Source organism: Cynocephalus volans, chromosome X (genome assembly GCF_027409185.1).
Source record: "Cynocephalus volans isolate mCynVol1 chromosome X, mCynVol1.pri, whole genome shotgun sequence".
NCBI lineage: Eukaryota > Metazoa > Chordata > Mammalia > Dermoptera > Cynocephalidae > Cynocephalus > Cynocephalus volans.
The window spans coordinates 150,076,336-150,216,179 of NC_084478.1; the positions used below are offsets into that span (position 1 = coordinate 150,076,336).

The following is a 139,844-nucleotide window of genomic DNA, read 5'->3' on the forward strand; positions in this document are numbered from 1 at the left end:
AGAGCTCTCAAGCTGTCCTCACTAGACTTGTCAGGAGCCTCCTTGAGTAAGAGGCAATTTGGTCCTCGTAAGGGCCCTTGCTCAGTCAGAAACAACAGTCCCTTCCGTTCTTTAAACCATTTTCTGACTTGCTGCCACGTCCTTCAAACTATTACCTTGTTTTGTTCTTGTTAGGTAGATATTAACCTTTTGAGGTAGGTTCCATTTATACTTTTCTTTGATATGTAAAGAAATTGATATATAGAACATGAGTTCCTCAGGGTCACATAGGTTACCGGTGGCAGATTTTAGACAAATCCTGTTGTCATATCCCATGATTTTTTCTACTACATTATGCTTCCCTGAAAGACAGGGATCTTGCTTTCATCTTGCATCTCCTGCAGTGTTTAGCATAGTCCTCTGGGTAAGGAAGGTATTCCATAAATATTTACTGAATCACTTTTATAAGAACCTGAATATCTCAGGTTTTCAGTATTCTCCAAATGATCAGTATTTACCTAGTGTTGAGCCATTTGGAAAAATATTTTCCATGTGAATCAAAGACGAAAAACTGTATACAGCTATGTTGTACAGTGGAAATTAAACTGACATCATTTAGAAGTCAATGTGAGAAACCACTGGAGCAATCAGAGGAGATATTTGCATGCCAAGGAGGAAAAATACACAGCACCTGTCTGACTTTTTATGTGCAAATGCAGATGAGACTCATAAGTTAAAGTAGATCATCATTCACAAAGCAAAGCTCCCCAAAAGTGCCCTAGAGGAAATAGTGTGTTATCTGTGGTATATAAATTTAGTAAAGGGCTGTCCCCATGGCTTACTGGGGAGAGTGCAATGCTGATAACACCAAGGCCACAGGTTAGGATCCTATATAGGGATGGCCAGTTAGCTCACTGGCTGAGCGTTGTGCTGACAACACCAAGCCAAGGGTTGAGATCTCCTTACTGGTGATCTTTATTAAAAAAAAAAAAAAAAAAATTAGTAAAGATGTTTAGTTCACCAATGAATCATTTTCAGAATGTTTCTTTCAAAACTATTTTCCTGAAGTCAGGTATTTGCAACATCACATTTTGACTTGATGAAGAGGAAGTCAGAGCACTGTAACTTCTGGATAATTCTTAGGCTTACCCTTCAACTGAATCAATAACCAGTGAGGATGGTCAAATAAAATGCATTTTCTTTTCCCTCAACTCTTCAACCTTGATTCACTCAAATGGCTTTAAACATGAAACAAGGGCCGGCCCATGGCTCACTTGGGAGAGTGTGGTGCTGACAACACCAAGTCAAGGGTTAAGATCCCCTTACAGGTCATCTTAAAAAAAAAAAAAAAAAAAAAAAAAAAAAAAAAAAAAAAAACGTGAAACAACTTGAAAAGAATATTGTAATTTTGAATAAGGTCATGATGAGCAAGGAAAAGAAGGAAAAGGAGTTTCCAAAATTAAAACCTACAACACAAGAATGTTGTAATTTTTAGGTAAGCAAAGAGTTGGGATGGAGTAAAACAAATAACTATAGCAAATGCATAAGAAATCTTTATAGAAAGGAACCTGAAGGATTACGTTTCAGTTTGGGCTACTATAACAAATAGAATAGACTGGGTGGCTTAACCAACATTTATTTCTCATGGTTCTGGAGGCTGGAAGTCTAACACTGAGGTACCAGCATGATCAGATTCTTGATGAGGGACTTCTTCCTGGTTATGTCTTCACATGGTCATTCCTTGGTATGTGCATAAAAAGAGGAAGAGCGACCCATCAAGGGGGCTGTACTCTAATGACCTCATCTGAACTTAATTACTTCCCAAATGCCCCACCTCCAATTACCATCACATTAAGTATTAGGGCTTCAACATAGGAATTTGGGTGTACATGAACATTTAGTCCATAGAAGCTTTGAAGAGGAAAATTGTAGATAAAATTTTGAGAAATATAGAGAATTGGAAGCCAGCTTGAAAGAAGATAGGATGGTTAAATGGAAATGAAGAAGAAAAGGGTTGACTCCGAAAAACAAAAGTTATGATTATAAAACAATGTGACTATAAAAGTTTTTAATTTTTATGATGTCCAGTTTATCTACTTTGTCTTTGCTTGTGTCATATCTAAAAAAAAACAACCACCTAATCTAAGGCCACAAAGATTTACACCTATGTTTTCTTTTAGGAGTTTTACAGTGTTAGCTCGTTACATTTAGGTCTTTCATCCATTTTGAGTCGATTTTTGTGTATGGTATAAGACAGGAGTGCACCCTCTCTCTTTTGCATATGGATATCGAGTTGTTCTAGCACCATTTGTTGAAAGACTATTTTTTCTCCATTAAATTGTCTTGGCACCCTTGTTGAAAATCAGGTGATCTGAGGTATGTGGGTTTGTTTCTGGACACCCATTTCTATTCCATTGATCTACTCTTATAAAAGTACAAACACTGTCTTAATTACTGTTGCTCAGTAGTATGTTTTGAAATCAGAAAGTACGAGTCCTACATCTTTGTTCTTTTTCAAGATTGTTTTAGCTATTCTGGGTCCCTGGAATTTCTGTATGGATTTTAGAATCAATGGGTTACTTTCTGCAAGGAAGTCATCAGGGATTTTAGTGGGGATGGCATTGAATTTGCACATTAATTTGAGGAATATTGCCATCTTAATATTAAGTCTTTTAATCCATGAACACGGGATGTCTTTCCATTTATTTAGGTCTTCTTTAATCTCTTTCAACAATGTTTTGTCGTTTTTAGAGTTCAAGTTTTGCACTTTTTTAAGTTTATTCCTAAGTATTTTATTATATTTCATGCCATTACAAATAGATATATTTTCTTGATTCCACTTTTGGTTTGCTCATTACCAATGTGTAGAAAAACAATTGATTTCTGTGTATTGGCCCTGTGTCATGCAATCTTATTGAACTTGTTTACTAACTGTATTAGTTTTTTAGTGGATCCCTTAGGATTTTCTATATACAAGATCATGCCATCTGCATATACAGATAGTTTTACTTCTTCCTTTCCAAACTATATGCCTTTTATTTCCTTTTATTGCCTAACTCTAGTACAATGTTAAATGTAAATTATGAGAGCAGATATCCTTATCTTCTTCCTGATCTCGGGGGAAGTATTTAGTCTTTCATCATCATATATGACGTTAGCTGAGGGTTTTTCACAGATGCTCTTTATCAGGTTGAGGAACAAACTTAGAATATCAATGTGAAGTGCAAAATATATAAAATATTTGGGGGATGTGGTATGATTAACTTTTTTATCAGCAACCATTGTCTGACATTATTTAATTTTCGTAGGCCATTCCTGCTGCCTCTTTACTATGTACTTGTGTCAAGCAATAGGTAACCTTAAAACTTTCCTCTTAGAGAAGAAATGCATATAATCCTTTCTTAGTAAGAATTTATATTATCAGAAGGAAATGGGTTTTCTTTTCAAGAAGAGAAATTAATTTTTATTTGAAAAGTGCTTGCAAGCTAGGTTTGAAGGCTGAAAGAAAAATTTTCAAAACAAACAAAATTTTCCTTTCACCAATCTTGCTATACTTAAGCTCCTGGGGAGAAAGAAAAGTTAGAAATTTTCCTATTGCTAATAAATTTATTAGTTGGATTTCTTGTAACACATATCAAGGCTTAGTTGTTTCAACCTCTTTTTAAACATGTAGATAAATTGCAACTCTTAGAGCAGCAATGGTGATTTTGCACATTCCAAAATTGTATAAGTTGATGTAATGATTCAACATTAAGCTTCTAAATACTTCTTTAAAAAGTGCTAAATCTAAAATCTCAAATTTCTAATTATGATGTTGACACACGTAAGTCCCTTTATTAGAACAGTGAAAAATTGTGGGTATGTGATGGCTAAATGATTTTCCTGAAGAAAGTCAAATAATTCAATGATGTTTTATTAAATTTCTTCCACACGTCCTGCCCTACCCTGGGTACTACAGGCTTTGTTTTCATGGTTATGGTTGGTATGCTGTTTTACCTTTGCTTTGTGTTTCCCTTTGCATTTTACCTTGCCTTCTAAAATTCTCCTGTGCTACCTTCACTACAAGGAGGTATGGCTATTGCTCAAGGTCAGTCCATGTCTGATATGGATTAAATATTTGTCCCCTCCAAAGCTCATGTTGAAAATTGATCCACAATGTGGCAGTGTTGAAAGGTGGGGCCTTTAAGAGGTGATTGGATTGTGACCACTATGCCCTTGCGAATGGATTAATCCATTCCTGGAGTAATGGGCTAATGGTTTAATGGATTATCAGGGGCATAGATAGATTGGTGGCTTTGTATGGAGAGCAAGTGAATATGATAACAAGTGCTCTTGCCATCCTTGCTTTGTAACACCCTTCATAGTCATGGGACTCTGTACAGAGTCCCCACCAAGAAAAGGCCCTCACCAGATGTGCCCCCTGGACCTTGGACTTCCTAGACTCCAAAACTGTAAGAAATAAATTTCATTTTATTACAAATTACCCAGTTTTAGGCATTCTGTTTTTGGTAACAGAAAATGGACTATTATGGGCCGGCCTGTGGCTCACTTGGAAGAGTGTGGTGCTGATAACACCAAGGCCACGGGTTCGGATCCCATATAGGGATGGCTGGTTGCTCATTGGGTGAGTGTGGTGCTGACACCAAGTCAAGGGTTAAGATCCCCTTATCGATCATCTTTAAAAAAAAAAAAGAAAAGAAAATGGACTATTACAATGTTTCCCAGGTCTCCTTTTGGACTCACTTGAATTTAGGGTCCAGAAATCCTTATTGATCCCAGTGTTGGCCTTTCCCTTTCATGTAAAAGCCAGTTGAAATTTGTTCTGGTTTCTTTTGTTGAAGGACTAGAGGGTAAAAGCATAAATGTAAAAGCACATATGTAATGTAAAAATATGAACGTAAAAAGTATGAACTGATGCATATCTTGCAGTGACCTTATGGGAGCCTGCAGTAAGGAGCTTGGAACTGATCTTTGAAATATGACTACAAGAGAATTGGAGGTCATCAATACTGCCATTCAGTAGCAAATTGCTCACTGAAATTCCTGCCACTGTTGTCTTACATTGACCTCAGTGCCAGGGACTTAGAAGAAAAAAACTCTTCTGCCAGTTACATCTGCCCACAATTGGCACAAACACATGTGTGCACCAGACACTATTCTAAGTGTTTTACATGCAATATTTTGTGTAACATTATCTCATTAAAACAAGGCAGAGAATATCTGTGCATGTGAGGTTTGTCAGAAGGGGAGCTAGATTAGGGATTGAGTGAAGCTTCCTAATGGAAAGCCATTTTAGTGCCTAGGGGCAATTATCTGGGGCTCTTCATTGCTCCAGCTTCGAGGCACAATGCCCCAAGTAGGAGCAACATCAGTTTGATGACATCATAAGGTCTGCATGAGGGATATTACAGTTGTGATAGTGGTGGGAAGAGATTTACACACCACATAAATTACCATCTTAATAAGACAGTGCTTAGTAACAACATTAACTTTACTCTACCCTACACATTTCACGGCATCAACAGTCACATCAGCCCAGCCCTGCTCTATTTGAGTTTGGTCCTCATCCCACCACTGATGATTCTATACTAATCTCTCTTTAATTTTCACCCATCTCTCTCACACTGTCCCCCCACTGACTTCCTCCTGTGAACAATGTGGATCAAAGAAAAGGAGGCAAATGAGAAAACATTAAGATTTTGATTAAATTGGCTAAGAAAACCAATGAAAACCTTGTACTAAACCTGGGAAGGACTAAGAAAATACTGATAAGGAAAGAGAAGCAGTGGGTGTTTCCACAACTTGAGTTTCTTTTATGACAGGCTCCTGCCAATGGAATTTGCTTCATTTTATCCTCCTCCTAAAAAACATATAGGATATCCTGGATATCTTCCTCCAGGCCTTATCCTGAAAAAGTTTTGTGGCATCACCATTTTCTAGTCCCAGAATACTTCCTGGTGTTCTACCTCTTTTCCATAGACACATACTCTTAGAGTTCTTGTTCCAAACTCCCCATTCTAAAATGTTATGCTTTTCCCTAGTAAGACAGCCTCAGGATGCAGTTTTCTGGTTTTCTCTGCTCTGCATCTTCCCACTATTAACGATCAATAACGCATGGTGGTCTCAGCTTCTTTCCTGGGGATAGTTTGAAAAACCAAAATATTGTGTCTTTGAGAAACTAGATCTCCTTTCAGATAGTTCACAATAAAGTAAACATTCTAAACAAAGAAGAGAGAAGGAGCAATTGGGAGAGGGAAGGAGGGAGAAAGAAGAGGCAGTAGGAAGAAGAAACCTCATGACAACATCACACTGAAAGTTATTGGGCTTGTACCTTTGTTACTGTGTAGGAATCCCAATCCCAGGGTATCCCAGGCCCACACACTGCCCCATCCTGCTTCTGCCACCTTTATTAGAACCTTTACGACCAACTCATTAAGACCACAGAGAAAAAGCAGTTCCTCTAACGAATTCACACAGAAAGTCAAGGTAAAGGTCCTCGATGAAGATTCACACATGTTCATGTTCCCTTGAAATATTTAATACCACCTAACCAAACTCTCATCAAGGAAGAGCATAATTCCTGATTTCCTTTGGATCTACATTTTCAAAATTTTCCATAGAATCCATCTTTTATGAGATCCTCTACCTAGGGAAAAGATTCAGAACTCTGTTTATTTTGTACGAAAGAGATGGGGGAAATTAATTTCTCTGTAAAGGGCAGACTAATTCAGACTCCTGCGTCCTCTGCCAATTCGTGGAATACCTAGAAACTTCATGTGGCTCTATCCCTTAGGTCTCTTGGAGAACCCGTCACTGGGCCTTGAACCCCTGCAGTTCACTGACATATGGCCTCTATGCAGAGATCTTGAGAGAACTCTGTTCCTCTCCCAGCCACTCCCATTTTAAATTTATTTGTGATTCTGACTTCTTTCCACAGTCTCACACAAACTTCAGGGGAGACAAGACCCCCCAGAGGCCTCCTTGAAGCCTCATGCCCCTAGTAATTTAGAGGTACAGGGCATTTCCACTCAGCAGACCTTCCAGCTTCTCTAAACAGGGCCACTCCTGTCTCCAAATCCCCCAGACTCTACAGTGTCAGTAAACACCCTCTCAAGGGTGGGTAGCGAGGGTTTACATGCTTGTGAATTTGCGGAGCACAGAGATGGGTCAGATGGAAAGAGACCATGTGAAGAAACACCACATCAAACCAAAAGAAGGGAAAAACGCTTCCAGTTTAATGGTTTCACCAGGGGAAGAGTTTGTTGATCCACACATCTTCCTGGAATTTTTTTAATCCTCAAGGGACAGAGGTTGGTAAGGCACATGGTGTTTGTCAGAGGCCAACTCCACCCTGTTGGTGCTTGCGTCAGTGTCCACAGCCACCCTGTCAGATCCACACCACTTCTGTGCCTCCCCAGTTGCCTACCAAGTAAAATACTCAGCACAATTTTAGAGGTCAGGTTTGGCTTTAAGTGTTCGTCTGCTTTCCTGATGCTTGCTATGGATGTGCTGGGACTGACTTGTGTGTCCTTGTAGTGGCTGAATTATGCCCCCCCAAAACTCACTGAAGCTTGAATTGTGTTCCCCAAGTTTTATGTATTAGAAACTTGGTCCCCACTGTGACTGTTAAAAGGTTGGGATATCCTATTATGGTAATTGAAAGGTGGAGCCTTGAAGAGGTGATTACATTGTAGGACCATGCCATAGTGAAGGGATTAAGATAGTGGTCAAGGGTGTAGTTATGAGGGCTTTAAAAGAAGAGAGAGGAGAGTTTCTCTTGCTTCCTCGGTTCTCTCTCTGCTCTCTCTGCTTCCATCATCTTGCAATGTGAGAACCCTGGGTCACTGTTGCCACCACCAAGGCCTTCACCAGCTGTGGTCCCTGGACTTTGGACTTCCTAGCCTCGGAAACTGTAAGCAATAAATTTAATTTTCTCACAAATTACCCAGTTTCAGGTATTTTGTTATAAGCAAAATAAATGGACTACTACATTCCTTTAATCATGAGAGCTTAATTCCACAGATGGCTTTAGGAAGACAGCACAGTATAGAAAGCCTGTAAAGTGGATGGAATCCAGAATTACCTGAAGGAGAAACGCCACGTGGCTACAGAGGAACCTCTGCACTTCCATCTCCCTAACACACACACACACACACACACACACACACACACACACAGTCATAAGACACCGCTTCGATGCAGCATCTGATTTGAAATAACAGCTTTATTGATTCTCTGATTCCCACATATACATGAGTATATTTCTAGAATCTCTATTTTGGTCCATTGACATATGTATCAACTCCTATTTCAATCGCTAATCCTATGGAGTAAGTTTTGATATCCTGTATGACATCCAGCTCCCCTATTTGGATAATTTTTCATATTTTCTCTTCAAGATAATTTTATAATCTGGTCATCCAGTTGCACATACACACTCAAAATTCTGTTGTGATTTATGACTGGGATTTCACTAAATTTATACATTGACTTAGAGGAGAACTGATGCCATTTCAAAGACTATCCAGGAAAAAAATGATTTAAATATTACTTTAGTGTCCATACTAGAAGCTTATGAAAAGTATCTGTGTATTTTTCTTAATTATATTTGTAGGTATTTCATAAAGTTTGTCATCAATGCAAATAGGATATTTTATTTCTGTTATATATTCCAGTAACCAGCAGATATTAAAACTTTCTATATGTTTAACATGTATCAACCAACCCTTCCTGGCCCACTTTCTAGGTGATTGCCTTCGTATTCTAGGAAGACAATCCCTTAAGAGAAAGGCAATTTTTCACTTATATTTATTAATAAAATACTCTACACTAATAAGTTTTCATCCCTCTCTAATTTGTTTTAGATACCAAGCACAGGTGTCAGCATGTCCAAACATGGTTCTATATAGAGTAGAAGGAAACTGGGATGACTGAGCTTTGCCTGTCACTCAAGAAAGGGAGATTGTGCCCTAGGTCCCTCTTATAGGCATCTGTGCCTGAATTTCTCCAGTTGTTATGTGAGACAGATTAGGGCTGCTGGTGAGGGGAAATTCACATCCCTTCATAACAGTCATTCTAGTTCCTCAGCACCATAAGAAAATACAAAGCCCTGACCTCATAATTAGCCCCCTGACAGCCTGTCAACATCCATGTCCTACCTATAGATGACACCCACAAGGGCCTCACTTCAAAGTTAACAACATAGTTGTTCTAGATCAGACACTTGGAAGGTAACAAAGATTTTGCATGAGCCAGGAAAAAGCCCTGAGTCCACGATAACCGAGTGTTCTATCCAGGGAACAAACATGCAGATGGTACCCATTCATAGTATCTACTTCCTTTTTTGGCAACTTTCACTCACCGTATTCAGCCCAGAGCCGGAAGTAACCTAGGTGATGGTGACCAGTGGTCGGATCTTACAAGATTCTAAGACCATTATGAGTCATCATGATTCCTCTTGGTTTTAACCAGTCAGGCCCTGAGACTCAGGAAAAGACAGTAAAACTGAGAGAGAAAAATTTCCCTGTCACTTCTTACCTTCTCTTCCACATCTTCAGAAGAAATCTGTGTTGTCTGGTAAGTAAAACCTGATAGGCCAATATAATATAACACCTTTTTGTGCCATCACCAAATTAATCTACCTGATCAACTTCAACCCTGCTTGGAAATGGGGTGGGGGAAGTGTGGGATAGTCATTCGCTCAAACTGTGATACAGACACTGTGTAGAGAAGTGTGTAGGAGCACAGGCTTTAGAAACACAGTTTCTCAGGTTCAACCCCAGCTCTGTGTAACCTTGGGAAAGTTCATCAATCTCTCCTGGGAGTCAAAAATTGAGAAAACAATGGGCCTTGGCACTGTGTCAGATTCAAATAAAACAGCAAACAATGCTTTTGGGGCTGAACCATGGCCAATTATTAGAATTGAGCACAATCTTTGAACCACTCAGATGACGATTCCAGGATGGAAACTCAGCAGGATGGGCACTGGAAACAGAAACTAGGTACCACTTTAGAATTTAAAAATATATTTCTTCTTTAAGTTTTATATTTATAATTGGCGCACAAAATTTGTACATGTGTATAGGGTACAGTGTGATGTTTCAATACGTTGCATATATTTTATAATGATCAATTCAGGGTAATTAGCATATCAATCACTTTAAACATCATTTCTTTGTGGTGATAGCATTCAAAAATTTCTCTTCTAGCATCTTGAAATATGCAATACATTATTATTAGCTGTAGTCACCCTACTGTGTAATGGGACACCAGAACTTATCAATTGAATGAACTCTCCCCATGTCCCACCTGGTAAACACCATTCTACCATCTAATTCTACGAGGTCAACATTTTTAGATTCTACATATGAGTGAGATCATGCAGTATTTGTCTTTCTGTGCCTGGCTTATTTCTCTAAACGTAATGTCCTCCAGCTTCATCAGTGTTGAAAGGCCCATCAGTTAGTTTGTCAGTTAGTCAGTCCATAAAAATTGGTGAGGAACTATACATTTGGTAATTGAAACAGGAACCAAAAATGTGTCAATGGAACAGAATAGAGATTCCAGACATAGACCCATGTATATGACAGAGTGAAAGAGAGAACGTTGGTATTTCAGATCATATGATGCCCCCAAACAGTACCTTATGACTACAGCTGGTAGCGTGTGTGTGTGTGTGTGTGTGTCTGTGTCTGTGTGTGTGTGGTGTGGGGGGTGGGTGGGAAGGAGGGAGGTGGCAGTAAGGAAGAGGCTCATAGGTCCACTTGATTGTCTGAATTTCATCGTCTTCTTCAGGTCTTCTCAGTTGTGCTGTCTTTCTGAGGCTGTGTGTGGAGTCGACCAGTCATGGATAAAGAAGACAATGAAACTCGTCCCAGTGAACCCACAGTGAAAATCAATAAGAAGCCAAGCCAAAGCTCAAAACGCAAAAGGACCACCAATAATTTGCTGATTTATATACTTGATAGACAACTGGGGAGGATGAGAAATGATGTGGATCTGTCAAAGTGGGTGTGGATGCTTTCATAGGCACCACCACGGTGGATTGTGCCTTTGACAAAAATGTCATGTGACTTACATGCTTATGCCTGCCCAGAATTTTGAAAAAGAAATAACAATGATAAAAAAAATAATTAGAACAACAAACTCCTCCCAAGTTTGAGCCATTAAAATAAAATCTGTATTTTTGTTCTTTTCAGTTTGATGTGTGTTTGCTGACATAGCCCTTCTTGGGTTACACTGGACAGGGGATTCGGTTCTTCCCAGCATTCTGTGTAGGAGCTCTCAGACACAGGGGAGGTGGTGAGATCATGCTGCACTTCAGATAGCTCCACCATTCATCCGAAAAAACAGTGTGAAGGCATAGTTATGTAGTACTTGGCCTTTCAAGGACCAACACCTCTTCTCCTTAGCCATTTTGCAGAGAATTCATTGTGCTCCCCTCTGAAACCTAACTGCTTGCCCCAATGAAAATACTTTGTTTAAGAGCAGACCAAGAGCTGGGTTGGGGATTTGGGATGACTCTTAATATTGTGCATGTCATGCGCACAGAGCCGTCTATAGGTGATTGATCTGTTCATTGTCTGCAAAGAAGTGGAGTTGCAAGTCACCTTATTTTTGCCGTGTGAAACAAACCTGTTCAGGGCACAGCCAATTGAAGAGAATTCATTTAACCAAAGTGAAACCAGAGCATATGCCAACAAGACTTGCGAGATGACTCATTCAAAAAGCTCTATCCCCAAAGAAATGTGCTGAGCAAGTCAGATATTCGCTCCGAATAACTGGGAATGGGCATTATTTAGGAAATTGGGCACTAAGCTGAGGGGATGGGAGGGAGAGCTGAGAGGTCGGAGCAGTGGAGACCCTGGCAAGCCTACATTGTGAGTAACACCAAGTTAAAATAAGGTGAAAGAATTGAAGCAGTCACAAGTTCCAAGCAGTACTCTTGTCCTCTAAAGTGACATGCAAAATAAATCTCCCTTCCTCCCCTCCCCTTCTCCCCAGTTTTCTGTATCCTGGACCTGTAGAGTATTTCTCTAACCCCCGCCCTGTCTCTCCTCTTCCACCTGCATCCGAGGGGCTGTTTCTCTCTCTCCCCTCAACCAGATCTCTTCCAGATCTTTACTCTGTAGAGCAATTTTAACCTCCCTGTGTTCTTGTCACTCTCCTCTCTGCTCCTGTTTCCCTTTCTTTCCCTGCTGTGATTCAGCATTGCCAAGTACAGCCACCAGACTCAGAGTGTGCAGGTGTGGCTGTAGGATAGAGGAGCGTGGACACTCCTTGCTGGTTACTGCAAACCTGCCATGGTAATCAATCAGAGGCTGGGAGCTGGTGCAAAGGTGAAGAGTTGAGGCTGGAGAAGCAGCAGGTTGAGTATGAAGGAGAAAAACTCAGAGCGAAGACCAATAATAGCCTCTCTCCTATATTCCACTGGCACATAAGAGAAAAGATAGTATTTAGGTTGTAGAGCTTCATGTACCAACTTGGATAAATCTTACAATGATAATATTGAGTGACAAAAGCAAGTAGCCCAGAGTGTATACTAAGTGGCATCTAAAACAAGCCGAGCAATACTTAGATATATACATAGATAGTAAATTTAGCCAAAATATTGCAGCAGGTTGTGTACATGAAATTCTGTCTAGTGTCTGACTTAGTTGACTGCTTGGAACAATTGGTACTAACTACTTCATTTCTTGCAAGCACTTGCTTGACTATCCATGGAGGGCTGCAATAGAAGGCAGTCACAAATGATAATGTGAACTCTGACCATTCACCCACGTGTGTGTGTCTGCTTACTCTGGAGAGTCTGGGAGAGTTGGAGACCAGAATGGATGGCATGCTGAGTTTACAAGAGGAAAGTCCTCTGCACTTCAAATTTACTCATTAAGACCACAGAAACAAGGAGATCCTCTAACTAAGGCTGAAGGGAGGCAGATCAACCCTGAAAGGCAAGGCAAAGCCCATCGATGAAGATTCACACACTCATGTTTCCTTAAAATATTTAATATCATGCAAACATACACTCTTCAAGGTAGAGCATTCTTCCTGATTTCATTTGGATCTCCATTTTCAAAATTTTCCATGGAATCCATCTTTTATGAGATTTTGTATGCAGGGAACTCAGAACTCTGTTTATCTTGTTCTGACAGATATGGGGGAATTATTCATTGCTGCAAATGGTAGAATAATTCAGACTCCTGCTTCCTCTGCCAGTTTCTTGCTGACCTTGAAATTTCATGTTGCTCTGTCACTTAGGTCTTTGGTTCGTTTTTGTCTGTGATGACATTTACGTGGTTTGGTGTGCCAATAGGCTCTTCTGTCAATCCCTGAAGGGCGTGGTGAATGCTAACCTGGACTGCTCACAGCTTTCCGGCCATGACCTTCAGGAAAGTTGCACCTCACATCCCGTCTTTTGGTAACCTCCACTGGTTTTCCAAGATACTCGGCCTATATTCTTTGGTCTCTAGTGCCTCAGAGGCCAAATGCTCCTGCTGAATGTCCCAAGTCAGGACGTCATAACAGACAGAACATATAGATTCCCATGATTGCTGAGACAGACATTGCATATAACAAGGCATCCAAATCACAACTTGAATAAATGTAGTGAGAGGAGGGGTGCACCTTGGGGCAGGAAGTACTTCTTAGAGAGTTCTATCCACATGTTATTTCAAAGACTTACCACCCTCACTGTCTCAGACAGAATAAAAATTATAGTTTCTTTTCAGTGTCATGCTAATTGCTCACTGCCCCTTCACCTTTCTCTCTATGACCCGCCCCCTTTGCTTTATAGTGATTAACCTTAAAAGTACAGGTCATTTGGTTAACTGGGGGCAAGGAAGTCCAGCTTTTAAAAACAGGACCTTCTGAATAAGCCACTTTACTGGGCCAAAGTAAAATTTCATTGTTTCTACCCAGTGTAATTTCTCTGATGAATCATAAGGCATCATCTCTGAGAAAAGCTTTCTCCGTATTTAGAACATTTATGGTGTCTCTCTCCTGGGTGGATTTTCAGGTGAAGAATCTGATTGGAACTGAGAAAATCTGTCTCCACAGTCATGACAGATATAGGTTTTTGTTTGTTTGTTTGTTTTGTTTTTTTCCTGAATGAATTCTCTGTGGCTTGATTAAGTTGGAGCCATGTAAGAAATTCTCCCCTCAGAGGAGACATGTATATAGTTTCTTTCCTGTGTGGATTTTCTAATAGCTGGTGAAGTACATACCCTGCCAGAAGCTGTTCGTATAAGCCAAACATTCAGAGGTTTTCCTCTATCTTGTGAAGGCTATGCCTTGTAAGAAAAGAGCTGCTGTTACTCATTGCTTCCCTATACTAAAAGAAAGGGCAAGGTCTCTCTTGCTCATTGAGTTCTTTCATGAAGGACAAGGGGTGAAATATGAGAGAAACTTTTCTCACAATCCGGACTCATAGGGTGTCACTCTTGTGTGATTTCTCTGGTGCCTAAGGAGGGGGAACCAGTAAGTAACAATCTCCCCACACTCAGGCAACTTAGGCTTTTTGCCTGTGCGTGTTGTCTGGTTACTGTGGCAGCTGGAGTTGCAAGAGAAGCTTTTCCCACATATGTTACATTGATGAGACTTCTTGCTCATTGAGGTACACTGACAACCAGTCAGTTGGCTATTGTGAATGAAACACTTTCCATATTTGAGGTAATTATGGGACTCTTCTGCCAAGTGTGTTCTGTGTTATTATATAAAATGTGGGTTCCAATTAAAGACTTCACCACACTACATACACACACATGCACGTGCACATGCTGGCACACACATGCACATGCACATGCACATAGTCTGCTGCATGTGATCTCTGGCACCTAATTAGGCTTAACTTCTTAGAGAAATTTTTGCCACACAGAGAGGTAAATGGAATTCATTTGGCTGCAGTTACTGTTCTAATCACTTCTTCCTATGCCCTTGTGAACTGCGAAATATTCTTATCTGCCCAGGACTCCAGGGACACCCTCCCCACAAGCCTGGACCGGGAAGAGCTCTTGTAGGTGCCTGTTTTAGAAAGAAGAGACCAAGGAGTTTTCCCCATTTTTCATTTTCTTTCCCCTTGTACGGTGAGAGAAAGCAAACTCTTGTATGATGTCTATATTGGAGAAAAGGAAACCCTTCACTTCTGATACCAACTATATGCCAGAGGACCAGACTGGTGCAGTTTCTGCCTCTGTTTCTCATCTAGGACCATCACACTAGCAATCAGATCTTAGACCAGTCTGGGAATTCTCTTGTAGGGCCTCCTCCTACCTCTGACTAAGGCTCTGTTTTAGGCCTTTCAAGAATGAATGGGATGAAGCAGGGCCAGGGCGCATGAGTGAGTGCCTCCTTCAATTTTGCACCTTGGGGACCTCACATTCCTCACCCAGTGAGAATAAAGAGTGGGCAGTAGGGACATAGTAAGCAATGTCCACTCTGTTAGATGTGGTGGCCTATCCCTAACCTGAGGATCCTAACACCCAAACTCCCAAATGGCTCACTCTCAATGGTTGGGAGCCTTTCTGGACAGGCCTCTCATATTCATTCCTTGCCTGGAGCTGGGCTTCTGGGGTTCAGGTCCTCCTTACAACTCTAGACACTGGAACCCGTGACTTTTCTCTTTTGTTCCACTGGGTGCTTAGGGACTCCTGCTTGGGAATCTGTGACTCTGTTTACATTGAAAGAAATAGATTTCTATACTAGCATTTTCCTCTACCACACTGTGCACCAAAGTTAGTCTTGATCCCAGTCCTCAACAGGTAGATGCAGAATACTCAGTTAGTCTGCAGTCTGACAGCGATTACTTTAAATATACGCTAAAGTTTCCCAGAGCTTATCTCTGGAGAAAGAATTAGGCAAGAGAGACTATAATTTTTTCTCTTTACGCTTTCATTCTACCTGGATTTTTTTTCTGCAATGAGAATGTACACTTTTGCAATAAAACAACAAATACAAAACATGCTTTGGGTCATCAGCTCCTTGAAGAGTGAGAATATTATAAAAAGAGTCTTAATTCCTCTGCTTAAATATAAAATAGAACTACGTTTGACTGGGGAACTCCAGAAGGAGACAAAAGTAAAATGATGGATAACCAGAAAATGTGGATAAATTCACCTTTGGTGTACCCTGGAGCTGTGTAGTGCACAGCCTGCTTGGCAGTACATATTAATCCTGTGCCCAGCCTCCTCCTGCCATACCCTACTCCTTCCCAAGGGACAAAAATCAGTATTCACATCCTGTCCCCATTCTAAATATTTGGAGTTTGGAGGAAATGAGGTTAAAAACCAAAAGTCCTTTAGATGTGCTATGCTAAAAAGAGAAACAATAAAACCCTCACTCTACCTCCAGCAAACATAGACTTAAACATAAGTCCAGCTCCAAAAACGAGTGCTCTGAACTTCTCTCCACATTGATCACTAGCTGAAACACCTATGCTCAGCCTTGGGCACCACAGCAGTTGAACAGTGATGTGGAGAACAAGGATATGGTCCTAGTGAAAGGAAACAAATTCAGAAGTGGTATCAATGTTTTCATAATTGTGATTCATGTTATAGACTTGATACTGAAATCAAATTGAAGTATTGTTCTTTCTTCCCACGTGTGCTGCAGTGCAGTAATCATACATTGGTCTTGCTTTATGTTGTTTTTAAAGATTTTCTCAAACTTTTACATCATGAGGATTTCCTACATACAGAAAAGTTGAAACAATTGGACAGTGAACACCTGTACACCCTCCACCACAATCAGCAATTAGTTTTTGGTCACATTTTATGGGCATCAGTTTTAATCTCTGCATAATAGTGCATCAAATCGATGCATCTTGACTTATTTAGATAATCCTCCCATGTTGGATATATTCCTTTATTCCAGATTCCCAAAGTTATCAGTAATGCTTGAAGACAATCTAGGAGCACACAAACCCTCCTTCCTGAATTTTTAAGGTCTGTGACAGCTGATAAGCTGGAATGTTGATGCCAGATCCTCTGAAATCCTCATGTTTGGGGAAGAGCCTTAAGATATTACTGGACAGAAGAAAGTATAAGCTAATTCAGAAGAAAAGGTACCTTGACATTGCAAGGAATCCAAAACTTAGAGCAGGCACATACTCCTGGAACACTGTGAATGTGCGTTACGGGGGAGGGGTATCACTGGATTCTACTTGTTCTGCTCTAGGAAGCCCAATATGGTTCAGCCTCCCTTCCAAAAGCTCTGGCAACTGGGGCTTGAGTCCGAGGCTACTGTGCCACTGGGCAGATGCTTAACTCATTCTAGGCAAGAAAACATTAGATTACAGGATGCCCACTGTGGAGGCTTCCTGGCAAAAATCAGAGCTTATGTCAGGAAGGTGAGTATGTAAGCGACAAGATCCTGGTCAGAAGTGGTACTGTCTTCATTCCTGGAAAAGAAGTTCCTACCACGGAGTCCACATCCTCATTAATCTCCTGCAACATGTCTCTGGAGAGGACCTTCTTGCTAGGATCTTGATGCTCAGCTCACTGTTCCTGTGAGATGGAAACAGCCATGTTCCCTAAGCACTCAGGCAACTGGAAGAGCACAAGATCCCCTTGAGCCCCGGATGCACCAAGAGCACTTCTACAAAAGAGTCATGGGATAAAGTTGCAAAAATGGGGGTTCTGAGAGCACATTTCAGGGGGAGAAGCGTAGCAGGCCTACAAGTGGGGTGCAGAGGAGACAAATGAAGAAGGCAGGGGATACGCGTGGGTGAGAGAGAAGGGAATTTCTGCACTTGGCAGAAAGGGCCCCTCCAAGAGGAACATTCAGGGAGCAGGAAGCACACTGGGGGAGACAGTCTGACATCTAAACCATGAGGAGTCCAGTCATCTACATGTCTTCCATGGTCCCCTCAGGAAGAACAAGAGAAGTATGGGAGCAGATAAGGCTGAAGGTGAGAGAGATCACAATGAGAATAGTATCTCCAATTTCTGACAGCCCATGAATTATCACAACATAATATCCATTCCCCAAACCCAGTCACTGCTCCTTAGGACTAAACACTCTTAAAAAAGAAGGCAACGGATGTATAATATCTAAAATTATGGCATCACAGTAAAAGAACACCAGCAGTCTTTTTCTTACTGCAGTTCCCCAAGTTCCCAATCATTCGTCTAGCCCTCTCACTCCACAGAAAAGAACTCCACTCCCCTTTAAGTCTGAAGCTTTTCTTCCCTATACAGAGACACCTTGTAGCTGGTGGCACTGGCAATGGAGACCCCACCACAACAAGCTGGGCTGAGAAGTGCTCTCCTTTTCTACCAGGCCTAAGACTTCCTTTTCCGAAGGAGAAACAGTATGAAACCATGGGAAACCTGCAAGGGAGAATCCATTTACAACAACGTGACTGGTTCAGGAAACCTCTCTTTCACAATTGGGCCTGAAACTTCCTAACCCAACCAGCAACATCTTGTTACCAACACAATGAATCAGGTTACAAATACCAGGCTTAAGAAATGTTCCCAATCCCTTCTGGTAGGGGAAATCCTGCCTCCGGAAGTTCCAAACACTAGAAGCATTTTTCTTCTAGAAGTTAGCAGAATCCTTTCTCCCACCAGAAGCCACAAGGTGGCCAGGCCTGGGCAAGCACCTTTTACCCCATCAAGCAGCATCAGCAGCAAAAACATGCAATAAACCAAACATAAAAATATAGTATCATATTATCTCTGAGAATTAGACTGTCGTTAAACACAGCCCACAAATGTAGGCCAGGATCTGGGTGTCAAACCTAAATGGATGACTGCCTGGTAAACTAAAACATGTGGATAGGATCCAGTGTCTGCTGACATAATACCCAAAATGTCCAAGATACAATAAAAAATCATCTCTCATACAAAGAACCAGGAAAGTCACAAAATTAATGATTAAAGGCAATCATCTGGTTCAAACAGCAAGATGAATCAGATATCAGAATTATCTGAGAATTTTAAAGCAGCTGTCATAAAAAATTTTAATAAGCAATTATAAATTCTCTTGAAATGAGAGACAAAAAGAGAAAAATCTCAGAAAAGAAATAGAAGTTATATAAAAAAAGAACCAAATGAGAATAACAGAACTGTAAAATACAGTAACAGAAAAAAAAAATCTTGCAGGATAGACTTAATAGCACAGTGGAGATGACAGAAAACCTAATCTAAAAAAAACAGAGAGAAAATAGACTAAATAAGTAAATAAATACACAAACAAATAACAGAGCCTCAGGGACCTGTGGGACAACAATGAAACATCATGTTCATTCCATCAGAGTCCCAAAGCAGAAGAGAAAGAGAGTGGAGCTGAAAGAGGATTCATGGATATAATGAAGAAGACCTCCCATATTCGGTGAAAGGTAAACCTACAGATTCAAGAAACTGAATGAATTCCAAAAGAGGTACACATAAAAAAAAAAATCCATGCCAAGACACGTCACAAATAAACTTAAAAATTAGAGACAAAGAAAATATCTTGAAAGCAGCCAGAGAGAAAGGACACATGACCTATAGGACAATACCAATTCAAATGATAGTGGATTTCTTATCTGAAACTGTGGAGGCCAGAAGAAAGTGGCACAGAATTTTTCAAGTGCTGGAAGTAAAGCATTGTCAACCACAAATTCTATATGTGTCAAACTAAACAACAGGAATGAAGGGGAAGTAAAGACATTCCCAGATTAAGGGAAACTAAAAGAATTTGTCAATAGCAGAATTACCCTTAAAGAATGGCTAAGTGAAGTTCTTCAAACTGAAAGAAAATAATAAAAAGAAGGAATCTTGGAGCATCAGAAAAGGAGCAAAAACAATGGAAAGAGCAGATATATGGGTACATGCAATGGACTGTCCTTCTTATGAGTTTTCTAAATCATATGTGATGACTGAAAGAATGATAACAACAGGTAACACCCAAGATGATGATATTTCAAAGCAGAGAGTGTAAAGGGAACTGAATGGGAGTAAATTTTCCATACTTCTTGAAGTGAAGTGGAAATGTTGATATTAATAGGTAGTATTAAGTCACATATATAAATTTAATACCCAGAGAAACCCACTAAGGAAACTATACAAAACAATACACCCAAAAGTACTAAAAGTAAATAAAGATGTAATCTGGGGAAAAAAAAAAAAAAGGTCAAATAACCACAGGAAGGCGAGAATAAAGAAAAAAAGGAATGAGAACAGAGAAAACAAATAATAATATGACAGACTTAAACTGTGAAACATCAATAAAAGTTAGAGCTTGAAAGAGTGGGTAAAAAAATACAACCCAACTATAGGCTATTTACTATAAACTCACTTGAAATTAAATGATATTGGTCGAATAAAAATAAATAAAAATATTAATATAAGCAATAAAAAACAAGAGTATCTATATTAATATCAGATAAAGTAGACTTCAGAGCAAAGAAAATAACTTAAGAAAAGGAGAAACACTACATAATGATACAAGAATCAGTCCACCAGGAAGACATATTGATCCCAAATGTGTACACACAAAAACCAGAAAAGCCGCAAAGTACAAGATGCAAAAATTGACAGACCTTAAAGGAGAAATGGAGAGATCCATTACTATAGTTGGTGACTTCAGTATCTCCCTCTTATGATCATATAAATCTATTAGACAAAAAATCAGCAAGGATATAGAAGATCTGAAAAACACAAGCAACCAACAGCATCTAATTGACATATATAGAAAGCTACACCCCCCAAAAGCAGACTATCTCTTTTTTCCAAGTGCCCAATGGACTATTTAACAAAAAGACCGCATCCTGGGTGTGAAGGTTAATTCTAGATGTCAACTTGGTTAGATGAAGGAATGCTGAGAAACCTGGTAAAGTAATCTTTTCAGGTGTGTCCACGAGGGTGTTTCCATCAGAGATTAGTATGAGAGTCTGAGTGGCCTGGGTGGGAAAGACCCACCCTCAGTGTGGGTGGGAACCATCCAGTCCACTGGGTGTCTGTAGAGAACAAAAGACAGAGGAAAGAGGTGAATATATCTATCTATCTATCTATCTATCTATCTATCTATCTATCTATCTATCTATCTGCTGGAGCTGGGACACACTCTTCTCTCCTGTCCATGGACATCAGAGCTCAAGACTCTTCAGCTTTTGGGTTCCAAGACTTATACCAAGGACACCATCAGCTTCCCTGGTTCTGAGGCCTTTAGACTTGGACTGAGCCACGCTGCCAGCATCCAGTTTATAGACGGCCTATTCTGAGAATTTTCTTCATAGCCACGTGAGCTAATTACCCTAATAAATCCCTCTCATATAATTAAAGCATATCCTATTGATTCTGTCTCTCTGGAGAACCCTGACTAATACACTGGGCTACAAAACAAACTTTTTTTTTGACATTTTTCCTTTATTTTAATTTTTAATTAGCATATTCATTGTTACAAATCCTACTTATTCTTTATGCCCCTCATCCAATCTCCTCCCTCCCCCCTCCCTCACTTCCCCCATTCCTCTCCTTCTCCCCTCCCCCCTCCCTCACTTCCCCCATTCCTCTCCTTCTCCCCTCCCCCCCCAATGACCATAGATTTGTTCTCTCCATCTAATAGATTAACTGTTCCTCTGTTTGTTTGTTGCCTAGATGATCTGACCAGTACTGAGACAGGTATGATCAAGTCCTCCTGTATTATCATAAATCAGATGCTTCATCTATTAGTCTGGAGTGTGCTTTCTGGAGAGAGAGGACCTCTTCTTTTTGTGGTCTCTGCTGGTGCCTCTCCTTGTGTCATTGCAGTTGAGAGCCTGGTGTGCCATCTGCACGGTGGCTGTGACTGCTGCTATAGAGACTAGCTGCTTTTGTAGCAGCCATGGCAATTGTGGAGGCTATGGTGTGCTAGGTGCATGGAAATGGTGTTTTTGGTGTGCTCTATACCTGGTTGCATCTGGATTTGGCTTCCCCCAGCTCTGTACCTCGGGACTCCAGTGGGGCTCTGGTGTGGTGACAGCAGCTTGCCTATGTATTGAAAGGATGAGTTGACACCAGTTGATGATCCACTGGAGAGAGCTCGTCTATTAGGCGGCCCACACACATATATATAGGGCTTTTAGGGAAGGCTGATTGGCTTAAAATACAATCCCTACTTAGCATACCACATGGGGCTTGGGGTGAGCTGATTGGTGTGCGATTCGCGCCGGCGGGAAGGAGAGTACGGAAGAGAAGGGCAACCAGCGCCATAATGGGGTGTGGCTGAGAAGGACTTATGTGATCAGGGTGTGATCCCTTGGGGCATTTGGGTTCTTACATTCCTCGGTGTGATACCTTGGGGGCATTTGGGTTCTTACACAAACTTTCCCTCATCTTTTTGTATTCTAAGTCTTCCAAAGCTGCTTCCATATTTTCAGGTATCTGTAGAGTAACACCCCACTCCTCGGTACCAATTTTATGTATTAGTCCATTTATGTTGCTTACAGTTTCTGAGGCTGGGAAGTCTAAAGTCCATCTGGTTGTGGCAACAGTGACTCAGGGATCTCACACTGCAAGATGGTGGAAGCAGACAGAGCAGAGAGAGAGAGAGATGCCAGAGTCTTTTAAACAACCAGCTCTCATGGGAACTAATTGAGTGAGATCTCACTCAGGCCCCCCTCCCCCAGGGAGAGCATTAATCCATTCATGAGGGATCTGCCCCCATGACTCAAACAGCTCCCAAGCAGCTGGGACGAGGAGGAGAGGGGAAAGGGGAGGGAAACAGGGTGAGGAAGAAGGAGGGGTGGCGTGATGAAGGCCTTTGGCACCCCCTCATTCTGGCAGGGGAGACTGGGCAGCTTCCAGCAGTGGCTCAGTTGTTGCTGGCTGGATGCAGATGTCAGGAGGGTGTGACTGAAGCCCTTGGTCCCCCATTTCCCCAGCTTGAGAGCCCAGGGCTCTTCCTGTGGTGGCTCAGTGGTTGTTGCAGGGCTGGTTGTGGATGTTGGGGAGTGTGGCTGAGGCATTCATACTCCAATTGCTCCAGCTTAGAAACCCAGGGCATTTCCTGTAGCAGGTTGGTGGTCATCGCACAGCTGGTTGCAGATGTCAGGGGGGCATGGCTTCCAGTCCTTCTAGGTTTTATAGGCATTCTTTGGTGGTGTTGGACTTCTACTGGCTAATATCCGTCTCTGTCTCTGGTCTGTGGGTATTTTGTTTATTCTTTCAGTTCTGTGTTTGATTATTAGCTTCTCCCCCTACTTAAACTCTGCATTGGAACTAATTTTTTGTCCTTTGGTTACTTCTAAAATGGGGGAACTTCCTGTGGGGAGCAACACTTGAGCCCTGTAGTTGACCTGAGCTAAATTCTTCATTGCTGCTTATTCCCTGGGGAAGTCTTTTTGTGCAGCTCAGGTTGTAACTCTTGACCTTGTATGTACTTCCGGGTCTCTTGAGGTCTGGTACACCTGGGTTGTGTGGAAACTGTGTTCTGGGCCTGAGTCATTTCAGTGAACTGCACCCCTACATTTCTATACTCCTGACCAGTCTCCACTGAGTGGGCCTGTGCTGATTGGAGGACAGATCAGCTGTCCATGCTGTGCCTCAATGTTCCCCCAGTGGGCCTGTCTTCCAGATGCCTGCACTCCAAACACTTCCCATGGGATGGACTATACACTGGTACCTTGCAATGACTCACCAGCCTCCGAGTGGCTCCTTATTTCTGTTGTCTGTGGGTCCACGGGAACACTGTTAGTGGTCTTGCTGGCCTGAGGGCCACCAAGGCCCTCTTCTCCCCTGCCACCTCCAAGCAACTTTGAATGAAGGGCACAGCTTTTGCCAGCTCTTGCTCTGTGTGCTCACCAGGGCCAACCTTGAAGTGGCCAGACTTCAAAATGGTGGGAACAATCCTTTCTTTCTCTCTCTTTGGCTTCTTCTGCCTTCATGAACTCCATACATCTCTCCTCCTCTTCCCCTGAGCTCTCGTGGCCCCAGCTTGTCTGTCATTGCTTTTTAATAGTTGTAAATTGTTTGATTTGTGGAAGAGAGTGATGCTGGGGACCGTCCATTCCACCATCCTGACTGGAAGCCTGTAAAACAAACTTTAATCAGTTGAAAACAACTGAAACTGTACGGAGTATGTTCTCTGCTCATAATAGAATGAAACCAGAAATCAATAACAGAAAGGCAACAGGGAAATCTCTAAATATTTGGAAATTAATATACTTCTAAATAATGCATGGATTAAAGAGGAAGACTCAAAGGAAATCAAATTTATATAAAACTAAATAAAAATGAAAATACAACATATCAAAAGATGTGGGACATAGCTAAAGCAGTCCTGAGGGAAAATTTATTTATTTATTTATTTTAAAAGATGACCAGTAAGGGGATCTTAACCCTTGACTTGGTGTTGTCAGCACTACGCTCACCCAAGTGAGTGAACCAGCCATCCTATTCAGGGATCCAAACCTATGGCCCTGGTGCCATCAGCACCACACTCTCCCAAGTGAGCCACGAGCTGGCCCCTTCAAAGAAAATTTATACTTCTAAATGTTTACTTTAGAAAAGAGAAAAGATCTTGAATCAATATTCCATGTTCCTACCTCAATAAATTTAAAAAAGAGGAGCAATATAAACCATAAGCAAGCAGATGACAGGAAATAAGAAAAATAAAAGCAGAAATCGATAAAATTGAAAATACAAAACTAAGAGGGAAATCAATGAAACACAATGTGGATTTTTTCAAAATAGGGGATATCACTACACACTCTGCAGCTGTTAAAAGGATAATGCCAGAATATTGTGAACAGTGTTATTCTCACAAGTTAGACAACTTAAAGGAAATACTGATTCCTCAAAAACTACCAAACTCAACCAAGATGAAATAGATAACATGAGTAGCCCTGTAACCAATAAATAAATGTATTCTGTAATTAAAAAGCTCCCAAGAAAGAAATATTCAGGTCCGCATAATTTCACTGGAGAATTTTGCCAAACAGATAAAGAATAAGTAATACAAATCCTCAACAAAATACTGGTAAATCAAAATCCAACTATGTATTATATGCCATGATCAAGTAGGATTTATTCTAAGTATGCAAAGCTGGTTTGACATTCAAAACTCAATCAATGTAGTCCACCATATCAAAAGGCTAAAGAAGAAAAACGTATGATCATATCAATTAATACAGAAAAATCATTTGACAAAATCCAATGCCCATATATGATAAAAATGCTCAGCAAACTAGGAATAGAAGAATACTTCCTCAGCTTTATAAAGAGCATCTACACAAACCTGCAGCTAACAATGTACTTAATAGTAAAAGACAGAATGCTTTCCCTCTCAGTTCAGGAACAAGGCAAGGATATCTGCTATTGCCACTTTTATTCAACAAAGTATGGCCACTGCTTTTATGGAAAGAAAATAAACAGATTAAAAAGAAAGAAATAAAATCATCCTTCTTTGCAGATAACATGATTGTCCACATAGAAAATCTCAAGGAATCTACCAAAAAAAAAAAAAAAAAAAAAACCAGCAAGGTTGAAATATACAAGACCAACATAAAAAAACACAAATATCTATCACATTCCAACATGCTAGCAATGACATATGAAAACTTAAAACTAAAATGTCATTTATAATCATTAAAAAATTTGAATACTTGGTTTAAGTCTATGCTGATAAAAGAAATCAAAGACCTAAATAAATAGAGAATGCCATGCTCATGAATTGGAAAATTAAAAATAATAAAGGTGTCTATTTTCCCCAATTTGATTTATCTAATAACGGATTTAACACGATTCCTTTTGAAATAGTCACAACATATTTTTTGTACTTTTATATATAGACAGGCTTATTTTAACATTATATGGAAAGACACAGGCCCTAGAATACTTAAAACAATCTTGAAAAAAAAAATAAGGACGGAGCAATTACTCTACATGACATTAAGTCCTATTTGGTGGCGACAGAAATTAAGACAGTGTGGTACTAGATAAGAGATAGATAAATAGGTTTGAGAAACAGAATAGAGAACCCAGAAATAGAGAACCCACACAAATATCCCAAACTAATTTTTGGTGAAGGTGCAAAAGCATAGCCTTTTCAACATGTGTACTTGATGAATTGGACATCTACAGGCAAAAGCAAACAAAAACAAAAAAAAAAACCCTCAATCTAAATCTCACACAAAATGGACCATAGATTTAAATGTAATAAACAAAACTATAAAATTTTATGAAAAAGAAGAGGATATTTTTGTTATCTAGGCATAGGCAAAGACCTGACACCAAAAGCATGATTCATGAAAGGAAAAATTGATAAAATGAACATCATAAAAATGTAAAACTTTTGCCCTGTGAAAGACCTTAAGAGGATGAAAAGAAAAGCTACAGACTGGGAGAAATTATTTGCAAACCTCATATCTAATAAAAGGCTAGTATCTAAAATATGTAGGGCATCTCAAAAGTCAACAGTAAAAAGAAAACAACTAAAGTAGAAAGTGGGCAAGCAAAAGGCATCAATAGGCATGTTGTAGAAAAGGATATACAGATGGCATATAAGCACATGAAAAGATGTTCAACATCATTAGCCTTTAGGAAAATGCAAATTGGAATTATAATGCGATATCACATATGCAACATAATAAGGGCTAAAATAAAAAAATAGTGCCAACACCAAATGCCAGCAAAGATGCAGAGAAGCTGGATCACTCATATGTTGCGGTCTGTAATATAAAATGATACAGTCACTTTAGAAAATAGTTTGACAGTTTCTTACAAAACTAAATATACAACTACTGTGATGGTTAGTTTTACGTGTCAACTTGTGTAGGCTATAGTACCCAGCTGTCAAACATTAATCTAGGTGTCATTGTGAAGGTATTTTGTAGATGTGGTTAACATCTGCAATCAGCTGACTTTTAAGTAAAGAAAATAACTCTTCATAATGTGGGTAGGCCTGATCCAATCAGTTGAAAGGCCTTAAGAACAAAAGTGAATTTTCCCAGAGGAAGAAATTGTGCCTCAGGATTGCAACATCAGCTTATACCTGAGGGTTTCCAGCCTATTGGCCTACCCTATAGATATCAGACTTGCCTGCCCCCAAAATTGCATAAATCAATTCTTTACAATAAATCTCTGTATACAAACACACACACACACACACACACACACACACACACACACACACACACACACACGGAGTCTTCAAAAAGTTCATGGAAAGATTCATATTACCTTTTAATTCCATTTTTCCACAAACTTTTTGAAGTAGTCTCATATATATACACATACACATACATATATCCATATATATGTACATATGTATATGTATATACACATGCATATACATATATATATATATATATATTCACACACATATTTGAATGTATACACTATCTCCTACTGGTTCTGTTTCTCTGGAGAACCTTGACTAATACAGAACGGAACCTTGAAGATGGGTTTTTTGAATTGGTTCTCTAACCTGATTACATTAAATGCACTAATGTATTTCCAGAGGTAAAGAGGGCACTGACAGTCCACAACATGTTGTGGCAATACAGATATGCAAAATATCAGCATTATATACTCCTAATCAAATACTTGTAAAGGCAAGGTTCAAGATGATGATGTATTTGATAACTTAGAATATTTTAGTAAAACTAAGGAGTATCGTGTGTTTGGATAGTTGATCCTCACTGGCCTAGAGAAAATGGGGAGAAAAAAGGATGAGCTCAGGGTTTCGAGTTCCGAGATCAATCTCCACATAAATGACCAGGAAGTTTCTATATCCACCTTGAAGGAAACCCTTATTTCCTGTAGCCACAGGGCTGAGATTTCTGAAAACCAAACCCACACTGAATGACAGTGCCCAGAATTAAATGCCCAGATTTGCAGGGTGTCTTTTGTTAGAGTGAGGGCATTGATTGGAAAGAAATGGGTTCCTGAATACTGGAATGGGGACATGTGGGCAAATCCTGATAAAGCTGGGGACAGTAAACCCTTAAATTCGGCTATCTACTCTGCCAGTAGAAGCACCCTTCCACTCCTGTCTGAGGAAATTAAACTGGCTTTGCCTGAACAATCTTTAATAGATTTCCCTGAGGTTGTTGACTTGCAAGACGCTACTTATTATCTTCAGGTTCTACCCCCCAAAACTCATCTTTGTTTTTTGACTCATAGCTAGCCTTGAGTCCCAGCAGGCCACAAAAGGTGAGGTACAATGAGGAGGTATCTTAAGGATCAAAAGATCTGCATGATTCTTCCAACTTTTATAGACAGAAATCTGGGGAATATGTGTGGGAATGTTATTAAGGATGTGGGATAATGGTGGGAGGTTCGATCTGGTTGAATGTATTGATATGGGCCCACTGAGCAGAGATTCTGGATTCAATGATACAGCTCAAGGGGTTAAAAGGGCTCTAGCACTTCAGTTCTTTGGTTGGAACATGGACCAAAAGTTGACCTACACTAAATGAGGTTGAAATGCCAGGGCTGCCTTAGTATACTGTATCCAAAAGCGTAGGGAGGTTGGATGTTAAAGTGGATTTATCATGTAAGACCTGCTTACACATCCTGAAGGATTCAAAAAACATACCTTTCATGACTGTGAGAAATTAATTTGTGAGAGGAGCCCCCACAACCTTGAAAAGCTTTGTCATTCCTATTTTCTGTAGGTCAGAAGTTACGGTGGGCACTACTGCCACTGAATTAGTATAGTTAAACATATTAGGGATAACTGGATCCCTGGGTGGGAAGGGGCAAGTGAGGCCACTTAATTGACAAAGTGTGCATAGTTACTGTAATGGGCAGTAGATTCAAAGCAACAGTAACAACAGTCTGACTTGCAGAGATTCGTGACATTGGCTAGTTGATCACGGTGTCCTTTGAAGAGAAATAGGTGGACAATCTACCAAATTCTTACCTGGTTTGTATAAATAGATGAGTTCTAGATTGAGTGCACAGAGTCTAACCTGAATCACCAAAACAGAGGCACAGCCCTTTAATGAATTCCCTGATTTGAGCCAGTTTACAGACCCAGAACGCCATCAATGAAGGGGAGACCAGGTGTGCTTGAGTAAAGACTCTGCTACACTGCCAAAAATATATACTGCTAATAATTCTGCCAGTCTTCCCCAAAGGGACCTATGCCTTAGGGTCACTTAGGGGTGAATGTGCATTAGGCAAAAGGAAATAATAATACTTTTCAGGGATTACTGAATGTTGCTTTCCCTCCCACGGATTTGTCACCCATTTTCCCCTGGGTGAGGGAGCTGCCAAAGATTACTCAAAGCCCATCTCCTCTGAGCAGTGAGAAGCCCTGAAAAGAGGTTAATATCCAAGAACCCTCAAGCGTGAGGCATTCCTTCCATTTGGGAAATCAACCACAAATTAATGTTCTCTTCCCACATTTATTCTCCAGACCAGGAAGTTACAGGAAGAGAACATAGGTGGGTTTTTTTTTCTAAGTACAGTTTAAGAAGTTTAACAAGTTTAACAATAGAAGCTGGTAACATTCAGTAAGAAAAGCAAGGTGACATTCCATAATGCAATTTTTCAAGAAGTTGAGTTGACCCACCAAAAAAAGCTTGATTTAGCAAACATTCTCTTCTTACAGCAATTTCCCAGGATCTTTACATATCAATCAGTAACCTGTCTGCCTTTGAGCCAGCAACCTTACTGTGTTACAATTCTTTATCTTACAAAAGAGACTACAGCCTGGGGAAAATTTCCTGTCCTTTGCAAGGTCAATATTTGAAACTGCAAAGCTTTGGAAAACCAGGCACTGTAAAGTACGTTTGCTTTGTGCTACTTCACATCTCTCCCCATATTATTTATTTAAAAGAAAAAGCAAAAGCTATACATCAGGAATTCAGCTAAGACAAAAGCATTTAAAGCAAAGTTGGTATCATTTAGCATGTCAAGTCCTTTTAATTTACTTCAGGTGAGGACTGATGATGTCATCATCTCAGTGGCTGCATCAGCATCATTCCAGGTGCTGTGAATTGGATGTAATTACCAGTTGTTGAAACTCTGGGATTCTGCTCCATATAATAGTTGATTCTGAGTCCAGAGAGTTTGTTAATGTTCACCTGTCCCAGGACATTACTGTTTTAAAGCATCTAGTCTTTTGTAAAATTTTTGATCAATTACAAGTCTCTTGTTTAGGAACAGGATGTCTCATCCAAGTTACAAACACTCTCTTTAAGGCCAGGAAAATTTAGAGAACTGCTTTTGTAGGAAAGATGGTATTTCCCCCTTTATGATCAAGGCATTCCTCATAAAAGCATTGATGATCAATATCTTGATTGAAATGGTCTTACTTTTCTTTGTGTAAATCCCATGGTGTTGGGATGGCTTTTTCCCAGGTGGTCTTGTGTCCCACATCGGGGGGAAAGATGAACTGCAGGATGAAGCAGCAGTTACACCAAATTAAGGCAACATAAGAGGGGTCAGCTACTTGGAAGTGAGACATGCTATCTTATATACAAAGCTTTAAATTATATCCTGTTATAAAGAAAGAGAGTTAATTTTCATTGAATTTATAAAAATAGCCACATTGCCATAATAATCATAAGGATACTTAAAGTTATTAAATTTGGGGGGGATCAAATAGAGAGAAGACAAATGCTTTTACTTCTGTTTTAAATGATACTTTACCAAACTGTTGTTAGTTGTAGATACCTTAAGAGAGAGAGTTTTCTTACATTTGGAAAACAAAACATTAGGAGAACTAGCAGTGTTTCAAAATAAGGAAATTGTAAAAAACCCATAATTCTTTTTAATTAGTTCACTAATTAACTTTTGTTGTGTTGACCTTTGTGAACAATTTCACAAACCCATCAGTTTCTTCATTAGAATTTTGGAAATTTAGTTTAAAGGTATGAACTCAAAGTTTGTCAGGAAACTATACCTATCAGAGTTTTTTCACGAAATATTTGAAAACATAATATTTTAAAATTATAATTAAACCAAAATTATGACCAGGAGCACTTATATCAAGACAAAGATATTTAAGAACCTTACAAGATTTTGGAACACATATCCGTAACATCTTCAATACTGATAATGCTTTTCCATATAGTCTAATTTATTAAATAAGCCAATTAGTTTTAATACATTTTTTATATATCCTTTGAGAAGCTCCAGAGCCCTTGGAACTCCTCAAAGTTAGTTTAAACCAAAAGTTTGAGCTTTCAGTTTTGGAAAGCCCTGTCAAATAAAAGGCTTAAAACACTTAGTTGAATAAAATCACAAATTATTACAAAAAGTAAAACCAAAGTGACAGAGGGTTTCAAAGGCAGAGAGAACAAGAAATTATCATGAAATAAGTTTTCTTAAACCAGTTATGTAAGGGACAAAGAAAACCATTACAATTTTCTATTAAGAGCAGTCGAGTGAAAAGACCTCTAGTAATCCTGTTTGATTAGTAAACCCAGGCAATGATGTGTGCTGATAACATTTTTATACATTCAGGTTAGTAAATAGGCGTCCATTTATAAGAGCAAATTATACAAAGCCCAGTTTGAGTTTAAGCTCTTTTTATCAAATACATATTTATGGTTTCACAGCCCAAAACTTGGTATATTAGATCTATACCCTTATCAGTTAATGTTAACTAGGGCCTATGTGATATCGGTAATAGGTCTCCTTTCACTAGCCATTTTGGCTCCCAGGTTTCCACATGGCATTTGGAGCCCTGTGGAGCTTAAGACAGAGGGCAGTATTTACAAAGATAATGTCTAAAAGATATTATTTCTCCCAGCATGTCCAGGAGGCAGAGCTGAGATAACAAGGAGACATATTGACCTAGAGACAAATTTAGGTAAACAGTTTAAATCAAATTTTGAAAATATATATATTTTGTCAAAACTTTAGAAAATTTAGGGCCGGGCCCGTGGCGCACTCGGTAGAGTGCTGCGCTGGGAGCGCGGCGACGCTCCTGCCGCGGGTTCGGATCCTATATAGGAATGACCAGTGCACTCACTGGCTGAGTGCCGGTCATGAAAAAACGACAAAAAAAAAAAAAAAAAAAAAAAACTTTAGAAAATTTAAGTCATGTGATCTTGAAAAGTATTCTTATTTATTTAATGAGTGCAAATTATAAGCCAATTTGGTGCCTTGCACATAAAACAATTACATATATAGACATGAACATATAGACATAACATACAGCTTACATACACATATATGCAGACAAACAATAAGAACAAACAATGATCTTATAGGTTTTGTTCAAGATGTAAAAGAAGCTCACTAGTAAAAAGGACAGTCAGGTTTAGATTGTGTTTTTTTTTTTTAAAGACTTATTGGTGAGGCCTCACCCTGCCTTAAAGAAAGCAAGATAAAAAATTTACATTGTAAAGCAAAATATCTAAGCCTTTTCAAGAAGATGCAGAGAAAGTTTTCTTTCTTTCTTTCTTTTTTAAATGGCATAGAACTTTACCAGAGGATTTTGTGAAGAAATACATAGATGAAACTAGAAGAAAATTTAGAAGTCTGTTTAAGATAACCAGCTGGATACCAGAAAATTTGAGACCATCTACTTAAACTGGTAGATTTTAGTCTAGTTTTTGTTTCTCAAATGTGCTACTGAGCTTAAGGTCTGAGCTAATGAAGGCCATTTGACTGTTGATGTTTTAAAATTTACCCTGGGTCAATTCGGAGCTTATTTTCATTACTGGGGGTCTTTCATTACTGTGTCCCATCCCCGGTGAGATGGATTGAGGTATGATTTTGAGGCATTGAGATTTTGGGATCAGAGTCAATTCCTCGTCTGGTTTGGGGTTCCACATAAGGTTTAACAGCCTTAGCAGGAATCCATAGTGGGCCTGTGGGTGAGAGAACAGATGCATACCCTCTCACCCATGTTAACAATTTGACAGGTCTCAACCATTGTGGTCATGTTGGCAGGTGGCAGAATAAAACCAAGGGTCCAGGTCTCTTTTTAGGAGGTATAGAGTGTCATTCTGTGGCCGTTAATTTTTGGGAATTACACTTTAAAAAATTTAGTGTAAACAGAGCTTTAAAGACCTGTTCACCTGGGGCCATTCCTATATCTATATTACCCCTCCTTTGCTTACTTATTTGAGATTTAAGAAGGCCATTAGCTCTTTCAACAATTGCCTGGCCAGTGGGGTTAAATGGGATTCCTGTGACATGTTAACTGTTCCAGTTGTCACAGAATATTTGAAAGACTTTGGAGGTCCATTATCTGTTTTAATTTGATTTGGAATCCCCATGGAAGCAAAGGCAGAAAGAGAATGTTTTTTTTAAAACATGTTTATCAGTTTCTCCTGTTTGGGCAGTGGCATGAATAAGACCAGAGTAAGTATCAACAGTAACATGTAAATATTTAAGACGTCCAAAAGAGGAATAACGAGTGACTTCCATTTGCCAAATTTTATTACCTTCTGTTCCTTGAGGATCAACTCCTCCAGGGAAATTAGATTTAGAAAACAATCAGGACAAGCACAAACAATATCTTGAGCTTGCGTGTAAGAGATCTGATGCATGTTAGCCAAAGCTCGTGAACCCTGATGAAAAAACTGATGAGAATCAATAGCTTTCTGTAAAACATTATTATACATAACAAAGTGATCAGCCATATGATTTCCAATTGATAAAGGGCCAGGAAGACCAGAATGAGAACGCATGTGAGTTACACAGAAAGGATGATGTCTTTTTTGAATAAGTTTTTGTAAATGTCAAAACATTTCAAATAAAAAAAAAATCATTTCCCTCATGGGCAGATGCATCTTGAATTGCCTGTAAGACTCCCACTACATAGGCAGAGTCAGCTACTAAATTAAGTGGCTGATTGTAAAAATGTTGTAAAGCTGCAATGGCAGCTGCCAATTCAGCCCTTTGAATCGACTTATGACAGAAAGTAACAAAATGTTTCCAGATTCCCTGTTCCTGCCATATTATAGATCCCTTTCCTGATCTGCCAGAACCATTGATAAACACAGTTAGCTCTTGAGGGAGGGGAATAGGGGATAAACAGGATTTTAATTGTATGGGCAGTATTTGGAGTCCTTGTAAAATTTTATCATTGGGTAATGAGAATTGTATCTTACCAACAAAATCAGCCATAGTTATCTGTAAAGCCTCTGATTGTTCAAGGGCAGTGTAAAAATCAGTTTTAGAAAGACCAGGATTAATAATATCAGGATCATACCCAATAAATACTTGACAATGGTGTCTTCCCCTGCTGAGTAAATGAATACGTTGTTCTAATTTAGTATATAATTTCCTTTTCTTTTGATGGGGTAAGAAAATACATTCAATTACTCCTATTTGAGGAAGAAATTGGCAAAGCAAACCTGTGGGACGATTTGGGGTGTTTAAAATAATGAAATGAATGACATGAGATTTAACAATATGTGTTAATTGTCTGGAATGTAAAAAGGATTCAATCTGTTTTCATTCTAATTTTGCTTCTTCAGGGGAAGACAGATCAGGGTCTCCCTTTAGAGTATTAAACAAATGTTGTAATTGATAAGTAGGAATGCACATAGAAGGGTGGATCCAGTTAATGTGGCCAAGTAATTTTTGTAAATTATTTAGAGTAACAGGCTCCTGACTATGGAAAGATATACTTTATGGCCATATATTTCTCTGAGTGATCAATAATATAAGGCATTTCCAAGGCTCCTTTTTTTGAATTTTATCTGGAGCTATTTGTAAACCAGCATTATTAACTTCTTTGATTAAATGTAAATAAACTTGTGATAGCAGTTCTGGATTGTCATGAGCATTGTCAATTTGTCTAGTTATAGCATCTTGAAGATGACTAATAAAATCTATATAAGGCTCAGTGGGTCCCTGTCTAACAGTAGCAAAAGTTTTAGTGGGAGTATTCCAGGGACTATGCGATGGCTCTAAATGCCCCACTTGTAACTGTTTTTTAACAAGTAAAGTAGCTTGATTTAATTTCTCCCCTTTATAAGGCCACTTTTCCACCCAAACTGGAGGACCAGGAGTCCATTTTAATTTGACTGGTGGGAGTGTGGCTGTGGCCATCAAGATAAATTTTGAAAGAGATGTCCCAATATAAATATCCCATTGAGCAAGGAGGTCTTGGCCCATGAGAGTTTGAGGTAGATCTGGAACATAAGGCATAATGGAGGCAGTTTGTCCCTCGGGGACGGTACACAACAAAGAATTTTTACTTTAATAAAGGATTTTGAGCCTGCCTATTCCAGTAAGTGTAACTGGTGAAGAAGTTACTTTCCATAATTGAGTCCAATCCTTTTTAGCAATTATGGTAACATCAGCCTCCAAATATGTAATTAATTTTTGTTCAACAGATAATGTCAACAGTGGCTGAGTCTTATCTAATCTTTATATCCTAAACACATCAAGGGAAGCAAGAAGGTGAAGTTTAGATTTTATTTCAGGAATTTTGTTCCAAGCCTTTATGGCTGCTCTAGTCGCTTGGTCAAGTAACATGTCCATGCTAATTTGAACCTCATTTCATAAATTTTTGAGTGAAATAGCATGTAAGGGTTCCCGATATTCTTTCAGCCATACAGTATACTGAGCAGGAGTTAAAACAGTTTTTCCACGTGTTTTCCAATACCAAGGGTTCATATTATACCCATTAGCAATTGATTCTAAGTATCCCTTAGTAAAAGTACTATGTAAGCCATTTTCTGTTATGCTCTTTTTAAATCTTTCAAACAAGGAGAATGGGAGGTTTTCATGTCTTGACTGAGTCCCAGTTCTTACAACAGGAAAGACATGATGAGCATCAACTCCCATTTTATGTCCTTCTTTAAGACAGGACTCCAGCAAGGGAACAAATGAATTGTTTGCCTCCAAAGGTGGAGGTAGGGGGAGAGGAGTGGGAGGAGGAGGTGAGGATTGCTTTTCATCCTCTTTAAAGGCATACACACGTTTTTTCCTTTTGTTTGGGTTCTAAAAGCAATTCAACAAAATTTCCAAACCGCTATAATCAATAACAATTTAGTTAGATGATGGTTAGTTACTTTATAACCTACTGCCTTAAGGAGACATAGAAGGACTGAACTATGTTGAACTTCCCTCTTAGACAGTAAACTACCCATAATCGTAAGAATGGATAGAAAATTGAGAGAGTAAGAAAGGAAAATTTCTGGGCAAAGCCCTAGCTAGATACTGCAGCAGGCATGCAATTGCTAAATCGAAAGCCACGTCTGTGATCCCATTTACTGGGGTGAGTCCCCCTTACTGGGATTTCCCTCTTGACCGGATGAGTGGCGGACATCCTATTTCTTTTTCCTCCTTTCGTTGGGGCCTCCCTTTTGTTGGGATGAGTGGTGGACATCCTGTTTCTTTCCCCCCCTTTTGTCTGGGCCTTCCTTTTGTCGTGATGAGTGGCGGATGTCCTCTTTCTTTCCCCCGCTTTTGTCTGGGTCTCCCTTTTGTCGGGATGAGTGGCGTATGTCCTCTTTCTTTTCCTTTCCAAGGATTGGTAGGTCGGTCTCTGACCCGTGGACCCAGAATTCGTCACATCGGGGTCACCATTTTTTGCTTTGCCTCCCATGGATTTGTCACCCATTTTCCCCTGGGTGAGGGAGCTGCCAAAGATTACTCAAAGCCCATCTCCTCTGAGCAGTGAGAAGCCCCAAAAAGGAGCTAATCTCCCAGAATCCTCAAGAGTGAGGCATTCCTTCCATTTGGGAAATCAACCACGAATTGAGGTTCTCCTCCCACATTTATTCTCCAGACCAGGAAGTTACAGGAAGAGAACATAGGTGGGTTTTTTTTCTAAGTACAGTTTAACAAGTTTAACAAGTTTAACAATAGAAGCTGGTAACATTCAGTAAGAAAAGCAAGGTGACATTCCATAATGCAATTTTTCAGGAAGTTAAGTTGACCCACCAACAAAAGCTTGATTTAGCAAACATTCTCTTCTTACAGCAATTTCCCAGGATCTTTACATCTCAATCAGTAACCTGTCTGTCTTTGAGCCAGCAACCTTACTGTGTTACAATTCTTTATCTTACAAAAGAGACTATATAGCCTGGGGAAAATTTTCTGTCCTTTGCAAGGTCAATATTTGAAACTGCAAAGCTTTGGAAAACCAGGCACTGTAAAGTACATTTGCTTTATGCATACTCCATAACTGAACACTCCTTCTGAACTAACACTGATTCTAGGAGACCCAAAATGTCACTGTGATCAACCAGAGTAGCAGTTTATAAAGGTCAGGTGATTAATGGAGTTTTATCTCAGGTCCATCCTACAGTGGGTCCACTGGGTCTCTGAACCCATCCTATGGCTATTTCCCCAGTTCCAGAATGTATAATTGGAATAGACATACTCAGCAACTGGCAGAATCTCCTTGTTTCCCTTTCCTGTGCAGTGAGTACTACTGTGGTAGCAATACCCAAGTCAAAGCCACTATAACTGTCTTTACCTAGTAAAATAGTAAAACAAAAGCAATACAGCACTCCTGGAGGGATTGCAGAGATTAGGACTTCAAATATGTAGGGGTGGTGACTTCTACCACAACCTCATTCAATTCACTTATTTAACCCGTGCAAAAGACAGATGGATCTTGGAAGATGACAGTGGATTATTATAAACTTAACCAGGTGGTGACTCCAATTGCAGCTGCTGTTCCAGATTTGGTTTCATTGCTTGAGTAAATTAACACATCTTCTGGATGTGTTTTCTCAATAACTTTTAGTAGTAAAGACCACCAGAAGAAGTTTGCTTTCAGCTGGTGACACCAACAATACACCTTACTGTCCTATCCCAGGGCTTTATCAATTTTCTAGACCTACATCATAATTTAGTTCGCAGGGACCTTGATCACCTTTCTCTTCCACAGGACAACACACTAGTCTACTACACTGATCAGACCTAGTGAGCAAAAAGTAGCAATACTCTACACTTTAGGGCTTCTCTCAGTACCCAATGGCTCCAGTTTGAAACTCAGTGATTTTCATGCTGTTTCCTAGGGCAGAAGCTCTTCTGAAAGCACTTCTGTTCTCGACCCATGATTTGTGATCTAGGAAGCAACCTACTATCACTTCTCATTACAACAGGCCCCAATAGAAAGGGAAATTACTACAAAAACCTGAGGGCAAACTTCCAACAGAAAACCACAGTCTATTGGACTCAACAAGAGAAAGAGACGGTTTACACATGAGTTTTTTTTTTTTTTTTTTTTTTGATGCCATGTCCATGAGTGAAACGTGTGTATGTGATTGTGTGGAAAGGGCTCATTACAGTCCACACTTTTTCACCTTAGGTCTTCTGGTGTTCTCACATCGTCTTTCCCTCCCCCAGCTTTTCCAGATGGTCATGTTCCTCACTACTAGATAAGCTAACTTGGGTGCCCTGGGAGTGGCGACCTCAAAGCCACACTGCCAAAATGTTTTTCTACATTCACAATTAGCTGAGACCCAGCTCTGCAGAGGAGACCAGACTGCTGATCCTAACATAACAGCATCAACCCTCTCTAGCACTATGTGCCAGCTGTGGGATCAAAATGTACATGCTGCTCTCCATTTAATCCTCAAAGCATCCCCAGAAGGGTATTCTTCCACTGCTATTTTACCAAAGGGGAAAGTGGGGCCCAGAAAGAAATAGTCACTTGTCCAAAGTCTCAAAGCTAGTAGGGAGCAGAGCCTTTGATCTAACTCCAGAGCTGACACTAACTCTTGCAGCGACACTGCCTTCCTGTGGAAACTAAAAGCAATGACACAGTGTTCACTGCACTTGGAGGCAAATCTGGAAGAAGACTGTTCCAGACGAGACTATGACAATTACTAGCCCATGCAAGGTATACTCAGTGTAATTAAGAAAAATCCTAATGGGGAACTAAGACAGCGAGATATACAGTCATGCAGGCCAACCAAACCGCAGACAAAACCTTTCTCTCACTCACCTATTCCCTCAGTATCTCAAGCTGTCTCTCTAAAAAGAAAAGTCATACGAATACTTTAAAAGAGTCACTGCTTTTTTTGCAGCTCTCCAGATGCAGTTGCTGCACACTGCTGTGGATTTCCTGGGACAGGATGGTCAGCAGCTACTCAAGAACCAGCATCTGCAGGATCTGCTCCACGGTGCGCATTTCAGGCCGAAGCCACCCATGGCAATGCTCTAGGAGCCGCCTGAGGGTTTCTCAGGGACCAGAAGCCTCTTGAAAGCAGAACCCTCAAAAGCACAGGTGAAACACTTCCAGACTGGGCCCCGGGTCGGGAGGGGGAAGCTCCTGGCTCCAGGCGCAGGAACTCCCACGGTTTCACTGTAACAGCCCTTTCCGCTCGTGGGAGCCCGGCCAGACGCCACCGTCAGGCTCCCAGACCACCTTGACCCAAAACAAGCTGCACCCGCCAGCGAAAGCACCTGGGGCTCCAAGAGAGGAATGACAGCTGCGGCAGGAGTCAGCGTGCCTGAGGAGCTGTCTCCAATACCTTGGCCTCAGTGGGCCGGGTATGCTGAAGTGCCTGCCCCCGTCCTACTTCCACCAGTGTCGCCGGGAGGCACAAGAGCAGGTAGCTTTCTCCTCTCTGTCTCGTACCCACGCATGACTAGGCCCCGGCTCCAACACAGGAAGTTCTAGCTCTAAAGAAAAGCGTCCACAAACTAATAGTGCCTGCTTGGGACCAATGTGAGGACCGCGTTTCCCAAATGACATCATTGCATCTGGCGACCATTGGATAAGATCTCGCCACGACTCACAGCTGACCAACGAGAAGGGAAAATTCGCCTCCAGGAGTGGGAACAGCGAGGGACCAATTGGAAGACAGGAGGCGGGGCCAGCGGGCTAACTCTAAGACCCAAGAGACTTCTGGAGGCGGTTGGAGGAGAATAGGTGGGGTCGCTAGATCGAAACTACGAAACAAACTACGAAGACTACTGTTACCCCCGGGCAGGCAACCAGAGTCAGAATCCCCAAGAAAACTTACTAAAGTGCGAATCCCCGAGCTCATGCGAGATCCAATGCGTCAGAGTGTCGGGTGGGGTCCAGAATTCTGAATTTTTAATACGCTCTCCCAAGAAATTATTCCCACACAGGTCTGAGAATCACTAATCGGGTCATAACAGATTTAAAGGAGGTCCCCAACCGCTCTGGTTACTCTAAGGCCGATGTGGGGGGAGGAAGCCCTCACTTCGTTCACGACCCCTGGCTCGCCCCACCCAACACCCTGGGACTGAGAAGCGCTGAGATCCGGAAATGGGAGCACTTCTAAAGCAACTTGAAGTTAGGCGGAAGCTAGGGAAACTCTCAGCGGCTCACACGTCAGCATCCTTGTGGGCTCACAGCGCGGCGGGAGCGTGAGGCCTGCCGGGAGATGTAGTCCGCAGGGCGGCCCCTGCGCCTGCGCTTTGGGCAGTTGCCGGTGAGCCTGAGAGAACCGTGGGCGCTGAGGCGGTGAGTCCCGGAGCGGCCAGAGGGCGTGGCCGTCCCTGGGGCGCGGGCGCGGGTAGCGGGGTTCCCTTAGCTAGCTGGGCCATGTAAACTGGCTGATTCCAGCTGTGCCCCCGGCGTCGGGAGCCAGGAGGAGCGGTGGGTGTCGGGCCCGTTTCTGGCCAGGGTCCCCGCCGCCGCTCCCTGCGACCCAGCCGGGCCTTCCTGGGAGACCTCCCGGGCTGGGAGCGCCCCTCCAGGCGGCGGGACGTCGTCGCCCAGGAGCGCTTGGGGGCCGCGCTTGCGACACTGTCATCCGATTTTAAATGAGCTTTTAGATTTACCAGAGACGTGTCATTCTTGTCGTCCCCCAAGTGCCCTCTTTTCACATATCGCTTTTCTCTTAGGCCCTATGAAGACGGGTTCAATACAGGGATGTTTGGGGAGAAACCTCTAGTAACATAGTGAAGTGAATTTTTAATTGGGAAGAGCCTTTGGGAAGGACCGGGGGCGGGGGTGGGGTCGGGGAACACTTCCCTGGTAGACGTGGTGGAAGGTCTTGGGTCAGTAAGGGGAGGGCTGGCCAGCTGCGAGGCTGGAGCGGATTAACAGTGGGTCCACAGCCAGAAACTGCACAGTTCCTGGATGCACTCCAGCAACGGTTAGGTGCCTAGGCTTAGAGAAATAGAAGCTTCCTAGGAATGAGTCCTGACAAGCAATAAACTAATTGAGTGCTTCCTCTGCGTCAGGCACGCTGCTTTCCGTGCAATTGGATCCGTGCAGGACATTTTATGAATTAGATGCTCTGATCATCCTCATATTACAGACAGAGGCAGTGGGTGTCAGGGTCATACAGCTAGCAGGTTATCTCTACGTCGGTCGACTGCTAAAGTCAGGTTACCATCATGGTAAAGGGTGGTACGGGGATAGACTGTCGATTTTGGTTGACTGGGTGGAAAGAGAGAAACGGGTATTTATTTTTCCTTGAATCCCTTTCAAGGAAGAGCTGTCTCAGCATATGCAGCAAGAGAGGATCCACAGCAAATGGGCAGGTACAGGTCTTGAGACCTGTGGCAACGTGTGTGACCACCTCTGTGACCTCAGAGATTGCACTAAGAACATTTTGATGTTTTTAGACGTTTGAATGACAAGAGAATATCAATTCTAACTTCATCACCATTTATCCTTGGCATTACAATGTGACCTTGGACAAATTATTCAATGCCCCTAAGCCTCAAACCTCAGTTTCCTCATCTGTATTCAGAAGACAATATTAGTACTCAGCTCCTAACATTGGATGAGGGTTAAATGAACTAACATATGTAGGATGCTTAGAACTGTACATGGAACATAGTGTGAACTCGATAAATATCCTTTGTTATAAATGCAGAGGAAATTCCTGATGGCCTGCCCTACCGCAATGTGTTTTTCTCATAGGAGAGACACTTAGAATGCTGTTGCAGGATGAGGGTCCTAGTGATGTTGGCTAAACTACACATACGTGGAATGGAGAAGAATGAGGGATTCATGAGTTGCTGCACTTGCAAAGCATGGCTCAATCTAAGTTCACTGACTGAAGGCTATTAAGGGGTACTTAAAGCTAGATGGACTTTTAAGAGTTATTCAAACGTATTGTTAGTATTCCTCCTCCATTTCTTTTGAGATCTACATATATTTAGAAACACAAGACACTTGAAGTTAGACTGGGAGTGAGGTTAAATGCCAGAAGATCTGTAGGGGTTCATTTAAGGGTAGGGTTAAATGAGGGACCATGGAATTCTAGAGCAGAACCATCCAATAGAACTTTCTGCAGTGATATCTATTGAACACTTGAAACTTAGCTAGTATGACTGAGAAACTGGATTTTGGGGGCTATTGGCTACCATATTGTACAGCACAGTTCTAGAGGGTCCTTGGATGAACTTTGAAACTTTATAAACTTTTGAAATTGTATGCAGAATTGGATGTCTATCTGTATTTTTCGAGGAAGTAAGTATGTAGCTTTCATCAGATTGTCAAAATCATGAGAAAGATTAACAACTGCTGCTTTAGGTCTTTAGCAAAATCAAGTAAGTTAAGAGCAGTTAAGTATGCCCTCTTGTAACCCCTGCTGTTTCTCTTTTTTCATTTTTTCTGTCCTCAGCTGTGGGTGGCTTCCCTTGACGATTACAAACAGAAACAAATTGGAATCTGAGACTTCAGGCCCCACACAAACCATAAACTGCTGGAGGGGGCAATGGCTGTGGCCCTGGGTTGTGCAATCCAGGCCTCCTTGAATCAGGGCTCTGTGTTTCAAGAGTATGACACTGACTGTGAAGTCTTCCGTCAGCGCTTCAGGCAGTTCCAGTACAGAGAAGCAGCCGGGCCTCATGAAGCTTTCAACAAACTCTGGGAGCTTTGCTGCCAATGGCTGAAGCCAAAGATGCGTTCTAAGGAACAAATCCTGGAGCTGCTAGTGTTGGAACAATTCCTAACTATTCTGCCCACGGAGATAGAGACCTGGGTGAGGGAACACTGCCCAGAGAATAGAGAAAGAGTCGTGTCACTGATAGAAGACCTACAGAGAGAACTTGAGATACCAGAGCAGCAGGTGAGAAAAGAGTTTGGTATCTTTGTAATTAAACCGAAGGAAGTAGCTGAGGCAGCTGGGACTAGACAAAACAGTTTGTGTCTGTGTCATTCCCCAGTCCCAAGATTTCTCCACAGTTCTTTTAATTTTTCTTTTCTGCTACAATCAGCATATGGGTCAGTATTTTTTATCCCTGCCAGACCCTATCCTTCTATAACAAACACTTTATAGTATCCCCTTTACTATTCTTAAATGAAATTCATGGATAGCATAATCCACCTACATACATCAACCAAAAACATCAATATAGAGCATGCACTGAATAATGATGTTTCAATCAATGTGGGTCTGCGTACATGATGGTGGTCCCATAAGATACCCTATTTTTACTGTATCTTTTCTATATTTGGATATGTTTAGGTGCACAAATACTTACTGTTGTGTTACAGTTGCCTACAGTATTCAGTACAGTAACATGCTGTAATGGTTTGTAGCCTAGGAGCAATAGGCTATACTATATAGCCTATGTGGGTAGTAGGCTATACCATCTAGATTTGTGTAAGTACACTCTGTGATGTTAGCATGAAGCAATTACATTAGGATGCATTTCTCAGAACGTATCCCCTTCCTTAAGTGACGCATAGACTGTATTGCTCTGTGGCCTATAGGCCAATTCTGGCCATGGCCTGTTTATAAGCTGATAATGTTTTTTACCTTGTTAAAGCATTCTTTATAAAATAAAATAGGAAGAAGGAGAAGAACTGACAGAGTGAATGTGGCCCACAAAGCCTACAATTGGCTCTTCACAGAAAAATTTTGTCAACCCTGAGTCAAGGAGAGTAGAGAAAGGCTATAAAGGAAAAGGAACTAACATACTTTGTTTTAAACTAATGTGCATTTCTGCATATACATGTTTGGGCTTGACTGAACCGGAAGACATCATGAAGATGTCAGATGCCTACATCTATGCTTGGAATCACTGTAAGGCGACAACTAGAAATTCAGACTGATACTGCTCAATAACTACAAGCAGTGTTGCTGCTTCTCATATGATTTTCCAGACTGGCATACAACTCTTGGTAAATCTGAACAAGAAGTAGTGTAGTCTTCCTTTGATTTTCACAGTAATGCATACCTAGAAAATTCCATTTATGCTAAAACTATGCAAAACAAAACAAAACAAACAATTATACTTCTATGACAAACAGGGTGGTGTTCTTGACAAGTTTAATTTAACCTACATGAATGTTTCAGGGTGCATTCCACAGTCAATAGGCACCTGGAATAATTCTGCATTATGAATTATACTTTTGTCTCTGGCCCGCTAAATTATGATAGCCGCCACCTGCTGGCATATCCAATACACTCCACTGAGAGCAGTGACACTGTCCTCTGTTCAGTACCATCTTGTAAAGCCTCTGTTCAAGGAGTGCCATGGCTGAGCAGAGGCCAAAATCTCTAGGAGAAGGGATCAGGTGCTTCTAAGCTGGGCATCAGGGATGCTCTGGTCTTGAGTGTGGGCAGGACACTGCAGGAGCTTTTAGCTTCAGGGTACGTGCCACCCTGAACGGGGTCTTCCAAAGTTTCCTGCCTCCCTAGCATAGCAAGGGTTGGTGGTTTCCCTTCCTTTCTGTCTTCTTGGTTTTGTTTACTCTACAAGATTTTATTTTCCTGTGTCTAGATGCGTGCTGCCCAGTATAGGAGCCACTAGCCACGAGTGGCTCTTGAGCATTTGAAATAAGGCCAGTACAAATTGAGGTCTGCTATAAGTGTAAAACACACACCACATTCAGAAGACTTAGTATGAAAATAAAGTAGGTGAAATATTTCACTAATAATTGTTTCTATTAAACACAAGTTGAAATACTGATAATTTGCATTGGATTAAATAATACATACTATAAGATTGACCTGACCTGTTTTTTAATTTATTTTATTCATATGGCCACTAGAATATTTAAAATGACATGCATGGCTCTCATTATAGTTCTGCTGGGCAGTGCTGGTATAGACTATAGAGTGATGGGTTCTGGCATCTCCCCCAGGTCGATATGCATGACATGCTTTTGGAAGAACTGGCACCAGTGGGAACAACACACATACCACCAAACATTCACCTGGAGTCACCCGCACTCCAGGTAATGGGACCTGCCCAGCAGTCCCCAGTGGCAGAGGCATGGATCCCACAGGCAGGGCCACAGGAGCTGAACTACAGTGCTGCTGGGGAATGTCAGCCCTTTCTGGACTCTGGTAAGGGAAGGGTTTTCTTTCTTTTGTTTCTGTTTTGAGAACTTGAGAGTTCTCAATGGTTGGGGTTGGTTAGAAATACCAATTACCCAGTCGAAATGGACCACTTGGATAAAGAGGAAATCTCTCTCTGGGAAGGACAGGAAACAAAGTACTTCGGATAGAATGGGATTAGGAACCCCTTAAGTTAATGATCCTGCTCAGGAGGCTTTTGACAAAGAAGGTTATACAGGAAAACCGGGGAAGTTTGGATACTCTGTATAAGAGCTCATTTCCCCAGTAAAATTTAATCAGTGAGATCTGTGATGCTGGGAGTCCAGAGGGTACTTTTGTGTCCTCTTCAGTTGCTTTTATGGCATAAGAACTTCATTCAAACTTAATACTTTTATAATATACTTTCTTCAGATCCTTTAAGAGGGTTCAATCAGTTACCACAGTATAAAGAAAATATCTATTTTATTCAATCAAAACCTAGTACAGTGTTTCTCGAAGTGTAATAAGCAGACCATCTGTATCATTATCACCTGGGGCACATGTTTAACAAGCTTTCCAAGTGAGTGCTATCCACACTAAAGTTTGAGAACCACTGTCCCAGACATGACAGGGGTTTGTTCTGGAAGTAGAAATTCCATTTGGAGAAAAGCAGCTGAACAGTGTAGCCTAGGTATTCCTGCATTTCACTTCTATTTGGAGTTTTCTTACATTGTTACCAATGCTCCCTGTCTCATTCTGCCCCTCGCCCTCATTAAAGCTGTGGCCCGAGTGTGTCCAGAAATCTTTCCCCTTACTCCCCCAGGCACAGCTTTAACATGTTGGCACATTGAAGAGACTGAAATACTGAGAAAACAAAGAGACATAAAAAATGAAAATAAATCAAGAACAGTCCAAGGTACAAAATATGAATGTTTGATCCATCCATAACTAGCTCGGTGCCCAGGCTTAGCAACCATGCCCCATTCCACATGTTAACATTTATTCATTTATCGAGTATTATGAGCACCTATGAAGAGCCAGGCACTGGGCTAGACCCTGGCACTGTGTCAGACAAGACAGAAAAGCAGTTCCAACTGTCCTGGAGCTTACAGTCTGGTGGAAATATATCAGTAGGACTGTAAGTCCTGTATGTGATGTAAATAGGACTATAAATGGTATGTTGGAGGGAATAGGATATTAGGGAAGCACATAGGAAGTCCACCTAACCAGCTGTGGGTTGAGAGGGAAGATGTGTGGAGGAAGAGGAATCTGTGTTAAAACCTAAGGGATGGATTGGATGAGCCTACTGAGTGATATACACAGATTTGCATTTTAGGAGATAACTCATACTACAATAGGAATGGGTATGACTGAAAGCAGTTTCACCTTTTGGAAGGTTATTGAAAGCATACAGTTGAGAGAGAATGGTTTTTTAAACCAGGGGCTTGTTACTGATAATGAAGTGAAAGGGGCCAATTCAAACGGTATTTAGCAGGTGTGAAATATGGGACTTGGTGACTGGGTGTCAGGGTGATGGAGAAGAAGGGGTTAAGAATGGCATCCAGGGTTGTGACCAGTGCACTGGGGAGGTATTGATATTATTCACTGACATGGGGAACACAAGAGGAGGATTAGATATGGTGTGTCAAGGTGAGTGTAGATTTGAAAATGTGGAGTTTGAAGTGCTTATGGGTCTCCAGCATACTTTTATTTTAATTTTATTTTAATTAATTAATTAATTAATTAATTAATTTAAAGATGACTGGTAAGGGGATTTTAACCCTTGACTTGGTGTTGTCAGCACCACGCTCCACCAAGTGAGCTAACCGGCCATCCCTATATAGGATCCGAACCTGTGGCCTTGGTGTTATCAGCACTGCACTCTCCCAAGTGAGCCGTGGGCTGGCCCCTCCAGAATATTTTTAAATAAAGGTGACACAGAGGAAAAACCCACTAGTACATATGTATACATATTGTGTTCAAAGCAGAATTATATAATATTGCCATATATGTTCCAAACTTTACATTTCTTACATTTCATAGTTTGTTAAGAATTTTTTTAAAAATCTGTATTTTTGTGTATATATATATATATATATATATATGTGCAACAAGTGGCAGAACTTAGCTAGTTATACTTAATTATAAATATTTATGTATATGCATTCTGGTTCTCCATGTTAATTTGTCCCTTTTATCAGCATTACTGGTATAAAGACCACATAGCAGCAGTATTAATCTTGGTGTTAATATTTTACTTTCTAAAACACATGGAAATTCAGTGTATTTAACAAAGGATATATAGAATTAATTAATTAAGCAAGTAAAAAGTACAAATTTGGAGCAGAGAAGATTATCCCGTTTTCATCACTGTTTAAAGTGACATAATATGCTTTGCAAAATGATGCAAGACTTATTGTTCGATTATTTAAACATTACTTAAACTTGTACTGTTTGTTTATTTATTTATTTATTTCGTGATAGATTTTGGTTGTAGTGTATTTGTTTTTTTTTGTTTTTTTTTTTAAGTAAAAACATCTTTGATGTATTAAGTGAAGCACATCCTATTGTAGACTCCGTGGAAAGCACAAAATGCTGGCTTAATGGAGAAGAAATTTAGAAGTAATGGAAGAAGTCAATTGATTATATATTATAAACATAATATATATATAATATATTCCCTGTCAGCAAAAAAATAGATTGTTGGGTGTGTATGAAATGTGTATACATGTATATATATATGTTTTTTTCATTTAATGATATTTACTTAATATAACTGAGAACACATACACACGTTTAATGCAAAATAAAAAAGAACTTGAGTGAAAAATGTGAAGTGACTTTAGGAAGATGTATTAGTCCGTTCCTGTTGCTTATTACAAAATACTTGAAACTGGGTGATTTATAAAGAAAAATGAAATTTATTGCTTACAGTTTCTGAGGCTGGGAAGTCCAAAGTCCATCTGGTGGTGGTGACAGCAACCCAGGGGTCTCACATTACAAGATGGTTGGAAGCAGAGAGAGAGCAGAGAGCAGGACAGCCTCCTCTTCTTTTAAAGCCTTCAGAGCCACGCCCCTGACCAACATTTTTAATGCATTCACTACTGCACTGTCCTACAATCCAATCATGTCTTCAACGCTCCACCTTTCAATTACCATAATAGGATTTCCCAGCCTCTTAACAGTCACAGTGGGGGCTAAGTTTCTAATACATAAATCTTGGGAGACAATTCAAGCTTCAGTGAGTTTTGGGGGGACACAATTCAATTAACCCACAGCGGAAGACATGAGCTTATAAAATTCCTCATTTGAATTCAAGCCAGACACTCTAGATGCTAGAGGTAGTCAATATTAGAATGTCTGCAGTCAGAGAGAAAAGAGGCAAGGAGGCACTAGTCCTAAAAATATAAAACATATCATGCTTATATTTGAAAATGTGGAGTTCAAAATTAGTACACCAAAATTGGAACACAGTTTATATTGTCAAAGCCTTGGATTTTTCATTTCAATTGATGAGGTTTCACTTGCAATGTATGTGAAAGTTCAAGTATCACATCTTTTTGGTGATGAAGAATATGAGAGATGAAAATATAAAGTAAAATATAGGACAAACAAATGCTATCTGCAAATCATCAGAAGATTCTTGTAACAAATTACTTCAGATTATCCTATTATACCAAATAATTTAACAAAAACTAATATCAACCTCCAACTATAGTAATGGTATTTCTTGTTGCAGTGGGGCCTTTATGACAGTCTTTGTTAATGAGGCTTAATAAAGTAATTCCCTGAGCATAGGATGGAGAGAACATTCATCAGTGAAGTACCTTCTTTGTTAACCTCCAATTGCTTTGTGTTGGATAGCTATTGCTGCATAATAAATTACCCCCAAATCTTAGCAGCTTATTGAAAAAGCATTTATCATTTCACAGTTTCTGAGAGTCAGGAATTCAGGAGTGGTTTACTGGGTGTTTTCAGCTCAGTTTTTCTTGTAGTTGCTGTCAAGATGTCAGCAGGATCTCCTTTTTAAAGTCTGAATAATATTGCCATTTACCACAACATGAATGGACCTGGAGGACATTATGCTAAGTGAAATAAGCCAGACATAGAAATAAAAATATTGCATGATCTTACTTATATGTAGAATATAAGAAAAAGAGCTCAAGTACAGAGATAGAAAATGAAACACAGGGGAGGAGAGGAGGAAATGGGCAGATGTGGGTCAGAGAATACAAAGTAGCAGATATGTAGGATGAACAAGCCTAGGGATCTAATGTACCACATGAGGAATAAAGTTAATAAAAGTGTCTTGGAGATTTTTGTTAAATAAGTAGATTATAGCTGCTCTTGTGACTAAAAATGTAACTGTGTAAAATGATGGATATGTTAATCTGCTTCACTGTATTAACCATTTTACTATGTATAGGTATCCCACAATATCATGTTGTAAACCTCAGATATACACAATAAAATTTATTAAAAACAAACAAACAAAAAAAAAATAAAACGACGTCAGCAAGGGCTGACAGGCCTCCATTCCTTGCTAACGGAACTTCTCCGTAGGCTACCTGAGTGTTTTCACAATAAGGCAGCAGGCCTCCCCCAGAGCAAAGGATCCAAGAGAAAGCAAGGAGCATGACATAGTGTCTTCAATAACCTAGTCACAAACCGTTACTTCTACCATAATCTATTCACTAGAAGAGTCACTAAATCCAACCCATCCTTAAGGGGAGGAAAATAACGTTCCACCTCTCAAAGGAAAGAATATCAAAGAATTTGGGAGTCTATTTTAAAACTACCATATACCCCATGCTTCTCTAGCCCTACTATCCTTTTACTTTTACTTCAGTTTTTTTTTTTTTTTTTTTTTTTAAAGATGACCGGTAAGGGGATCTTAACCCTTGACTTGGTGTTGTCAGCACCACGCTCAGCCAGTGAGCGAACCGGCCATCTGTATATGGGATCCGAACCTGGGGCCTTGGTGTTATCAGCACCGCACTCTCCCGAGTGAGCCACGGGCCGGCCCTTACTTCAGTTTTTGAGGTTAAAAAAACCTAATTTCTTTTTTTTTTTTTTTGTCTTTTTCTTCAGTTAATTTTTCTTGAGTAAATTTCTTCAATTAATCAGGTCAAATAGAATATACCCCTGATGAATCTCCTGACTGTAGCCAGGAGACGAGTTCAACATCCTGGGCAACACATTATTGTCACTGGGAAACTAACATTTTAGAAGAGTCTCAAAAACAGAAGACATGATTGAATTTAAGGTAACAGTCATTGGTCTCTATCTGTAGGGCCCTTCTTTTTTACCAACAGACCAGGACTTGATGTTTCCTCTATTACTATAAAACCACTCATCCAGTGGTAATAGTAGCTTCAAAGACTAGCTTACATCGAGGCTAAGGAGAAGAGCTCCCCAACAAAAGTAGGCATTAGGGCCTGCTTTCTTACTGCCTTATTTACCTAAAAACCATGGAGCCAAGCTAGAAAATATGCAGTGAGCACACTTACATATGCAGGTGTTGATAGGATAAATTTCTAAAAATGGGATCAATTAGTTAATGGGCATTTAAAACATTAATAGGTATTGCCAAATTGTCCCCTAAAAATATTATATCAGTTTATCCTCCTGCCAAATTCTGCTTGCCTCTACTTATCTTTGCTCTGTAAGAGCCATAGCTGTTCTCACCATGCTGGCAGACAGAAGTAGGGCTAATATCTGTGGAAACCTTTAAAATAAGTGTCAATTTCAGTCAGCATTAGTGGTGGTATTTTATCCAACGTATAAGAACAGAGGATGGGAACTGAGGTCAGAAAGGTGGGAGATGGGTCAAAGGTGAATGAGAAGAAGCGTTAGCTGACATAAGCTGTGAGAATAAGGTTAGGGAATACAAATTGTTGATAGTGTCCAGGAATATCTGAATGTTACTCAGCACAACAGGATTGGGGTGGGGTGTGGCATACACATAAGTGCGCTGAATTAACCTCCATGAAGAAATTCAGGTTTGAGCACATGTTCTTTGGAACCGGAGTATGGGGACTGTCCTGCTGCACACAATTTGGGGCCAAGCTTTTTGAAAGCTGGAACCAGGATTATGATGCTGGGGATGAGGAACCAATGTGAAAGTACTCAGGCCTCTTTATTTAGTGCTGTGCAGAAAGGAGCAGCTGGAACTGAAGGGCCAACATGGGAAGGCCATGAGACATAGCTACCTGGAAGTAATACTCCTGGCCTTAGTTCTCATGAGTACTAGATTTTGCTGTAGGGCTGCTTTAGACCTTGACTAGGTCTTATATATATTTTTTTACTTATTTATTGAAACATAATTGATCATACGTATCTGTGGGATATAGTGTAGAATATAGATACCTGTGTGCAATACGTGGTGCTCAAATCAAGATAAGTAGTATATTCATCATTGCAGAATATAATAATTTTTCGTGGCCCTTTACCAATTTCTTGCTACCCCTCTCTCCCTCCCTCTTTCCTACCTCTGGTGGTTTCAGTTCTGTTCTCTCCTTTTGAAAGTTCAATGAGTTATTGTGATTGTTGTGTCTTTCTTTTTAAATTTATTTGTTTATGTTTTTTAGCTCCCACTTATAAGAACATGTGGTATTTCTCTTTCTGTGCCTGGCTTATTTCACTTAACATAATTGTCCCTAAGTTCATCCATGTTGCTGCAAATGGCTGTATTTTGTTCTTTTTATGGCAGAGTAGTATTCCATTGTGTAGATATACCACATTTTCCTTATCCAGTCATCCTATGATAGACATTTAGGTTGGTTCCATATCTTGGCAGTTGTAAATAGAGCTGTGATAAACATGGGAATGCAGGTATCCCTTCAACATGATGATTTCCATTCATTTGGATATATACCCAGCAATGGCATTGCTCGATGGTATGGCAGTTCTACCTGTAGTTGTTTGAAGAACCTCCATACTGTTTTCCATAATGGCTGTACTAATTTATAGTCCCACCAACAGTATAGGAGGGTTCCCTTTTTTCTGCATCCTGGCCAGCATTTGCTGTTCTCTGTCTTTAAGATAATAGCCGGTCTAAACTGGGGTGAGATGATATCTCAGTGTGGTTTTCATTTGCATTTCCCTGATGCTTAAAGATGTTGAGCATTTATCCATGTGTCTATTGACCATTTGTATATCTTCCTTTGAGAAATGCCTATTCAGCTCCTTTGCCAATTTTTTTAGCAAGGTTAGTTGTTTTTCTTACTGTTAAGTTGTTTGAATTCCTTGTATATTCTGGATATCAGTCCCTTGTCAGATACATAGTTTGCAAATATTTTCTCCCATTCTGTAGGTTGTCTTTTTGCTCTGTTAATTGTTTCCTTTGCAATTCAGAAGCTTTCTACTTTGATATAATCCTATTTATTTATTTTTTTCTTTTGTTGCCTGTGCTTTTGGGCTCTTATTCATAAAGTCTTTGCCAAGTCCTACTTCCTGAAGTATTTCCCCTATGTTTTCTTTTAGTAGTTACATGGCTTCAGGTCTTATATTTCAGTCTTTAATCCGTTTTGAGTTGATTTTGGTATATGGTGAGAGATGTGGATCTAGTTTCATTCTCGTACATATGGTATTCTGTTTTCCCAGCACTATTTATTGAAGAAGCAATCTTTCCCTAATGTATATTCTTGTTGCCTTTGTCAAAGATCACTTGGCTATAAGTATGTTGATTGATTTCTGAGTTCTCTATTATGTTCCATATGACCAGGTGTCTATTTTCATGCCAGTACCATGCTGTTTTGGTTACTATAGCTTTGTAGTATTATTTGAAGTCAGGTAGTGTTATTCCTTCAGCTTTATTTATTTATTTATTTATTTATTTAGTGCTCAGGATTGCTTTGGCTATTTGGGATTTTTTGTTATTCCATATGAATCATAGGATTTTTTTTTTTTTTCTGTTTCTGTGTAGAATGTCATTGGTATTTGGATGGGAACTGCATTGAATTTGTAGATCGCTTTGGATAGTGTGGACATTTTCACAGTGTTAATTGTTCCAATCAAGAGCATGGAATATCTTTCCATCTTTTTGTGTCCTCTTCAATTTCTTTCAGCAGTGATTTGTAATTCTTATTTGTAGAGATTGTTCACCTTCTTGGTTAAACTGATTCCTAGGTATTTTATATTTTTGGTGACTATTATAAATGGACTTTCTTTCTTGATTTCTTTTTCTTCTAGTATTGTTGTAGTACGAAAAGGCTACTGATATTGGTGGATTGATTTTATATCCTGCAACATTATTGAAATTGTTTATCAGCTCTAAGATGTCTTTGGTAGAGTCTTTATGTTTTTCTGTATATAGAATCATTCCATCTGCAAACAGGGACAGTTTGACTTTATCTTTTCCAATCTGTATACCCATCATTCCTTTTTCTTGCCTGATTGCTCTGGCTAGTATTTCCAATACTCTGTTAAATAGGAGTGGTGAGATTGGGCATCCTTGTCTTCTTCCTATACTGAAGGGAAAAGGTTTCAGCTTTTCCCCATTCAGGATGATATTGACGATGGGTTTGTCATATATGACTTTTATTGTGTTGAGATATGTTCCTTCTATACCTAATTTGCTGAGAGTGTTTATCATGAAGGTATGTTGAATTTTGCCAAGTGGTTTTTCTGTGTCTATTGAGATAATCATGTGGATTTTGTTCATGCTTTTGGTCCTGTGGTGTATCACATTTATTGATTTGCATATGTTGAACCATCCTTGCATCTCTGGGATGAATCACGCTTGATCATGGTTCATAATTTTTTTGATGTGTTGCTGTACTCTGTTTGCTAATATTTTGTTGAGGATTTTGCTTCTATGTTCATCAGAGATGTTGGCCTGTAGTTTTCTTTCTTTATTGTATCTTTGTCTGATTTTGGTTTCAGGGTGATGCTGACCTCATAGAATGAGTTTGGGAGGATGGCCCCTGTTTCAATTTTTTGTAATAGTTTGAGAATGACTGATGTAAATTCTTCTTTAAATGTTTGGTAGAATTCAGCAGTAAAGCCATCCAGTCCTGAGCTTTTCTTTGTTGGGAACCTGCTGATTACACCTTCAATCTCCTTGCTTGTTATTGGGCTGTTCAGGTTTTGTATTTCTTTTTGGTTCAGTCTTAGTAGTTTGTATATGCCCAGAAATTTATCCATTTCATTCAGGTTTTCAAATTTGTTGGCATATAATTGTTCTTAGTTGTCTCTATTGATTCTTTGTATTTCTGTGGTATTTGTTAGAATGCCTCCTTTTTTGTTTCTGATATTTATTATTTGGATCTTTTATTCTTTTAGTTAGCCTAGCTAATGGTTTATCTATTTTGTTTATTTTCTCAAAAAACAATTTTTTGTTTTGTTGATCTTTTGTGACATTTTGGGGATCTCTATTTGATTTTGTTCTGCTCTGATCTTAATTATTTCTTTCCAGCTACTAATTTTGAGATTGGATTATTCTTGTTTTTTTAGTTCATTGAGGTGTACCATGAAGTTGTTTATTTGAAATCTTTCTATTCTTTTGCTGTAAGCATTTACTGCAGTAAACTTCCCACTTACTACTGCTTTTGCAGTATTCCATAGGTTTTGGTATGATGTGTCTTTATTTTCATTGATATCAATATTTTTTTTGATTTCCTGTTTAATTTCCTCTTGGAATCATAGGTTGTTCAGGAGCATGTTGTTTATTTCCATGTATTCATTATAGTTTCCAGAGTTTCATTTGTTATTGATCTCTAGTTTTAATCCATTGTGGTCTGAAAAGATATTTTAAATGATTTCATTTTTTAAAAAAATCGTTGAGAATTAATTTGTGACCTAACAGGTGGTCTATTCCTGGAGAATGTGCTGATGAGAAGAATGTATATTCTGTAGTTTTGGGATTAAATGTTCTGTAGATATCTGCCAAGACCAATTTGTCTAAAGTATAGTTTATATCTTGAGTTTCTCTGTTGATTTGTTGCCTAGATAATCTGTCCAATGCTGAGAGAGGACTATTCAGGTCCCCATCTATTATTGTATTGGGGTCTATCTCTTTCTTTATGTCTAATAGTGTTTTATTTATATATCTGGGTGTGCCAGTGTTGGGTGCATATCTAGTCATGATTGTGATGTCTTCTTGCTGGATAGATCTATTTATCAGTATATAATGGCCTTCTTTGTCTCTTTGTATAGTTTTTGGTTTAAAGTCTATTTTATCCAATATAAGAATAGCTACTCCTGTTCGTTTTCGGTTTTCATTTGCATGGTATATCCTTTTCTATCCCTTCACTATTAGTCTGTATGCATCTCTGCATGTGAGGTAAGTCTCTTGTAGACAGCATATAGGTGGGTCTAACTTTTTGATCCAATCAGTCAGTCTGTGTGTTTTGAGTGGGGAATTTAAACTTTTTACCTTTAGGGTTTCTATTGAAAGGTATTGTTTCACTCCTGGCATTTTATCAATCTTCATTTGGGTGTTTTAAATATTTTGTTCCTCTCTTCCCCTTTTATTGTTGGTCTTCAACATTTGATGGGTTTTTGAGGTGGTAAGATATGGTTTCTTTCTCTCTTGTTTTCATTTTTTGGTCTACTAGTAGGTTTTGTTGTTTCTTGTGTATTTATGGTAGTGATTATTGTTTTTTTGGATTCTGGAAGCAGGATTCCCTTGAGGATTTCTTGTAGGGCTGGTGGTATAGTGATGTGCTCCTGCAGTTTTTGTTTGTCTGGGAAATACACTATTTCTCCCTCATCTTCTTCTGAAGGATAGCCTCTGTGGTATTGTATTATTGACTGCAAGTTTTTTTCTCTTAGTCTTTTGAATATATCATCCCATTCTCTTCTGGCCTGTAGAGTTTCTGTTCAGGAGTCTGCTGTTAGCCTGATGGGGACTCCTGTATAAGGTGGCTTGATGGTTTTCTCTTGCTGTTTTTTAAGATTCTCTTTCTATCTTTGAGCTTTTCCAGTTTGACTATAATGTGTCCTGGATAGGACCCTTCTGGACTGAGTCTGTTTGGGGATGTTTGAGCCTTCTGGATCTGAAGGTCCATGTCTCTTCCTATACCTGGGAAGTTTTCCATTATTATTTCATTCAGTAGGTTTTCAATGTCTTTTCCTTTCTTCTCCCCTTCTGGGGCACCCATAATTTGGATGTTTGTGCACTTAAGTTTGTCTCTTAGCTCTCTTAGATTTTCTTCATTTTTAAAAATTCTTTTTTAAAACTTGCTAATTTATTCAATAATGTTAAGATTTATACATTTTCCTACATTTAGATATTTTAAATGCTTTATTGAGATATAATTCACATACCATACATTATCACCCCTTTAAAGTGTACAATTCAGTGTTCTTTGGTATATTTACAGATATATACAACTCTCACCACAGTCAATTTTAGAATATTTTCATCACCTCAACAAGAAACTCTATACCTTTTAGCTACTACCACATATGCCCCCATATCTCCCATCCCTAAGCAAATGTTAATTGTTCTGTCCCTATAGATTTGCCCATTCTGGGTATATCATATAAATGGAATAATACAATATGTGGTTTTTTGTGATTGGCTTCTTTCATTTAGCATAGTGTTTTTAAGAATCATCCACGTTGTAACATGTATCAGTACTTTATTCCTTTTTATGGCTGAATATTCCATTGTGAGGTTATATCATGCTTCATTTATCCATTCATCAGTTGATGAACATTTAAGTTGTTTCTACCTTTTGGATATTATGAATGAACTATTATGAACTATAAAATTTGGATGCAAGATTTTGTATGGATGCGTTTTTATTTATCTTGGGTATGCACCTAGGAGCAGGATTGCTGAGTCATATGGCAATTCTGTTTAAACTTCTGAGGAACTTCCAGACTGTTTTCCAAACTGGCTGCACCCTTTTACATTCCCACCAGCAGAGTACTAGGGTTCTGATTTCTTCACATCCTGGGCAACACATTATTATCTGACATTTTTATTCCGCTCATCCTTTTGAGTGTGGAGTGGTGGCTCATTGTGGTTTAGAAGATTAATGATGTTGAATATCTTTTTATGTACTTATTGGTCATTTGTATATCTTCATAGGTCTATTCAATTCCCTCGCCCATTTTTAATTAGATTATTTGTCTTTTTATTTTTTAGTTGTATGTTTTCTTTATATATTCTAGGTAAAAGTCTCTTATTAGATATGATTTGAAAATATTTTTCCCATTCTGTAGGTTATCGTTTCATTTTCTTGACAGTGTCTTTTGTAGCACAAAAGCTTTTGTTGTTGTTTTTGTAATTTTGATGAAGTCAAATGTGACTGTTTTTTCTTTTGTGGTTTATACTTTTCATGTCATATCTAAGAAGCCATTGCTTAATCCAAGGTAACAAAAATCTACTCCTATGTTTTTTTCTAAGAGTTTTATAGTTTTAGCTCTTACATTTAAGACCAACCCATTTTCAGTTAATTTTTATATGGTATGAATTAGGGGTCCAAATATTTTTCTGCATACAGATATTCAGGTGTTTTAGCATGATTGATGAAAAGGCTATTCTTTACACATTGAGTGTCCTTGAAACCCCTTTGTCAAAAATCAGTTCACCACAGGTATATGGATCCATTGCTGGAATTTCATTTATATTCCAATGATCTTATGGAAGTACCACACTGTCTTTATTATTACTTTGTAGTAAGTTTTGAAATCTGAAAGCGTGAGGGCTACAACTTTGCTCTCCTTTTTCAAGATTGTTTGGTTATTATGGGTTTGTTGTGAGTTCATATTATATTTAGAACTAGCTTGTCAGTTTCTACAAAGAAGTCAGTTGTAATGCTGATAGGGATTGTGTTAAATCTGTAGATCTCAATTTGAGAGGTATTGCATGTTAGTGATATTAAACTTTGTGATGTATTAACCTGGGATGCTTTTCCATCTTAGATTTTTTTGATTTCTTTGAAGAATGTTTTGTAGTTTTCAAAGTGGTAGTTTTACAGTGATTTTACTAGATTTGTTACTAAGTATTTTCTCGTAAATTTATTGTTAGCAAAATTGTTTTCTTAATTTTATTTTTGGATTGCTCATTGAAAGTATTTAGAATTAGTTGATTTTTGTGTTTTGATTTTTTTTTTATTTTTGTTTTGTGCTCAGTTTACCAAACTCATATATCTAATAAATACCATCTTTAAAAATACTTTTACTTGAACTTTTACTCATTGATTACAAGTTTAATTGTTAAATAACCTCCATATTATTTAAATTACAAATGGAAAGTTAGTATGATTGAGTCCTTTGAACACTTCTTTTTTTAAAATTTATTTTTTATTGTAACTTAGTTGATTGTACATATCAGTGGGGTACAGAGATGAATATCAATACCTGTGTGCAATATGTGATGCTCAAATCAGGATAATTAGCATATTTGATATTATGCAATGTAATTGTTTTTCATGTCCCTTTACCAATTCCTCCTTTACCACCCCTTCTTCCCCTGTGTATTGATTTTGTATCCTGCAAACTTATGGAACTTGTTTATTAGTTCTAATTTTTTTTAGTAGATTCTTTAAGATTTTCTATATATAAGAACATGTCATCCTCTAAAAGAGATAGTTTTACTTCTTATATTCCAATCTGGGTATGTTTTATTTCTTTTTATTGCCTAGATGCCCTGGATAGAACCTTCAGTACAATGTTGAATACAAATGGCAAAAGAAGGCATCCTTGTCTTGTTCTTGATCCCAGGGGAAATGTGTCTAGTCTTTCACCATTACTTATGATGTTAACTGTGAGTCTTTCTTATATTCCTTATATCAGAATGAGGAAGTTTCCTTCTATTCCTAGTTCAAGAGTTTTTTTCAGGAAACAGTGATGGATTTTTTCAATTTTTTTTTCCGAATTATTGAGATGATTGTATGATTTTTACTAGTTCAATTGTAAAGATATATTATCTTAATTTTTTATTGTTAAATCAATCTTGCATTCCTGGGATAAATACCACTGGTCTTGGTATATAATTCTTATTATATGTTGCTGGACTCAGTTTGCTAGTATTTTGTTGAAGATTTTTGCATCCATATTCATAAGACACCAGTAGTCTATAGTTTTCTTTTATTGCCCTGTCTTTACATGGATTTGTTATCAAGGTAATAATGGTCCCATAAAATGAGCTGGGAAGTCTCTCCTCCTCTTCTGTTTTTTGGAAGTGTTTGTGAAAAATTGGTATTTTTTTCTTTTATTGCTTGTGCTTTGGTGGTGATATTTTTAAAATTGTTGCCTAATTCAAGGTCATAAAGATTTATACCTATGCCTCCTCCTAAGAGTTTTATAGATTTATCTCTTACATTTAGGATATTGATCAATTTTGAATTAATTTTTGTATGTGGTGTGACATAGAGACCAACATCATTCTTTTGCATGTGGGTATCCAGTTGTCCCAGAACCATTTGTTGAGTAGACTATTCTTTTACTATTGAGTTTTCTTGGTATCTTCATCAAAAAGCAATTGACTGTAAATGTAAAGGCTTATTTTTGGACTCTCAAGTCTAGTCCTTTGATATATATTTCTTTTTTTATGCTAGTAAAGTGAGTTTGGAAAGTGTTCCCATTCTCTTCTATTTTCGGGAAGACATTATGTAGAATTGGTGTTAATTCTTCTTTAAATGTTTGGCACAGTTCATTCCCCTTTCACTTCTGATTGTAGCAATTTGAGTTCTCTCTTCTTTTCTTGGCTATTCTAGCTAAAGTTTTATTAGTTTTGTTGATGTTTTCAAAGAATCAGCCTTGGTTTCAATGACTTTCTCTATTGTTTTACAATTCTCTATTTTATTAAATTCTGCTGTAATCTACTATTTCCTTCTTTCTCATTGTTTTAGGTTTAGTTTTTGCTTCTTTTTCTAGTATTTTAAGGTGGAATATTTTTCTTTTTTAACATGGGCATTTACAGCTATAAATTTCCCTCTAAGCACTGCTTTGTGTACATCCCTTATGTTTTGGTATGAAGTGTGTTTATTTTCACTTGCCTCAAAATATTTCTAACTTCCCTTTTGATTTCTTCTTTGAACAATTGTTTACTTAGGTGTCTATTGTTTAGTTTTCACATATTTATGAAGTTCCCAAATTTCTTTCTGTTATTTATTTCTAATTCTATTTCATATTGGTGAGAGAATATACTTTGTACTTGTCATCCTTTTAAATTTCGGAACATTTGTTTTATGGTGTAGCATCTTGTCTGTCCTGGAGAATTTTCTGTGTGCCCTTGTGAAGAATGTATATTCTGCTGTTGTTGGGTGTAGTGTTCTATGTGTGTTACATTAAATTTGTTTATAATGTTTTCTATGTCTTCTATTGCTGACCTTCCGCCTAGATTTTCTATCCATTAGTGCAAGGGGTTATTGAAGTGTCCAACTACGATTGCTAAATTGTCTAGTTTTTCTACTGTTTCTGTCAGTTTTTGCTTCATGTATAAGGGGTATTCAAAAAGTTCATGGAAAGATTCACATTGTCTTTTAATTCTATTTTTCCACAAATTTTTTGAAGTACCCTTGTATTTTAGTACTCTGTAAATAAGTGCATATATAGTTATGTTCGTTATATATTCCTGATGGATTGATCTTTTTATAATTATAAATTGATCTTTATGTATAGCAACTTTTTTTTATTTTTATGTAATTTTGTCTTGCTGTCTTATGGTTGCTATTTGCATGATATATCTTTTTTTGTCCCTTTATTTTCAATCTCTTTGTGTCTTTGAATCCAAAGTGTGTCTTCTGTAGACAGGTTATAGTTGAATCCTTTTCTTAAAAATCCTGTTGACATACTCTGCCTTGTGAATGAGTTATTTAATACATTCTCATTTAATCTTATTTTTGATATGGTTGAATTTACATTTGCTATTTTACTTTCTGTTTTCTATATGCCTTATTTTTTGTCCCTCTGTCCTTCTTTTGCTGCTTTCTTTTTCATTAAGTAAATATTTTGAATGCAACATTTTATTACTTTAATGATTTTTCACTATTTTTAAAGGTATTTCCTTAGTAGTTGCTCTAGGATTTACCATGTACATCTTAACTTACACTCAACTTCAGAGTAATACTACACTAACTTAATGCTAGTGAGATTTAGAAATATTTCTCCTTTTTTATAGCTCTTTTCCCTTCTCCCCATTTCATTTTTGTGGTATTACTATCATACATTTTTTTTATCATACATGTTATATCAAAAATGTTATGAACCCCCCAAAAATACATTCTCATAATTATTATTTTATATAATTGTAAGATTTTTAAAGAAGCTGAGGAGAAAGGAAAACAAGTATATATTATAGCTTTTATTATATTGTTTATCATTTATCATTTTATTATCATTTATATTCACAATGTATCTTTTTTTTCATTATGTACCTTTTTTAATGTTCTTCATTTTTTCCTGTGGATTTGAGTTACCAACTAGAGTCATTGACAAATACATTGTATTTCTATATGTTATATGCCTGTATTAGTCCATTTGTGTTGCTGTAACAGAAATACCTGAGACTGGGTAATTTATAAAGAACAGAGGTAATTTATTTGGCTTACCATTCTGGGACAGCTGCATCTGGCATGGGCCTCAGACTTTTTCTACTCATGGCAGAAAGCAGCAGGCAGCCGGCAGGTACAAGTAGATCACATGGGTATACATTCCCATTCCAAAAGGGAAGAATAGGCCAAAAGAAAGGAGAAACAGGCCCCAAACAAGTCCGAAACCCAGCAGGGCAGACATGTCTTAAAGCTCCAAAATAATTTTCTTTGACTCCAGGTCCTGCATCCTGAGCACAATGGGGCATCTGGGCCCCCAAAGTATCAGGCAGCCTCGCTCCCACAGCTTTACCAGCTGCCGCGCTGGTGCCTGTGGCTTTTCTAGGCTGGGGTTGCACATTGCCAGTGGCCTTACAGATTTGGGGTCCTGGCAGCAGCCCCACTGCCTTGGTTCTACTAGACATTTCTCTCGTGGGGGCTCTCTGTGGGGGCTACAACCCCACTTTCTGGCTCAGCATTGTTCTAGTAGATGGCCTCTTCAGGGGCTCCACCCCTGTGGCAGGTCTCTGCCTAGGCCCTCAGGCGTTTCCATATGTCCTCTGAAATCTGGGTGGAGGCTGTCACACCTCCACTGCTCTCATATCCTGCCTGCCTGCAGACTTAACATGACCTGGACGCCACCAAGGTTTCAGGCTTCTAGTCTCCAGAGCTGCTGCACAAACCATACTTGGGGCCACTTGAGGCACGGCTGCTCCAGCCAGAGCAGCTGGGATGCAGGGAGCAGGTTCCTGAGGGCAATGGTGCCCCAGGTCTATCTTCCAGGACAACTTGGTCTTTCTAGGCCTCAGAACCTGGAATGGGAGGGGCACCCTTCCAGACTTTTGAAATGCCTTCAGGGCTTTTCTCCCCATTGTCTTGTCTATTAGCATCTACCTGCCTCACTCCAAGCTAATGTCTTCAGTAGCTAGTTTATCTGCTTCATCCTTGCATTTTTCTCCTGCTCTTCGCCTCTCTACCACATGGCCAGGCTGCAAAGTCTTTAAGCTCTGCTTTTTTTTTTAAATTGTGGGTTCACCTCAAGCCTCTTCTGCCATAACTCAGTGCAGGCTGTTGCAAGTAGCCATGCAGGTTCCTTAATGCCTTGTGTCTTGGCAATTTCTTCCACCAAACATTCTGGCTCACAATTCTCAAGTCCCACCTTCCACAAAGTCTAAGGGCATGGACACGATGCAGCCAAGTTCCTTGCAATGGTGTGGCAAAGGTGATCTTTTGTCCAATTTGCAATAAGTTCCTCATTTCTGTCTGAGACCTCATCATCAGCCGTCTTTACTGTCCACATATCTATCTGCATTCTGGTCACAAGGATTTAACCATTTAACTCTAAAATGTTCCAAACATTCCCTCATCCTTCTGTCTTCTTCTAAGTCCTCCAGACTCCGCCAACCTTTACCCAGTTCCACAGCTGCTCCCACATTTTCAGGTATCTGTATAGAAACACCCCACTTCTCAGTACCGATTTTCTGTATTAGTCCACTTTGTGCTGCTATCACATAATACCTGAAATTGGGTAATTTGTAAAGAGCAGAGGTTTATTTGGCTTACGATTCTGGGACAGCTGCATCTGGCATGGGCCTCAGGCTGCTTCTACTCATGGTGGAAAGTGGAAGGCAGCTGGCAGGTACAAGAAGATCACATGACAAGAGGAAGCAAGAGAGAGAGAGAGAGAGAGGACATGCCAGGGTCTTTTAAACAACCAGCTCTTGCAGGAACTAATAGAGTGAGAACTCACTATCCCGCCTGCACCAGGGAGAGCATTAATCCATTCATGAGGAATTGGCCCCCATGACTCAAACAGCTTCCAGCACTGCCACATTAGGGATCAGACTTCCACATGAGTTTTGGCAGGGAGAACACATCCAAACTCTATCAATGCCCAGCAATGCACAATATACATATTGTTTTATATGATCGCTTTTTAAATCTTTTAAAAGATTAAAGAAGCAGAAATTTTTATTTATACTGTCTTTTCTAATTGCATAATTACCTTGTGCTGTTTTTTTTCATATGGATTCTGATTACCATCTGGGGCCACTTGTGTTCAAGACTAAGGAACTTACTTTAGTATTTCTTGTTAGCCAAGTCTGCTATCAACAAATTCTCTTTGTTTTTGTTTATCAGGAATATCTTTATTTCATATTCATTTTTAAAAGATAGCTTTTCTGGATATAAGATTCTTGGTTGACAGCTTTATTGTTCTTTGAGCACTTTGAATATGTTATACCATTGACTTCTAGCCTACATTATCTTTGGTTGAGAACTCAGCTTTTAATGTCATTGTGGTTCCCTTATAAGTGATGATTCATTTTTCTCTTGCTGTCTTTCAAAGTTTTATCCTTTCATGTGGCTTTGAGGATCTTTATTATGATATGTCTGTAGATCTCTTTGTCCTTATTCTACTTGGAATTCATTGAGCTTCCTAGATGTGTAGTTTAATGTGTTTCAATTTATTTGTGGAGGCTAGGCCATTATTTCTTTGAATATATTTTTCTGCTGCCCTGCAAAAACAGCTGTCGTTCCAGGGTGACTGTTTATCCAAGGATTTGCCCCAGGAGGAGCAATATCAGATTAACATTGCTTAGCAATGCTTAGCATTGCAGAATGGGCTAGACTTTACTAAAATTGTCCAGCTATTTACTTAACAAATAAACAAGCAGAAAGCAATAAAATCCCCTGGGGTTGGGGGAGGAGAATGACACAGAGTTGCTACAATATATTATGTTAGGTGTCCAGTTTCCCACACAAAAAAAATATGGTACATGCCTATGGACAGGAAAGTATGACCTTGGGGGAAAAAAGCAGGCAACAGAATCTGCTTATGAGAGTGACTAGATATCAGATTTGACAAACAAAGACTTAAAAGTAACCATTATGAATATGTTCTAGGAACTAAAGAAAACCATGATGAGAAAAGTAAAGGAAGTTATGATGACAATATCCATCAAATAAAGAATATCAATAAAGAGACAAATTATGAAAAAGAATCAGATGGAAGATTCTGGAGTTGAAAAGTACAATAACTAAAATTGTATAATCTTCACTAGAGTGGTTCAACAGTAGATTTGAGCTGTCAGGAGAAAGAATTAGTGAACTTGAAGACAGATCAATAAAGATTATTCTATCATTTTGCAGAGAAAGAGAAAAAAATGAAGAAAAATAAATGGAGCCTCAGAGAAAAGTGGGGTATTATTAAGTGTACCAACATGCATGTAATGGGAGTCCCAGAAGATATCTCTCTGAATGGGAGCTGGGGAGAGAGGGTGTCCTGGGTTCTTGGCTATACCAGTCTGGAGTGGAGCTGGCAGGGAGAATAAAGGGAACAAACAGTTTGGATTAAAATACTTCAGATTCTCACTGCCTTACCAAATTTTACTAGATTTCTTGAATCAATATTTCTTAATTTCATTTCATTTAATTTCATTAAAAATGCCCTTAGGACCATTTTGAGAGAAAATAAATGTTTGATATTTTTGTTTTTAATAATTTTCACCAGTTCACTGAGAGGTGGGTCTACAGAGCTCCTTACAGTATCATGCTGGAAGTCTGTCTCCCTCCCTACATTTAGGTTATAAATCATTATTTTGTACATAAGCCTTTGCTACTCTCTGCTTTTCCATATTTCAGTTTTTTCCTCTTTTCCCTCACAGCAGCTTTCCTTTGATCTATGACCTCCAGTCTTATTTGACCTGTTCTATATTAACTCATCTCACTCTTAGCTTTGAAATTCAAACAAAATAGTGAGTTTAAATAGCATTTTATTTGAAATTCATCATTTACTCCTTAATCTTAAAAAAGAAATATATGAGTTTTTTTCTCCATGAAAAAAATTATAATAAGATCTTAGTCTACTTTCTATGTCTTGATATAATGTTCTGAAATTTAAATTTTCCTTCAGATTAACGTCAAACTACCTTCCTAATGTCATTTTAATAACGCTAATATTTAAACATCATCCTGCATTTAGATATCACTTCAGTAATTTACAGCCCAAATTTCATTACAGACTAGTAAACTTGGCCAGAGATAAGGAAGTACAAGAAGAGACATGGAAAAGAGGATGCAAGCCACAGTGGCTGTCAATCCTGCATTTAGATATCACTTCAGTAATTTACAGCCCAAATTTCATTACAGACTAGTAAACTTGGCCAGAGATAAGGAAGTATAAGAAGGGACATGGAAAAGAGGATGCAAGCCACAGTGGCTGTCAATCCTGCATTTAGATATCACTTCAGTAATTTACAGCCCAAATTTCATTACAGACTAGTAAACTTGGCCAGAGATAAGGAAGTACAAGAAGGGACATGGAAAAGAGGATGCAAGCCACAGTGGCTGTCAATGAAGAGAGGGATGGTTGAACACAGAGGAAGAGTGAGTGGAAGAAGCTTCACCTGGGTGTTCTTAGATTGACAGTTAGAAGTACACTTTGACAGTTCTTTGGATTTATTTTAAGAGAATCCACTTCTAGACTTCAGCTAAGACAAACATAAAGGCTGCTTTTGCTTTTGCATATATGTTTTGCCAACCCGCTTCCATTTCCATTTTAATTTGAATGTCTCATCTGAAATTATTCTAGTACACAGTTTCATAACTCCTTTTGCCTCTCTTCATTTGGCACTCAATGGCAGTGTTTTCCAGTTTTATTTTTTTCTAATTTATTTATTTTTTTAATTGAAATATATTGATTATACCTTTTTATGGAGTACAGAGTTATATTTTAATACATTTATAAAAAATGTAATGATCAAATCAGGGTGGTTAGCAAATTCATCGTTGCAAAAATTTATCATTTCTTTTTGATGAAAACATCTTCTAGCCATTTGAGAATGTACAATAAATTACTGTTAGCTATAAATGCCTAGCACTACTACATACCACTAGAACTTCTTTTTCCTACAGAGTTGTAATTCAGTGTCCATTAACTAACCTCTTGCTGTCCTCTCCCCCTCTCCTTCCCAGTCTCTAATAACCACAGTTCTGCTATCTACTTCTAAAACTTCAACTTTTTTTTTTTTTTTTTTAGCTCCCACATATCAGTGAGAACATGCAGTATTTATCTTTCTGTGTCTGACTTATTTTACTTAACATAATGACTTCCAGGCTGATCTATGTTGCTGCTAATGACCAGATTTCATTCTTGTTTCTGGCTGAGTAGTATTCCATTGTGTATATATGCCAAAACTTTATGAAGATTACATCATATTTTAACTCTAATCTGAGTAAATCTGGTATCAAAATAGATGCAGAAATAATTTTAGCACATTGATTACATCATAAAATTGATTCACCTACTTTTCATAGATTAGAGGATAATAACCTTGAATTGAGCACAAAAGGATGTTCTCATTTTTTGTTTTGTTCTTTTTTTAAAAATAAAGACTCTTAGACTCCAGGTGAAGTAATAGTAATTGATGAGGAAGTAGATATTAAGAGATATTAAAAGGGCCATGTGTACAAGAAATCAGCCTAAATTCTGTAAAAACCTTTGATGAGTCAAACTATTATGCTTCCCATCTTTCTTATGGCCAGGATATCCATTACCAAAGCTTGATGTGAACTTTCCATTGGAGCACAGAGAAGAGCCATGGGTGAAGGAATTACAGGATTCCAAAGAAATGAAACAATTACTTGATTCCAAGATAGGTAAGTAATTGTTCATTGATATACTAGAGAAGAAAGAAAAGAAAAATTCAACCTTAATCAGGGTAAAGAGTTTGGAATTTTATTTAGGAATTTCTATATTCTCACTAGTGGTTTAATATAACTCTTCATTTTCCCTTTCTTTTCTCCATGGAACACAGTGACATCTGCAATTTCTATTTCTTTTCTCAGGTTTTGAAATTGGGATAGAAAATGCAGAAGATACTTCAAAACAGAAAAAAATGGAGGATATGTATCCATTTTCTGTAACTTTAGAGGGGAATGCTCTCCACAGTCCCATTTTGCAAAAAGACTATGTACAATTAGAAAATCAATGGGAACCCCCCCCAGCAGATTTACAGAAAGATTTAACAAAACTTGTAGATCATCAGAACCCCACTGTAGGAGAGGTACCTGAGAGCTCCAACTTGGAAGAACCTCTCAACCCTAGACTTCATAAGAAAAAGAGTCCAGGAGAGAAACCTCACCGATGTCCTCAGTGTGGAAAATGTTTTGCTCGGAAGTCACAACTTACTGGGCACCAGAGAATTCACTCAGGAGAGGAACCTCACAAATGCCCTGAGTGTGGGAAAAGATTCCTTCGTAGTTCAGACCTTTATAGACACCAGCGACTTCATACAGGGGAGAGACCCTATGAATGCACTGTATGTAAAAAGCGGTTCACTCGGCGGTCACACCTTATAGGGCATCAGAGAACCCATTCTGAAGAAGAAACGTATAAATGCCTTGAGTGTGGAAAAAGTTTTTGTCACGGATCAAGTCTTAAAAGACATCTGAAAACTCATACAGGTGAAAAACCTCATAGATGTCATAATTGCGGGAAAAGTTTCAGTCGACTGACAGCTCTTACTTTACACCAGAGAACGCATACTGAGGAGAGACCTTTTAAATGTAATTACTGTGGGAAAAGCTTTAGACAGAGACCAAGCCTTGTTATTCATTTAAGAATCCATACAGGGGAGAAGCCATACAAGTGTACTCATTGTTCTAAAAGCTTCAGGCAGAGAGCAGGCCTTATTATGCACCAAGTCACTCACTTTAGAGGACTTCTTTAAGAATTGTTAAGGGAAACAAATCCTATAGCAATTGACACTAACTCAAAAACAAACAAACAAACAAACAAATAAAACAAACAACCTGCAGCAGCTTGTTTGTCTTGGAAGCTTTTGTTTGAGCTTATAAGAATAGCTTATTTTTTTTGTTGTTGTATTTTTAAACCCACCTTCCAAGACGTATGAGTTCTAGAGTATTCACGTACTCTTGCAACTTTCGTAGAGTTGATTTATTCTGTCTCCACAACTCTTATTTTTTTTTTATTACAATGAAAAATTTTGTGTTCCAAGGCAATCGTATCATAGGTGTAAGCATAAAGCATATAAACAATGACAATTCTTTAAGAGTATGGTCAATATAACCAATAACCATGTCTATCTGACATGTCTATAGCAGTACCATAATTATGCTACTGTTATTATTAGAGGTGATTATATTAGTTCAAAGCTTTAGATGTGCCCCACGTGGCAAATAGAGAGATGATGAATTTTGTCAAACAAAAATGTGTTGGGAACACAAAGGTGAAGAGGGTGTCATTTGCCTGGTAAAAACTGGGTTATTTCCTTTGAAATTTTCTATGTTTAAGGAAATTAAAGTTTTAACCTTTATTTTTGAATTTTTCAAAGTTTGCTAGTCTGCTTAGTTTGCAGTCTGTGGTGAGGCTGCTTAGCATAGTATTAATTTGGTAATTTATTTTGTTCACAGGATAAGTAAGCTCTATGTCTGGAAGAATCCACTTGACAGTTGAAGTTGTACAAGTGGAATCTAATTTAATTTAGATTGACTGAAGAACCAGTGTCCATTGCTTTTTATTCAGTCATGTGTCTTGGTGCTTTTTAAATTCTACCCATTCTTTAATTCAGTGTCTCTCTAAGTATGTCATAGAACACTTAGTTCTGCAAGATATTCTATAAATAGATTTGGGAATTGCTTCCTGCTGTTTCCCCCTCCTAGATTCATAGTGCACATCAGCATATGAGAATCTCTGAGAGGTCTCTAGTAAAGAGGGAAAAAACACCTCTTTTGGTTCAATGTTTTCCAAACTTACTTGACTCCAGACCCTTTTTCATGTACACCTAGTAATAACTGACACAAACTAGTATTCTGCAAATACCCCTTGAAACACACTGCCTTAAACAAATATTTCTATAGCTGTCAGTATAGTCCTGTTGTTCCCAAGCCTAGTTATCTCCAGTTGTTTCAAAGGTATTATGAAAAAAAAAATTAAACATATATGTCTTTTGTGTAATACACACATTCACACATACATTTTAAGGAGATGAGAATCACTAATTCATGTAATTTATAAGTTGCCCAGTGATTCTCAACCTCTTTGAATTTTACTTATAATTTCTCTCTCTCTCTCTCTCTCTCTCTCACACACACACACACACACACACACGTTGCTACTTATTATATATTTTCATATAACCATGGTAACAACTCAAATTCCTATAGCAAGGGAAGGACTCTCATTGTCAGTTAAAACTGTTAAAACATGAAAATATTCATTGAGCCTAGTTCCTTGTTATAAATACAAGAAATAGGACATTCAAGCATTTTCCCTTATGAAGATATCCAGTCATCCTTTTCTTAAACTAGAATTAGAGAAAGTGTATCTCTTATTCCATTGAAGTTCTTGGACATGATATGTAAGTATTTTGGTGATATCTGCTATGTGCCTAACTAGTCCTGTTCTAGGCTTAAGGGAAGCTAGTAAAGAAATAGAATTGAAGGGTCAGACTCATAAAAGGTTTATGATATCTTTAGTTAAACAAGAGTTGGGAAACAAATGGAAAACAATGCAAGAGAGTTTGTAATGAAGTGCCAAATCATATCAAGTGCTAGAGCCAGGATGGGTCTTTAATTCTTGTCATCCAGGTCCCTGTATGATGCTGCTTTAGGTCTGGGGATAAAAGTGAGATCCCAGTAGCAATAAACATGTAACATGGGAGGAGTCTGAATGTAGAGATGAAAAATACCGAATGTAATGGCTTCTCTTTTCTCTCTTGTGGAATTGCATTCAAACCAGAACAGTGCCTTAGAATGGATGTGCCCAACTGCTCTGTATTTATGCAGTATTTTAATAAAGTGGAAATGTATATGCTCTTACTGCTTCACTTGCATTAATTGTTTCTACAAATTAGAGGTGGTTACCTGAACAGTGGCAACAAGCACTGCAATTGTTTCCTGTCCCTGTCTCAAATCACTTTATTTTTTACTTCTATCCTATTTGGGCCACTGTCATTTTGTTCTTTTTTTTTTTTTTTTTTTTGAAACACGATTGATTATACTTGTTTTTGGCGTACAAAATTGAATATAAATACCTGTTTACAATATGTGATGATCAAATCAGGATGATTAGTATAGTCATCATTACATGCTTTGTGCCCCTCAACCAATTTTGCCCTAACACCCCTCCCCCACCTCTAATAACCACAGTTCTGTTCTCTCCTTTTGAAAGTTCAATGTGTTATTATGTTGTTGTTTCTTGCTTGCTTCCTTATTTATTTATTTATTTATTCATCTATTTATCTATTTATTTATTTTTAGCTCCCATTTATGAGTGAAGATGTGGTATTTCTCTTTCTGTGTCTGGCTTATTTTACTTAACATAATTTTCTCCAAGCTCATCCATGTTGCTGTGAATGACAAAAATTCATTCCTTTTTATAGCTGAGTAGTATTCTGTTGTGTATATATACCACATTTTCCTTATCCAGTCATCTATCAATGGTCATTTACGTTGGTTCCCTATCTTGGCTATTGTAAATAGAACTTCAATAAACATGGCAGTGGAGGTATCCCTTTGACATGATGATTTCCATTCATTTGTGTATATACTCAGTAGTGGGATTGCTATGTTGTATGACAGTTCTATCCATAGTTGTTTAAGAAACCTCCATCCTGTTTTCCTTAATAGCTTCACTAATTTACAGTCCCACCAACGGTGTGGAAGGGTTCTCCTTTCTCTGCATCCTTGCCAGCTTTTGTTATTCTCTTGCATGTCATTACCAGAAGACTGTGGTTTTGATTTGCATGTATATATGACATGATCCCAGTTTGCAAATGGAATCACTTTTCTCTCTGCAACCATGGCACTGTGATTCTACATCATTTTAGCATTTAATACAGTCCATTTTAGCAAGTAGAGTTAGTTGCACTAATAATATGAGCTGTATCCTCCCCCTCATCTATATTATAAATACACATTACTAAATTTTTACAGGGTGGAGAAAATCTAGTCTTCATATCTTTGTTACAGTGCCCTGTAAGCATTAATAAATATTTGTGACATCCAATCAAGAAACCTGTGAAGTAGTTCTTGGAAATATATAACATAGTTAGAACATTGCATGGGTATGTCTAATTATACTCCTGAGCATTTAAAAAAACTAAGGGCAAAATATAGTACCCCCTCCTAATTATATTATGAAGGGCAAAAAACAGTACCCACCTCATATGCACCATGAAGACTAAATGAGATATATTTTGTTTGGGTCCTTATACAGTGTAAGCTTTTAATAAATATCCAGCACTTTGTATTTTTATTCTTTGTTGTTTAACGAAAAAAGGATTTAAGGCTATGGATTTTCTTTTATTTATAGTTTTGGTCACATTCCATAATTTTAATATATAATGTTCTTATTAATGATTTCAAAATTATTTGTTATTGTAGTTTTCATTATAATTCCTCTTTGACCCAAGACCTGTACAAGGTTGCAATTTCCCTCTTACTTTTTGGTTTTGCTACATTGTAATTAGAAAATAAGTTTTATTCCATTTCTGCTTTTAAAGCTCATTTAGTTCATTTTTTTTTTTTAAGATTTATGTTTGATAAAATTTAGTGTATCCTAAAGACCCTGGAAAATAAGGGTTGTATTTGTAGGGCTCAAATTTATTTAGAATGCAGTCTTAGACCTCTCAATTACTTTAATATCTTAAAGAGTAATCCTGGTGTTTGTGAAGAGGCAGCGATATAGAAATTGAGTTGCTTCCCATTCTGCTTCCCTGCACTTTTGTACTCCTCTTTCCCTTGGTAAGAGGTTTCTGGTTTTTTAAAAATGGCAATTGCTAATAGCTGCCTGGGTATTGAGGCTGGCAGTAAAATCAGGATGCTAAAGGACCTAGTTGAGACCTAGCCTCTTCAAACCAGGCATAGAAGGCTTTCACTAAAGATTCCATAGTTGTTTCTCCTGAAAGCAGAGAACCTGCAGGAGGCACCTTGAGGTTTTTGCAATTGTGACCCTTCTGAATCAGCAGAGCTTGTTTCATGGTGTGCTAAGGATGTTGTCTAGGCTAAAATCCAGGAAAATAAGGAATATACAGGGGAATCAGCCAAGGGACTCATAATTAAGTGGGGGAAGAGAGTTACACTTTGCTGTCTTGCCCCTGGAGTCACCATGACATTACCAAGAAAAAAAATCTTAGGGAGGATGGTGGACATGTTTCTCCCACAGAAGACAAGAACAGGCCCTTCACTACCAGCACTGCACTCACCAGTGACATGGTCAGGAACCAGGACCATCACCCGCCTTCCCACTGTGAGTTTCACACCATCCCACACTGCTGTTGTCTGCAGTGCAGCTCCAGCCGAGGCTATTGCCAGAAACTACTAAAATCCATGCTACGGTGCTGACAAGGCCAGATGTGCACAGGATCCCAGCCCACACTGCTACACCAGTCATCCTGGCCATGTGTGGATCCCCTGCCACAGCCATCCACAGTGCAGCAGACTTTGCTAGCAGCTGTCTACACCCCCATACCAGCCAGATCAACCACGCACAGGACCCCCGCCCAAGCAGCCTCAACAGTCAGCTCAGCTTTTTGTGGGTCCCCCTGCCATAGTTACATGTAGTGCAGCTGCTGCTGACATAGCCATCGCACCAGCAGGACCAGCTGGGACTGAGGGAGTTAGTGAGGAAGTGGCAGACCTCAGCACTGCTGATCCCACTGTGAATTAACCTTGCAGCTGCCAAAGCCCCAGAGTGAGTGAGTGAGTGAGGCAGATGCAATCCCCAGAGCCACTGCTTCCATAGCAAATTAACCCTGCAGCTGCCAGGATCACTGAGCGAGTGAGTGAGGAAGTGGAAGACCCCAGTGCCACTGCCCCAGCAGTGAATTGACCCTGCAGCCACCAGGGCCACTGCAGACTGGGGGGGGGGGGGCAGTTGCAGCCATTGCTGCTACTGTTGTCATCTCGAGGTAACTCTGATGCCACCTAGGACAGCACTAAGGACACCACAGATGAGAGTGAGGCAGTTCCAACAACTGGCAGCACTGCTGCCCCCATGAGGGTAACCCCTCTACTGCTGCGGACACTGCAGAGGCATCAGAGGCTGTTGTAATTAACAGTACCACTATTACCCCACAAGGTAATCCTGCTTCCCCTATTTCTACTGCAGACCTTGCAGATGGGAGGGAGGCAGGTGGAGCCTCTGGCACCACTGCTGCCCCCACAGGGTAACCCTGCTGTCACTGCAGACACAACAAACTCAAGGGAGGCAGTTTGCAGCTGCCAGTGCTGTTGCCATCCTCACAAGGTAACCCCTTTACTGCTTTGGACACTGTAGAGGCAAGGGAGGCAATTACAACCTCTGGTGCAGCTGCTGCCTCTGCAAGTTAATCCAGATGCTGCTGCAGTCACTGTAGCTCCACAGGCAGCTGTGGAGGTCACTATAGTGAGGCGGGCAGCTAGTGCAACCATCACTATTGCAGTCACTGCCACCACCAGCACTGTCAGATAACCACCATCGTTGTGCAATCAGCCTGCCACCACTGGAGCTACTGCTGCCATGCAGGCAACCCACCAAAGCCAATGCCGTGACCACTGCTATGACAAGGGTGGCCTACTACCACAGCAGCAGCCATAGCAGACACTACAGCTGTGCAGGTTGACAGCCAACCACTCATCTTAATTGACACAAAAAGGGCCAACAGCAGAGTCCAGAGAAAGAGAATAATAAAGAAGGAACTGCTCTTCCAGATGACTATCAATGTATAGATACTAAAAATATGAAAAAATGAAATGTGAGTCCACCAAAGGAATATAATGACTCTCAAGAGCTGGACCCCACAGAACAGGAAACACTTAAAATGACTGATTAGGAATGCCATGTGAAAATCTTTAGAACACTCAGTGGGATACAAGAAGATGCAGTTAGATGGCACAGTGAACTGAGTAAAACTATCCAGGAAATGAAGAAGGAAATCTACAAAGAGGTTAATACTTTAAAACAGAATGTAGCAGAACTCATGGAAATGAAGGAGTCATTCAATTAAATAAAAAAATACAACTGAAAGCTTAAGCAACAGGATAGAGCAAGCAGAAGAAAGAATTTCTGATCTTGAAGACAATGTCTTTGAAATAACTCAGGCAGACAAAAAAAAGAAAAGAAAGAATTTTTAAAAATCAAGATAATCTAAGAGAGATAGCAGATAATCTTAAGCATACAAACATCCGAATCATGAGTATTCTGGACGGGGAGGAGAAAGGAAAAGGCATTGAAAACATATTCAATGAAATAATAGCAGAAAACTTCCCAGTTAAAGGGACAGACATGGACCTTCAGATTCAAGAGGCTCAAAGATCCCCAAGCAGTTTCAATCCAAAAGGGTCCTTGCCAAGACAATTTGTAGTCAAACCGTTCAAAGTCAAAGACAGACAGAGTCCTAAAAACAGCAAAAGAAAAGCATCAAGTCACATATAAAAGAGTCCCCATTAGACTAACAGCAGACTTCTGAACAGAAACTCTACAAGACAGAAGAGAATGGGATGATATATGCAAAATAGTACAAGAAAAAAAAAACAAAAAACTACCAGCCAAGAGTACTATACCTAGTGAAACTAACATTCAGAAATAAGGAAGAAATTGTGTATTTCCCAGACAAACAAAAACTACAAGAATTCACCACCACACAACCAGCCCTATAAGAAATCCTCAAGGGAGTCCGGCATCCGGAATCCAGAAAACAATAATCACTTCCATGAATGCACAAGAAAGAATGAAACCCACAAATAGAACAAATATGCAAATGAGAAGCAGAAAAGGAATTGTATCTTACCACTTCAAAAAACCAAACACACAAAAAGAAAAACAATAAAAGAGGAAGAAAGAAACATGAGATATTCAAAACATCCAAATGAAAATCAATAAAATGTCAGAAGTAACACAGTACTTTTCAATAACAACCCTAAATGTAAATGGATTAAATTCTCCACTCAAAAGACACAGATTGGGTAATTTAATTAAAAAGCTACATTCTGCTATATACTGTTTACACGAAACACACCTCACCTGTAAAGACACACAAAGACTAAGAGTGAAGGGATGGAAAAAGTTATACCACACAAATGGAAATCAAAAATGAGCAGGAGCTCATAAAATAGCTTCTCTCTCTTTTGTGACTTCCCCCACCGCCAATGTTCATAAACTAATAAACTCATGGAAATTAATAGCTGAAGCTACTTTTTTTTAATGTTCCAATCCAAATTATAATTTTATTTATTTTTATTTTTTGTATTGATTATGAATATTCATGAGATACAAAGCTGATTGTCACCCCTCATGCCAGTGATGTGGGGACCAGATTTACACTGGCTTTATTCCCATTACCACAAATTGCATTTGTTGGAATCAGATTCTGTTCTAGTGTTGTCGATCTTGACACTAAATATGCCAAAATTATTTAGGGGAACATGATTCTCCCAGTATTTACAACTCAGAATGATGTATGCCAAGAAAACTCTTGGTATATCTACTTTTTGAAGATATATTGGGCCAAGATTTGAAAACTCAGGAAATTTAGACATGTGTTTGGGTATATATTCTTAAATAAACCAAATGTTTCCTTGTTTCAAAAAAATGAGCAGGAATAGCTACTCTTGTATTGGATAAAGTAAACTTTAAATCAAAAACTATAAGAAGAGACATAGAAGGCCACTAGGTAAAGATAAAGGGATCTATTCAGCAAGAAGATGTAACAATCATAAATATATATGCATCCAACATTGGAGCACCCAGATATATAAAGCAAACACTATTGGGCTTACAGAAAGAGATAGGCCCCAATACTATAATAGCAGAGGAATTAAACACCCCTGTCTCAACATTGGACAGATCATCTAGGCAACAAGTCAATAGAGAAACACAGGATTTAAACCACACTTTTGACCAATTGGACTTGGCAGATACCTACAGAACATTTCATCCAACAACTTCTGAATATACATACCTCTCACCAGTTCATGGAACATTCTCCAGGGTAGACCACATGCTAGGTCACAAATCAAGCCTCAACAAATTTTTATAAATTGAAATCATTTCAAGTATCTTTTCAGATCACAATTTATTAAAAATAGAAATCAACAATATGCGAAACTCTGGAAAATATACAAACACATTGAAATTAAACAACATGCTCCTGAATGACATATGGGTCCAAGAAGAAATTAAACAAGAAATCAAAAAATTTCTCAAGGGCCGGCCCGTGGCTCACTCGGGAGAGTGCGGTGCTGATAACACCAAGGCCCCGGGTTCGGATCCCATATATGGATGGCCGGTTCGCTCACTGGCTGAGCGTGGTGCTGACAACACCAAGTCAAGGGTGACCCCCTTACCGGTCATCTTTAAAAAAAAAAAAAAAAAAAATTTCTCAAAGCTAATGAAATTAATGAAGCATAATACCAAAACATGTGGGATGCTGCAAAAGCAGTTCTAAGAGGGAAGTTTATTGCCTTAAATGTTTACATCAAAGAATAGAAAGTTTTCAAATTAACAACCAAACACTGCACCTCTAAAAATTAGAAAAACAAGAATAATCCAATCCCAAATGTAGTAGACAGAAAGAAATAATTAAGATCAGAAGAAAACGAAATGAAATAGAAACCCAAGAAACAATACAAAGGATCAGTCAAAAAAAGTTCGTTTCTTGAGAAAATAAATAGAATAGACAAACCATTAGCCAGCCTAACTAAAAAAAGAAGACACAAATAACAAAAATTAGATATGAAAAAGGAGACATAACAACCAATACCACAGAAATACAGAGAATCATTAGGGACTATTATGAACAATTATATACCAACAAATTTGAAAACCTAGAGGAAATGGATAAATTTCTGGACACAAACTACCCATGACTAAACCAGGAAGAAACAGCAAACTTGAACAGGCCAATAACAAACAAAGAGATTGAAGCAGTAATCAGAAGTCTACCAACAAAGAAAAGCCAGGGACCAGATGGCTTTACTGCTGAATTCTACCGAATATTTAAAGAGGAATTAATAACAACACTTTTTAAAATATTCCAAAAAATTGAAACAGAGGCCATTCTCCCCAACTCATTCTATGAGGCCAGTATCAACCTGAAACCAAAGCCAGACAGAGATTCAACAAAAAAATGAAAACTACAGGCCAATATCCTTAATGAACATAGATGCAAAAATCCTCAACAAAATATTAGCAAACAGAATATAGCAACACATCAAAAAAATTGTATACCTCAATCAAGTGGGATTCATCCCAGGGATGCATGAATGGTTCAATATCCGCAAATCGATAAATGTGATACACCACATCACTAAAATCAAGGATAAAAACCATATTATTATCTCAATAGATGCGGAAAAAGCATTTGACAAAATTAAACATTGCTTCATGGTAAAGACACTCAGCAAATTAGGTATAGAAGGAAAGTATCTCAACACAATAAAAGCCATATATGACAGAACCTCTGCCAATATTCTGAATGGGGAAAAGTTGAAAGATTTTCTCTTGAGAACACAAATGAGAAAAGGATGCCTACTTTCACCACTCCTATTCAACTTAGTACTGGAAGTACTAGCCAGAACAATCAGGCAAGACAAAGAAATAAAGGGCATCAGGTTGGAAAAGATGAAGTCAAATTGTCCCTGTTTGCTGGTGACATGATCCTATATATAGTAAAGCCCAAAATCTCTACAAAAAAAAATAATAATAAAACCTCTTAGAGTTGATCAACAACTTTAGTAAAGTTGCAGGATACAAAGTCAATGGGCAAAAATCGGTAGCATTTTTATATGCCAATAACAAACTAGCAGAAAAAGAAATCAAGGACACAAGCCCATTTAAAGTAGTAACACAATAAAATAAAATACCTAGGAATCAACTTAACCAAGGAGGTGAAAGATCTCTACAATGAAAACTAGAAATCACTGTTGGAAGAAATTAAAGAGGACACAAAAAGATGGAAAGACATTCCTTTCTCCTGGATTGGAAGAATTAACATTGCAAAAAATGTCCATACTTCCCAAAGAAATCTACAGATTCAATGGGATCCCCATCAAAATACCAATGACATTCTTCACAGAAATAGAAAAAACAATCCTAACATTCATATGGAGCAACGAAAGATCCCGAATAGCTAAAACAATCATGAGAAAAAAAAAAAAAAAAAAAAAAAAAAGCTGTAGGCGTAACACTACCTGACTTCAAACTCTACAACAAAGCTATAGTTCCCAAAACAACATGGTACTGGCATAAAAACAGACACTTGGACCAGTGGAACAGAATAGAGAACCCAGAAATCAACCCACAAACCTATAGCCAAGTGATCTTTCACAAGTCAACAAGAACATACATTGGGGAAAAGACTGCCTCTTCAATAAATGGTGCTGGGAAACCTGGAAATCCATTGTGAAGAAGTATGAAAGTAGACCTGTACCTCTCACCATACACCAAAATCAAGTCAAAATGGATTAAAGACTTAAATATAAGACCTGAAACTGTAAAGCTCCTAAAAGAAAACGCAGGGGAAACATTTCAGGAAGTAGGACTGGGCAAAGATTTTATTAATATGACCCCCAAAGCACAGGCAACAAAAGGAAAAATAAACAAATGGGATTATGTCAAACTACAAAGCTTCTAGGAAGCAAAAGAAACAATTAACAGAGCAAAAAGGCAACCTAAAGAGTGGGAGAAAATATTTGCAAGTTATGCATCTGACAAAGAATTAATATCCAGAATATACAAGGAAATCAAACAACTTAACAGTAAAAAAAAAAAAAAAAAAAAAATATAACCCAATTAAAAAATGGGCAAAGGAGCTGACTAGGCTTTTCTCAAAGGAAGATATACGAATGGCCAATAGACACATGTAAAAATGCTCAATATCAGTCAGCATCAGGGAAATGCAAATCAAAACCATATTAAGATACCACCTCACCCCAGTTATACTCGCTATTATCAAAAAGACAGAATAACAATTGCTGGTGAGGATGAGGAGAGAGGGCAACACTCCTACACTGTTGGTGGGACTGTAAATTAGTGTAGCCACTATGGAAAATGGTATGGAGATTCTTTAAACAACTTCAGATAGAAGTGCCATACAATTCAGCAATTCCGCTGCTGGGTATATACCCAAAGGAATGGAATGCTTCATGTCGAAGAGATACCTGCATTCTCATGTTTATCGCAGCTCTATTTACAAAAGCAAAGAGTTGGAAGCAACCTAAATGTCCATCATCAGACGACTGGTTAAGGAAAATGTGGTATATATGCACACTGCAATATTACTCAGCTATAAAAAAGAATGAAATATTGCCATTTGCAGCAACATGGATGAACTTAGATAAAATCATATTAAGTAAAATAAGCCAGGCACAGAAAGAGAAATAACATATGGTCTCACTCATAAGTGGGAGCTAAAACAATAATCATATAAATAAAAGAATGATACAACTTTCACAATAATACATTGGACTTTCAAAAGGAAAACTGAGGTTACTAGAAGCAGGAAGGGAGGGAGGAGAGAGGAATGGGTAAAGGGCCATGAATAGAAATGATAGTGTATATTATTGAATATAATAATTATTCTGATATGAGCATCACATATTGCACACGAGTATTGATGTTCAACTCTGTACTCCAGAGATATGTGCGATCAACTTTGTTACAATAAAAAATAAATAAATTTAAATTTAAAAAAAAAAACAAAGAAAAACAGTGTTGGACATCTTCTGGAAGCTGCATTATCTTTATTTTTGAAACCATCTCTCATTTCTAGTCTACTAATGTGGGCTGAATATTCTCATAAATAACCAAAAATCACCCTTACGCCTGGGCCCCTGTTCCTTCTTTTCTTGTCCTCTGTAACAGATGTGAAATGGCTTGGGAAGAAAGTTCATCTCTTATCCTCTCCTTAGCATTAATAACCAGATTGCTCAGCCCCCAATTCTGGGACTTTAACCACTGGGATTGAGGTGGGAGGTGTTAGATTCGTTTCTCTCCTGTATAGTGATGTATAGGTTAGTCTGTACCCAATTTTTTCTAGCTTGCATTGTCAGGCAAGACTTCTCAGAGGCCTAGCAAGGCCTATGTTCACATTTTTAAAATATAAAGATACTAAAATATTACAATAGCCAAGACATGGAACAAACCTAAATGTCCATCCACGGATGACTGGATAAGGAAAACATGGTACATGTACACCATGGAATACTACTCTGCCATAAAAACAAATGAAATTCTCCCATTCACAACAACATGGATGAACTTAGAGAAACTTATATTGAGTGAAATAAGCAAAGCACAGAAGGAAAAATACGGCATGCCATCACTCATAAGTGGGAGCTAAGAGAGAAAGAAGGAAGGAAAAAAAGACCATAGTGGTACATTGGACTTGCAGAGGGAGAGAAAAAACCTAGGGATACAAAGTGGGCGGAAAGGGAGGGGGAGGGAAGTAGGGGATTAATTGGGTGGGGGACATGGGATATAATTGCAATTTGTGGTAACAGGCATGCTGCCAGTATTGATCTGGCCATGACGTCTTGGGCACAAGTAGTGAGAGTCAGGTTTGTACCCCATGAATATTCATAACCAATGAAAAATACAAAAAATTACAAAAAATTTGCATATTTTGAGTATTTACATTTAATGAACAACTTTATGATCTAATATAAGAAAATGAATGTATGTATGAATTACTGGAGATGACTTCAAAAGTCTAAAATTTGAGGTCTTTCCTGAAGATCACGCCATATCTCTTGGCCCTATGAGAGGCCTGTTTACCCCTACTTTGAAATATATTCTATAGTAACTCTTTAGCCATTTCTTCCCAATTCAGTTCCTTTCCTATGAAGGCAGGAAAGTAGAGAGTGAGCAGTGAAGAATCAGAGGCTCCTCACCTTGGCCTGCAGGAAAACATTGGAGTGGAGGGAAATGCTTGCACTGCCTTATCTCCTGAGAGTGTGAAGTTTATTCTGGGAAGGGTGGAGTCCCTCTTCCTGAGATGTTACTTGCAGGGTGCTTCCCCCCACCCCCCACACACACCAAGGGAAGAAGGAAGGGAAAAGAAAGTCTATGACTCTTATCCCAGTTTCTCCATTTTCAAACTGAGATATGGTATAATTAGCACTGAGAAGTTCTATGTTTACCAAAGAACTGACTTTGGCAAAGTCTCCAAGTCTTGATTTCTCTACCTGTTGTGGCAGTTTTAAAGTATGCTGCAAATTATTCTCCTGTATTCCCATCAAGAGGTGGAATCTATGTCCCCTGTCCTTGAATCTGGAGAGGCTTGAGACTCCTACTAAAGGAATATATCAGAAGTGATGCTGTGTTACTTTTGAGGTGAGGCCATAAAAGACTTTGTAGCTTCCATCTTGCTCAGTAGGAGCAATTGCTCTTGGATCCCATGTAAGAAGTCTGACTATTTTAAGACCATCATTATGGAGAGGCCACATGTAGGCTAGTCTGAACTAAGCCTGGCCTTCAGCCATCCCAGCCATCCCACCCATCCCATTTTGACTTAGAATTAGATCCTCCAGTTCCAGGGGTTCTGGTAGTATATATTAGAGCCATCCCAGCTGAGGTCCTGTACATCCTAGATAGAGAAGAGCAGTCTCACCTTGTGTCCTGTTCGAATTCCTAATCCACATTATTTGAGAGTATACTAACATTGCTATTGCTTTATGCTGCTGAATTCGGAGTGGTTTGTTACATAGCGATAGATAGTGGTGATATCTAAAATGGATATAACATCTGGTAAGACTCTGGCAATATGAACAATGGCAAAATAGACACTAATGCCTTTAGAAAATAGAGCATGCCTTCACTTTTTTTAAAAAAAATAAGAATAAAAATAAAATCAAGCAAATATAGGAACATTTTGAATTTATTAATTCTGGATTTTAGGGACACAGGTATTTATGTTACTCTGAACATTTTTCTGTATATTTAAACTGTATTATTTTTTAAATGACCCCCGAGGGAAAAGGCATAAATATTGTGGTTTTCCCAGGAAATCTCAGCTGGTTAGTCTTTAATAGGACCCCAGGACCTGAATTCAAGTTGCCATGAGAAATCTTGGTCAGGAAGGGGTGGAGAAAATGAAGAAAGTGAAATTTTGATCATGGGTTCTGCTGTGGCAAGGGGGCAGGACTGGTAAAAGTCTGGGCAGGGCTGGCTTCCTGGGCATGCACACTGTGTACCAACATACACATAATGGGAGTTCCAGGAGAGGAGAGAAAGGAGAAGTAAGAAAAGTTAAAAAAATAATGGCCAAAACCTTCCCTAATTTGATGGGAGCATTAATCTACACATCTGAGAAGCTAAATAAACTCTAAGTAGTATAGACTCAAAGAGATCCACACCTAGGCACATCATAATCAAACTGTCAAAAGAGAAAGGCAAAAGGAATCTTGAATATACCAAGAGAGAAGCAACTCAGCATGTACAAAGTATCCTCAATAAGATTAACAGCTAACTTATCATCAGGAACAATGGAGACCAGGGGCAGTAGGATGATATATTAAACATATTGGGAGCTAAGAGAGAAAGAAGGAAGGAAAGAAAGTCCACAGTGGTGCTTTGGACTTGCAGAGGGAGAGAACATACCTTGTGCTACAAAGTGGAGTTGGGGTGATAGGGGGAGGGGATGGGAGGATGGGGATAATTGGGTGGGAGCATGGGGTACAAATACAATTTGTGGTAATGGGCATGCTGCCAGTATGAATCTGGCCTTCACATCTTGGGCACGAGGGGTTTCAATCAGCATTGTATCTCATGAGTATTCATAACCAATAAAAAAAATTTAAAAAAAGTAAAATCCACCCCCAATTTTTAAAATAAACAAATAAATCAACATATTGGGAAAAAATAGCAACTGTTAACCAAGAATTCTATACACAGCAAAATTATCCTTCAAAAATAAAGGTAAAATTAAGAATTTCCCAAATAAATAAAAATGGAGATAATGCATGGCTAGCAGACCTGCCCAACAATAAATACTGAAGGGAGTCCTATAGGCTGAATGAAAGGACACTAGAGAGTAATTTGAATCCAAATGAAGAAATAAACAATACTGGTAAAGGTAACTCCAAGGGTAAATATGAAAAGAAGTATAAATGTATTTTTATTTTAAATTCTTTTTTCATCTCTCTAAAAGATTAACTGCATAAGGCAATAATTATAAATTTCTGTTGACAGGCACACAATGTATAAAGATGTAATTTGTATGGCAATGACAGCACAAAGGAATGGAGCTATAGAGGAGTAAAGTTTCATTATACTATTGAAATTAAGTTGGTATTAATGCAAACTAAACTGTTATAAGTTAAAATGTTAATTTAAGCTGTAATGACCGGAACAACCACTAAGAAACTGATCCCAAAATACAGTAAAAGAAACAACTAAGAAATTAAAATGGTATAAAAGGAAAATATCTAATGAAAGAGTGCAGTAATGGAAGAATAGAAAAACATAGAGGATATATGGCATACAGAAAACAAATAGCAAACTAGCAGATGTATATTTCGCCTTATCAGTAATTACATTAAATTTAAATAAAATAAAACCTAAAATCCTAACACATTTTTCCCAACTCTAATGCAGAGTTTGGCAGAATGTATTTAAAAAAAAATAATAAAAGTTTGAGCCAACTATATGCTGTCAATAAAAAAACACATCTGGGATTCAAAGACAAAATAACTTCGAAAGTAAAAGGATGGAAAAGGATATAACATGCAAACAGTACCCAAAAGAGAGCTGGACTGACTATACTAATATCAGGTATAATGGACTTTAAGACTAAAATGTTACTAAACACAAAGAAGGACATTATACAATGATAAAGGAATCAATCCATCAGGAGATATGACAGTTAAAATTTTTTGCAAATAACAGCATAACCCTAAAATACATGAAGTAAAAACTGACCTAATTGAAGTAAGAAATGGACAACTCAATAATAATGGTTGGAGGCTTCAATATCCCTCTTCAATTATGAATAGAACAACAAGGCAAAAGATAAATGAGAAAATGGAGAACTTAAACAGCACACCACCCAATAACAGCAAGAATGTATATTCCTCTCGAGTGCACATGGAACATTTTTCACAATAGATCATATGCTAGGCCATGAAACAAGCCTGAATAAATTTAAAGGAATAAAATCAGATAAAACATGTTCTCTGACTACAATGGAATTAAATGAGAAGGCAATAGGATAAAGAAATTTAGAAAATCCACAACTATGTGAAAATTAAACAATATGCTCCTAGATAACTATTGCCTTAAAGAACATATCACAAGAAAAATATAGAAAATACTCAGAGATAAAAGAAAATAAAAATGAAACATACTAAAACTTATAGGATACACCTAAAACATTTCTTAGAGGGAAATTTAGAGCAGTAAACACCTATGAAATCCATATGACAAAGAGGTATCTGCATACCCATGTTTTTTGCAACACTGTTCACAATAGCCAAGATATGCAATCAACCTAAGTGTCTATTGACTGAGGAATGGATAAAGAAAATGTGGTATATTTATATAATGGAATACTATTCAGCCATAAAAAAGAATGAAATCCTGTCATTTGTGGCAACATAGATAGAACTGGAGATCATTATGCTAAGTGAAGTGAGCCAGGCACAGAAAGATAAGTACTGCATGATCTCACTCATTTATGAAATCTAAAAAAGTTGATCTCACAGAAGTAAAGAGTAGAGTTGTGGTTGCCAGAGGCTAGGAGGGGTAGAGGGTACAGGAGGATGGGGAGAGGTTGGTCAATGGGTGCAAAGTTACAGTTATATTGGAGGAATAAGGTTAGTGTTTCATTACACATGGGCTGTCTATGGTTAACAATAATATGTAATATATTTCAGAACAGCAAGAAGAGAGGACTTTGAATGTTCTCACCACTAAGAACTGATAAATATTTGAGGTGATAGATACACCAATTATCCTGAATTGACTATTATACATTGTGTGCACATATTGAAATTTTACACTCTACCTCAAATATGTACAATTATTATGTGTCAATTAAAATAAATAATTTTTTTAAAAATTAAAAGGAAGAAAGATCTCAAATCATCTTTCTATATTAACTTTCTGTGTTAAGGAACTATAAAAGAAAAGGTTCGAGGGCCGGCCCATGGCTCACTTGGGAGAGTGTGGTGCTGACAACACCAGATCAAGGGTTAAGATCCCCTTACCGGTCATCTATTTAAAAACAAACAAAAAAAAAGGTTCAAATGAAACCTAAAGCAAGTGGAAGGAAGGAGATAATAAAGACCAGAGTTGAAATATATGAAATAAACAATGGAAAAACAGTTAGTGAATGAAATCAAGTTAGTCCTTTGAAAAGATCAGCAAAGTTGACAAACATTTAGATAGAATGGGAAAAAAAAAAACCGCAGAAGATTCAAATGACTAAAATCAAGAATGAAAAGGAACATCACTGCTGACCTAACAAAAATAGAAAGAACTGTAAGGGAATACGATGAGCAATTGTATACCAAAAAATCAGATAAACTACATGAAATTGAAAATTTCCTAGGAAGACTCAAACTACTAAAACTGACTCAAGAAGAAATAGAAAATCTGAATAGCCCTATAACAGATAAAGAGATCTAATTAGTAATCAAAACACATCCCCCTCCCCCTGCACCACACAAAAATAAAATGCCCAGATGACTTCACTGATGAATTCTGGAATACATTTAAAGAATTAATACCAATGCTACATAATCTCTTCCTGAAAATAGAAGAGAATGGAACACTTTCCAACTCATTCTACTGGCATAAGTAAAGAAAGCTATATAAATCGATAGAATTGAGAGTCCAGAAATAAGTTTTTACATTTAAAGTCCATCGATTTTTGATAAAGGTGCCAAGACAATTCAGTGGGAGAAAGAATAGTCTCCTTAACAAGTGATGCTGGAACAACTGCATATCCACATGCAAAAGAATGATGTTGTCACACCACATGCAAAAATTAATTAAGTGAATCAATAACCTAAATGCAAAAGAATTCTAAAACTAGAAAAAAATGTAATCATCTATACTGGTCACTCTTCCCACAGCAATACTGCATTCTACTCAGAATCCATCTCCACAAAGAATACCAAAATGCATTTGAGAAGCTGGCGAGTACATAAATGAGACCATTCCTGTTGAATAATGCTTAATGAGTAAGACTATCAGGAGGTATTGTCCAGGAAAAAAATGACTAAGACATAACCAACCTGCAGGAACAAATACCTACAGCCAAGTGCCTACCCACCATCCAACCATCAGTATAAACACTCTCTCACATTCTCTTAAATGCAATATTGTATCCACCACTAAAAGACATATCTTTCCTTTGAATGAGTGAAATCCACCACAATTCTCAACAGCCATGGTACACTGATTTAAAAAAAAAAAATCCAAGCATTACCTGGAAACCTGATTCAATATAATTAGAAAACCAGTTTACATTCAAAAAGGAGGAATTGGTAAAAGGACACAAAAATCAACTACATTATATGTTGATAAATTAGAATTTTTTTAAAAAGATATATAACTACAGAGTGACTAAAGAATTCCTCTAGAATTTTATTCAAAACAAACAGTATAAGTAGTCCATGTTGGTTGTATGCACCACTCACTGCTGTACTCAGAACTTCCTTTCAACAGGGCAATGATAGATTTCATCCATGATCCTCCCTCTCTTTGATACTCTTACCAACATCTTCAGCTTTCTATTTAGCCTGCATTTCGAAGTGCCATGTGCTGAAGGACAGCATGTTCAGTATGAATAATACTCTGTATTTCACGCCAGACTTTTTTATATCCCTTAATTGACTCACTTCTTTATACTCCCTTTTGAAACAAAATACTTTTTCTCTCAATCTTACCAAAGCCCCTGCTCTGACCCCTTCATAAAGTGACCCATACAAAGTGACTCTTCTAGAAAAGTTAAAAGCCTGTAATAGAGAAACCAAACCATAACTCTAAATGCAACTCCAGCCTTATCCTTCAACCATTCCAGCTGCTGAAGAACTATGAAAGTTGAATAAATCTCTCACTGCTGTGTCTGTAATACCTTCTTCCATGAGAGTGATGAATTCAAACCAGGATGCTCCCTCTACATATCTCAGCAATCTTCAGGTCCCATTCAGATCTCCTCAATGCACTTTGTTTTGAACTATAGAATCTCCAAGCTTTGGAGTCTGGTTTTCCCCTCAGAGGCCATTATCTAACTTCCCCACTACATTCTTATTATACCACTACATTCTGATTCACCTATTTAAAGATCTCTAAGATTAAGAACTTCAATAAGCTCTTGGAATAGTTTAGCTGTACCAAGACCATGCGCCATATATAAGGGGCCACCCATATTGGTGAAGGTGATACTGAAAATTCAATTCTTCTACATGATGTAAGAAAGCCTCTTAGTACAAGTCATTTGTTCATAGTAAAAGTGCAAGTCTCTATGGATTTTCTGCTTCAGAGGCAGTAAAAGGCTATGTTACAGAGATGGCACATGCTTGATATCATGAGAACTACTAAATCCCTGAATCATATGGAACATCAATCAAATATAATTATCCCAGTAATCATTAGCCCGTGATCCAGAAGCATACCACCTCTGTATAAGTTTATTTGATTTGGTTTCGAGTCAATCAAAAGTCAGGCTCTCAGATACTACAAGTCCACATTAAAGCATGTATTGTTTATTCTTTGAAAGAACAAATAGCACTGTAAGGCGCAGAGAAGAAAGAGAAACATTGGATTAGTTTTGGAAATTTGAATGCAGAAGATTGTCTAAGACGTTAGACATTAAGTTCTGGTAAGCAACATCCCTTTGAGGCAGTGCAGGTGCCCCTTTGAGAAGATCAAAATGGCAAGATGGGTTCAGACTACTAACAGCCAGTGGCTTTCAACAGAGAAAGAAGGAGAGTGGGTCATTGTCTTGAGGGTAAATCAAGTTCACTATGCTAAAGATACTAGGCAGCTAAATTGTGCAGGTATATGCCATCTTAGATATTGAGGAGTAGTAAGAGGTAGACAGCCAGTCTGAAGTCCTAGCCTGGGAGAGGGCATGGCATTCAGTTTCATCTACAGATGCCCATGAGGACTCAAAATTCACCAGCATTGCGTACATTTTATTAAGAGGACATAGGTAATTTTTAAGTTTTCTCACACAAACTTTCAGCCTATGATCAGCAGAAAAGAGATATAATCCTTGAGAGAAATGTGGAAATAAAATTCAAACTGTATGAAATTTCCTTCTCACTGAAATATAGAATTCCATGTTGATTAGTGCCCAGTGATGACAGTTCTATTTTTACTATTCTCTATAGAGTTAATTTGTGCTGAAGTTTTTCCTAAAAAAAAAAAAAAAGGAAACATTTAGTTTTTGAAAACTATAGCAATTGGATAGATCCTTATATTTAAATTTTTAAGCACAGAAAGCTCTAAATAAACAGATACATTCATATTTATTTTTAAAATGATATTTGAATTATAATAAGGCTCAGTATGTAAAAACAAGTATAGACAACACTTGGAATAAATTTAGGGTGTTTGAAAACAGGCAAACATTAAATTTTCCCTTGTTTCAGCTAAATACAAATATGGCATCTGGAATGAGGAGGCCTTTTGATAAACTTGAGGGAACAAGCATGAAAATGGTTAGAAGAAGGTTAATGTTCAGTGCAAGACAACAAGCATGAAGATGACCCCTGGGATAGGTTGTGGCTTAGTGTGAAACAACAAATGTGAAGATGACGCTGGAGTAATGGTAAGGTTCACTGTGAGAAACCAAGTGATAATATGACAGCTGGAACATAGCTAAGATTCGCTGTGAAAAAAACAAGTATGAAGATAAATGCTAGATTTAGGTTAAGATTCACAGCGTGACAACAAGCATGAGGACTACCCGCATAGAATTAAACTTTAAAGTGAGACAACAAGCATGAAGATGACTGCTGGAATAAGATTATGGTTCATTGTGAGACAAGCATAAAAATGATCTCTAAAATTAAGTTAAGAATAACTGTGCGACAGCAAGCATGTAGATGAATCCTGGAATTTGTTTACAGTTCAGTGTGATACAACAGGCATCAAAGATGAACACTGGAATAAGGTTAAGATTCAGTGTGTGACAACCAGCATAAGGTGACTGCCGGAATGAAGTCATGGTTCAAAATGAGACAACAAGCCTGATGTCAACTACTGGAAGAGGGTTAGGATTCATTGTGACGTAACCGTGAATATGACTGCAGAAATAAGATTAAGACTGAGTGAAAGAAAATGGGCATCAGGATGACCACTGGAATAAAGTTCTTCCTCAGTGTGAGATAACAAGCATGAAGAAGACCACAAGAATAAGACTAACATCTAGTGGGTGACAGCAAGCATGAACCTGACACTTGGAATAATCTCATGGTTCAGAATAAAGAAACAAGGATGAAAATTACTTCTGGATTAAGGTTATAGTTCACCGTGGGAAAACAAGCATGAAGATAACTGCTGAGTAGGATCAGTGTTCAATGTGAAACAACAGGTAAGGTGATGACTACTGGAAGAAGGTTAATATTTAGTGTGAGACAACAGGCGTGATGAACTCTGGAAGAACATTATGCTTCAGTTTGACTCAAAAAGTATAAAGATGACCAAAGGAATAAAGTAAATTTTACGGTATATGTAAACAAGCATAAAGATGACAAATGGAATAAGGTTACGGGTCAGTATGAGACCACAAGGATAAAAATGACACTTGGAATTGGTTTACAGATCATTGTGATGAAACAGACATAAAGACAAACACTGGAATAAAATTAAGATTCCGGACGAGGCACTAAGCATGAATATGTCTGCTGGAAGGAGGTTAAGCTTCGGTGTGTGTCAGTAAGCAAGTAGATGATATGGTTCTGCTTCAGTGTAAAGCTATGAGCAGGAAGATGGCCATTAAAATAAGAATATGCTTCAAGGCGATAAGGTGAGCATGAAGCTGACTGCAGTAATATGGTTAAGTTTCAGTGTGGCACATAAACATGATGGTGAATGCTGAATTAAGGTAAAGGTTCAATGTGAGACTGCAAGTATGAAGATGACTGCTGGAATAAAACTAAATTAATTGTCAGACAACAAGTATGAAGATGACTGATGAAATAGGGTTAAGGTTCAGTGTAAAACAGAAAGCAGAAAGATCGCCATTGGAAAAAGGGTCTGCTTCAGTGTGAGACAACAAGCATGAAGATGTCTCCTGGGATAAGGCTAAGGTTTGATGTGTGAAAAATATGCAGGTAGACGACTTACTGAAAAGTCATGGTTCACTTGGGAATAAAACCCTTGATAATGAGTGAGTAAAGTTTCTGATGTAAGAACACAAGTATGAAGAACACCACCTGATTAAGGTTAAGGATCACTGTGAGATGATAAACATGAATATGACATCTGAAATAAGGTTCTTGTTCAGATTGAGACCACAAGCCTGGAGCTGATATAAGTTAGGGATCACTGTGAGATGCAGGCGTAAATCTGACCACGGGAATAAGGTTAATTTTCTGTGTGAGAAAACAAGCATGATGATAACCACTTGAATAAAGTTAAGGTTTAAGGCCAAATAACATGCATGAAGATGAACACTTATGTATAAGGTTCAACTGGTTGTAATGTAGGAGAAGCCTAATATTAATAAGTGGACTGATACTTAAAATAAAAATGCTCCACTTGAGCATTTGGAAAGTCATTTGAATGGTGTCTGACGTCAATTGTACTGTACAAAAATTATCTCCTAATGGTTTATGTAATGAATGTAGACTGGGGGGAAATGTGCAAGGTTCAGTGTGAGACACCAAGCATGAAGATGAACACTGGGATAAATTTAATATTATGCCTAAGAGAATAAGCATGATGATGACTATTGGTAAAAGGTTACAGTTTAATGTGAGTCAACAAGGATGATGAAAGTTAGAATAAAGTTAAGTTCCAGTATGGGACAACAACCATAATGAGGACAACTGCAATAACATAAAGATTTATTGTGAGACTAATAGTATGAGGATGACTGCTCGAATAAGATTGTGGTTCACTGTGAGACAACAAGCGTGCCTTGCAGATGACCACTAGAAAAGGGTAAGATTCACTGTAAGATGCCATGTAAGTCTGGCCTGGCAGTAAGTTTTAAGTTAAAAGTGAGATACAAGTATGATGAGGTTCAGTGGAGTAAGTTTAAGGTTGATTGTGGGACAACAAGAACAATAATACTTGAAAACATTACTGTTCAGGAGAAAACAAACATTAAGATGAGGACTCAAATATTGATAGTGTACAGTGTATGACAACAGCATAAAAATGACTGCTACAGGTTCCAGCTCGGTGGGGAATCCATAGCTGCCACATCAGAGCTGATACGGGGGGAAAATGGGGCTACCTGCGCTGGGTTCCTGGGCAGCAGTTGCAATGGCCACTTCCACCTCCTCCCATCTGTAATCAGTGATGGGTACCACTACATAAAACACATTGTGAAGGGATAAAAGAAAAAGAGAACAGAGGAGGAGCAGAGAGTTGATTACAACTGTCCGGACAGTGAGCAAATGCAAAAGGAAAAAATATATTAAAACAAATCTAGGACAAATGAGCACGGAAAAAATTGAATACCAGCAGGATGGAATATATTCTGTGTAACATATTCTATAACAAGTGTAACAGGTGTGACAGATTCTGTGGCAGAGAGTGAATCTGCTTATATGCAGACTTGGACTGGTCAAAATTCAATCCCTACTTTAGCTCAGGTTTGTGTAGCTGGATCAGGAATAAGAATAGGCTTCCCAGCTGTAACTCTAGTGCAGTTACCTTTGGGCCAAATTGTACATGTCTAGGGAATAATTCAGACACCAACAAACATTGGTTATTAAGTTACCACAAATACAAACTGTTTAGGTAGCAATAATTGCAGAGTCATATGAGTCTGCAGAATCAGAATGTGTAATTTATTCTGACAAATATTAGAAAAATCCTTTCATGAAGACTCTCTTATAGAAAAAGACTGAATGAACTTTGCTGTGATGTGCTTGGTGTTCCCAAGTTTGAAGATGAAATATCAGAGGAAGAAGGAATGCCACCTAACTTGCTGCCATTGCAGTACCAACTAGTATGTATCAGACTTCCATGGGGCAATACGTTATGTATGCTGCAACACGATATGACATAGTACTAGCTTTAAGTTTTCTCTGGTTAGTTTGAAGCAACTCGGGTTTTTGCATTAAATTGTTTCATTTAAAAATGCATCATTAATACCTAAACTATGAATCATGGAATGAAAAGTGTGTGTTAAAGTGAGAGATTTGTACTGACAGCTGTCATACACTTTTGAAAGTGTCTTAGTCAATTTGGGCTGCTATAACAAAGTACCATCCACTGAGTGGCTTATAAACAATAGATATTTATTTTTTACAGTTCTGGAGGCTGGAAGTCCAAGATCAGGGTGCCAGCATGGTCAGGTTTGGATGAGGGCCCTCTTCCAAGTTGCAGACTGCTGACTTCTCATTGTATCCTCACATGGCAAAAGGAGGTTGAGAGAGCTCTCTGGGGTCCCTTATATAAGGGCATTAATCCCACTCATGAAGCTTATACCCCCATGACATGATCACTTCCCAAATGCCCTACCTCCTCATACCATCACACTGTAGATCAGGATTTCAACATATGAATTTTGGGGGAAAACATTCAGTCCATTGCAGAAAATAAAAATTTATACTATTGAATATAGAAGAAAATTTGGGTAAACATAAAGAAGGGGCAAGTTTTCCTATTTGTATGTTTATGTTCATCTTTAGAAAAAGTTTAAAACATTATTTTTTTGTTCTCCTTATGATGCATAAGAACATAACAAGATATAAATATTTCATTCTTGCTGGCTTTTGTTACCAACAATTACATAACAATTACATATCATCCTTACTAATTTAAAAGAAGTACATGGGTTTTCTAAATTATGTTTTATTTTTATTTTTATTTATTTTTAATTTAATTTATTTTATTTTATTTTTTATTTTATTTATTTATTTATTTATTTATTTATTTATTTATTTATTTTTAAATTTTATTTTGTCAATATACAATGTGGTTGATTATTGTGGCCCATTACTGAAACCTCCCTCCCTCCTCCCTCTTCTCCCTCCCACCCAACAATGTCCTTTCTGTTTGCTTGTCGTATCAACTTCAAGGAATTGTAGTTGTTATGTCTGGAACCAGCCCAGATGTCCATCATCGGATGAGTGGATACGGAAAATGTGGTACATCTACACAATGGAATACTACTCAGCTATAAAAATGAATGAAATACTGCCATTTGCAACAACATGGATGGACCTTGAGAGAATTATATTAAGTGAAACAAGTCAGGCACAGAAAGAGAAATACCACATGTTCTCACTTATTGGTGGGAGCTAAAAATTAATATATAAATTCACACACACACACACACACACACACACACACACACACACACAAAGAAAAAAACCGGGGGTGGGGGGAAGAAGACTAAATTATGTTTTATTTTTTTATTTTTTTTTTTAAAAACAGGATTTGAATAAGTTTAATATTACATACAGTGCAAAATTTTTATGCACAGTTCTTAACAATCTAAATAAATAAAAAGGAAGTTTCTTAACTACCCATGACATCTGCAAGTAATCAGGTAGTCCCTATCAGACACTGCACAAACACAGTGCAAATGTAAATTTGAATGCTATTCTGCAGACATGCTGCTGTTATGTATAAGAATGAAATTTAAAAGGAAAAAAATTACAATATAAGCAGTAGACAAATCCATTGGCATGTATATGTGTGAATAAACATATACCTATGTAATATGCAAAGCATGTGGTTAGTGAATACAATAAATATTTGAGAGCCTATTCTGTGTCAAGAACAGTGTCACTCCTAAGAAAGTGAGACAATCTATTGCCAATGAGTAATCTGGTGAATTTTGTTCTTTTTGTTTTTTTTTTTTAATTTTATTTTGTCAATATACATTGTGGCTGATTATTGCTCCCCATCACCAAAACCTCCCTCCCTTCTCCCTCCCCCCCTCCACCCAACAATGTCCTTTCTGTTTGCTTGTCATATCAACTTCAAGTAATTGTGGTTGTTATATCTTCTTCCCCCCCCCCCGGTTTTGTGTGTGTGTGTGTGAATTTATATATTAATTTTTAGCTTCCACCAATAAGTGGGAACATGTGGTATTTCTCTTTCTGTGCCTGACTTGTTTCACTTAATATAATTCTCTCAAGGTCCATCCATGTTGTTGCAAATGGCAGTATTTCATTCGTTTTTCTAGCTGAGTAGTATTCCATTGTGTAGATGTACCACATTTTCCGTATCCACTCATCTGATGATGGGCATTTGGGCTGGTTCCAACTCTTGGCTATTGTAAAGAGTGCTGCGATGAACATTGGGGAACAGGTATACCTTCGACTTGATGATTTCCATTCCTCTGGGTATATTCCCAACAGTGGGATAGCTGGGTCGTATGGTAGATCTATCTGCAATTGTTTGAGGAACCTCCATACCATTTTCCATAGAGGCTGCACCATTTTGCAGTCCCACCAACAATGTATGAGAGTTCCTTTTTCTCCACAACCTCGCCAGCATTTATCGTTCAGAGTCTTTTGGATTTTAGCCATCCTAACTGGGGTTAGGTGGTATATCAGTGTGGTTTTGATTTGCATTTCCCGGATGCTGAGTGATGTTGAGCATTTTTTCATATGTCTGTTGGCCATTTGTATATCTTCCTTAGAGAAATGCCTGCTTAGCTCTTTTGCCCATTTTTTAATTGGGTTGCTTGTTTTCTTCTTGTAATGTTGTTTGAGTTCCTTGTATATTCTGGATATTAATCCTTTGTCAGATGTATATTTTGCAAATATTTTCTCCCACTCTGTTGGTTGTCTTTGAACTCTGTTAATTGTTTCTTTTGCTGTGCAGAAGCTTTTTAGTTTGATATAATCCCATTTGTTTATTTTTCCTTTGGTTGCCCATGCTTTTGGGGTCGTATTCATGAAGTCTGTGTCCAGTCCTATTTCCTGAAGTGTTTCTCCCATGTTTTCTTTAAGAAGTTTTATTGTTTCAGGGTGTATATTTAAATCCTTAATCCATTTTGAGTTGATTTTAGTATACGGTGAGAGGTATGGATCTAGTTTCATTCTTCTGCATATGGATATCCAGTTATCCCAGCACCATTTGCTGAAGAGGCAGTCCCTTCCCCAGTGAATAGGCTTGGTGCCTTTGTCAAAGATCAGATGGCAGTAAGTGTGTGGGTTGATTTCTGGATTCTCTATTCTATTCCATTGGTCAGTGTGTCTGTTTTTATGCCAGTACCATACTGTTTTGTTTATTATAGCTTTGTTGGAAAAATCAACATAGTGAAAATGTCCATACTACCGAAAGTGATATACAAATTCAATGCAATCCCCATCAAAATTCCAAAGACATTTTTCTCAGAAATGGAAAAAACTATCCAGACATTTATATGGAACAATAAAAGACCATGCATAGCCAAAGCAATGCTGAGCAAAAAAAATAAAGCTGGAGGCATAACACTACCTGACTTTAAGCTATACTACAAAGCTATAATAATCACATCTGTCTTTAGGGGACAGCTTATTTCTAGAACCAATTCAAGACTCCATGAATACAAATATCAACAGAAAATAGAAAATTCCTTCTGGGGTGATGTTCACCAACATACCCTTGTTTAATTTACATGCTTTTCTTCTCTGTCACTACAAAGAAGGAATTGACCTTAATCATTTGATTAAAAACCAGATCACATCACATCACAAGTGTTTTTTCCCCATATAAGCTATAACAGTATATAGGCCTCTAGCTCTAAATAATAGAGTTCCAGATTTGTAAATTATCTTAAGACTTCAGAACACAGGCATTCCAAATCCTGAATCATCTTCTATGATAGCTACAGAGTCAAAGAAGTCTGGACTCAGCCCAGCTGTCTCTTGCCGATTTCTTGATGGGGGCAGATCAGTAACCATTATGTCTTCAAATTCTTCATTCATATCTTCTTACTGGCTCTGGGATGCCATCTTCACAGATGGGCTCAGCATCTTCCTCCATTAGACCCCGAACTGCGTGCCTTACTCCAGTTTTCTCCCATGTAGTTCATTCCTGTTCTGTCCTTCCGATTTAAGTCTTCTAACTTCAGCTGGCCTAACCAAGAAATCTGAATATGAGGATTGTGTAAAAAGCCTAGTTCAGAACCATGTTCAGACTCAGGTTCCTGAATCTGCTCTCCCACGGGCTGGCTGTTCTCCAGTAGTACAGTGGAAGTAAGCTGTGGTGCTGGCAGGGAGCCAGGAGTCTGAATCATGGTGTCAGTCCTATTTAGCCATATGTTATCCAGACTTTCATCTTCTACTTTTTTTGTGTGAAGTGGGAGTCGTCCTTTCTTATTCCTTACTGAGGAAGTCTTGCTGCTGCTTCTTCCACTATTCACAGATATTCTGTCATCTTCACAACCAGTGACTACTGAATTTCTACATGAGATGAGTGGAAGCCATACATCTTCCCTCCTTTCCATCATCTGCACAGTAAAGAATTTCTCTAGGTAAGAATTAACAGGTTTTTTTTGTCCTGTCGAAAAAGTTTAGAAGAAAATTCACTTAGTATTTCAAGAAAAACTAGATTAGAACGTGAATATTCTTGTCCTTTCTGATTTTGGTATTTAAAGGCAAATTCTATGCCATCCTTGTGAAGTGTGGCAACTGCTTCTTGTGTCTTGATCTTATCCAGTCTGAATGTAAGGGCAAAATGACATGCCAATGTTTTAATGCCAGTGACATGGGCAGATGTCCTATCTAGGTTTGGACCTTGCTCTTGAAAAAATTCATTAAACAGCTTCATGTAGTGTTTAAAGATGTCTGCAGCTGGATGCATGTCAACAATGTCATAAATGATAAGTTTGCTAATGGCAGCAAGTAGATTCATTCTCTTATGTAAGGCTTCAATTTTATTCATTTCATCTACTTCATTACCCTCCATGCTCTAGTTCTCCTCATCTTGGCCAGTGAAAATGTGATTCAACAAAAAACTGAGGAGTTCAGACTGGAGTCCAGTATCTGGATTAAACACCAAAGGCTGAAGGCCCTCTCTGCCACCTGTCATTAATTGGTGTCTAAAAGTCATCAAAAGATCACAGAGTAACATGAAAACCTGTTCCTTTACTGGAGTATTAACTGTTGGCACTGTTGGCAAACAGCTGAAAAGGATTTCACTGTTTTCCTCAAAACCAACAAATCCTCTTTGGAAGGAGAACCATCAGTAATTTTCACCAACCGCCAAAGAACTGAGTAGTGGGAACACTGTAGTGTCCCTGTATGACTATCTGTTCTGGCATAGCTCCATGTTCAATTCCAGTCTTCAGTAATCTATAGCAATTACCAAACAGATCACATTTTGTGAAATCATGAGCATTGTGAAAAGAAGTTAACCCCTTCAATGTGTAAGGAACATTGTAAATATCATCAGCAGCAGCTTCTGCCTCTTGCAATAGGTCCTCCACAGAATGATTAAATAGATCTACATACTCATCAACGAGCTGGCTTTGAGCTATGTCGACTCTGTTCTAGATGGTATACTCTTCACTGCATAAGATGCTATAGGTTTTACCACAGGCTTCTCAAACATCTGATTCAATGTGTTTCTCCACAATAAACTTAATCTGTTTTAATAAAGCATTGAGATACTTTTCCATTCTGCATGTGCTGTAGATTTCTAGATCAAAAATACTGTGGGATTTGTAGCAAATTGGCTACTTTCTCTGCATCTGCCGAATACTTTGATAGTAACATAGGAAGTGTGATAATAAAATGCTCAATTTGTTTCTATCATCAATTTGAGTTTTCCTTTCTTTGGCAGTTAGCACTCTCTTGCCAGTACCCCTTCCCACCAGAGGATGTGCCTCCGTAGCTTGACAAATTGTACAAACCATTAACTGTATTACAGCACTCTCTTGCTGGTCAAACATTGCTTCTTCTCTTTGAACAGGTTCTTCAATAAGCAACTCTGTCATACATCCTCAGTCTTTCGACAGTTCTTGAGAGCTCTCCCACAAACTGTCCACCAAGTAGGCTGCATGTTAACGTAACTCAATTTCAAGAAAGAGAAGAACCGGCATCCTAGTGAGGTTCCCATGTGGACTGTTCCTTCTCCTCTTTGCTAATGCTTCTTCTGCTGTGGGTCATGTCTGCTAAACGGCTTTTCGTGAAGTAACTCTTCAGTTGCCACAGCAACAGGGTGATGTGCTGAATACACTAACTGGCAAACATTTTCACTGTCTTCATTGGAAGTGGCTTCCTCACTTTCATGAAGTATCAGAGTAACCAATCAAATAGCTTCCACAGCAACATCATATTCTTTATCAAGTATCATTGATAGAATGCGATCCTTGAATTGCTCCAATTTGGGAAACAATTCTCTACTGGTATGTAGACTCTGTAGCACTTTCAAACACATCAGCCTGACTTCCCCTTGCCTGTCATGAAGAGTCCAGCCAAGATATTTTAGGTAACTGTCATTTAGGAAGGCATCACTATACATTTTCATCTGTACCCCAATTTCTTCAATACAAATGGGCCTAATGTCAGCAATAGCATCACCGTATCTATAAACAATTATACCCTTAAAAGTAGAGTTCATGATCTTTTTTATTTCATCCTGATTTTCTTGCAGCTCTTTGCGTTTCTGAGGTAGTAACTCCAACCTTTTATTGGCTCTCTTCCCGATTATTTTATTTCTCTCAGCTTCATATTGTCCTGAGTATTATCCTGATGAATACTGAGATTTAAGGCAACATTCACAGAGCAGTCATGAGCTTCATGGCAGCAAGGGTATTTGTAAATCTAAAAGCTCTGACTTGGGAGTCTGAAAAACCAATCAGAAGAGAGATTATTTTATCCATCATATACTCATCATAAATTAAGCAACATTGACACTGTCAAATCAGGACTCCATTAAATTCACAAAAGTTTGAATGAATTTTTTTTTTTTTGATTTAGTTCCAGGGATGGTAAAGGGATAACCACCACTGTCCTCATCAAATTCTTCAGTCATTTTTCTGATGATTTCTGTATTCTGCATATTTCAAAACTTCTCTGTTCTCACAGTATCTTGACATCCAAAACAGGATAAAAAAAGTTTATTATATCCAGAAGTGCAATGTCTCTGTCTTTTTTGTATGAGTCAATCCAGTCATTCACCATGGACTGCATTACATTTTTCCCCAATTTCACCACCTCAAATGGTGTGACAGGCTCCCCTTCATCATTCTGTTGAGGGTGCCCATTGACTCTTCCATGGCCTCTTTCTCTAACTCCAACTTCAATTCGCTTCTTCTCTCTTGGAGATTTTCGAGGTTTCTTATTTGTAAGTGGAGGCTGGCCAGGACGACCACTTTTTCTTTTTCCTTTGACCTCTGTTTGCTCAAGCTCACTGCCAGCATTGGAACAGGCAATAGTTTCATTAGCTGAATCTTTTAACACTGGTAACTCTGAAGTAATCATTGCCAGAGAGGCCATTCCACAATGTAGCAAAAGAATCAAGGGCTGTACAACTCAAAGCTTCTAAAACAACCTCAAAGTCAATCAGTTTGGAGGCTGGGAAGTCCAAGGTCCAGGAAACACACCTGGTGAGGTCCTTCTTCCTGGTGGGGGGATTCTACAGCAAGTCAGGGTGCCACATGGCAAGAAATGGCATAAGCAAGAGAGTGAAGTTATATCTTTTAAATACCACTCTATACAACTCTTCAGAAAACTACATTTAACATAAATTGGCATCTTTAACAAATACTTATGAAGAAGTTCTCATTATGCCTTTCCTAACAGTGAGCATAACGTTTGGGTATGAAAACACTGAATGTAGTCAAATCTCTGAATGAGAAAGCATAAATGTACTTGCTAAAAATCAATGACAAGGGTCATAATAAAAAGTGGATATTATGGGCCGAACCCGTGGCTCCCTTGAGAGAGTGCGGTGCTGGGAGCGCCGAGGCCGCAGGTTCGGATCCTATATAGGGATGGCCAGTGCACTCACTGGCTGAGCACGATGCGGGTGACACCAAGCCAAGGGTTCCGATACCCTTACCGGTCACAAAGAAAAAAAAAAAAAAAGTGGATATTATTATAGGAAAGCCTAACTAAAAATACACTAAAATGGTAACAGTGAGTGTAATTCCAGGTAGATGTATTTTTGACAATTTAAAATTTCATTATATATTTCTGAAGTCGCTAGACCTTCAACCTAAGCACATATTACATCTGTAATTTGAAAAGTCATTTAAAAAATGTTAGCACATCCAGCCTTTTTGTACATTGTGCTTTTTCATTAAGTATGATGCTAGCAAAATTGTCTCCTACATAAAGTCTAAATTAACGGCCTTACCTTAAATTTTCAATGATAATACATTCTTCTTCCAATAACAATAACAACAAGGAGAAGGAAAACAGACTTAATCCAATAATGCGTTTGATATGGAATACATCACCCTAATAACTCATAGCAAATTAATATTCCCATCAATGAAGAACTGTACACTGAACAGAAGGCAGATGAGTGAAAGGACAAAAGCTAGCCTAGGAGTTACCTCATTGGGAATAATCCAAAGATCAATACTTCACTGTAAATTTGAAGAAGAGTCACCTTTCTTTTCACTGGGAGGGGCCCCAGTTCTGGAGATTTCCACAAATTATAGTCGCTCTTCTTGGATTCCTTTGCCTTGTGACCCCCTTTTAAATGCCAGTTCTCACCAGAATTGCTCATTAAACAAAACAATTATCTGAGGCCTTCCCCCAACCTAATGAAATAAAGACACCTAAGATAACGGGGTCCAAGGTAGAAGAGGTTTCACAGTTAAATTTCAATTTCACAAGTTCTATGGTCTAGCAAATAAGCAACATTTTGTTCAAGAGCCAAATAGAAGTCTGGGTAGTGAATGGCTGGCCCTTGGTCACCAGCAATTCACCTGATGGAAGATGTTGGCTGCCATGGCTCAAATCAGTGGTCTTGGGTTAAGCTTTTTCTAAATACATGAGGCCTTAGCTTTTCACAGGCAGAAAATAACAATGATCCATACCTTCCTAGGCTTTTACATAATTTAATAAATTATGGTAATGAATGAAAAGGCTTTGAAATGTCAGTGTGCTCTACAAAAAGTAAGGTAGGCTGTTTAGATTCTAGTCAAGTAGAAATTTAGGATTTTTGGCCTGAGCGTGGGGAATGTCTGGCTTCATAGGTGTACAATCTGTACATTCAAACAAAGCCTCATGCCTGGTTTAAAGCTTTGCTGTTGGCATCTTGAAATTCCTAATAATTCTTGAACAAGAGACTTCTCATTTTCATTTTGCAAATTACGTAGCTTTTCCTAACACCAGGTGCATGACCCCCTTGTGAATAAAAGCCATGCATACAGAAAAATAGAATCACCAGAGGCATCTACTGAGAATAAAGGTCCAAAGTCTCTTTGAGAACATTTTATAATACTTCATATTTATATTTAGCAATCCCTTCCCCCTTCAAATTATCAAAAATCTTCGCCTGATCCTCAATGAATTAATCACTGCCTAGAGAAGAGGTGACTTCTTATAGGCTGGAAAAGAGCACTGCCAGTGAACAGTTGCCCTCCAGCCCTCACAGCTGGGCAGAAAGTCCATAGAAAGTCCTGCTGGGTGCTAAGCCAAGTCAGCCTTGGCATAAGTTGTCTGAATCGGCCAGAACTGAACGTGGCTCTGAGCAAGAAAGAGCCTGGGGTTCTGGGTCACCACTTGCTTCCCAGCAGGATTACAGATGTGTGGTTTCTAAAGGGAAGCCCGTGTAATCTCTGAGGAAACTTTCTAGCCCTGGGAAAGAAAACAAACAATTAAAGGAAATGATGGCAAAGGTCTAAAGAGCTTGGGCGGTGCTGAGGGGGTAGAAGGATTTGCAGCAAGAAATGCTAAACCATGTATCATAATGTTCTGCTCCAATATTTGGATTAGGAAAATGGGGAACTAATTATGGATTGAGGAAATAGGGGTACTTCTTTCTGTGTGCTGGGTGCTTTAGAAATATAATTATACTTGATCCTTACAACATCCCTGTTAGCGAGGTATGATTCTCATTTAATGGCTGAGGATTCCCAGGCTTGAAGATGAGAGTTAGTGAGAATGAGCCAAAGGTCTTTCAGACTCAGATACGGGAGACTTATTGTGCATAATCATCGTTTGTGGTCCCAGAAATATCTGGAAAGTAGAAAAACGGACAAAATGTATGGAAGGTAAAGATTTGGAGGAGTATTAACATACATATTACCTTAATTATTGTCCTATGCCTCCCGGACCCCTACGAAAAGCCCACTCCTCTGCTGCAGGGAGAGACTGGCAGACACCCACTCCCTTCTCCGCACTTGTTTTATAGGTCCCATCTGTTCCCTTTTTCATAGATAGAGGTGGCTTTGAGTAACGTTCAGTTCTACCCCTGTAACAAAGGCATCTGAGCAGCACTTCAACACTGCTGCGACTCCTGAAGTTTGTTTTCAACAATCCCATCCAGTCCGTTCTCCTGCTACTTCCTGCTATGCCAAGGCTTTCCAAAAAAGGATAAAAAGAGAGATCAAAGCTTTGGTTCTTGAAAGGTCATGGTTAGCCATCTAATAAAGTCAATGTATCTGTAACAGTGGCACCCACAGTGTATAGAAGAACACAAATAAGCACAGAGAAAAGATGCCCTTGTCTAACTGAAGGAATAGGTTATAGAAAAAGGTTCTCTATCATGGAATTAGTCAGTAGTGCTCAGGAAGCGAACCTGCCACTGTTGGTATTCCCTATCTCTAGGGACTCTGGGAAGGGGTTTAAAAACTATCTTTAATGATGCCACAGGGGACAGGAGAGGGAGGCCGCCCTCCCTAAAACACCTGTTACCTCACACAACATAAGGATGTCCTGAACTTGTCTAGGTGGTCTTGTCAAGTGGTTCCATTTCCACCCTCTTCATGTTATAGGTCTGTAGGCTGACGGGTACTGAACTTCTCCATCACAGGTTCTGAAGGAGGTGGTGACTGTACAAATCTGCAAAGGAGACTTTCCTGTGGGTAGACACCCTAGCACCACCGCATAAAAATTACATAATTTGGAAACTCATTTAGGCGGATGGCTGGGGCACACGTTCTCTTTCCCTTATCCAGAGGAACTTGTGAAAATGGTTGCTGAACCCAGCGTACCAAATCATGCAGCCTGTGCAAACAAGGCCAAAAATGTAAAAGGTAATACAGGACTATATAGTGGGTTGAATCATGTCCCCACAAATTCATGTCCATTTAGAACTTCAGAAAGTGACCTTATTTTCAAGTAGGGTCTTTGCAGATATAATTAAGAATCCCAAAATGGAATCATCCTGGGTACAGGGTGGGCTATAAATCCAATCACTGGTGTTCTTCTAAAAAGAGAGAAAACAGAGAAATGCAGACACAGACATAGAGGAGACACACACAGTAAGGGAAGACATGTGAAGATGGAGGCAGAGTGATGCAGCTACAAGCCGAGGATAGCCAAGAATTTCCAGTGGCCACCAGAAGCTGGGAAAAGGCAAGGAAGGATTCTTCCCTAGAGCCTTCAGAGGGAGCATAGCTGTGATACCTTGAATTCAGACTGCTGCCTTCAGAACTGTAAGGGAATTATTTTCTTTTGTTTTCACCCACCCAGTTTATAGTAATCTGTTATAGCAGCCACAGGAAACTAATGCAGGTAGGAACTGCATGAATCAAACCACAAGATCAGATAAGACAGCTGCTTCAGAGGCCTGAATACCCCTTACAAAGGAAATATAGTTCATCCTAGTTTAATGAACCACCACAGGGGAGTTCTTAAATATTATGCTGAGAGGTGAAGCCACTTATTTATTTGAAGGAAGAAGGTTAAAGGAATTCAGTTTATTCTTCATTATCAAGTATAATGACCCATGCAAAACTCTGGGTAACAAATTATTGAAATTGGTTTTGTGTTCTCCTTACTTGGTTACCAATTACTGACAACTCATGTGCCATGCAACATTATGAGTAGTAAACCGTTGAGATGGGTTTTGTGCTCTTTTTCCTATGTTACCCAGTACTGACACTAATGCCATAAAATATACATAATACAACTGCATTTTATAGTATATTAGTGTCAATAATCAGTAACATAGTAATTTGGAAAATTGTTTGCATTAGAAACAAGCTAATAACAGAACAATTTCATGAAGAACTCTATGTTAAATGGGGTTGCTACCATCTGACAATGAGCATAAGCTCTTGGAGGAGAAAACAATGGATGAAAATGAACAGTTGCTAATATAGTATAGGAATTTGGTGCTTTGCTCTTACTTGGCATGTACGCCCGTAGGATTCTATTGGCAATGGGGATGCAATTAAAGCACCTTCAGGCCTGACACCTGGACCTAATTTCCACACTTAGATAACGTTCAAGATCTAGGGCTCTAACTGAAAAGTCAGGATTTGTGAGGCTAGGAAATACTTCAATTTCTAAACTCTGGGTGATACCAAGAACACAGGTATTTCATTATCCAGATACCAGAAGTCCATCTTTCTGATTTTCAAATGTAATCCAGGAGGGTGGTATTTGGAGAACACTGATCTTACTACACTAAAGTCATTGAATTATTTCTACATGCAATAATACATGTAATACAAGCCAATATGAAGAATGAAACAGACAAATGTTAATAAACAAACTCAAATAGAATGACATAAAAGAGAATTCTTGTTTTATCATAAAGCAAGTATCAGGTCACCATCCGTATATATAGTCTCCAGGTATTTGAGACAAGAGTTTTCCTTTATTTTAGTTTTCCCCTTGAAAACACATTGTGTGTCACAAAATAGAGGCATGAGTATAAATAGGCAAAGGAGTGACTATTTTATAAGCCAGTATGTACACATTTGAAGCATTGAGGCACAGTCAGCATGGAGTGGTCAAAGGTGCAAGGCCAGTCACCCCTGGGATGGGGAAGCCTATTTTTGTTATTTCTTGTCTTAACCAGCCTGACCTCGGATAACTCCTCTCCTCCTTGTTTGTAAATAGAAACTACCACACATATATTTTCTATGCAAGATACCTGGGAAGGAGGACTGAGTCCAAAATTTAAAATACCACTATATTAAATACAAAACTATGCTGTTAAATAAAATTCAAAATTATGCAACATGACTTCCAATGGCCATTCAGTCCCTGAAAACAAAAAGTACTTAATCTGACCATTAAGTTCCTCATTTGTAAATTGAGTATGTCCCACAATTTCCAAAGGGAAATTTATGAAAAAGGATGAATGGCAAAATTCAATTGAATAATGTGACATTAAACATGCAATTGTTTTGGGAAATGAAATCCCAAACTTGACTTTCAGTGGCACTTCTGGGCATTTGCTATTTGAAATAACAGGGGCTTGACTAGTCTGATGGTCAACGTGTGCATTTTTACATTGGAAAAGCCACGAAAAATTTTAAAACATATTTTTAAGAATACTGTTAGTATTAGTCAGTGTTCTCCAGAAAAACAGAACCAATAGATTAAACACACACAGAAACATGCACACACTCTCATATATATAGTACATATTACACATATATAGAGAGAGGATAGCTAGACAGATAGATAGATATAATAGACATAATATGTATATTATAAAAAGCTGGCTCACACAATTAAGGAGGCTGATAAGTCCCAAGATCTGCAGAGTGAACTAGCAAACTAGAGACCTGGGAGAGCTAATATAGTGTACTTCCATTACAAAGGCCAGCAGGCTCGACACCCAAGGAGAGTCGATGTTTCAGTTGGAGTCCAAAGGCAAGAAAAAGTCTTCTATACTTAAGGAAGGGTCCCCCTGGTGTAATAAGCTCCAATTGATTGATTAATTAGAGGTAGTCTGCAGGGGCTGGCCAGTTAGCTCAGTTGGTTAGCACACTGCTTTATAACATCAAGGTCAAGGGTTCAGATCACTGCCTTGGCCAGCTGCCAATAAATAAATAAATTAAACAATTAAATAAATAAGTAAATACATACATAAATAAATAAATACATAAATGAGTGAATGAGTGAGTGAGTGATTGAGTGAGTGAATGAGTGAGTGAATGAGTGAATGAATGAATGAATGAATGAATACATACATACATACATACATACATACATACATAAATAGAGGGACCTTATTAGATCACTTCCTCCTCCCACCCGCCCCTTAGTTGGCTGGCTTCCTTCTAAGTCTCACTTCCCCACAGCCCTGCCAGGGCTACCTGGGATTCCCTCTCAGATAAGCCCTTGTTGCACATAGGTTTGTCTCAGGGTGTGCTTCCACTGAACCCACCCTTGGACACCTTGTATGTTACAAATGCATTTCATTTACCCTCACACTTGAACGTTTGGCCGAGGGGAAAATTCTCAAAGTTCTTTTCCACCAGCACTTGAAAGATAAGCTCTTTCCCATTCTCCTGGGCAGTTCTGCTTGCCTCATGATCTCCTTTTCTCTTTCTCTCAATGGATGAAGTATATTAGGAATACAATGTGAAAGTTGTCATAATTAAAGTGGAGTCACGTGTGTCAAACTGAAAAAATAAAGCTGGGAGGCTGAGAAGGGAGGGCCCTTATGTACACAAACCTATGATTAGAACCATTACAAAGTCTCTTATGCACATAGGCTTGTGGCACAAACTTTTGCCAAAGACTTTTCAAACTGCAAACTGCTATGTGAATCACAACGACATCTAGCCAGATGTATGAGAACATTTGCCTGACACTGTCTTCATCAATGCACTCCTGTGATGAGCCCCCATACCCAATGCTGTCTGTTTCAAAACAAAGGACATGTACTTTTCTCTTTTGCCTTTTTTTTTTTTTTTTTTTTTTGTCGTTTTTTCGTGACTGGCACTCAGCCAGTGAGTGCACCGGTCATTCCTATATAGGATCCGAACCCGAGGCGGGAGCGTCGCCGTGCTCCCAGCGCAGCACTCTACCGAGTGCGCCACGGGCTCGGCCCTCTCTTTTGCCTTTAAACACCTTTGTCTTCCTTTACTTTCCTGGATATGCTCATAGTTTACTGGGACATGGGAATTCCCATTGCAATGCCCTATTCCCAAATAAAACTTCTTAGAGATTTATCTCTCTGTTTTTTGTTTGTTTGTTTGTTTGTTTTGTTTTGTTTTTTAGCTTTAAAAGCAGAACTGTATAGGTAACGGTATCAGGAATTCCTATGTATATTGAGAAGTTAAAAAAAAAAAAAAGAGGAAATGCAACTTCAAATGAAAGGACTCCATTTGTCTCTGAAGTAAGCACTACTCTGAATTTGGGCTTCGCCATTGCCATGTCTGTGTGACTGTTACATAGAACAAGCAGAGGCCAAAGCCAAATAATTTTGTTCCACAATCCCTCCCAATGCCTGACCCACGTCCATTCTGCTGGGTTCTTTCTTCTCAGCTCCCCATTATCCATCCCTGAGTCACTATCAAATAATGAAAAGTCTTGGTGACCTTAGTATTCCACAAAGTCAGCGATTCAGGATGTCCTGTCTATGATGATAATCACAACTCTAGTCTTTTCATGTCAGAGCTTCTCACTTCCCCCAGCTCAGGCTTGGCTGGACTGAACCCTGCAGCAGGGAGGGGGAGTAGAGGTGCGATCCTGCCTTTGTACTTAGCCAGCATCTGCCCTCTCCCCATTTGCAACTACTTGTCTCTCAGTTCTGACCACGAGGAGGGAAAGAGGTCAGGTCTAGGAAAGGGCTCCCTTATTGGCATGGAGTTTAGCAGCTATTGAAACCTGACTTTTCTCTCCTTTGGTGGGTGCCTTCATGGCTGTTTTGGAGACACTATCACTGGGCCTTGAACCCCTGCAGTTCATTGATAAATGGCTTCTATGCAGAGCTCTTGAAAGACCTCTGTTCCACTCCCAGCCACTCTCAGTTTAAATTTATTGATGATTCTGAATTCTTCCTACAGTCTCCCACAAACTTCAGGGGAGACAAAACCCCCCAGAGGCCTCCTTGAAGCCCCATGCCCCTAGTAATTTAGAGGGGTAGGGCATTTGCACTCAGCAGAACTTCCAGCTTCTCTAAACAGGGCCCCTCCTGTCTCCAAATCCCCCAGACTCTACAGTGTCAATAAACACCCTCTCATGGAGATGGGTCAAATGGATAGAGACAATGTGAAGAAACACCACGTCAAACCAAAAGAAATGAACAAAGCTTCGAGTTTAATGGTTTCATCAGGGGAAGAGTTTGTTGATCCACACATCTTCCTGGAATTTTTTTAATCCTCAAGGGACAGAGGTTGGTAAGGCACATGGTGTTTGGCAAAGGCCAACTCCACACTAGTGGTGCTTGCGTCAGCGTCCACAGCCACCGTGTCAGATCCACACCACTTCTGTGCCTCCCCAGTTGCCTACCGAGTAGAACACTCAGCATGATTTTAGAGGTCAGGTTGGGCTTAACTGTTTGTCTGCTTTCCTCCTGATGCTTGCTGTGGATGTGCTGGGACTGACTTGTGTGTCCTTTAATCATGATTGCTTGACTACACAGATGGCTTTACGAAGACAGCACAGTATAGAAAGCCTGTAAAGATGGAAGGAATCCAGAATTACCTGAAGGAGAAATGCCACGTGGCCACAGAGGAACCTCTGCACTTCCATCTCCCTAACACACACACACATAGTCATAAGACACTGCCTCGAGGCAGCATCTGATTTGAAATAACAGCTATATTGATTCTCTGATTCCCACCTATACGTGAGTATATTTCTAGAATCTCTATTTTGGTCCATTGACATATGTATCAACTCCTATTTCAATCGCTAATCCTATGGAGTAAGTTTTGATATCCCTTATGAAATCCAGCTCCCCTATTTGGAAAATTTTTCATATTTTCTCTTCAAGATAATTTTATAATCTGGTCATCCAGTTGCACATACACACTCAAAATTCTGTTGTGATTTATGACTGGAATTTCACTAAATTTATACATTGATTTAGAGGAGAATTGATGCCATTTCAAAGACTATCCAGGAAAAAAATGTTTTTAAATATTACTTTAGTGTCCAGACTGGAAGCTTATGAAAAGTATCTGTGTATTTTTCTTAATTATAATTGTAGATATTTCATAAAGTTTGTGAACAATGCAAATAGGATATTTTATTTGTTATATACTCCAGTAACCAGCAGGTATTGAAATTTTCTATATGTTTAACGTATCAACCAACCCTTCCTGGCCTACTTTCTAGGTGATTGCCTTCATATTCTAGGAAGGCAATCCCTTAAGAGAAAGACAATTTTCCACTTATATTTATTAATAAAATACTCTACACTAATAAGTTTTCATCCCTCTCCAATTTGTTTTAGACACCAAGCATAGATGTCAGCATGTCCAAACATGGCTGTATATAGAGTAGAAGGAAATTGGGATGACTGAGCTTTGCCTGTCACTCAAGAAAGGGAGAGTGTGCCCTAGGTCCCTCTTACAGGCATCTGTGCCTGAATTTCTCCAGTCGTTATGTGAGACAGATTAGGGCTGCCGGTGAGGGGAAATTCACATCCCTTCATAACAGTCATTCTAGTTCCTCAGCACCATAAGAAAATACAAAGCCCTGACCTCATAATTAGCCCCCTGACAGCCTGTCAACATCCATGTCCTACCTATAGATGACACCCACAAGGGCCTCACTTCAAAGTTAACAACATAGTTGTTCTAGATCAGACACTTGGAAGGTAACAAAGATTTTGCATGAGCCAGGAAAAAGCCCTGAGTCCAAGATAACTGAGTGTTCTATCCAGGGAACAAACATGCAGATGGTACCCATTCATAGTATCTACTTCCTTTTTTGGCAACTTTCACTAACCGTATTCAGCCCTGAGCCAGAAGTAACCTAGGTGATGGTGACCAGTGGTCGGATCTTACAAGATTCTAAGACCATTATGAGTCATCATGATTCCTCTTGGTTTTAACCAGTCAGACCCTGAGACTCAGGAAAAGACAGTAAAACTGAGAGAGAAAAATTTCCCTGTCACTTCTTACCTTCTCTTCCACATCTTCAGAAGAAATCTGTGTTGTCTGGTAAGTAAAACCTGATAGGCCAATATAATATAACACCTTTTTGTGCCATCACCAAATTAATCTACCTGATCAACTTCAACCCTGCTTGGTAATGGGGTGGGGGAAGTGTGGGATAGTCATTCGCTCAAACTGTGATACAGACACTGTGTAGAGAAGTGTGTAGGAGCACAGGCTTTAGAAACACAGTTTCTCAGGTTCAACCCCAGCTCTGTGTAACCTTGGGAAAGTTCATCAATCTCTCCTGGGAGTCAAAAATTGAGAAAACAATGGGCACCTGCCCCAGGCCTTGGCACTGTGTCAGATTCAAATAAAATAGCACACAAGGCTTTTGGGGCTGAACCATGGCCAAGTATTAGAATTGAGCACAATCTTTGAACCACTCAGATGACGATTCCAGGATGGAAACTCAGTAGGATGGGCACTGGAAACAGAAACTAGGTACCACTTTAGAATTTAAAAATATATTTCTTCTTTAAGTTTTATATTTATAATTGACACACAAAATTTGTACATGTGTATAGGGTACAGTGTGATGTTTCAATACATTGCATATATTTTATAATGATCAATTCAGGGTAATTAGCATATCAATCACTTTAAACATCATTTCTTTGTGGTGATAGCATTCAAAAATTTCTCTTCTAGCATCTTGAAATATGCAATACATTATTATTAGCTGTAGTCACCCTACTGTGTAATGGGACACCAGAACTTATCAATTGAATGAACTCTCCCCATGTCCCACCTGGTAAACACCATTCTACCATCTAATTCTACGAGGTCAACATTTTTAGATTCTACATATGAGTGAGATCATGCAGTATTTGTCTTTCTGTGCCTGGCTTATTTCTCTAAACGTAATGTCCTCCAGCTTCATCAGTGTTGAAGGGCCCATCAGTTAGTTTGTCAGTTAGTCAGTCCATAAAAATTGGTGAGGAACTATACATTTGGTAATTGAAACAGGAACCAAAAATGTGTCAATGGAACAGAATAGAGATTCCAGACATAGACCCATGTATATGACAGAGTGAAAGAGAGAACGTTGGTATTTCAGATCATATGATGCCCCCAAACAGTACCTTATGACTACAGCTGGTAGCGTGTGTGTGTGTGTGTGTGTGTCTGTGTCTGTGTGTGTGTGGTGTGGGGGGTGGGTGGGAAGGAGGGAGGTGGCAGTAAGGAAGAGGCTCATAGGTCCACTTGATTGTCTGAATTTCATCGTCTTCTTCAGGTCTTCTCAGTTGTGCTGTCTTTCTGAGGCTGTGTGTGGAGTCGACCAGTCATGGATAAAGAAGACAATGAAACTCGTCCCAGTGAACCCACAGTGAAAATCAATAAGAAGCCAAGCCAAAGCTCAAAACGCAAAAGGACCACCAATAATTTGCTGATTTATATACTTGATAGACAACTGGGGAGGATGAGAAATGATGTGGATCTGTCAAAGTGGGTGTGGATGCTTTCATAGGCACCACCACGGTGGATTGTGCCTTTGACAAAAATGTCATGTGACTTACATGCTTATGCCTGCCCAGAATTTTGAAAAAGAAATAACAATGATAGAAAAAATAATTAGAACAACAAACTCCTCCCAAGTTTGAGCCATTAAAATAAAATCTGTATTTTTGTTCTTTTCAGTTTGATGTGTGTTTGCTGACATAGCCCTTCTTGGGTTACACTGGACAGGGGATTCGGTTCTTCCCAGCATTCTGTGTAGGAGCTCTCAGACACAGGGGAGGTGGTGAGATCATGCTGCACTTCAGATAGCTCCACCATTCATCCGAAAAAACAGTGTGAAGGCATAGTTATGTAGTGCTTGGCCTTTCAAGGACCAACACCTCTTCTCCTTAGCCATTTTGCAGAGAATTCATTGTGCTCCCCTCTGAAACCTAACTGCTTGCCCCAGTGAAAATACTTTGTTTAAGAGCAGACCAAGAGCTGGGTTGGGGATTTGGGATGACTCTTAATATTGTGCATGTCATGCGCACAGAGCCATCTATAGGTGATTGATCTGTTCATTGTCTGCAAAGAAGTGGAGTTGCAAGTCACCTTATTTTTGCCGTGTGAAACAAACCTGTTCAGGGCACAGCCAATTGAAGAGAATTCATTTAACCAAAGTGAAACCAGAGCATATGCCAACAAGACTTGCGAGATGACTCATTCAAAAAGCTCTATCCCCGAAGAAATGTGCTGAGCAAGTCAGATATTCGCTCCGAATAACTGAGAATGGGCATTATTTAGGAAATTGGGCACTGAAGAGTGAGAGCTAAAGCTGAGGGGAGGGGAGGGAGAGCTGAGAGGTCGGAGCAGTGGAGACCCTGGCAAGCCTACATTGTGAGTAACACCAAGTTAAAATAAGGTGAAAGAATTGAAGCAGTCACAAGTTCCAAGCAGTACTCTTGTCCTCTAAAGTGACATGCAAAATAAATCTCCCTTCCTCCCCTCCCCTCCTCCCCAGTTTTCTGTATCCTGGACCTGTAGAGTATTTCTCTAACCCCCGCCCTGTCTCTCCTCTTCCACCTGCATCCGAGGGGCTGTTTCTCTCTCTCCCCTCAACCAGATCTCTTCCAGATCTTTACTCTGTAGAGCAATTTTAACCTCCCTGTGTTCTTGTCACTCTCCTCTCTGCTCCTGTTTCCCTTTCTTTCCCTGCTGTGATTCAGCATTGCCAAGTACAGCCACCAGACTCAGAGTGTGCAGGTGTGGCTGTAGGATAGAGGAGCGTGGACACTCCTTGCTGGTTACTGCAAACCTGCCATGGTAATCAATCAGAGGCTGGGAGCTGGTGCAAAGGTGAAGAGTTGAGGCTGGAGAAGCAGCAGGTTGAGTATGAAGGAGAAAAACTCAGAGTGGAGACCAGTAATAGCCTCTCTCCTACATTCCACTGGCACACAAGAGAAAAGATAATATTTAGGTTGTAGAGCTTCATGTACCAATATTGTACAGATTGTCATGTTTTTGTTACCATTTGTAAATACTTCTGTGCTACTTGTTTTTTCCACTTGACAACTGTGGAATTTACCCATGTTGGTGTGTATAGCTATACATCCTAAGTTTCAGTTCTTCTCTTGTATGTCAATGTACTGTAGGAGTTTGGATATACCTGTTACCTTTTATGCACTTCTGCATGTGTCTTCTGTACTTGTTATACCACTGGGAAAAAAAGCTCAGTGTTTTGTGGGCGTTTTTAATGTTTTGGATTTTAGATGGACCATGTATCATATCTGAGTGTGTTCTGTTATCCCATCATCCAAGTAATCTATAATACTACCCTTTTTGTGTGGGGATATGTTTTGTGCATGACAGCCAGTCTAATTGCCTATTTGTCCCACTTCTTGCCCAATGGTCCCATGTGCAAAGTGTCCATGGTGGCCAGGCAAGGATGTGTATGGGCACAGAAACATGAAATTTCCATAATGAAGGCTGTCTGACTACCATTAATGGTCGAGTCCTAACCTGCCAAATAGCAGTGACCAATATTAAGCCTCAGATATGTCAACATTCCCCAGGAAGTCTGCCTGCAACCTGGTTGCAAGATAATTACATTGGACCTCTTCCATGTGAAGGGGTTTCTTAGTTCATTCAGGCTGCTATAACAAAATACCATAAACTGGGTCGCTTATATACAACAGAAATTTATTTCTCACAGCTCTGGAGGCTGGGAATTCCAAGATCTAGATGCCAGCAGATTTGGTGTCTGATGAGGTCCTGTTTCCTGGTTCATGGATGGTACCTTCTTATTGGGTCCTCACATGGTGGAAGAGGCAAGCAATTTCTCTTTGGTCTTATTTAAGAGGGATTCTCTCTCACAATCTAATCACTTCCAAAAGGCCCTATGTCCTAGTAACATCACTTTAGGGGTTAGGAATTTAACATGAATTTGAAGGGGACTAAAACCATTCAGACCTCAGGGAGGAGGCAGGAATTTTTTCTCACTGTAATAGACACATATTCTGGTGATAGATCTGCCTGCCCTACCCATAATGCTTATGCCAGCATCACCATCTGTGTATTCACAGAATGCCAAATATTGTGAATAACAAATAATATTATGGCATTCCCCACAGCATTGTTTCTGATCGTAGAATTAATTTCATGGCAAAGGAAATGCAGAAATGGGCTCATGCCCAAGAAATTAACTGGTCTTACCATGTAAGCCATAATCTAAAATTGGCTGACCCAATTGAAAGGTGAATAGGCTTACTGGAAATCCAGTTATGGCACCACATGGGTGACAGCACCCTGAAAGGATGTGGTTCTATTTAACAGGATGCAGTATATACTTTAAATCAAAGACCATTATATGGTGCTGTCTCCCCCATTAGTATAATACATATGTCCAGGGATCAAGGGGTAGAAGTGGGAGCTGCTTCTCTCACTAGGACACCTAACAGCCAACTCATACAAGTCTTGGTTCCCAAGGAGGAACAAATGCTTCCACAAGGGATCATATGAGTGATTCCACTGAATTGGAAGATGAGACTGCCACAAGGCCATTTTGGGTACCTCATCCCATTGAAACAGTAGCCATATAGGGAATTATATTACTGGCTGGGGTGATTTATCCTGATTATGAAGGGGAATTAAGATGCTGCTACATCACAAAAGAAGTGATAAGGGAGAACTATATTTGTAATCGACTTGGGATTTTCTTGGGTTCTCCTTGGTGATTCCATGGCCAATACTAAAAGGTAATGGAAAACTACAGCAATAGAAAAATAGACAGTACCATAGGTGACTCAGATCTCTCAGAAATTAAAGTCTGTGTCACACCATCAGGTAAAAATTCCAAACAGCTGAGGCCTGGGCTGAAGGCAAGAGAAATAAGTAATGGCTAATTGAATGAGGAAATTATAAACATAATTTATTTTAATATGTGTATGAACCTAATAATATCATATCTTTAGAATACACAGATGTTGAGAGCACAACGAGTAGAAATATACAAATTTACAAGAAAATAGATTTTTTTTTTTTTTTGTCTTTTTCATGACCGGCACTCAGCCAGTGAGTGCACCGGCCATTCCTATATAGGATCCGAACCCGCGGAGGGAGCGTCGCCGCGCTCCCAGCGCCGCACTCTCCCAAGTGCGCCACGGGCTCGGCCCAAATAAATAGATTTTAAAACAAATATCTCAGGAAATTGAGAGAACGACCAGAAAAAAAAAAAAAAAATCAGGAACAGTATAAAAAATTTCATGCACCCCACTTACTGAGCATACCTAGCTTTTAAGCTGATTTGCTTTAGTACCCTGATCCTAATACTCTTTCAGTTCCACAGCAAATTCCCTTATATTGATTCCAACACATTTATTCTATCCTTCAGATCTATAGTGTCCTCTTCCCTCTCCTTACAGGGTTGGAATTCCATGTCAATCATTATAATCACCTGGTTAATGAACATCTCAACTACTTGCCCTTCTCTTTCTTGGACATAGTCCATTGACAAAAATGCAACTCTGATCAAACACAAGATTCTGCTTTTCTGTGCACCGATACCGGGTAGATAAATTCATAGGGGAGCTAACAACAGAATATACAGACTTACCACCTGTTCACATAGATGAATATCTCCGGTCCTATCCCTCACTTGCACACCAGATCCCAAGCCATCTCACCTTCTCAAGGGCATCACTCATGCAATTCTTCATTCTCTGACTCCTTCATTGCCTATTCTTTCCCCCCTTTGCACCAAAACTTACCTAGCCTACATTTGGTGTCCCTAATTAACCTCTTCTCTTTCTTCAGATCTCAGCTAAAGCTTCAGGAAAATACACCACAATAACGTTGAGTTTATCCTGGGAATGTTAAACTGGTTCAATATTTTGCAATCAACCAATATAATTCACAATATTAGCAGTCTAAAGGAGAAAAAGAAAATCTCATGATCATATTAAAGGGGATCAGAATATGCCACCCCAAAATACACTACTTCAGTATAAGAATTATTTTGAGCTGAAGGCAATTGAGAAACAGTAGACATGGAGGAGTTCTCTGCCCTTCTTCTATATACCTAAAAGGAGGGAATAAATTTCTCTTTGTAAGGAAAATTTCCATTTATAAAGAAGTGGGGAACCTCTCTTAATCACCAGAGATGACACCAAGATGAATCTGCAAACAAAGCTACAAAACAAATAACCTTTATCAGCCATACATATCTTAGTCATCTTCCCACAATATACCACCCGTAGGAGTCCAAAACCCATTTTCCCTTGTCTAGTACTTCTCCACAATTAATCACCCTTTGTTAAAATGGAAGTATAGACCTCTGTGTCTAACCACCTCTTTGGGTTTTTCACTTCTTTTCTGTGAAGCCCCCATGCATGTAAAAATTAAAAATATTAACATAAATAAAAAAAATCATAAACATTTTTTCCTGTTAATTTGTCTTTTTTTTTCAGTTTAATTCACAGGACCCAAGCACAGAACATAAGAGGACAGAGGAAAGTTTTTCCCCCGCTTTAATATCAACAGAAGTAGAAAATGCATTTGGCAAAACACAACATTCATTCATGATTTAAAAAAAACCCTCAGTAAACTATAAATAAAAAGGGACTTCACCAACTTGATAAAGAGCATCTAAAGAAAACCTACATCTAACATCAGGCTTAGTAAATGCTAATTGAAACCAAAGAAATCTCTCTTCATCCACACTAGAATGGTTAAAGTAAAAAAGACAGACATTATAAAGTTTTGGTGAGGATGTGGAGAAATAGAACCCTCATACATTGCTTGTAGGAATATAAAATGGTACAGCCACTTTGGAAAGCAGTCTGATAGTTTCCCAAACAATTAAACATAGTTACCATATGACCCAGAAATTCCACTCTTAGGTATACACCTGGACAAATGAAGCATATGTCTATACAACAAATTGTATAATAATTACAGTAGCATTAATCATAATAGTAAAAATGTCGAAACAACCTATATGTACATCAACTGATGGGTGGATTAGGAAAGGTGATATACCCATACAATAGAACATGATTCAGTGATAAAAAGAAATGAAATACATGCTGCAACACAGATAAACCTTGAAAACAATATGCTATATGAAAGAAGCTAGACACAAAGTACAGCATATGGTATGATTCTATTTGTATGAAAAGTCCAGAACAAACAAATCTATAGAAATAAAAAGTAGATTAATGATTACCTAAGGCTGGGTTTACCAGACAGAACCACGGAAAAAGACAGTTAAGAAGATCCTTCCTAAGCTCAGGACAAATCTCAAAGACATGCCCTAAAAAGTAACTCTGCATAAGGGCCCAATATTAAATGGATCAGCTTGTAGAGCAATTTATAGTCCGCGACATTGTCAGAACCAGTAGAGCAATCAGCTGGCAATTAGTGAGCCTAACAGCTGTGAATACAAAAAAAGACAAAGAGAGCCCATCTAAAACCATTTTCATCCCAGGTAACTGTACATGTTCAAATCTGTGTCCTCAAAGGAACAGCATCAGGGGCTTCATGCTGGAGGAAAAGGAGCTTCAATAAAATAGTCCAGCCAAGTCACTAAACAAATAAACAAGCAAGCAACAACAACAACAAGAAATCCACGGAAGATCAGTATCCAGAGTTGCTACAATATATTATCATTTAAAATGTCAAGTTTTCAACAAAACATGACGAGTGTGGTGGCAGTGAAAATGGCAGATTAACAAACACCAAAAATTCTCTCCTCCAAAATATAAAGAAGAATACTGGCAAAAATGGTCATAATCAAAATATTCAGAACTATAGAAATAACCCAAAGGCTTGTAGCAAGCCAAAAAACATTTACTCAACATCCATATGCAGAAGAATGAAACTAAACCTGCACCTCTCACCATGTACCCAAATCATCTCAACGTGGATTAAAGACTTAAGTGTAAGATCTGAAACTATAAAGCTACTAAAGGAAAACATAGGGGAAACACTTCAGGAAGTAGGACTGGGCAAAGACCTTATGAATAAGACCCCAAAAGCACAAGTAACAACAAAGAAAAAATAAATGGGATTATATCAGACTGAAAAGCTTCTGCACAACAAAGGAAATAATCAACAGGGCAAAAAGACAACCTACAAAATAGGATAAAATATTTGCAAACTATACATCTGACAAGGGATTAGTATCCAGAATACACACGGAACTCAAACAACTACACAGTGAAAAAACAAATAACACAATTAAAAAATGGACAAAGGAGCTAAATACACATTTTTTGAAGGAAGACATACAAATGGCCAATGGGTACTTGAAAAAATGCTCCACATCACTAATCATCCAGGAAAAATGCAAATTAAAACCACATTGAGATATCAGCTCTCGCCAGTTAGAGTTGGCTATAATCAAAATGAGTGAGAATAACAAATGCTGGTGAAGATGCCGAGAAAGGGAAACTCTTCTACACTGTTGGTTGGTCTGTAATTAGTACAGCCATTATGGAAACATGTATGAAGGTTTCTCAGACAACTACAGATAGAACTACCATGCAATCTAGCAATCCCACTACTGGGTATATACCCAAATGAAAGTAAATCATCATGTCAAAGGGATACATGCACTCCTATGTTCATCACAGCTCTATTTACAATAACCAAGATATGGAACCAACCTAAATGTTCATCAATGGACAACTGGATAAGGAAAATGTGGTATATATACACAATGGAAAACTACTCAGCCATAAAAATGGATGACATTTTGCCATTCACAGCAACATGAATGAGCTTGGAGAAAATTATGTCACACAAAATAAGCCAGGCATGTAGGGAAAAATATCACATCATCACTCATAAGTGGGCGCTAAGGGAGAAAGAAGGAAGGAAAGAAAAACCACAGTTGTCTGTTGAACTTGAAGAGAGAGTGAACAGACCTCGGGTTGCCAGAGTTGGAGGGGGAGGTGGAGGAAGGTTGGGGAGAGGGTGGGTGGAGGACCGGGGAATAATTGCAATTTGTGGTAATGGGCATGCTGATAGTATAGATCTGATCATCACAACTTGGGCACAGGTGGTGACAGTTAGCTTTGTGCCCCATGTATATGCATAATTAATAAAAAAAAAAGAAATTACAAAATGAAATCATACACAAAAGAGATTATATGAAAAAGAAAAGAAAAGAAAAGAAAAAAGTGGCTGAATTTCCGTAAGAACAGCAAGCTTTATGTCATTTTACTTGGCCCTAGATCCATTCTACACTCTTTAACTCTGCCATAGCCTGGAAAATTAATAGCTCACATTCAAGGTGAAAACTAGTAGTTTAGCAGCCACCAGAGTTGCAGAATGAAGCTGGAGCTCTTACAAAGCTTAATTCCGAGAGAATTGTTATTATTTGATCTGTCCAGTGGTTCCCTGCAAGACCGTATTTGCAAGCCTTCTTATATTTGACCTGATTTGAAGATCACCTAGTGCAAAAAACCTTTTCATGAGGGACATTTGTAAAAGATGCTTTATAATGATAAAATTGCCAATCCATCAGGAAGATCAATATACAAAAGCAATTGTATTTCTGACTGCTAGCAATGTACAACCTGAAAATAAAGTTAAGAAAAAAATTCCATTTACAATAGCCTTAAAAAGAATAATATACTTACGAATAGATATAACAGAAGAAGTGCAAGAACAAAGTTGAAAGAATTACACTACCTTATTTCAAGTTGCAGTTATCAAGAAAGATAGTGTAGTTTGCTGTAAAGCTAGATGTTATACTTCCCTCTTTGTAAGGGAGATCAAAAAAGAATTACTCGATTAGTCAAAGCACTATGTATGCATTGAGGCCCAGAAGGATTCATTTCAGTAATTTCCCCATTAGGAGGAGAAAACTGAATGTGGCAGCCCAATTCAAAGTTAGCCTCTCCATTTTATTGTAAAGACAAGGAAGTTTCACAAGAAAATTCAGTTGATTTAGTCATTACAAAGAACACAAGGACTAATAGCATCAGTGAAATAACAAGGTGACATTCCATAATGCAATTTGTAAAAAGTTAAGTCGATCCACCAACAAAAGCTTGTTCTTAACAAACACTTTCTTTCCCAACAGCAATTTCCTTATTATGTTTACATAACAATCAAGTAACTTTCTTAACATATCAATTAGTAGGTTAACCAAGGACATCTGTCCTTGAGGCAGCAATTTTGCTGTGTTACCATTGTTTATCTACAGCAGAGACTAGCCTGGGGAAAGTTTCCTGTCTTTTGCAAGCTTAACATTTCTATATGTAATTTTAAAAAGTTAGATTATATATAAAAAAAGGGTTAGGTTATACCTGAAACAACAGGGCTTTGGAAGCTAGAACCTGTGAAATACATTTGCTTTTTTAATGTTAGTATCCTCCACAGCTAGACAAAGTTGTTCAACAGGGAAAACAAACTTTTCAAAAAATCGTACTGGAATAACTAGATATCTGCATTTTTTAAAGAATGAAATGAACATTATATACATGTATTAAAATACAACTCTATACCTGATAAATATGTACAATCAATGCATGTCAATTAAAAATTAATTTTAAAAAGATCTAAACATTCTCTCTTATCCCATGCCATACATAAAAATTATTTTAAAATGGGTAGCACAAAAGCACAACAACAAAAGAAAAAATAAACAAATGGGGTTATATCAAAGTAAAAAGCTTCTGCACAACAAATAAAACAATCAATAGAGTGAAAGACATCCTATAGAATGGGAGAAAATATTTGCAAAATATACATCTGACAAGGGATTAATATCCAGAATATACAAAGAGCTCAGACAACTTCACAGCAAAAAAAGCAAGTAATCCATTTTTAAAAATGGGCAAAGGAGTTGAACAGACATTTCTCAAAGAAAGACATACAAATGGCCAACAGGTATATGAAACAATGCTCAACATCTCTAATCATCAGAGAAATTCATATTAAAACCACTTTGAGATATCACCTCACCCCAATCAGACTGGCTATTATAAAAAAGAAAGAAAATAACAAATGCTGGTGAGGATGTGGTGACAGAGGAACCCTCCAGCACTGTTGGTGGGAATGTAAATTAGTACAGCCATTATGGAGAACAGTATGGAGGTTTCTTCAACAACTACAGATAGAACTTCCATATGCTCCAGCAATCCCACTACTGGGGATATATCCAGAGGAAAACATCAGGTCGAAGGGATACTGCACTTTCATGTTTATTGCAGCTATATGTACAATAGCTAGGCAGTGGAACCAACCTAAATGTCCGCTGATGGATGACTGAATAAGGAAACTGTTGTATATATACACAATGGAACAGTACTCAGCCATAAAACAGAATGAAATTCTACCATTTGCAGCAGCATGGATGAGCCTGGAGAAACTTATTCTAAGTGAATCAACCCAGGTTCAGAATGAGAAATACCGCATGTTCTCAGTTATAACTGGGAGCTGAATCTGTAAATAAACAAATGAACAGTAAAGACTGACAGAGAGAAAGAAAGAAAGAAACAACAATCATAGTAACACCTTGAACTTTTAGAAAACTACAGGTGGAAAAGGGGAGGGGAGAGGGAGAGAGAGGGGTGCTAATGAAGAATTGGTCAGTGAACACCAAGAACGATTGCATATTGTAATGATGAGTAAATTAACTACACTGATCTGACGACCACACATTCTACACAATTATTGAAAATCAACATTGTACTCCCCAGGTATGTGTAATAAAAAAATAAAATAAAATCAATAAAAATAAAAATAATAATTATGATAATAAAAAAATAAAATAAAATGGGTAGCAGATCAAAACAGAAAACTAAAACTACAAGACTTCTGGAATAAAACATAGGAAAACATTTTCCTAACTCTGGGACAGGCACAGGTTTCTTAGACAGAACCAAAACACATGAACCACAAAGAAAACACTGATAAATTAACCTCATCAAAATTACAAACTTCTGCTTTTTAAAGTACAACACTGCAAAATTAAAAGGCAAGCCACAGAATGAGAGAAAATATTTGCAAAACATATATCCAACAAAGGCTTTGTGTCTAAAATATATAGACTTCTTATAACTCAATAATAGACAACCTAATTTTTAAAAGGGAGTAAAAGATTTGAATGGACACTTTACAAGAAAATACATATTAAATGGCAAATAAGCATCCAAAAAGATACTCAGCATCATTGGTAATAAGGGAATTGAAGAGAAAACCATAATTCAGTACCATTACACACTCATTAGGATGGCTAAAATTTAAAAAACTCACACCACCAAGTGTTGCTATTAAGTGTCTTATATTAGTTAGAGGTAAGTCATAAGTCCAGCCCACATTCAATGCTGGGGATTGCCCAGGGAAGTGAATACTAGGAGTTGGTGATCACTGTGGGCAAGTGAATGGCTAGAAAATTTGTGGTATATCCCTACAATAAAATACTACTTAGAAATAAAGAGAACATAAATGTTTATACATGCAACAACATGGACAAATCTCAAAAATGTTACACTTAGCCAAAGAAGCCATACAAAAATGAGTTTATACAATATGATCCCATTTATGTGAACTCATAGAAAAACAAATCCAACCAGTAGTCATAGAGATCATATCATGGGTGGACTGGGCCTGGCTGTGGGGGGAAGGTGTTGGCTGAGAGAGGTACAAGGGAACTTTTGGCTATGATGAAAATGTTCCATATCTTTTTTTTTTTTTTTTTTTTTTTTTTGTCATTTTTTCGTGACCGGCACAGAGCCAGTGAGTGCACCAGTCATTCCTATATAGGATCCGAACCCGCGGCGGGAGCGTCGCCACGCTCCCAGCGCAGCACTCTACCGAGTGCGCCATGGGCTCGGCCCAAAATGTTCCATATCTTAATTGTGGTGGTGGCTACACTGATGTATAAATTTGACAGACTTATCAAAATATATACTTGATGTGGTTGCATTTTATTGTATTGTTAATTATACCCCTAGCATAGAAAAACTCTGAAAGATAAATTAAAGCAAAATAAACAGGAGGCCACTAGCTTGAGGTCATCTCTGTAACTGGAGCTCTTCTGGAAGAAAACCACAACTTAGAACCAGAACTTAGAAACATTTCTTGTAACTGACTTAAGAAAAAAAAAAAGCCTCAGATAATCACAAACAGCCAAATAGCCAATTGGTTATATAACTAGGGACCTCCTATCAGACCATACCCAAATAAGGCAAATGCCTAACTATAACTTAAAAAGGTGATTTCTCCACTTTGCTTTGGTGATCAACCTATAAAAGCTCATGGCTTACACTGTTTGGTGGATCTCTCTAAACCTCTTATTTTCTGAGTGCTGCCCGACTCATGAATTATTCTTTGCTTAAATAAACTCTTAAATTTTATGTATGTATGAATGTATGTATGTATTTACGTATTTTGGTGGCTGGCCAGTACAGGGATCTGAACCCTTGACCTAACTCTGTTAAATTAGCATGTCTAAAGTTTTTCTTTTAACAGATGGAGACAAGTACTGCCTAGGAACATTGGTGCTTGAAGAAAGACACAGTGGCAGTGAGTTCCCTGGGCTTTCTTTTTGCCTCCCACATATTCCTGCTGAGACACTGAAGAAGACTGCAATCCAGAACTGCCAACCAAGAAAAGCTACAAGAAAAGCCTGTTCCCTTAGCCAAAGAATGGGGGGAAAGAATGGCTAACAGAACTAAACACCTCTCTTTTTAAAACATACACTTTATTTGCACTCTATCTCCAAATGGTATACAGAGAAATTTAGATTTAATTATTTAGTATGCAATAACAGAAACAACAAGCAAGCATTAACCTAGGTTTATAGTTACTCAAATGCCAAGGATTAGACAATATGCAAAGAACTGACAAATATACTGCCTATTATATTGGATCAGAGAAAATGGAAACGAGTTTCATTGGTGGCTTGAGGCAACTGATGAAAACGCACTACCTGGAAGGTAAACCAGGCCTCTGCTCTGTTGGTAGTATAGACATTATCACAAAAGATATTTTGACAATACCCGTCCTATTCCAGTCAAAGTGCTCCACCCCTCTCTTCAGTTTCAGTGCGGCTGAGCGGGAAGCTAATCTTCAGTCCCTCAGTCCCCACGTGGAAATATGCAGAAGTGCTCGGATGCCCGTGATGACTGCATCAGGGATCTAATCTCCCACTCCCACCTCCCACCCAGGAGAAACAGGCAGTATACTGCTGGAGTTGTGTCAACAAGGTCTGTGAGGTCTGGGCCTCATTCACGATTCATCATCAAGGAGAAAGATGAGAAAGCCCAAGGGAGAGCTAGCTGGCACTCTGACCCATTCACCTACGTGTCACTCCCTTCTGGCATTAAGGAAACTGAAGGAGGTGGTGTAGTGCGGGACAGGGCTAGTCAGATCTCTGATTTCCCACCCACTGTCAACCACTAAATCTATATCCAGCAAATATATCCTTCAGGAATGAAGGGGAAATAAAAACATTCTCAGATGAAGAAAATTTAAGAGAACTGGTTGCCAGCAGACCTACCCTTAAAGTATGTCTAAAGAAATTTTCTAAGCAGCAAGGAAATGATAACACAGGACAGTGGGACTTTAGGAAGGAAGAAAGAACAATGAAATGAGTAAAAGTAGGTGTAAATATAACAGAATAACCTTCTCCTCATGAGTTTTTAAGTTCGTGTTTGATGGTTACAGCAAAAATCATAACATCAGTCAATGTGAGCTCAATATACATGGAGGAAATATTTAAGGTATTTATGTTTAAAAGGGAGGAGGTAAAGGTACCTAAAATTTCTCCACTTTACTTGAAATGGTTTAAATGCAGATGCCAGTAGACTGTGATATGTAGTGTATATTGTACTACCTACAGTAACCAACAAAAACTATACAAAGAGCTACATTCAAAAACACTATAAATATATCAAGGTGGAATGTCTATAAAATACTCAAGTATCCTACAGGAAGAAAAAACAAAAGAAACAGAAGGATGAAAAACAAAACAAATAAACAGAAAAGAGATAATACAATGGCAGACATAAACCCTAATATATCAGTAATTACTTTAAGCATAAATGGTATAAGAATAACAATGAAAAGACAGAAATTAGCAGAGTGTTTTTTTAAAAAAAATCACCCAACTCCATGCTGTCTACAAGAACCTCACTTCAAAATTTTTACGTGATTTAAAATATTTATTTATTTTTAAGCATGGTTTTATGTTTTACATTAAAAAAACATGTTTTCCAAATACTGTACTATCTTTATTTAATACAAGTAAGCCAGTCACAAAAAGGCAAATACTATATGATTCCACTTATATGAAGTACCTAGAGTAGTCAAATTCATTGAGACAGAAAGTAGAATGGGGGTTTATAGGGGCTGAGGGAGGGGGATAGGGAGTTGTTTAACGGGTATAGAGCCTCAGTTTTGCAGGATGAAGAGCTATGGAGATTGTGTGAATGTTCTTAACACAACTGCACACTAAAAATGGCTAAGATGGTAAATTTTATGCCACGTGCATTTTATCACGATTAAAAGTTTTTAAATAAAATAAACCAAAAAAATGGTACTACTGAAAAATTTTCTCAGAAAACAACAACCCTAAAGCTACCATCATACCTAATGGTGACTGAATTCTTTCTCCCTATCATCCCAAACAAGGTAATCATGCCAGCTTTCCACCATTCTTACTCAATCTAGTACTGGAAATTCTATTCACTGCAAGAAGACGAGGAAAGGAAATAAAGAATTGAAAGGAAGAAATAAAACTGTCCCAATTTTCAGGTGATACTATTATCTAGCTAGGAAATTTCAAGAAATTGACAAAAGACTCCTAGAAGTGATACGAGAGTTCAGCTAGGTCACAGGACATAAGATGAACACATACAAATCTATCTTATTTCTACATACTAATAAAGAACAAGCATGTGGAAACGGAAATTAAAAACACAGAACTATTTATAACCACTTCAAAGAAAATAAATATTTAGAAGTACATTTGAAAATATATACAAGGTCTGAATGCTGAAAATTATACAAATTTTAGCGAAGGAAAACAAAGAAGATTTAAATAAATGAAGAGACACATTGTGGTCATGGGTTGGAAGAATCTACATAAAAATGATGTCAATCTTCCCTCAAATTGGTCTGTATGTTTAACACAACTTTCAGCAAGGTTTTTTGTACCCATAGACAAGCTTATTCTAAAATATATATGGACAGGCACAAGCCCTAGAATAGCTAAAGAAATGCTGAAAAAGAAAAATAAATTGGAGGAATCACTTACCTCCGTATTAACATATACTCTACAGCTACAGTAATCAATACAGTGTGGTATTAGAGAAAGGATAGACACGTAAGCCAATGCAACAGGATAGGGACCATTGAAAGAGACCCACAGAAATATGTTCGACTGATTTTTGACAAAGATGAAAAAGAAATTCAATAGAGGAAGGATAGCTTTTTCCAACAAATTGTGCTCTAGCAATTAGACATTCACAGGCAAAAATTGAACATGGACCTAAACCTCATGCCTTGGCACAAAAATTAACTCAAGATGGACCACAAACTTAAATGTGAGATATAAAACTATAAAACTTTTAAAAGAGAACATAGCAGAAGATCTTTGAGACTTAAAGTTTGGTGAAGGTTTCTTACACATGACACCAAAACCACAATCCGTAAATTAAGGAGGTCAATAAATTGGACCTCATCAAAATTAAAAGGTTTTGCTCTGAGAAAGCCCCTGATAACAGAGTAAAAAGACAAGATACAGACTGGAAGGGAAATATTTGCAAACCACATATCTGACAAAGGACTCACATCTACAATATATAAATAACTCAAAACTTAATGGTAAGAAGCAAATAGTCCAATTAGAAAATGGGAAAAAAACATTTTACCAAAAAGGGTATACACATAGAAAATAAACAAATACCATGATTTTGCTTTAATTAGCCATTAGAGAAATACAGATTAAAAACACAATGAAATATCACTATATACCTATCAGAATGGCTACAATAAAAAATAGTGATAACACCAAATGCTGGCAAGGATGCAGAGAAACTGGATATACTCATAAATTGTTGGTGGGAATGTAAAGTGTTCCAGCCACTCTGGAAAACAGTTTGGCAGAGTTTTACAAAACTAAACATGCACTTACCTTATGACCTAGCAATCACACTCTTGGACATTTATCCAAGAGAAACTGAAATTTATGTTCACACAATAACCTGTAAATAAATATTTATAGAAGTTTTATTTATAATAGCCAAAAACTGGAAACAATCCTAATACTTCATAGATAAATGGCTAAACAAACTGGTACAACCACACCAAGGAATAGTACTAAGCAAAAAAAGAAATGAACTATTGACACTTGACACTCCCAACAACTTGGTAGACTTTCTAGAGAATGACACTGACTGAAAAAAGCCAATCCAAAAAGGTTACATGCTGTGTGATGCCATTTGCATAACATCCTTGAAATAAAAAATATATACAACAGATTAGTGGTTGCCAGGCGGTAAGGAGAGGGACAGCAGGATGGAAGTAGGTTTGGTTAAAAAAAAAAAAAAAGAAAAAAAAGAAAGAAAGAAAGAAAAAAGAAAAAAAAAAGGCAATGTAAAGGAATTCTGGAATTCTGAATTAGATAGATGAACTGTATCAATATAGCAATACCAATATCCTGGCTGTGATATTGTACTATAGTTTTGAAAGACTTTATCATTATGGGAAACTGGTTAAAATGTACATAGGATCTCCCCGTATTTTTCTTACAACTGCAAGTAAATCTACCATTATCTCAAAATGAAAAAAGTAATTAAAATATCAATTGCATTTCTATATACTAACAACAAACACATGGAAACCAAATGTTTAACATGTATTAAACACACAGTATAATTTACAGTCATTCCAAAGAGAATGAAATAGGTGTAAATCTAACAAAATAAACAAAATATGTACAGGGTGGCTGACTGTGAGTGTAAAGGAGTGGTCCAGAGGAGTTCTTCGGGGTGATGGAACATTTTTGTATCTTCATTGTAGTGGTGGTTACACAAATCTTAATATGGTATAAAATCACACATACACACATTAATGCAGGTTAAAAAAATAGTGAAAGCAGAATTAGGCCTGTAGTCTACTTAATACTAATATACCAATGTCAGTTTTCAGGTTTTGATGCTATACTCCATCTACAGCTGGGTGAAAGGCACAAAGTCTTTTTTGTACTAGTTTTTTTGCAACTTTCTGTGAGTCTGTAATTATTTAAAAATAAAACGTTAAAAAATAAATGAGATACAGGCAAACAGAAATTTTAGAAATGATTGGAGGGGACAGGCTCTGCAAACGAATGGAGTTCAGTCCAGTCTGGAACAAACAGTTTCTTTGTGGTTTAAGTCTGTATTTCTGAGGCCTTTATCAAATAAGTATTTTTTTCATTGTATTATGCAAGTAATACTTATAAATACTCATATGGATGTACATAGATATATATAGGGAGTAAAAAGTGTAAGTCTTCCTACTGCCTTAACTAGAAGGCGAACAATGTTGAGTAATTTGGTATATCTGCTCCGACATTTTTTAATGCATTAATACCCATGCACGGATGTGTAGTTGACACAATCATCATGTCACATAATAACGTGGTAGCTCTGGAGCTGGCTTTTTTTTTTTTTCTCAGCTATATAGGTAGGACAATTGCCCTATCAGTGCATATGAACCTGCTGAGTTCCTTAAGCAGTTACACGGGATGCCATAGTGAAGTTCAAGTGTGACAATGAACGGGCATTTCAGAGGGCCTGAACACTCAGGTCAGTCCTCTTTGTGAAAACTGGGATGGGGCTGTGGTGACCGATTTTAAAAAGTCATGACCATAAGGAAGCATAAGCATTTCCCCGCTTCAATAAATAGTCTGGAGAAACACGATGGAGTTTTGTTTGGATTGGTTTAGTTTCAGTAGAAATAAAGATTAGGTGAAACCGTGAAAGGGCTTCTAAGCACTCCGCCAAAGAAAGCGGTAAACAAGGGCAAAAGAAAGCCTGAGACCAGGGCAAACAAGGGATTAAAAGTAGTGTTTATAAGGGGAAGGACAATGGGGAAATTTACCAGTAAAGAAATACACTCGACCAGCGAACATGCGAGAAAGAGAAAAATGCACACGTGTGGGTTTGGTGGCACACCGCAGTGCAGAGTTACTGCACTTTGCGAACTGAAGAAAGAAATGCCAATTAAAGAAAGGAACAGTGGGTTGGCTGGTCCGGTTTCCATCAGGAAAAAGGGGTGGCATACCGGCGGGGACTTTCGGATGTGCTTTCCGTGTAGAATCAGCATCGCGGTCCGGACCGCCCTGCCCTCCGCTCCTACCCGACCCCAGGGGATTCCGCAAAAGCGATCCTGGAGGCACCGCTGGAATCAGAGTGGAGTGAGGCACTCACCTCAGGCACAAAATTTAAGGCAGAATGTATTAGTCCGTTTCCGTTGCTTATAACAAAATACACAGAACTGGGTGATTTACAACGAAAACAAAATGTATTGCTTACAGTTCCTGACGCTGGGAAGTCCGAAGTCCAGGGAACACAGCTGGTGAAGGTCTTAGTGGTGGCAACAGTGGTGTCAGGGTATCACATTGTGAAAATGGCAGAGCAGAGAGAGCAAGAGAGCACTTCTCATTCACTCTCTTTTTAAAGCCCTCAGAACCACGCCCCTGACCACCATTTTTAATCCATTCACTATGGCGTGGTCCTACAATCCAGTCACCTCTTCAAGGCTCCATCTTTCAATTACCATCATAGGATTTCCCACCCTCTTAACAGTCACAGTGGGGGCTAAGTTTCTAACACATAAAACTTTGAGGGCACAATTCAAACTTCAGAGAGTTTGGGGGGTACATAATTCAATCCACTACATGAAATCAAAAATCTCACGTAATTAAGACAAATAGTATTTTAACACAATATTTTTAGAAATGAAAATGAAGGCAAACAATCCATAATAAACAAAAGATTAAAATTTCAAATAAAGACAAGTTGTTCACTTTAAGACCCTGCTTTATATAACAGGAACAGTCCATTATAATGAACCACATGTCCCACACTACATGGGTTCATGCGAGTTGAGAGCAGCATGTGTACAAAATGAACAATACAGGGCTTTATTTATACAGTTGCTCCCCACCTTACAATGGGGTTATGTTTCGATAAACCCATTGTAAGTTGAAACATCTTAAGTCGGGGATGGTCGGCAATCGTACTTTTGGAATGTAGAACTTTTTTAACCCTTTCCACTTGGTCCAAAGTATGGGAAGATACTTTGATGAGTATATGTAAGGGCACAATTTTCCTTTTGCCACAGGCTCCAATGTGGCTTGTCAAGGCACAGCTAGTTGACTAACCACTGCAGTGATGTCACCAACAACATGCTGAGGAGGAGGGTGGGGGACAAAAAAACAACCATCTCTTGTTACCTGCCTTCCCAGGATTTGTGGGTTATTTCCAGCACGCAGAGCCCACCTGACATCAACACCTCCCCCTCCCTGCCAGTCTTCTAGATAGTCCAACCCCGCCCCCAGAAACTCGATTTATCTGCTTGGATCTCTGTGCAGTTGCTTCTTTTCTGATTTTTTTTTTTTTTTTTTTTTTTTTTTTTGTCTTTTTTGTGACCGGCACTCAGCCAGTGAGTGCACCGGCCATTCCTATATAGGATCCGAACCCGCGGCGGGAGCGTCACCGCGCTCCCAGCGCTGCACTCTTCCGAGTGCGCCACGGGCTTGGCCCCTTCTGATTTTTTTTTTTTAATCAACCTATCTTATTTTATAGACACACACACAGACACACATACATATTTAAATCATAGAAAAGGCATGTTTTATTTTAGGTTTAGTTACCAGAATTGTAACCTGTCTAAATAATTTAATCAGAAAGGAGAGCTATTGTGGAATTAGCACTAAACAACAATATCCTAGGAGTCTGACAGGAGTTTTTAATGTTTTTCCTTTAAGCATCTAACTTACAACATGGGAGTAGTATACACAAGAAGTCCCATAATCAGCTGCTTAAAGTGATAGCACGAGATACAAATGAAAAAAAATTTGTAATTCTTGGCATAAATACTGAATCATGAAGAGATGATTACCCTGCCCATTGCTGAGAGTGGCACTGGTCTATTAAAATGCCAAGTTTGTTTGCCCTTCCAGTGTTTGAAGTAATAAAACATAATCCACTAGATTTTAAAATGTTATCATTATTCAACTTGTTATGAAAGCAGAGAGTTACTGAGTGAGGTAAACATGTACTTTCTAACCTTAAATCTAATCTCTAAACTTAAATGTAATTGGGCATGCATGTCTCCCTAACCTTAAATCTAATCATGCATGCATGTCTTCCTAACCTTAGATCTACTCATATATGCGTGTCTTTATATTTAGACTTAAGCAGATTGTTCAACAGTTCCAAGTTCACAATTAATTTCATTGATGATTTAAGATGATTTAAGAGGTGAGGGCTTAGTTATCGAGGGAGAGGGTTCCTGATATCAAGGGAGAGGATTCCTGGTGATGATGAGGGATGAGTTCAGCCAGATCTCTTCTCTCCGTCTGATGTTATCACTTCCTCTTTCTTCCATAGGATAACACATCACGAAGGCTGTTGCCAAATGCCAGCACCCTGCTCTTGGACTTCCCAGCCACCAGAACAAGAAATAAATGTATTTTCTTTATAAATTACCTATTTTTCGATATCGTGTTACAGCAACAGAAAATGGATTAAGGCAGTACTATTGAGATATTTGAGTAAAATTGTGCACGCAAAACACACCACTTTGCCTAGCACATGAAATTGTCCAAGCAATCTCTCACTGGTAATTATAGGTAAGCACACAATGGTCAAGTGGGAATTTAAGGAAACTCTGAAATTCTCAGATGTCATTAATAATGTAGGACTACTTATAGATTGCTTTTTCTATTTCTGTGAAGAATGTCATTGTATTTTGATGGGGATTGCATTAAATCTGTAGATTGCTTTGGGTAGAATGGACGTTTCCAAGATGTTGATTCTTCCCATCCAAGAGCATGGTATGTCTTTCCACCTTTTTGTGTCTTCTTTAATTTCTTTCAGTAGTGCTTTGTAGTTCTCACTGTAGACTCTTTCACCTCCTTGGTTAAATTGATACATAGGTATTTTATTTTTTTGGTGACTATTGTAAGTGGGATTGCTTTCTTGATTTCATTTTCTGCTAGTTTGTTATTGGAGTATAAAAATGCTAGTGATTTTTGGATGACATTTTGTATCCTGCAACATTGCTGAAATTGTTGATCAGCTGTAAGAGTTTTTGATATAATCTATAAGTTTTTCTATATATAAGATCATTTGGTCTTCAAACAAGGACAAAAAAATAAAACTGAAGGCATAGCACTACCCAACTTCAAATTATATTACAAAGCTATTGTAACCAAAACAGCATGGTCCTGGCATAAAAACAGACACTTGGATCAATGGAACAGAATAGAAAACCGAGGAATTAACCCACATGCTTATAGCCAAGTGGTCTTTGACAAAGGCAGCATTCCCATTGGGAAAAAGACTGCCTCTTCAATAAATGGTGCTGGAAAATTGGACGTCCATATGTAGAAAAATGAAACTGGACCTGTACTTCTCACCATATACCCAAATCAACTCAAAACAGATTAAAGACTTAAATATAAGACCTGAAACCATAAAATTAATAAGGGAAAGTATAGGGGAAACACTCCACAGAATAGCACTGGACAAAGACTTTATGATTAAGATCCCAAAAGCACAGGCAACAAAAGAAAAAAATAAATAACAAGATTATATCAAATGAAAAAGCTTCTGCACAGCAAAGGAAACAATGAACAGAGTGTAAAGACAATCTACAGAATGGGAGAAAATACTTGAAAACTATACATCCAGAATATACCAAGAACTATTAATATCCAGAATATACAAAGAACTCAAACAAGTATCCAGTAAACAATCATATAACACAATCAAAAAATGGGCAAAGGAGATGAACAGACATTTTTCAAAGAAAGATATACTAATGGCCAGCAGGTACGTGAAAAAAATGTTCAGCATCACTAATCATCAGAGAAATGCAAATCAAAACCACACTGAGTTATCATCTCACTCCAGTTAGACTAGCCATTATTAAAAAGACCGAGAATAACAAATGCTGGTGAGGACACAGGGAAAGGGAAACTCTTCTGCACTGTTGATGGGACTATAAATTAGCACAGCCATTATGGAAAACAGTATGGAGGTTTCTCAAACACCTATAGATAGAGCTACCATAGGATCCAGCAATCCAACTGCTCGGTATTTGCCTAAAGGAATGGTCATCATCATGTCAAAGGGATACCTGCACTCCCATGTTCATTGCAGTTCTATTTATAATAGCCAAAATAGTGAACCAACCTAAGTGTCTGTTGAAGGATGACTGGATAAAGAAAATGTGGTATATATACACAGTGGAATACTACTCAGCCATAAAAAAGAATGAAATTCTGCCATTTGCAGCAACATGGGTGATTCTGGAGAAAATTATATTCAGTGAAATAAGCCAGACAAAGAAACAGAAATACCACATGTTCTTACTCATAACTGGCTGCTAGGAAGGGAGGGAAGGAGGGATGAAGGAAGGAATGAAAGAAAGAAAGAAAAGACCACAAAAATACATTGAACTTTCAGGAAGAGAGAACAGTCCTAAGTGTACTACAGTTTGTAGTGTGATAGGGTGGGCAAAGGGCATAAAAAATACCACGATTTGTAAGAATGAATATGCTAATAACAAATTTTTTAACAATTTAAAAATATAAGAGGACTATTTATAGAGTTACAAGTTCGTAAGTGTATTTTCCAAGTTAATTAGTTTTCTGCATTATCCAGTTTTAGTCCATCCAGATTTAGCAACATGAAGTCACCTACAAGGGTATTTCAAAAGTTCGTGGAAAAAGTGCCCTCGTATTTCTTTCTTTATGTGTGTATAGGACATAAAATATCCACAACAACTTGCACTTAAATATAGAAGGTAGAAGAATATAAAGGCTTCATTGTACCAGCCTTTGTTTTCCCATAGCAGTTGACTCTCTTTGAGCACTGCACCATGTTATTATATCCAATACTCAGACTTTGGTGTCTCAGGTCCAAGTTTACCTCTCTTGCATTTTGAAATCTTAACATATCCAAGTTTGGATATTGCTTCTGTCTTGAGTAGAGTTCACTATTTATATGTGTATTTTCCCTAAAGTGCTTGAGGGCAAGAATCTAATAAAGTATTTTTCACATCCAAATTAGGCACAAATTGAATTCTATTTAACCCAAACTGATTCCAAAGGGTGTATTGGAAATGTTTATCTCTTGTACCGTGGTTGTCCCCTTTTAAAGGCTGGAGTGAATAAAAGGTCGTAAAGATTAGTTATCCCGTGCTCTTTGAAGATCCAAAATCTTAAATTACTTCCTAGTGATATGACTATTTGAGCAAGTTTTGACAGATCACTTAACCTGTTAATCTTGTTGGCAAAAACAACTGTCGTCAATTTTACATTCTCTTACTTTCTGCCAATGTCCAGTGTAGCACATAAGCTATAAATGTGAAATAAAGTTTGTGAGCCAAATTGACTTGCTTACAATGTGAGAAAAGAATGGTAGGTAGTGCTTGAGATATGATTAATTTAAAACCTCCACCTCAAAGGATTTTCTATAAAAGTCTGATTTGGTGGTTCAGAAAATTATCACGGCAGAGGCATAACAGATTTGCTGATCACACCTCTGCTTTGCTGGGCAAGTGTACAACTGAGTAATAAGATATGATAGGTGCATGGCTCTAGTATGCCAAGCCAATGAGGAGCAGGCATAAACAAGGCAGGTGTTGAGAACTCTTAAAGGGCACATGGAAGGTAATTTGTAATAATGATAAGAACTGGGAAAGAGTGACAGGCAACTTGCTGAGCTAATATGACTCCATCTAAGGTGCTCACTTTGAATGCATGCCCAATAATGTCAGCAAGATCAAGAAGTTGCAGTTATCATGGTCTTCAAAAATACTTTATAAAAGAAATTCCCTCTATCCATTACAGTATTTACAGTGTTTTTCTTTTTTTTTTTTTTTTTTTTTTAGCCAAACCCCATGGTTATTTGCTGTCCCTTAGCAGATATATGCCAGGATTTTTGCTGTCTTAGTGCCCTCTCTTTGGTTTGCCCTCCAATCCTATCCCCAGCACTCACCTCTGTTATTTGACAGCTACTCGACATCCAAGGCCAAGGTCACAAACTACCTCCTCCAAAGTGCTTTTTTGATTCTCACTCCCTGAAAAAAGTATTATTCTATCTTCTCTTTGGGCTCTCATAATATCATTTTTGAATCTCAATTCTTACTGTTATAAAAATCTTTTTTTTTTTTTGTATTCCAGTATTTAAGTGCTTTTCTGTCCCTCTATGATAAGTCTTGATCATTTTTTTTTTTTTTTGGTAGGGTGCTGGAAATCAACACATTGTGTAATGCACAGAACAGAGGCAAAATAAATAATTTACTGAAATCTCAACCATATAAACCATATTGGATTTTTCCCTAATTTCACTTGGCTAGAATGCAAAAATCTGCAGTTAAAATTTACAGAAATTTTCTCCAAATTGAAAAGTAAACCAAATTTTCATCATATACAGATATATCATTTGTATGCCTCTGCTCCGAACAGCCTGTTATTCTGAAGGTCTTGTTTTACTGCTTACAAGGGGAAAAGGAGTCCTCTAACTCCAGCGAGACTTGGGCCATACATTTATGTAGAGCTTAAAAAATATATAAGCAGGGGGTAAGTTCAAACACATCACCAAGATCCAACTCAACTCATTTGCACCCTAAGGGTTATGCCCAGCACATAACTGGAAGAGCTGCAGTGGTTACCATAGAGACATTTCTTGAATACACTGTTATCAGACCCTGTCCTTTCTCCTCAGTTACTGGCTCAGTTAGTTGGTCTTTCGACAGTATTTATTTTAATTTTTTTTCTATTTAAATGAAATTCAAATAACAAAAGAAATGAACAAATTTGGGCCAGCTCGTGGCTCACTTGGAGAGTGTGGTACTGATAACACCAGGGCCATGGGTTGCGATCCTGATATAGGGATGGCCGTTAGCTCCCTAGGGAGAGCGTGGTGCTGACAACACCAAGTCAAGGGTTAGGATCCCCTTACCGGTCATCTTAAAAAAAAAAAAAAAGAAAGAAAGAAAGAAAAAGAAAAAGAAATTAACCACTTTAATGTATACAATTCAGTGGTATTTACTGTGCAGATATCTGCTGCATCCTTCTCTGAGTGTGCTCCAGGTTAGGTTTCCAAGTGCCTCTTGATCTAAATTTCTTCCCTAGGAATGCCAATGAAGCCACTTTCCCGTGCTGTGAATGTTCCAGTTACTATGTCTCAGAAGCAGCAAGACAAACCTGCTCAGCCTCCCTCTTTTTCTCTGGCAGCCACTCAAAATGCTGCCTGCCAAAAACTTAAAATTTTCTCTTCAACTGGAGGGACATCCCTGGGATGTCAGGTGATGCATGTGTCTTTCTTTGTCTCAGGAAAAGCTGCTTACTTATAGTAAATTATGTGGATATTCAGTGTCAGGAAGATGATGCAATCCACAACTGTTTTTATTATTATTATCATCTTTATTATTAATATTGATTTTTCATTTACCCCTTTTCCTTCTCCATCCTGATTGGCTTTCTTCTGTTGGATATCATAAATTCTTTAAACATGTAATGATCATCCATTCTCCTTAAGTCCTGAATTCAAAGATCTGGCTATAAAATTCATCCCATGAATTTAGCTCTTGAGATCTGGTGATCCTTTTTTATTTTGTGATGAAGATTTTGAATTGCCCCTAAATTTCAAGTACAGATGACACTGCTAAAATGTATCAGTAAAAGTTTTATTGACCTCTCTCTGTCTTCACTTAATTACCTCTATAAGGTAAAATCTCATGTGTAGAAATGAGACAAGGATACTTTGCAATTTTATCCATTTTACTTTCTGTATCAAACCTGATGTCTCATAATTTCTGGTCACTTTCACACTTTCATATTGTACTTTTTTTCCAAATTAGAAAATATTCAGTTATATATAAATCACAGGCAATCCTAAATACCTGCAAGAACCACTTAGAAAATTTAACAGCACAGATCTCAATTTCAGTAGCAGCAAAACTATAACATTCTCTGAAGTTATCTCAATCAAAAATACTTGAGATCTAAGTGCAGAAACTTGCAAAAGTAATTAAAAGATGAAAGTGTGATTAATTGAGAGACTTTGTATAAATACCGAACATAAAAAGATGCCAGTTCATTCCAAAGACACTTATCAGTTGAATACAATTATGGTTTAAAAACAATTCAATAGGGATGAGGCAGTAAGCTAGGAAAGAAAAAATAATCTAAAGTTTATTGGGAAAAATCAATGGATAAAACTAAGAAATTTTAGAAGAGCAAGGAGATAATAATTTTCTCTTCAACTATGAAGTGGAAAGCTAAAATAATTAAAACTGTGATGTACAGACCAAGAATTTTATACAAATCTACCGCAAAGTATAAGATAATTATTTTGAAAAATATTTGGCAATTATCTCATCAATTGTAAAGCATCATTAGTATGGTAATAAGGGGGTCAATTAAGTTCAAATATTTTCCAGCAAATTATATGGGTTAGATGATAAACTGTCCAAACATGAAGAGGAGGAATAAGTACTAGTATAAAAGGGGAGCTTACCACAATGACACCTTTTGCTTCTTTGGCACTTAATTTTTAATTCAAAATGAAAGTTAATTTTCTAATAACTTTTGATATTATAATGTTTGTCTCTGAAAGTAAAGGCTGAATTGTTTTATCATATGGTAATAGGGAGGGCAAGTGGCTTCACCAGCTCATATTATGAAATAAATGGATTCAGACATACATTTGTTCAACATGATGTCAGCCCAACCTCCTGACCTCCAGAGATGGGAGAGAGTCTGGGAATTGAGTTCAATCATCATTGAGTTCAATGATTAAATCAATGATGCATAAATAATTAAACCACAATAAGTACCTTGGACACCGAAACTCAGTGGAGCTTTCTGGTTGGTGAATTCATCAATGTGCTCAGAGAGTGATATGCACTGATTCCATGGGGAGAGGGCATGGAAGCTGCATTTGGGTTCCTTCCAGACATTTCCATATGCATCCCTTCATTTGACTGCTCTGGATTTGTATTCTTTATAGTGAAACTATAATCATAAGTAAGTACAGCATTTTCCTGAGTTCTGTGAGTTGTTCTAACAAATTGTGAAACATGAAGACAGTTAGGGGAGCTCCCTATATTTGTAGCCAATTGGTCAGAAGTGTGGGTGGCCTGGGGACTCGACCTGTGGCTTGTGTCTGAAGTGGGGGCAATATCATTAGGGACCATGCCTTCTCACTTGTGAAATCTGACACTAAGTCTGTGAGTGGTGCTGTGGATTGAATGTTCTCTCAAAATGTAACCCCCACTGTGACAGTGTTAAGGTAGGAAATCCTATTATGATCATTGAAAGGTGAGGCCTTGAAGTGGTTGTTAAATTGGGAGGACCATGCCCAAATAAATGGATTAATCCATTGATGGTTTAATGGTGGTCATGGGCATGTTTCTGAGGGTTTTAAAAGTAGAAGGATCGAAAAGGTAGCTCTCTCTCTCTGCTCCTGCCATATTTGCCATGTGATACCCTACATCACTGTCGAGTTACCACCAAGAAAAAGGCTCTCACCAGATGTGTTCCCTGGACTTTGGATTTTCCAGCCTCTGAAACTGTAAGCATAAATTGTTTATTGTTTATTTTAATTGTTTATTGTTTCTCATAAGTTAATCAGTTTCAAGTATTTCTGTTATAAGCAACAGAAATGGACTAATACAAGTGGTTAGAATCACAATTGAATCGCCCTCCAGTACATCAGTTGGTGTTCATGCTGGTTAATTGTAGGTATCACCTTGAATGTGTGAAAGGATATACAGAGAGCTGGTAAAGTATTATTTCTGGGTATGTCTGTGAGAGTGTTTCCAGAAGGGGTTGGCATTTGAATCAGGGGACTGAGTAAGAAAGATCCACCTTCACCAAATGTGAGTGGGCACCATCCAATCAGTTGAGGGCCAAAATACAACAAAAGGCAGGAAAAAAGTGAACTTGCCCTCTCTCTGTCTCTCTCTCTCTCTATCTCTTTCTCTCTCTTCTGGATCTGGAACACACATCTTCTCCTGTCCTTGGACATCACAACC

General features: G+C 38.4%; 2 protein-coding genes and 2 pseudogenes across 2 annotated transcripts; 3 read left to right on the forward strand and 1 right to left on the reverse strand.

Annotated features, from left to right (window-relative positions):
* The first annotated feature begins 10,824 nt into the window (after positions 1-10,824).
* On the forward strand, positions 10,825-11,007 carry LOC134366750 (embryonic testis differentiation protein homolog B-like). The gene has a single exon (XM_063083146.1). The coding sequence runs from the start codon at positions 10,825-10,827 to the stop codon at positions 11,005-11,007; it is 183 nt and encodes a 60-aa protein (XP_062939216.1).
* A 29,213-nt stretch (positions 11,008-40,220) lies between these two features.
* Positions 40,221-70,327, forward strand: ZNF449 (zinc finger protein 449). The gene is made up of 5 exons (XM_063083937.1): positions 40,221-40,257; positions 42,377-42,823; positions 44,848-45,052; positions 67,057-67,170; positions 67,360-70,327. The coding sequence occupies exons 2-5, from the start codon at positions 42,470-42,472 to the stop codon at positions 68,241-68,243; spliced, it is 1,557 nt and encodes a 518-aa protein (XP_062940007.1). The 5' UTR covers positions 40,221-40,257; positions 42,377-42,469; the 3' UTR covers positions 68,244-70,327.
* A 20,093-nt stretch (positions 70,328-90,420) lies between these two features.
* Positions 90,421-92,743, forward strand: LOC134368472 (cAMP-responsive element modulator-like; annotated as a pseudogene).
* A 3,686-nt stretch (positions 92,744-96,429) lies between these two features.
* LOC134367635 (cohesin subunit SA-1-like) lies at positions 96,430-100,119 on the reverse strand (annotated as a pseudogene).
* Positions 100,120-139,844: the final 39,725 nt, after the last annotated feature.

Bases quoted from the DNA above. Each gene is read 5' to 3' on its own strand.
- LOC134366750 (XM_063083146.1), top strand. From the start codon at position 10,825: ATGGATAAAGAAGACAATGAAACTCGTCCCAGTGAACCCACAGTGAAA.
- ZNF449 (XM_063083937.1), top strand. From the start codon at position 42,470: ATGGCTGTGGCCCTGGGTTGTGCAATCCAGGCCTCCTTGAATCAGGGC. The intron at 45,053-67,056 runs GTAAGGGAAGGG...TCTTATGGCCAG, and splicing joins TCAGCCCTTTCTGGACTCTG to GATATCCATTACCAAAGCTT. The intron at 67,171-67,359 runs GTAAGTAATTGT...TTCTTTTCTCAG, and splicing joins ATTACTTGATTCCAAGATAG to GTTTTGAAATTGGGATAGAA.